The 144,179-nt window shown below is 27.1% G+C and overlaps 1 protein-coding gene across 2 annotated transcripts; it reads left to right on the plus strand.

Annotated features, from left to right (window-relative positions):
• Positions 1 to 10,293: 10,293 nt before the first annotated feature.
• LOC129616646 (V-type proton ATPase subunit B-like) lies at positions 10,294 to 54,733 on the plus strand. Of its 2 annotated transcripts, XM_055532279.1 has the most exons (7): positions 10,294 to 10,421; positions 10,550 to 10,628; positions 31,901 to 32,000; positions 52,691 to 52,932; positions 53,014 to 53,274; positions 53,333 to 54,085; positions 54,163 to 54,733. In XM_055532279.1, the coding sequence occupies exons 4-7, from the start codon at positions 52,780 to 52,782 to the stop codon at positions 54,298 to 54,300; spliced, it is 1,305 nt and encodes a 434-aa protein (XP_055388254.1). In that variant the 5' UTR covers positions 10,294 to 10,421; positions 10,550 to 10,628; positions 31,901 to 32,000; positions 52,691 to 52,779; the 3' UTR covers positions 54,301 to 54,733. The 2 variants fall into 2 exon arrangements, with proteins under 2 accessions (XP_055388254.1, XP_055388261.1); XM_055532286.1 differs by lacking the exons at positions 10,294 to 10,421; positions 10,550 to 10,628 and having other exon boundaries at positions 31,761 to 32,000.
• The last annotated feature ends 89,446 nt before the right edge of the window (positions 54,734 to 144,179 follow it).

Below are 144,179 nucleotides of genomic sequence, written 5' to 3' on the forward strand. Positions count from 1 at the left end.
TATGATACCACGTAATTTTCGAAAATTTAAAAAATTTTGGTATATTTTGTATATTTAAACACAAATATTTTTTGAAAATTTACAATGATTGTGAATGAAGAATGAAATTTCCTACTCTCTTGATTATAGTTCTAATTCTCTTGATAAGTGAATTTAAATTAAAGTAAGCATTAATAATATAGCAATAGAAATGATCTAGAAATAGAACGGCAGCGATAGCTGTAAGCACTTTTAGGAGTCGGGAAGGAACTTTCCATATTATTTCAAAATTTTTCTATAACATATTTGTATTTAGTATTTCTAATATTCTATAAATTTGGTATTTCTGCTCGTAATACTCTGTCTTGTTCAGTTTTACTTTTTTATCTTCTTGATTTCCAATTCTGAACTCTACTGCTTTTAAATTTATAAATAGTGGATGGCGGAAATCATTTGTATAATAACTTGATTTGAAAAACCAAAGGGATGTTTTAATGAACTTCATACTAAAAATATAAATGAAAAATTTAAAATAAATTAATTAAAATATTAAAATTCATAAATTAAACTCAATATTTATTGTACTTATAACCTAGAAGAAATCAAAAATTTCAAAGATTTTTCATTGCATTTGTCGAATCTCGGATTTTTTACTTGTTTTGAATAAAATTAAAACTAATTTTTTTAAAAAAATATCTTATATATTAACTATCCCTAAAAAAGGAACTAATTTTGTTTTATTAGCTAAGTCTTCTTAAGATTTTCCAATAATAAAATTTTTTAACCCCTAAAATTTTTGGAATAAATTTTTTATTGCATCAAAATTAGTTTTTTTTCGCTCTTAAAATTTAATATTCTTCTTGTTTTTCTTCTTTTTTACTAGTTTAATTAAATTTACCAGGTAAAAAAATTGTTTTTTAAAGGCCAACAAAATTTTAAATTGTTCTCATTTATCTTTTCTTATTTTCACCCTTTCATAGGTATGTACATATAAATGAATGACTTTATACCTGAAGGGACAATATGGTATTTAAAAGTGTTGTACAAAGCAAAAATTCTTCATTATTATCAACTATTTTTACTAGTTCTGCTTTCTAACTATAAAGCCATAATATGTATATTAAAATAATAATCAATGGTTGCCCTCTTTTAAGGTGTGAGTACACATACACATGTACATACATATATAGTATAAGTGCGCACATAAGGTACCCATTTATTCACTTTTCTACAATTCGCAATAAAATTTAAAAAGTCAACTTTTAAAATTTAAGAATTAAACAAAAAAAAAAAATTTTGCTTCAAAATAAAAAAGTTTCGTCTTGAATCAACAACTAAAAAAATATTCAAATAATGTGTGTACAAAAAAGGAGTGTTAAGAACTCCTAAGTATGATTGACAGGTACTCAAAATTATTATGTATACACAATTACATATACAAGTTCTTTTTCTTTTTTCATTGTGTATTTTTAAAATTTTCATTCGCATAAAAATATGGTGACAAAAATTGTTATTAAATTATTTCGAATCTTAGCGAAAACGATTTGAATTTCAAGAGACATTGTGAACTTCATCGGTCCGTTTATAATATTTTAAAAGAGAAGATTGTAGATGTGCAAATGAGAAAAAAGTGCAGCGCAACAGCGTATAAGGATATGCTTTTGCGTATGCAGCACCCTCCTGATTAACTCAAGCAATTTGTGAGGTTCGCAAAACTGTATTTCCGTTCGAACATAAAGTCCTCCAGTATTTCCTTCTCTTGCGGTTTTCAAAAAGAAAGGTTAATACAGCAATTCATCTAAAAATAATATGTAAATTTTATTAATTTACTGCAGCGCTTTCTTTATTTTTATTTTGACTGGTTTTACCTAGTTTTTTTTTGACACTGTTCGATTTAGATATTTGTTGTTAATATTCGTGTTGGTTATGCTATGTCTATTAGCTTTATCATTGTGTAGTTCTAAACATACATATATGACCTGAGTTGGTAAAGACTTCAAATATGAACGCAACCTATATTCAGATTTTATAATTCATCAAAAATATACTATAGGTTTCAACGATGAACATCCCAATCCAATGACGCATGAATATCCCACGATTAGCAAAGTCTACAAATATATTGTCCTTAATTTTTTTTTTATATTCTTGTATCAGCTTTGCAGTATTGTTTATTACCTTTAACATTTGAATGAATTTTTTTCTTCTCTAAAATATAAATAGGTATATAATAATGTCTATCAAGATATATGACGAGTTCTAATCATTATTGTCACCTTCTTTTTTTTTTTAAACTCTTTAGTGAGATTTTTTTTTTGTCATTTGTAATTCAATGAATGAACGAATGAATGAATAATTATGGTATGTGAATTGTGAATAAAATATAAAAGGAATAAATGCATTCATACAATACATGTACACATATTCAAACATATGATAATGTTCTTATATATATGAGTGACATCTCTGTTTATGAGAAGACATTAGCACATGTCAAAAGACGACTTGTGACTTTAATTCTTTTAAATTTATTTATTTAAGGTTCTCGCCATTCAATTCATTTTTCTTTTTTTATTAAGTACAAGAATTTTAAATATGTACACATATAAAAAATTCCTTAAGGATCGTATATTATTTAAAACTTATAGAATATTATAAAAATTGAGAGTATTAAAAAAAAAAGGATGTCACAAATTTTAAATGCAATTCAATTTTTTTTTTTTTAAAGACAGGTTTTTTCTTTAAAACTGTTATACTATGTAGCATAATAACGCGCAAAATGAAGATATTAAAAATTAAAAGAAACAAATAAAAGGGTAACGAAGGGTATATATGACAGATCTTTAATTAAAACAGGGTGTGAAGATATTTATATGGGATATTTAGAAATATGAAGGAATACCATAAAGAATACTTGAAATTTTCTTTTAAAATTATGATAGATTTTCTATTTTTATTTTGTGTTTCTTCTTTTTTTTATGAAGAATTAGTTTTTTTAAAAGTGTAATCATAAATTATATTTTTTTTCATCATATTCGTGGTATAATTTAAAGATTGATTAGTGTAATTTGACTGACAGAAGAATAATGTAAATAATTCTTGTGAATTATAGGGTTAAATAGGCAGAAATAGAAAATATTGTAAAAAATTTAAAAGTGATAAATTATTTAGTTTTGTTTGGTATGCAAATTAATATATAAAATTGACAGCTAATGTAATTTTGTCTATCTGGAACCCAAAAGTTGTTGAAGGTACTGTTTACATATACGATAATATCTAAGATTTAATCTTAGATTTTGTGATATATATATAAACAGTGACTAAAAAATAGACATTTCAGTTACGTCTCTCTGGAATGTCAAATACATGAAAAACGGCATAAAATTTTTGACTATCTGAAAAGATAAAAACAATGCCCCAAATTAAATTTTGAATAACCATTCTTATATAAAATATATAACAAATATTTTGGTTCCTAACTCTCTCCACAGCAGTTTTATTAAACTTAAATAGTAAACTAAAATATTTCTTATGTATTTATTAAATGCATATGTAATTGTAATTGTTTTAACAAACCATACTACTCAAATCTAAATATTTAATAATCATACCATTAACACATAACATTTAATTCATCTCTAACCTACACTAAAAAGCTTATTATGTATTGGATTAAAAAAGGGTTTGTTTGAATTAAATTTAGATAGCTTATGCATACTTATTGTATGAACTTGTTAAAATATAAAAAAAATATTTATAAAGAAACTCAAAATTTTTCAATTTTTCACTCGAACCCATATTGACTTTTCCCAATTCTTAATAAAATTGTTTACAAATAAATATAAAATATGTACCTATACTCGTTCTACCTATAACGTGAGATTAACAATGCGAAACCAAGTAAAATTCGATTTTATATAAGTATATAAAACATAATTTATTTTTTAAAAAATTTTATTTGTTTTATTACTGTTTCTTCTACTTGCATAAAGTATATGCTGTACTTGTATAAATTGTGTGTGTACATAGGTATATAGGTACAATATTTGTACTTTTACCACTTATGTGTTCCTTTTTCAAGTACATACATATATATGTATTTACAATTATCAGAATTTAATATGTGCTCCAAATACATAAGAAATCTAAAGAAATTCAAAAAATATATATATACAAATAAACAAATACAAAACAAAAACACAAAAATAAATAATAAATATTAAAAGGATATATGGGAAGAAATCCATATTATAAGATAAAAACAAAATAAAACAAAATGGTAAGTTGGAAGAGAAAAAAAATAATACCAATTTTTTTTTTTTTCTTCAGAATCAGAAATGAAAATGGGTAATAGAAAAACCACAGCAGGATATAATGGAGGACACCCTATAGAGTGAGTGTTTGTTAGGTATACATATACATTTTGTGGTCCCTGTGAATGATATAATAACAAATAATAAACAAGAATATTTTATAAAAATAATATTATACAGAAGAAATGAAAATAAAAAATGTCCTTTACATTTCAAAATTGCAAAAAATGCCATAAAATAAATTCCAGTTTACAAAAAGTAAAAGGGGAGCCAAAGTATTGTACAACGTAATGAAAGTTATTACAAGTTTTTGTTAAAAAGATGATTGGTTACTTGAAAAGTTTCTATTTCTATTTGCTATATTTGCGTTTGTAATCTGTGAATTTCTAAATATATTAAATAATGTTCATGTAATGATCACTATTATCACCCAAATCAATGTAATAATAATTATTATTATAAACAATAATAATAATTATTACAGAAGTAGTATTTCTTTACTACTTTAACACTCTCATAGAGTTTTGCAAATGTATTCGGTATTCTGTACGTACTTATTTACAACAGGAAAAATAATCATTTTAAACAATAATTATTATTATTACTATTTTAATAACAGCAAAACACTATTATAATCATTATTATTTTTTATTGTAATTATTACATATCAATTCAAATACCAATATTAAAATAAAAGAACTAACAGCATTTTCTGTTAAAATGTATTCAATATAAATTACCTACAGTTTTGCTATTTTTCTTTTATTTTTATTTTATTATTTTTACATATTTTGTTATTTTAATGCCAAAAACAGAGTTTACAAATGAATTTTCATTTTATTTTTCAAACACAGATACATAATGTTATATACATCATAAAAGCTTCAGGACAATTCAACTTTAAATAAATTGTCTACATTTTTAATAAACTGTTGTAAAGTTTACAGTTCAGCATATGGCAATATTCATGTAAAAGAATGGATAAGTACAATTAAGGTATTTGTTACCAAACAAAAGAGAGATTCCTTTTAAATGTTATAACATTTAACATCGTGTTGGCCATGCCATTAAACTTTTTATTGTGGTAATCGACAAAATGTTTAACTCAATTGAAAATATTTGGCCAGCAGAGGAGCTCATGTGAATTCAGAACTGTCAAGTAAGTTTGTTTAATAATATAAATAACAAAATCTTGAGTTGACCATTCGATAAAAGAAAGTCAAAACCCTAAAAAGCCTTATGATAGAAGTATTACACCTACGAAAAATTATGGTTCCACTGTCTTTAATATAATAATATAAAAATATAGATTATATAGTTTCACAAAAAATTAAAAGCAAGAAAAAAAACAACATTGAATCGGGTGGTACTTTATTAAATGTGCCACTAGACTTGATATTAGTCAGAATTAGAAATAAAAACTGATTTTATAACGGTATAATAAACAATATAATATATAATGTATACAATAATATACAAAATTGTAGACTTGTACCTGAAAATTCTAGGCAAAAGACGGAATAAAAATGCTATATCTATTATAAGGTCTTTTTATGTTTATGTTACAAGCATTTTGTATGGTTAAATGAAAAAAAAAAATACTTAAGTTGCTGTTTTTTATATTCCTCTTCTTCTCTATTTGGCAAACAGAAGAAAATAACACAAACCTGAACCTCAACTCGGTTATATACTTTGTCTGACATTTAATTTTTGGATTTTAATTGGATACTCAGCGGTTGGCATCAAGAGATTTTCATAATAATTTTTCTTTTACTTTTTTTCTTTTTGCTTTTTACAAATTTTGTTCATTGATTTTTCTTTTTTTTTTTCGTTTATTCCATTCTGTTTTCTTCATACTTTTTTAATAGAACGTGAAAAAACAAAAAAAAATTTAATAGAAAAATCTCATAGCTGTTACACAGTTTCCAAAAAAAAAAGTACCATTATTGTATTTTATACAAGCAAATTACATATACAAACATCTATACTAAAAGAAGAGGGTATTCATTACAAGAGGTCATACTATAAATGGTTAACATTAAAAAAAAAAGGGATAAAAAAAGCTTGTAACCATTAAATTTGTTTTGCAAACAAAATATAAAAAAAATCCAAAAATAATTTGACAATTTTTGAAGTTAACTAAGCTATAATAAATGAAAAGTTTAAAATTTTCTAAAGATTTTTTTTTAAAAAGATATTTTTCTATACATTGAACGTGAAATATTAATTAAGTATCGCCTACACTTTAAATATTGTACAATAAAACTAAACATAAAATTGCCATTTTAAGTTTATTCTGAAATTGTAGGAGTAACACAATTGTATTTTAAAAGTTTAAAACACATTTTAAATTTGAAATAGGTACCTAATTATAAATGGATTTTTTATTTATATCAAAATTGTAGGAATATCATTTTTTGTGAGCTCTTCATTAAAAATTGTAAATGAAATGGTTGAGCAAGCTTACGATATCCCAAACCTGGAATTGGTTTTAAAATATACGGTTAATCTAGTTTGAAATTACTTCCACGAATAATGAGTAATTTTACACTTGTATTTCTAATCAAGTCATTAATTTATTTGAGATTTAACTAAAGTAATTTGCGATAACTCGGTAACGTACACGTACATCTTCACCTCAAAATTGCTGTTATATACTTTATTAAACTACAACTAAGCAAAAACAACTCAAGATTAAGTGTGTTTAAAACTTTTGTAGTTCTTTTAATAATATGCTTCATCAATTGAAATAATTTATATTTAGCCCATTAAACACATTATTAAAGAAACGCGTACCTATACACTAGACCGCTAACTTCAAAATTCCCATAGTACAATTCATTAGTTTAGGAGTTGTAATTGCTAAAATTGTGTAACAATATTATATTATTGCGATATTAAATTAATGGTGTGCAATTTTTAATTACGATATCGAAATGATTTCCAAAAATTTATTCACAAATAAAAGCAAAATAATGAAAAATCTTACTGATTAATAATCTTTATCTTATTATAAATTCATTTGACGTTTTCTATTAGTTCAATTGATTGTTGACTAAACACTGTCATAACTGTTCTAGTTTGTGATGTGTTGAAATTTTCTTACCTTCCCATCTTTTTCATTTCTTTTATTTTAATATTGTATAAAACGCGACTTAATATTGATTGCTTCTGGTCTTTTATAATTACATTTTTCCTTTTATTATTATTATTATTGTTTTCTGTTTATTTATTTATTTTTGTGTGTTTATTTTGTATAATAGTATATATGTAAACAATAAACATAATCATAGCACAGTAGTTAGCATTCAATATACGTAGGAACATTCATCTATACCTCATCTATATTGGTATATCATAATAGTTATGAAGACCTTATGTTGTTATTAGCTCTTTAAATATTCTGGAAAATTATAACAATTTTCTTTAGCAAATATTTACTGTTTTACCATATAATAACTTCGCTTTTTTATTTTCTTTCAATTTTTTTTTTTTGTATGTCAAAGAATTTTTAATGAATCCCTTTTGCAATATTGTACTATGCTGCATTTAAAGCCTTCAAGGATAATAATTTCAATTGAGAAATTCCTTACTTAATAAATTTTTTACTGTGATATTATGTACATATACTTTTTTTTTATTTTTCTGTTTGCATATATTCATGTTTGTACGTAATTGTACATACATACATATGTATATATTTGTGTATACTTAATAATATACGTAGAATGCCGCCTTTTCATTTTCTGATTTTTGAATAATTTAATAATTCTGAGGTTTTTTTTACGACCAATATTTTTTTAAAATGGAAGTATTTCAGTAATTTTTAAAAATATAAATGCTGGTAAAAATCGAATATTTGAAATCCAGAATTGGAAAACTGATTTTGTTTGGTTTTTCGATTAGTTTAAGCACTTTTAAACTTTGGTGATTTAAGATAAATATCTACTAGAATATAGAATTCTTACTTGCAATTCCTCAACAATTTGCTAAAAATCATACTTAAGTACATACTTATATGTATGCAGCAATGTAATCTCTTGTTTCTTAATACACCTTACGGAACAAAACTTTTTCAAACTACAAGTTTTTGCCAGAGTCTGAACCTAAAATATATTACAGAAATTTATCATTACTTATGTACAATTAAAAAAACCCCAAAGTTTGAACATTTTATATTTGTGTTGAAGACTCATAACTTACTTGAGAGCTGTAATTTTTTAAATCGACTGCACCTGATTCACAACTTGTGCCAATAATTTTTTTTTATTTTCATTCATATTTTTTTCAATAAATTCTTTAATCAATTCTTCCTTTAAAATTTCTCTAATTTTTCTCGTCCTCCCATTAAAAAAATAAGAATTATTAGATATTTGCAAATTGCCTGTATGCCACATCGTCATTCCCATTCCCGCCCATTTTACATATGTTAATCGTAACTGACATTTGGCAATGTCAGTAATCAATATGTCATATAGAATTTTTGATATAAAAATTCACAATATTTAAAAAAAAAAAAAACTTACAGCGCTACCTGTGGTTACAATACTTTTCAATAATTCGATTTTATAATTTTTAATTGGATAGCAGTTCACAATTCGTTTTTAATATAAATTTATATTGAAAAATAAAAAAAAATTTAAACAAAAGCGTTCTCGCCGCCATGTTCTACCAAATAAAAATGCATTTAAATTACGAATTTTATGCGGAATAACTGCATGTTAAAAAATTTTTTTTTGTAATAATTTCAATATAAATGCGTTAATTTTTTATTACGTATATTATGTTTACACATATTCACATATTAACCAACAAATTTTATATTAACTTTAATACATATTATACATAATGAAGAGAACCGAACAAGGGGATGAAATCTCATGTGATCGAGATTGAAAAAATTTTTTTTCCTTGTATTTCTAGAGATTGTAATATTTTATTTTGTTTGTATTTACTTAATGAAAATGGAATAAAATATTATTATTTATATACATATGTATGTATATATTTTGTTACATACCGAAAAAAAAAATCAATGAAAAAAGGATTTAATAAATAAATTATTAATAAATTCGTCACATATACACAAATAATGCATGTATGTATGTATATATGTATACTTTTTATTACTAATGTAAGTATAGATGTCTAATAAAAAACCTCAAGAAAATTTTTTATTTACAAAATCTTATACAAAGTGTTATTTGCATAAGAAAAAGTAAAATAAATAAGAAAAAAAAAACGAAATAATAATGAATGAAAGTTAATTGTAAAAAAAAAGCAACTCAAAAAGAATTTCAAATTCTTAATTTTTCGTAAAAAATAAATATTTGTTACCTATACATATACCTATCTTTTTTACCTTTTGAAAACGCAAAATTCTTATAACTATACGTATATTTTAATTTTTAATTTGTAAGAAATTCAAAATTTTGATTAAAAAAATTAAATATTTAAATTATTCGATAACCTTTAAATAATGGTCATTTTTATTTCATTATAAAATCGATTCGGATAATAAAAAAGATTCGGATGTGATAAAACAAAAGAGTATCTAGTATCTATTATATAGTATAGGCTATATTATCTAGTACTAGCCTAGTATCTATTATATACATCAAATGTAATATTTAAATTAGGCCATTTTTTATATAAAATCGAGATCATTTATGAACTGTATGATATCCCACATTTGTTATCTGTCGCAATTTAACTAGAAAATATGCACAAAACTTTATTGCCTGTTTTGAATGGAATATCTTATAACTCCTAATTATACCTTATGCTAAGAAAACAATTTAAATTTGCTATTATTTATTCATTTTAAAGGATAAAGTATATAATTATTGCAATTTTTATATCTTGAAAATAAAATTATATTTATTGCAATTGTAGCTTATACTCGAAATTTTCAAAGTTTGACAAAGCGAACAATAGGGGGCTCAATATTCTGCAGGTTGAACATACCGTGACATAACAAAATCATTTTATTTCTGTCAGCGTCAGCCGTAAGCTAATTTTCTTATAATTTAAATTTTTGTGAATTCAATAATTAATAAAGCCGTTATAATTTTCATACTTTGGAGTCTTTTTGCTGTTCAGTTCACTAATCTTTCCATTGGTTGCATGGTAATTTGATTTTATGAATTTATTTAAAATTTTTACAATACCTCAATAGTTTTCGGATGCATTTAAATTATTATCAAGAAAACTGATGAAATATGCTTTACTAATTCTAATTACAAAATATATTTCAGATATCTATGTATGTACATACATACATACATACATATATTCATCTGTAACGCAATAAGCAAAACAATTAATTATGCATAGGTAAGTGCATTTTTTATGTAAAAAAAATTTCTATTATAATTTACCCTAAAATTTTTCATAAATATTTAATTATATAAAAGTAGGATAAGTACTCAAATTTCTCATAGGCATTCCATTTTAAGTATCTAATTATTTTCACATTTCTAAACCACCTATAGATAAGTTATTTTGTAATATACATATTGATAATTTATATTTCAGCATATGTTTAGAAAAAGTATGAAATAGATTTTTTTCTTTCTTTAAGTTTCGAATATAAATTTTGAAATTATTATTAAAATATTTAACCCCCTTTATGATTTTTCTATAAATAATATTCATTCTCTTATTCAAATTGTCAATTTCCCGCTACTTAAGCACATCATTGCAACAAAAAAACAGAACCCAAAACAAAATGTTATTTCCCATTAGAAATCTTATGAATTATCTAGAATTCATAAAATTTACTGGTAAATAAAATTTGGTTTTTTTTAAAGAAATGCAATAAAATTTACATAAAAAAAAATTAGTTGAGAATATTAATGAACCAAGAAAATTGGCTATGACAATAACAAAAAAATAATTTGTTCCTTAGGGAAAGATAAACCCTTCCTTTACGTTATTTTTACATTGTTTTTTTTTTAGGATCTCAGATTCACAGATGATAGAACATTAATTAGAAGAAGAAAGAGAAGAAGAAATTTTAAAATTATTAAAAAAAATTATAAATCGCAATGAATTACAATATTTTTTTTTTTGCAAAAGTCTTCTTGTGTACTTGTAGATTTACAATAATGATGACAATATATTAAAATATTGGCGAAACATCCATAAAAATAATAATATGAATGTAAATATTGTAGTATACTTGTTCAGCTCGTATATACTGGATTACACATATTTAAAATTTTCAATCCGTATCTAAAAATAAAGAAAAGAATTTTACAAAAACAGTAAAGAATTTTATCGAAATTAAAAAAAAAAGGAAAAGTTACCATACGACATATTTTGTATACCTATATAGCTAAGCCACATAATAAGAATCGTAGAGTACTAGAGTGTAATACAGAATCAATGAATATAATTGTACAAAATGATTCAGGATTTCAAGTGCATATCATATGGGAGTACCAAATTTCAGCCTCTTCATTCTGTCGCATTGAATATTATGAAAAGGGCATTTTCGTAATGCTGTTGTATTAATATCGTACCACTAATGTTCTACAATTAAAATTGCAGATCACAATTGAAAATTACAGTGATCTTATACATACAAATTTTATTCTTCAAATCCATTTCATTATTATTATTATTCCATTTGACGTAATAAAATTTAATAAAAACTATTGATTTTTTAAGTTTGGATCATTGATTGAAAATTTTAATGGAAAACTATTAAAAACAATGCTATAACGTGTTAAAAACAATACGATTATGAAAAAATCAAAGATTTTTAAGCTCATTTCCTTTTAATAGTTGTCAAAACGTAAATTAATAACAGAAAGTTCAGGAAAAGTTTAATTTATATTTACGAAAGTAAATAGCAAATTTTTCAGTAATTATTTATAATTATAAATAAAATGTTAAGGAAACTTTTAGTAGCTAAAAAATTCAAATAGAAAATTCCACTCTCAGAGGTAGCTTTAATGAACTAGGACCATTATTTGGTGGTAGTGATATCGAAACTGCATGATAAAAAAAAATGGAATTTGGTATGCAACATTAATTTTCCAAACTCTCAACAAACAACTACTTTTCCTAACAACATATACTCGTACAACAACTGCAGCAATGCCCTGGCAGGGTTATTTATTTCATACAGCATAGCAATTATACCAACTTTAACTTCATTCCAACCAACGAAATACAGTCAATTGAAACGACAATCTCAAATGCATCTGAGTTTTATCCAATTTTTTTTTTAATATTCATCTTATTTTTTTTTTTGATGAGCATAAAATTAATTGTTTTTTCCTTTTTTTTTATTATGATATTGTTTCTTCAATGTTACATGATGTAGTCATCATCATCATGAACAGAAAATATGCAAAACAAAGATAATGGATGAATTTTTCTGGATTTCTGATTTTCAAAATATTAAAAGTAATAAAAATAAATGGAAAAGTCTCTGCAACAAACACGTTATCATACATTTTCATTATAGCTATATGTTTAAATATCTATATAATATTACATTATACTGGCGCATACCTAGTGTAATTGAAAAGTCTATATATATTATAGATTAAAGAGTCGCTGAAATTTACCTATTCATATTAATTTATAAAAAAAAAACAATATATATACGTCCTTCCACATATATAAGAGTTATGCTTATACCATATAATGTGAGTCTGTCTAGAGTAGCAGCAAGAAAAAAAAAAACGAGATAAATTGGAATATGGATGTGACAATTAAGTAATGGGAAATGTTTAATTTTTTGTAAAATAAAATATCAAATTGTGACTTATAAGTATGAAAATGGTAGCGATTTTTAAATTAAAAAGAAATTGTGAGTGAAATTGTCATATATACAATATGCTATACCGTAGAAGAAGACTTCATGGGTAGGGATCTTGTCACAAAAGTATTAAATTGAAAAGCTTAATGAGCATAATATTTTAAATAAGTATAAGATGATTGAAATTTATACATACGTACATATATAGTGTTCAAACGAGAATTTCAAAGTGCTCATATGGTAACGTTTCAAAAGCGATAAAAATAATTTGAAAAAAAAAATAATATTTTTTTAAATAAAAAAAATTACATTCTAAAAGATAAAATTAATTTTAATTTTAGAGAATTCAAATACGAAAAATTTGCAATTTAGGAAATAATGTCGGTATTCCAAATTTCAACGAGATTCCCGAATGATCTATGCAGGAATTACTATGACCAAGAAGGGAAAGGAATGCCGGCTCATCTCTTGCTTATGTTTGGCCTTGGCAAAGAGTAAGCGGATGTTCCATTTGAAAGCAAATGAAAGGGATTTTAACTGATTTATAAAAAAATTATAAAATGAGTGATTTTGCGGGAAGGTTAGTGGTATTACAACGGTCCTGTCTGGCCTATCAACTCGATCTAATTTATTGATTAAATTGAATTTACTCCATTTTTAATTTAAAAACAAAAACAAATCTTATTAAGAATTAGAAATATTACAAACCATTTATTTTTTGCTCAAATAATCTTCATTGGCGACGACTTTATTTTGATTTTGTTTTTTTTGTTTTCACAAATTGACCGAATAGTTAACCTCAACTAATATAAATCTTTAATTTTTTTAATAAAAATCTGTGATCTGCGAAAAAGTGTAATTAATTGTTAAAATCGGTTACAAATCGAAGGGTCAATATTATTGTTCTATTATACAAAATTATTTTATACAATCGTTATGCGTTTTAACATAATATTTCTGTCAATTTTAATCTGTCATTGAAAATCACTCTTATATAAAATTTGGAGAAGAGAATTTAAGTTTTAGATACTTACATTAAAGTTTACTCATAAAATAGCAAAAATAGCATAAAAATATTACGGAAGGGTGACTAAGAATATTATCAAGGAAAAATCATAACGAAAGGAAATGCATTTGCAGGAAAAGTTTTTTTTTTTCTTATTCTTATTTTTTTTTTGTTGTCTCTTCTATATCTTTCTTTTTTTTGTGTCATTTTATTGTCTTGGACGGAAGTCATTTAGGAAGTTGTCAATAAATTTTTACTCATTTTTTTCTTCTTATAATATAACATTTGACTTTTGTGTTCGTTTCTTATATATAATAAAGTCATAAAATAATAAATGGCTTAATGATAATTTTCCTCATAAATTTTATTGTATATATAATATACAATGCTGTACGAAATAAGAATAAATGAGAGATAGTAAGATGGATATTCAATTTTTTGTATATAAGATTTACAATTCGCATGAGAGCCATTAACTTTACTTTACAAGTACAAATTGTGTACATTTTAAATGTATATCCATGTATGTATATGTACATAGGGTGTCCGAGAGAAGATGACATTCCCAAACCAGGATTGCAGATTGAAATCAAGCTAACAAAAAATAACGGGGAACATTCTATTTTTCTTTCTCTTTTTCGAGTCATTGGGCGTCAAACTTTCACTTTTTACCTTAAAATTCGGGAAATGTAAAAGTTGCAGCTCAATCGGAAAATTTTAATTTATTGAACCTCATTTTCACTGCAACCTCATTGCTCGAAAAGAGTTGTTTAGAGTAAAACTTTTCCTCAACACTCGGGTTATATAATAGTTACAGCTCAACTTTGGCGTTTGCTTTTATTGTGCCTCATTTTCATAATTGACATCATATTGCTGGAAAAGATTGGCTTGAAGAGAAAATATCTTATTATTTTTTGTTCGTTTGTGCGTCTTGACATTCTACGTTTTAGGTGTACCACCGAGTCTCAGACAATCGGTAGATTAGTCAATGCATTTGGATTATAAAAACATAATAGATATATATATATTATATAGCGTAGTTGGGAACTCTTCTTAAATGATTATTTTAAGTAAATCACATTTATAGTAAAACAGAAAACCAAATAAAAAGAAATTAAGGGCAAATAATGGTGTAAGATGAAATTTTTATCTTTAAGGAAAGGCAAAATGTTTCTAATTGTGGTCAAAACGGAAATGTTGTTTCTTTTTTTTTATGTTGTGCTTGTTATATTTGTTTTGTGTTTTTCTTCTGACTAAATAATAATAATGATTTATTAAATTTAAAGATTTCATATAAAAAATAATACAAATTTTCATGAAACTTTAATATTATGAGAAATGTTTAAAATTTAATGTGCTATTTTCATGTAATGGACGTGTGAATCATATATTTTTGGCCTTAAAAGTTATTTTTTAAACTCTGCACCTTGTAATGGAGGGTATACTAACTTTGGAATGGGGTTTGTAGCCGCTTGAAGAACCGTATGAACATGCAGGTGTATGAATGTATTCTTGATCAGCGTAAAATTCTGCGTTGATTTAAACACTTCCGTCCGGTCAACCGCATGATAATTCAAAAGCGAATGAAGCAAACACCATTAAACTTTCACAAATTGTTACTTTTCTGCCAAGGACAGGACGGCTGGTATTGTAATTGAACCAAAATCGGACGAGTTATACTCGTCACTAACGTTAACATACAGCTTAACATAACTTTAATATTAAACTCTTCAAAAAGCTTTACCGTGCACTGTAGAGATTACATGAATTTCGAAGTTACCACACACAAGTCACCTAAAGACTTCACCTATACAGTTTCTCATTGTAAATAGTTGGTTCCAACAATGAACTCTTTTAAAATTACTTCCTTTATCAATTCATATTACTCTTATACCAATTAAATATCAAGAGTTAATTTAAAAAATTTTTTTCTCTATGACATTTCTAAATTTTATTTCAAAAAATCAAATTGATTTTGTGTTTCCAAAAAATAAAAGAAAAGAAAAAATACATACAAATTTATTCCTAACATGAAAATAGAAAATTTTTGATTGCATAATAACTTATCCATTTTGTTAACAAAATAAACACATTTTCTATGATTGCAATCGAAATATAACATTCAAATGACTATGTAACGTGCGTTATATAACTATAGATATAATTTGATTAAAGCTCTAAGTTGTGTATGAGCTACATACATAAATAATGCAGAGCATCTTTATCATTTTCTAATAAAAAGCACTATGCCCTGTAGAAGAACATGAATCTCTGTAAAATATAAAAGAGTATGTATATAGAATTGCATTTGGTATATATGTTATAGAGTTGTTTCGTAAAATTCTTACTTACAATAATATGACGGAAATTCTCTTTCGATATACGTATATGAAATAAATAACTCTATGTACTTTAGAGTTGTATGCATTTTACCAAAATCAATCTCTCGATTAAGAGTTATTCCTTTTTTCTTTTTTTAAATTGGATAGTCGATTAGTACTTAGATTCTCTCTTGCCTTTTTCAATCTATGATGTTTATTTTAATTTTAAATTACAATTCTTTACTACTATGTACATTCTGAAAAAAAAAAATAACTAGTAGAATAATAAAATTGAAACCTGAAAAGCCTATTCTTTCAATAATAAAAAAATAAAAAAAATTCTTATTTTTAGTTATCGGCATGTACACATGCATGGCACAGCACATAATATAGAAGATATGTATAACAATAAAATCAGGAAACTTAAGTAAACAGTACATTATTCAATTGATAAACTTTCCATATATGCAACGTGAAAATATAACAAAAATTTTGTGTTTTTTTCTCTCTCTCTTCCTTTTTCTTTTTGTATACATAAAAGGATAAAGCCTAAGGGTTAACTACCATAACCAGAAGTTACTTATAAGTATGTTTAGTTTTATAGTTATGTATATTTAGTTCGGTAAAATAGAAAGAAATTGTAAACACACTATTCATATTGTATCGTTTTTCAAAAAAAAAAAAAAAAAAAAAAAAAAAAAAAAAAAAAAAAAAAAAATGAAGAAATTATTTTAACCGCTTCAAGTATAAATTGATTTTTGAATTGAAGTTTTTTTTTTTTTTTTTTTTTTGAAAAATTAGTTAAAATGAAAAATTTATGCAACTGCTTTACGTAAAAATCTTGACCTTTTTTCATTTTGGTGTAAGTACTGAAAAATTATTACAGGATTTTGGATTAATTATTGAGGTTTAGTCGTACAAAACGGATTCGATTTGCGTTATGTAAAAATTAAACTGTAGGTTTTAGAATATAAACCGGACACACCTTCACGTAATTCTGAAAGCTTCCAGCTGAAATTTATTTTTTCCTTAAAAAAACTTAACATTGAGCAGAGGACATTGTACACCTGTTCGACCGCGTTTATTTTCTAACCAACACAATTCAAATACGCGATACCTTGCCACACATGCGATATCTTGTCGATTTACCTGCAATACAGTACCGATACAAATGCTAGATCTGTCTTGCTAGCGGAATCGTCCTTATTCTTCATCTCTTGTTGCACATGGTAATGTGCATCCCCAAAAGCATTTCCTCTTATCCCCGTTTTCTTGTCTGCGATGTCACCTCAAATAGTTCAAGTACCGAAAAATTAATTTCTTTCACATCTATTGACACCCTGCACTTCCCCACTTTTCTAATTGGCCCAACAAACCACTCCTCCAATTTTCTAATTACCCTCGGCGTTTTTGTGCCTCGAAATCCAGTAAACCCCGCAAATAATAAAGGACATCTACAGCAAGTCTTTATTTGGCTCAATTGAAATTTCCATAAATGATCGAGAAATCAAAGAAAATATTTGAATCGAAATAAGTCATCAATTTATTGATGAAATTTTTGATTTTTTCTTTTTGTTTTTGTGGCAAACGAAGTGAATTTTAAATTTACTTGTATGATTTTATTGGTTCCATCATCTGAAAGTATGTTAAAATTGTTGAAATTTTTGAATTATTTTCAAGTGCCTTAATATTACATTCTTCCAAAATTCTAAAGCATCACATAAAATTTGCAGGTATTGATATATATACCTTTGTAGGTTTATGCAAATGAATGCTATTATGTAATTTCTTATTAATAGTTAAACATACCACATCGCATGCACTATGTCGACATTCGTTCAATATTTGCAAAGAAATTCAAACCCTTTTAATACAGCAATTCTTTTTTTTTCGTTTTGCTTTTCTTTTCATTTGTAAATATTAAACTATGATCTTCTAACGTATAGGCTTAACTTTAAATGCACTGTGAATATCCAAATGTTTATACATGATGTATATATACAAGAATAACTTCATGTAAAGTGGAAACAATAACAATGATAAAAATTCCCCTATCAATCATTTATTGTTATAGAAAGAGCGCAGTACTTACATTATAAATACAAATAGATTAAATTAAAAATTTTAGGTAGGAACTCACGTATTTAGGCAGTGCTTGTATAGTAGCTGTGAAGTGTAATTAAAGATAAATTTTTGTTTAAATTTAAAAATGTATAATATTTAGTTAAAATTGGGCCGGGCCTTAAATTAATTTTTAAAGTTTTCACTAAAAAGTTAATCACAGTTTTTAGTATTTTACTTCAATATTAATGTATTCGACTGAAAAGTCCGTATCCTTTAACCTGTACAATTTAGTTTCAAGTAAACGGTTTTTAGTAGGGTTTGTGCCTGAATAACTATAACACGATAATCTAAGGCTTAAGAACCTTTCTATATATGTGTCCGAAACAGATCTGCGAATAAACAAGAAGAAAATGAAATATCCCTTCAAGGAAAAACATGGGAACAAATCAAGAACATACCCCAGAAGAGAGAAATATGGAGAGGCTTTGTGGAAGCCGTATGCTCCTAATAAAGGGTAAAAAAAACAAAAAGTGCTCAGGTAACTTATGCACTCCAAGAGATCCTCAAGCTTGAAGGAAGGAGATAATTGAGATGGACCGTCCAGGGATTATTAGTTGGGATGCTCACTGAATATTGTCTCTACATGAAAAATATAAACAAGGTGGAGAGTGGGCTGTATCATCTCTGACTAGAGGAAGGGCGAGACGACAGACCATCTACTGTGGGATCTACATCTGAGGCGGTTCTGAAGTTTTGCATAGTTTACTTAAAAACTCTCTATCTCTTTCAGTTTAGTTTCCAAACAATATTTATTACAAACTACTACTACTTGCAATAAGTAAATACTACTTGCCTTTTGTACTCGTACAAAGCTGGTGCTACTATCAGATATAAGATTCAAAAACGTGATTACCTATTTAAACAAATGAACTAGTATTGTGGTAAAAGCAAACTGACCTATCTCGCTTTATTTTTGTTTATTGCTTTTACCTATATGCATGACGAACTATACCTAATGTTTAAGCTTATTTACTAGGTCGAATTTAGATTTAAGCAAATAATCATAAGTATTTTTAAATATTTTCAATAATTACTTTTTAAATGTTTACAACAATTAAGCAAAACATAAAAATATTATACGTGAAACTTTTTCTTAAAATTATTTTTAATTAAAAGTTGACTAATATTTTACATAAATTTGAGTATTAGATACCATATACATCTTCTACATATATATGCATATGTATATACATAATATAATGTGTGTTTGTTTTCACCTTCCTCGTGTACTCAATAATTATTTTTATATTTGCACAACGATTTATTTTTAATACTAAAAATTCATAAATAATCTACAAATTAAATATTCAAATGTAAAAGAATGATTTAAAAGTATACATGCGGCTGTGTGTAAACAATATACATACAAATATAAAAATCTTATAAAATATACAGTATGTACATATAAATACAAATACAACATATACATATATATACGAGTATTATTTTAATTAATGAATTATCACCTGTCTGACAGGTTCATTGACAGTTAAGTTAAAGATTATGTCATTAATTATGCCAAGAATTCTCATATATACATACCTATTCAAACATACATACATTTACTTGCTCATATATGAAATATACCATCTTTATATGTAATTTATCTAAATGAAAATATTTGATGTTGAATGCGAATGTGATGGCAATGATAAATATTTAAAGTAAAGCTTACAAAATCATCATAAAACAACATTTTCATTAAGAAACACAACATTTCATCATCATCTTCTTTGAAAATGCTGTACATGGATATACTATTCTACATACATACAGTATAAAATGGATGAGAAATGATGAAATGTAACGAGTTCTTCAACAAAACAACAAAAGCAAAAATTTTTATATCAAAGATTCCGATATTGCCGTTTTACCATACTACGTCTGTTATACTACGTTTGTCATTAATTGTAATAGGCAGTCATACACACATTCAACTTTTATTCATACATCAGTATGTAAACCTTAAATATTATTTTAAGACTTTTAAATTAAAATCTATATACACCTTCTTATTTTCCGCTTACTTGCATATTTTTCTATTGACTTACAGTCAGTCAGTCAAACAGAAAATAAAATAATAAAACAAAAAAATAATTTATACTTACGCGGCTAGTACAATAACAAAGTCCTATAAATAATAAAAAATTAAGAATATGATGATTTTTATGTTATTTTTAAAGTTGAGCCAGGATCGAAGAGGAAAACAATAAGAAATATTATGGTATATAGAAATAAAAATTCAGGCGTCACTTTGTCTTCTATAACTTCAATAATTATTACGAATCGTTCATAACAATAGAAATATCATGTAAGTATGTGTGTCTGTATGTATTATTATATGTATATTAAAAATATAACAGATAATAACAATAACAATCTCTAGCACTATTTTTAATATAAAATCATAAAACGATAAATAATCAAAATGAAAATTTTGTATTGATAATAAAATGATAGATGATATTACGAATGTTAAAGTTTTATCTCTGACAATAATAATGATGATTTTAAATGTCGGGCTTAAAAATATTAAATGACGAAAAATCAACACACGTACATAATATATAGTTTAAGTGATTATACATTAATATTATAAATACATTGATATATGTGTTTATATGGAAAGTGAGTGTAGAGAGTCGTTCAGTGAGAAGGAAAAAATTTAAAATAAATTTTATTGAAAATATAAACGATGATAAGTAGTAATTACCTAATAATCTAAAATTATAATCGAATAATTATTACTATACATAATAGTTTATTGATAATCGCACACAACTTGACACATAGAGTGACGAATAATAAAAAAAGCGCCATAAAATATGCAAATTTTGAGAATTTTTATTTAATGTTTAAGAATCGCAGTTAGTTTAAACATTAAATTACAAAATTTTTAAGGTCATGGCTACCGCTTGCCATCCACATAATACATTCTCGCCTGATTTCTTCTCGTCTATATAAGGACTGAGACGGAATTAGCATGAACACCTGATGGACCCAGTATGAACACATTTAATAAGTATGTACCTATTTAAAAAATTTTTTGCTCATTCCCTTAAGAAACATAGAGTTTTCATATCGCGTCTCCATTGTACTCTGTTTTCGTCTTCCCCGATTTGCTCAGTATCCTTGCCACCTCCTACCGGTTTGGGGGCACCAGTTGCAAGAGTATTTTAGGTACGACAAACTCGGAAAGCGAATGTCGACTATACGTTAAGTTTTATTGCAACTTATTAAAATTTCGAATATTTTCACCCGTTGAATTGATAGACCTTCCGAAAAATATGTAGGTATATGTATTGCATGTACTTAAAATCTAAGTAAAAATACAAAAATTTTATCGATGAAAATATTTAAAGGAATATGGATGAAAATGAATAATGAGATGAAAAAAAAAAATTTAAAACGATGATGGTTTAGAATACACCATTACTCATCTTTTAACCGCACTCATTTATTTAAAAAATAACAAAAAAAAAAACAGACAATGAAAAAAAAAATATGAAAAATAAGGAAAATGTGTTCCACAGTACTTTCTTGACTTTTCATTATTATGATTGTTATTATTTGCTGTATAATTTTTACACCTAAAGTATTGCGTTGACGTTGTTGTTGCGACCTCTATAATATGATAGACAATATTTCAAATAAAAAAAGTAATATATTTTCTCTCTTTCTCTCTTTAAAAATATTATTAAAAAAAAATAAAAGAAAAAAAAAATGAAATCTCGCCAGTCCAGATCATTAGAGGCAACCATTAATTTACATTAAAACGCAATTACGAAAGACGTTTGCGATACCGCGGATTGATTGCACGTTTTATTTATTTATTATAATTTTTTTTTTTTATTATTTCAAATTTTATTATTATTCTTATTCTGTTATTTATTTTAGACTTTACAAGATTGTACATAAAGGTCCACATATATGTATATGCAAAGAGACTTACGTATAAGACGATATGCTATATATAATGTACATCTAATCAGTTGGTACTCTGGTATACTTTTTACACGAAAGATATACAATAAAAAGGCGAATATATGCACAAACTTATACATACAAAAAATGGTTTTAAAGTGTATTAAGAAATTTTTGTTATTTTTTTTTTGATGTTATACCGCCGTCATTGCTGCTGCTATCGTCGCCGCCGCCGCCTCTCTGTCTCTCTGGATTTGGTTAAACGCAACGCAAATAATTCGTATAAATATTCATAATATACGTAATAGGTATATAGGAAAACGCTAATAACCAAAAAATAAAAAATCGAAATATAAAACAAACTTAAATCACGAAAATTAAAATGGCTGCTTTTAGTTTTAAGGTCATATAATGTACAAGTATGTAGATAAGCTAGGCATATATGTATGTAGGCATGCCTAACAATCTATAAGCAAATTTACTTATAATTTTTCACTTTAAAATTTAAAATTTGCCATGGTGCCTACATCATGCTCTTATTTATGTATATGGAGGTATGCGTCGTTTGATGTGGGACTTTTTGCATGAAAATTTTCTCTCAAAAACCTCTTTAAAGTCTTTAACGAGTGGTTTTATATAATGATAAGTTGGAAGAGAAAAAAAATATAGTCATAAAAAAATTGTTATAATTTTGTTATATTTTTTCTTATTATTATTTTTTTTCTGATGTGCTTAAATTTTTTATATAATGAGCAAACTTAACTCTTTTTAATTTTTTGAAAGTCATAAATTAGGATTATAAACAAATTTTTGGTTTATTACTGATGCCTAAAGGTAATTTTTATTTATTTGTTTTTTTTGCTGAGTGTAAATGATTGTTATAAAAGGGTATAAGTACGGTATATTTAAGCATATCCACACGGAATATACATATTTGTACAAATATTGTTGTGTAGATTTTTTTTATATTTATTTGAATTTTACCCGAAATTTATGATTAATAAATAATTAATAAAATTTTAGAATATTTGTGCAATGAGTAATAAAAAAATTTTAAAAATTTTTAGTGTAGATAAGAATTTTTTTAAGGAAGCCAATTTTTTGTCTTCCAAGACAAATTAATCATTTTTGTTCTTAGAAATCGAATTTCGGCAATAAAGTGAAATATGTAAAAATAAAATTAATAATAAGATATTATTATAGATTAATTAATTATCAAAATATAAAAATTATTGAATTATAAATTAAAATCTGATTTCATGTTAGTTGACAACGAAATCAACTTAAGGAAGTGAATTTTTAATTAGTTGTGAATATATACTGTAGATGGCATTAATATTTTTAATACTCTCTTAAGCGCAATTATAAAATATGCTCTCAACTAAATTGTTATTTCTCTTTTCTCTGCTATGTATAATAATCGAATATTAAAAAGAGTTGAGCAAATCATTTTTACTGATGGCATAATATATTGTGAAATTTAGTTCTGGAGATAGAATATTCCATGACCCTAAGTTAATAGTTCCGCCTTTTAAACGTGAACAACGTACATACATATATCTCTACTTTATTCACTGAGAAAATTACCTATATTATAATAATATAATTTTTGAGTAAACAGAATTACGGACAAATCACGTATGTTCAAACCCATGAGTGCCTCAGAATATTTTCATTCTTATTCTCATAATTTAATTATTTTACATAAAAATATGTAATCTATACATAAATTTTATATGATTTCGTTTTCAATTTACTTTTAAAACCACTTTCAAATTGGTGATTTTAAATTTATGCATTGAATTGTTATGTTTCCAATGATTTACACGATTTTTTTTTCTATAAAATTGTTATAAGAAATTTTAAAAGAAAAAAAATACTAAATCTAGTTCTACTCAAGTATATAAACTTGATTAAGGAAACAATTTGAATCCCTTTTTTTTATTTAATTTAATATTATACTTTGATGAATTCACATATATTCGATATAAAACATGTTAACAATAATTATTCCAACGATATCGGAATTATTGGCCCCGTATATAAAAACTTGAGATGCTTATTATTCTTGTTTGTCCATAATTTATACAATGTCCTTCTTATAAAATTTTATTTGATGTCCTTTCTTGTTTTATCCAAACAATTGTCTTTCTGCCCTTATTTTAAAAAGTATACTATTTCAAGAATATTTAAATATAAGATTCTCACTATTAATATTAGAACGCGAATATGAGATACGCGAACTAACCGTATGTATTTGAATTCATGAGGATAGTTAAAGGATATCCTTTAGGAACCGCTTATTATAAAAATATATTTATATATTGTTTTTTTATTATTTTTCTTAATTATATATGCATATAAATATAAAATATCACCTCTTACATAAATTGTAAAACATGTTTTAATTTTAAAGTATTCTTAAAAGAGAAAAATTCTTAAAGAATTTTTACATACAGAAACGTCCATATTCACCCAAAATACAATAAAAAGGGTCAAACTTTTGCAAAACAATAAAAGAATTTTTAACAAACAAATATATACCGGCACTTTAAATATAAATCCTTTTTAAGATGATCGGCGTGATTATATAAAAATAAACGCGTATCTTCCAAGATATAGTGAGTGAAATTATTCAAAATCGCTCGCCATTTAAATAAAATACAAAAAAAAAAAAAATTGATACGGTTTTAATTGAAAGGGTTGGACCCCGCGAATTATTTATTTTCTTTTTTTCTTTGGTTTTCTTATAATGTTATTTTTAAAGATTTATATGGACAAGTTTTCTTATGACGAGTAGAAAAACTGGTATTTGTACTTAATGTGTTCAAAATTTTTTTTTGTAAGAGTACAAAATTGTGGTACCTATGCGAATGAAAAAGCGAATTGAAAATTAAAAAAACTTGATTTTATTAAAATTAAGCATAAAAAATAACAAGAAAACTTAATCACATGTGTTTGATCGTTTATATATAAGCATAGTTAAGGATATAAGAGTAGTTACATAATATACAGGGTGCTAGAGACTAGATGGTATTCTCGAATGAGTCCAAATCAGTCAGAATCAGTATCATTCGAAATAGGGTGATAGAATCAGTCCTCATAACTCATTCTCATCTCTTTTTTCTAAAAATTGTACAATCCACATTTTTCTTTAAACCTCAGAAAGCAGGCAGAAAAATTTGATAGACTCACTGAATCACTCTACTTCGGAAATACTATGTAGTCCCGGACATCCTGTACAATTTATAAAACAAAAGTACGAAATTGGACAACTCACTCGAACATAATTTTTTAACAATTTAAAAAAAATAATAATTGTTATGTTTTTCTGAAATTATGAAAATAACCAAAATGAGCAGCTGCTTGTTCGGATAATTTTAAAATTTAATTTATTAGTGCCCATTGTATTGATTTTAAGAAAAAAATTCTTTTTAAAAAAATCATGCAATTAAAAGCAATTTGGCGACAAATTCAAAAACTTACAAAAATTAATAAATCAAAAAGTATATTATTCTTTGTTATATACCTTGTTATCACACTATGGCAGTATTTTAATTGGTTTGTTGATTGACTGGCTTTGATTATCATTTTAATTGCCATATAAATGAAATTGTTGCCATATGTATCCAATTAATTGAGTCATCTGTAATAGGTTATATTACGTCTATTTAAAGAATCATTAATCTATTTGTTCAATAGATGCAGGTTGTCAAGTCCACTTATTCTGTATAACATAAAAAATTTTGCTCTTGAGAGCGCAAATATGATTATCCCCAGGAGTAAAAATTTTCTAATTTTAGTCAACGATTCGATTCGGAGAACAAAATCTTCAATAATAAAAGAAAATTCTGGTAAAAACTCTGAAATTCAAAATATATTTTAAAAAAATTTCAATTTATAATGAAAATTTAATTACAAAATAATTATATAGAAAATTTTCATTAACAGTATAAGGCTAAGAAATTTCTATTATTACGTAATTTACAATAATTTAGCTTTATAATTAACAGTAACTGTAAAACTCAATTTCAGTTTTTGGAACACAATTTGTATGTACGTACATTATTCATTATGCACATAATTACATATTCTATAATATATGTATAGCACCACAAAGCACTCATAAAACCGGGCCCTTTAAAAAAAAAAAAAATTGTCCTTCTCTTAATCCTTTAATTTTATTTTTAATAACTAAGAAGAAATTTTCAGCAAAAGAAAAAAAAATAACAACAAAAACCTTATTAAATTCAAAATAATTTTTTTTTTTAGAAAGAATTTGCAATCAAAGTGAGATTAGTAACACTTCTGTAAATCTCTTTCCCTATGAGACCAAAACAAAAAAATAATAACGAAACTGAAACGAATAAAAAAAGATCGGAACGTTGAATACAATGCCGAAATTACAAAACTACAACAAAAAAAACCAAATAAAAAGGCTAAAGAAAATATCTAATAAAGATTAAAACTATGTGTGTTTCATATTATGAGCTTGACACCCCCATAATTTTTGTATTATTTTTTTTATTTTTTTTTTTTTATTCCAACCCCATCTTCTAATATTGTGTTAGTTCCTTCTTTATTATAACCCTATATATGCAAACATAATATGTGCTTTATTACATAAGAGCTATGTGTATTCTTATATTACAGTAATCTTTACATATGTACATACACACATGTTATATAAATTTCCTCGAAACGAAATAATTACGTTGACCTGATGAAAGTGGTATTATAGGTTTAATGAAAATTATAAAGAAGCCAAGAGAAATAAAAAAAAGAAATAAGAGAAAACACCAATTTCTAGGAGATTGCAAGCAAAAAAAAAAGAAAAAAAAAATGAAATTCATTTTCATGTGGTTACGGACATATCATTGCATCATATGGTGGATATAAAAGAAAGCAAGTACAATTGTTAACGCTTTAAATGTATTAAATATATAAATATATTATACTTAGATATATTCAAACCTACTTGTCCTTAATAAACACCATATAAATTTAATCCTCTCATTTAAGCTTAAAATATATAACGGTACGTCAAAAATATTGTAATAAAAGTATGCGTATATTGTAGATTGAGTGAATGTGGCACTAAGAAAAATCTCATCTATAGGACATTTATTGTAGGAGAACGACCGATACGTCAACTGTATACGAGAGACGTGGTCGTTTTTAAAGTCGTGAACTTAAACTGATTTTATAGTATAATACAGTCTGGCATAGAGGTCGAAAGGTAGAAAAAAACAGAGAGCAGCTTTTTTAAAATCTTTACAAATAGTTAACCGTTCATGTAGTCAGATCATTTTTGTTTAGGAAACAGCTAAAAATTGAATTTGAAAGCAATCCTTCGAAGTGGGTTAGAAAACCTTTAAACTATTAGTTAAATTGTCACATAACATACAATAACAATAAGATTTATCAAGATATATTATTATTAATAACAAGCCGTCATGTTGGTGTAATAACAAAACGGCATTGTGTTGTTTTTCTTCTTCACCCCTGGGTGGAGTTAACGGCTGATGTATGATGTTGTACATAACTATACCTCAGTTTCTTGCGTTATAATATTTTTAACGAGGTAGGCGACTAGCCTTCCATAGTTTTTTCTTTATATTAAATATTTAAAATTATTTATATTTTTTGTTTTATTTGGGTAGTATTGAATATAATTTTTATAGTGACCTGACTAAACTATGAATCTTTTGGTTAAAGAACATGTGCAAAAACCACTCCGCCATGGTTCAGGTCAAAATCTGAATAATCCTTATAATATGTATATAGAGAACAATTGCATATCAGTCAAAAATTTTCACTAAATTTTGCATGCTACCATTTTCTATTATAGAAAAATATAAAATGATTAGAACAACGAATAATCAGAAAAAAAAAAAAACTAAAAACATAGAGAAGAATGTATGTATATAATATTAAATTCTCGGGATGGCTCAGTAAAAGCCTCAGAATATAAAAAAAAAGAAAAAGCAAAGTGATATTCATTAAAAAGAAAAAAAACAACCAAGCAAAAATATAGAAAATACTCTACATATGGCCATGTTACTCCAGGATTAAAAATCCTTTTCATTTCAAAAGTTGAATTATTTTCTCATTTTTCCATTTTCCTCATCTCTATATCACATGTGCTATATTTTCGGTATTTTTTTTTTTTTACACTCTCCTCTACATAACAAGTGTATTCTTCTCCACTTATTTCTATATATGAATTTTTAAGAATAACTTATATAACATTATAGATATAAGCTATACTATATATAATATACTTAATATTTGCAATTTATTCCAACCCAAAAATAGATAATGTGCCATAATAATACAAGTATAGAGGCAACAATATATACAATATGTTAGAATACAATCTAGTATAGTTAATAGAGTAGCATCAGCCTGGTGTATTATAGATTAAAACCTCCTGCGGTGAACTTAATAAAAAGGATTTTGTTATTTTTATATCTAATTTTTTTTTGAGAAGATTGTCCTTATATTAAAGAATCTTATGCATATATGTATAGCTTCTTTTAGAGTATTTTCATATACACATAATATACTCATATGTATATATGCACTAAGTAGTTTTTTGTTTTGTTTGTAACCAAAAAATGGAAAGCAAACGAAAAAAAAAAAAAAACAAATCTACTCTTCATCATTGTCATCATCATGGTCACAATTATTACAATATCATATATCTACACTACATACACTTATCATACACTTATTCAGTGATACCCTTAAAAAATACTCATATTTTAATATGAAAATTACAAAAATGTATGTGCGAATGGCTTAGATTACAGTGCAATTCAAGAAGTACCTAATTAAACTGACGTTGTAGGTATGCGGATGTTTTATTGGGGATAGTTTGGGTCATTTGACATTCGTGATAACTGCTAAAATGTAGTTAGATGTCCTTGAGAACCAGTTAAAACCATTACTTTTAACTCATTTTTCGAGTACAAATGAATTCATCTTCCAGCACGATAATGCAGCCGCCAATACTGCACAAAAGGTATTTGAGATTTCTTGTTAAAGAGAATACCATTGTCATTCGGAAGTATCAGATTAATACGACACCATTTTATTATTTCCAGCAATTCATTTGCGACAAATAATACAAAACAATTCTAGTTCATAATAGCCCTATTATGATAGCTTTAACATGGCACAACCTTTTTATTTTCACGAACATATTTGCAACTAATAATGCAAAACAATTTTAGATCTTATCTTTTTTGTTGACCTTATCCAGACCTTATCTCTTTTGGTTTAACAACAAATAGCCATTATTTGTCAATTTGTCCCCATTTTTATGAATACTACTGTATATATATATGAATTTATAATGGTTTTCTTATGATGTTACCGAGATTATGATGATTATTAGAATGAAAAGAACAACATCAACAGCAACAACAATGTTAAATACTATTAGATGAATTTTAATATAATTTTTATGAAAATCATTTTTATTAAAAATATCTTTGAATGCCAAAATTAATTTTCTTTAACTTAATTATTATCCTGGAAAAATACCTTTTTTTTTTCTTCATAACTAATTCTTTTCTAATTATTATGATTTTTTTCTTTTCTCTTTTATTATTATTATAATAATTTTTATGTAATATTTAAAATTAATTTCTTTAAAGAGTGTTAAGAACATTTTAACAGCTTATATTCGCATTAACATTTAGTATACAATAATTAGAAATGTTGACACTTTTAATAATTTTTATGTATAATTAAGAATCTTGTTAAATCTCTCTTATTTTAGCCCCTTATCTTATTATGGAAGGAATAAATCAAATGAAAGTGACGACGATAATTTCTTATTAAAATGTTGGATATGCTGACTATACGAGTAATATGTATAGGTCTATTAGATTATAAATTAAATAAATATTAAGTAATTCACGTAGACTGTTCCATTACCGCGTAAAGAGTTAGAAAGCGTATTGTTGATCTAGTTAACCGATATAATTGCCGTCGGTTATGATGACATTCGGTCGAATGAAAATTTTGCTCAACTAAAATACCACCTTATCGGCTAAAAGAGTGCCATTTATATGGATTTGGGTGACCTTGAAGTAAGTGATGAAATAAGAGACTGTATGAGATGAAACATAGGGTGCTTTCGGAGCAGCATATAAAAATTGAGGCCTGTTGACTTATAGAGGAGAGGGTTGGGAAAGAACGAACGATTCAGCTTAAAATGCTGAGACGGTGCCTTTTGTGTCTGCCTTCCTGGTTCAAGTTGTGTGTCTTCTTTCACGGAATGTAGACACAAAACCTCGAATAAGCAAAACTAGTGGTTATTCAGTTAAAACAGAATATACACAAAAAATACTTAACACAAATGGATGTGTAAATACCAAAATCAGACGCAATATATAAACGGATTGTTTGAATCAAAACCTTATATTTTTTCCAAAAATTCCATATTAAATTAAAGAATACACATGCATTTTTTACACACTTAATGTCCATTACACTTTTATGTTACAAAATGTTTTCATTAAAAATTTCATTTTATACATTTTATTGATATTATTGTAAATTTAAATCAGATTAACGAAAATAAATTACGATATTCCATAAGAATAAAAAAATTTAAAATTTAATTTAAAATTTCAATACAAAAATTCTCAAAATACAAAATATATCAGCTATAAGTATAACAAGCAGCATGATATTTTAAATCTGATGATATATTGACATATTAATCTAGTTTCTTATTATATTCGTATATGAACATTTTTCTATTTATATACAAGCATATGTCCATATATTATACAGTACCTAAGTGTATATTATGTAGAATTTCTGGATATGAAGTTCAAATAATAGAAATTTTATTAAAACTAATCACATACAAAAAGAGTTATAATTAAATTTTTTCCCCCTCTATATATAAGGACTTTTATTTTAATAATATTTTATTCATATATAAACAATATTATTTAATTATTTATTTTTTTATCAAAAGATTGTATAATAATTATTTTATATAAGATTTTTTATTGATTTAAAGTTACCAATTTTTCATAAAAATACTGATGGGTTAAATGTTTATCCGAAGGGCACGTACCACGACAAATAAAATTTGTAGAAAAAATTCGAACGTAACTGAGGATCACTCGGGTTCTGGAATATTTTTTGGAATTGATAATTATATTGGACGTTATTAAACCAAGCATCATCGCGAACATTTGATCTTCATAAGAATATTGTGCCTGAATTATGACTAAAGAAAATGAGGGCAATTATGAGTCTGAAACAAGACCGAAATATTGCTTGCGAATTTCTTTTAAATTTTCATTATGAAGCTTCAGTTGATTCTAAAACGAGATACGTACAAAATATCTGTGCTCGCTTAACCTTTTTCTTTTAAGTTTAAGTCTCAACTTTACTTTTAATATTACCCTTTTTTTTATCATTTCAGATCGTTTTCATCGGCTGAATGGGAACAAATTTGACAAATGAGAGCCAAAAGCCTAAAACCATTATGAGCCATTTCTTTTATATAAGTTTTTGGTAACACGGTAAGTCTCATGATATTTTCAATAATAATTTATTAAAAATTATTTTTTTACTCCTTTCTCTTTTCTTGTGAGCCTTTATAAAAAGATCCGAGTTAAAAAATAAATATGTAATTAAAAGTTTCAGTTAAAAAAAATAAATAATAGACCTTAAATATTAAGATTTTCTTATACTTTTTCTAATTAATATTTACGTTGATGTCTCTGTCTATTCCAGAATATTGACTATTATTATTAATATATTACATATTACCGAATGTCCTTTATAGTCTTCTCTCATTATGTTTTTTTTTTTTTAAGAAAAGAAAATTATATTAATCTAGAGTTAAGGGAAAATTTTTGTCACAAATAAATTTTATATATAAAATACTTCAATGGTGGAGAGAAATAGTCGCATAATTATAATTTAAATTCTTCAATAAATTTATAGAAAAACAAAATGGCGAAGCTTCTTTTGGATTACGGCAACAATAAGGTATTCAAGTGAGTATCAAGATCGGTATCTTCTATTAGAATTGACGCTGAAGTTGTTGGAATAACTTCGCCACTGTAACTTCTACTAAATATTGGACACTAAATTACTTGTTCCTTGTCCATTTCCATATAGTTTTCTAAAGTAAAGAATATCATTAATTTAGAAATCATAATTTTACACATTTTAAACTAATATTTATTAAATTGGAAGAATTGAAGTCCATAAAACGAGTTTTTTACTCAAAAATATGAGAGAGTGAGAATGAAAATTTATTGAGTAACTTTCTCTTCATGCTCTCTTTCTGAATAGGCAACTGCTCCAGTTAATTGATCGCAAGTATTAAAATTAATATTTTTATTGTTATTCAACTTTGCACCATTGCAAGCTCGTAGATTTTAATATAATAATTATTGAAAATATATTTTTTATCGTATTTTATAATTTATAAATATTTTATTTCTTTTTGTAAATGTATGTGAGTGGATTATGTTGTGGACTTAAATTGACATTTTAAGGAACACAAGCCAATTTTTTTTTTTTTTTGATTTTGTTTGTTTTTTTTTATTATTATTATTAAATGTCAAAAAATATAAAAACGTTTTCTCTTTTAATTTATTGACAGTTGAGTGACATTGAATAGTGTTTTGTATTTTTATGTTTTGTTCTCTTTTTTTTCTCTTGTTATTATCCAGTATTAGAGTAAAATTTTCCTGGAAAATCAAAGAAAATTTTGTTTTTATTAAAAAAAACAAAAAGCTCGTAAATAAATCTTAAAAATTTTATAATTATGTTTTATTAATCCATTTTCATTAGTGAGTTTTAATTTTAATTTTTGTTTTTTAAAAAATAATATGAAAAAGTTTTGGAAGGATGTTCCTAGGTATTCGCGATTATTTTAAATATTTAGAGCATATTAAAGAAAAAAAAAATTTTTTTTTTTATTAATTAACATTATTTTATTGTTTTTAATAAAATTAAAATGGTTTTTATTTAAAAACAATATGGTAGGAGTGGACTTGAAAGAGTGCATGAGACTAAACACGAGCTATTATATAATGTCAACATTATTAATTAAATTTGTTAAAAAAAAAAAAGAAAGTAGAAAATATTCGGTTAATGTTTAAATTATTTCAAGCGTCTCATGTCATGATTTTAAAATTTTTCAAAAAAATTTGAATTTATTTATAATTAATAAATTATAACCTTAACTTTAGCATTTTTGAAATTATTTTTATTTAATAAGTACACACGTATGTACATATGTATAATTGTTCGACATAAAAATCAACAGTTCATGATTTTATAAGCATTCTCAGACAGCAAAGAATTTAGAGTTTGTTTTTTTTTCTTTAATTAAATTATTAAATAAATATTGCATTGATGGAAGATTTCAAGAATCACTTAGATTTTAATAGAAAACATTTTTAGTGAGGGTTAAGCTTGAAACAGTTTTTAAAATTTTTAAAAAATAAATTTAAAATAAAAAACCGTCGGCAAATAAACTCTATTTTTAAAAACTTGCAATTTAATTAATTTTGTTGCATTTACTCATGAAATTCGGACTATATGTACAAACTACCACCACAAATCGAATTAAATTACATAGATCAAATTTTCATTTGCTTTAACACAGGCAATTATGTGTCCCAGTTTCGAACCCAACTAAGACTACTCTTTATTTGATTCGGAAAATTCATTCCGAAAAATTCGGAAATTCATTCCGAAAAATTCGGAAATTTATTCCGAAAAGTCAGTATCAAAATCCTAAGCGACGATTATTCAAAAAGAAGAAAATTTTAAGTATGAAAATACTGAAACCGTTCTGGATTGGTTCACCGAGGATCGAGGGTCGACGGAATGTAATGAGTTAGCTTTCAATGAAATATTAAAAATTTTATGATAACTAACTCATATTAATTCATAAACCCAAAAGTCAAACCATTTTAACGCTTGAAAAATTAAAGTGACTGTATAAATTTTCTTATTGCAAAAACAGTGGTAAGAGTCAATGAGCTCGCATATTATACATAATACTATATTTTCTACATGATATCCAAAATAATATGAAAGCTAATGAAATGTGGTTAGTGGTTAAAAATTTCTTTAAATCTATTTCCTCTGTATTATACACCATTATGATAGTGTGAAATATTAAAAAATTTTTCATTATTTTAATTTTAATGCCAAAAATTTTTATTTGATTTAAAAAAACAAAATTTCTCTAATAAAATACATTAAAAAGGTTGGAATTTTCTTTTGCCATAGAAAATTATTGTGATGACATCTAAAATAAGTTTTGTACAAAAAAAACGAAGTTTCATGACTTCGTTATAAAGGATATTCAGCTGTTTTCTTTTCACGATTATTAAATTCCTAACTATAATATTAAAACTATGTACAAATATATAATTGCATTTAAAATTTTCGCGCTCTTTTGGATAAAATTCAACAATTTACTGTTAGGGGTTCCATAAGTAATCAGAGGAAGACAAAAAATAAAAAATATAAGAAGAAAATATTTCATTGCAATATTCTAAAACAATGAAAAATAAAATTTATTGGTCCGAAAAGGACATCCCTTTCTTTATTTGTTCAATTTTTTCTTTCTTATATTTTTGTTTTTCTTGAATTCTTATTATTCATATAGGGATAATAAATATATTTATGTTATATACGCGGTATACATTTATATTCTTTATGTAGCTATCGAAGTTTATGTTGAATATTACCGCGGAATATTTTTTGCGGATACGGATACGCTATCGTTCATTGATGCATACATACGTAGTTATATAAATACGATTTAAATACGAAGGAAAGAAAACAATAGAGATCAAAAGTGTAGAAAAAAAAGTAATAAAAATAGTTTTAAGGATAAATATATAAGAGCAAATCAAACGGGATAAGATCTAAAAATCAAAATTCTTATTATTTACCCGAAATTAAAGAGTTATTTTTAATTCTGCTCTTTAATAAAATTTATGTTTTTCCATTTCGAACAACCAATTCAGGACTCCTTAGTTTATTCAGAAAATTCAGTTCGATATATTATCAATTATATAAATTTAATATTGCTTTTCAATATTAATTTCAACTCGGTATAACGTGATCAGTATAAAGAAACCAAAAAAAAAATACTACTACCTAAAACTAAATTTAACTCCAGGAAGAAATAAACAGCGCTTAAACGTGGTTTGAATTACCCCTCCAAACATTGTTACGAAGTAATAAGGTAGTGCTCATGTTCGGGCGCCAGTTCTTCCATACCAAAATCAAAAACTAGATCATATCAATTCGGAATTGCACATTTTAACGAATCTTGCATTAAGCGGGGAATAAACAGCTTCTAAAAATACAATTAATTACCCACCAAATCAATTTTTATTATTTTTATTAATTGCTTGTTAAGTACTGAAAATGAGAAGCCCATGTTCGGGCGCCATTCACTTTGTACTAAAATACAATAGAGAAAATTGTTTTAAATTAAAAGATCCTATTATTTTTAGGAGACAATATTTTAATCCACCAATATATTTGAAAAAAAAAACAAACAAAAACAGATTTAATAAAGAATTTCAAAATTAAATCTTAAATTTAATCAAAAAAGAGTAAGAAATTATTTTTATATTATTTTGTATTATTTTTTTCTCTCTTCATTTTTTATCAATTGCCCTTTTATAAACATACACACATATATTATACAAATAAATCTTAAAGTGCCCTGAATTTATCCACACAATGTAATAAAACAAGAGAAAGAAAAACAACAAAAAATCATAAAAAAAATATTATTTTAAAGGTGTTAACAGCTGGTTGTGTGTCACCACGAAAAAATACAATAAATGAAAAGAAAGACAAAAAAAAATTCAATTTTAACAATACGGAAATAAAAGGAAATGGTTTTTTAAGATGTAAATAAACAGTTAAATAAATAATAAAAAGAAAGGATATAAATCTATAATCCATAAGAAAATATATGTGTATATGTATGTATGTTTGTGAGATACAAGTTATCATATATAAGATATAAAGAATACAGCGATGATACTTGAGAAATCATTGTTCATTGCTTTCTAATAATAGGAAGAAGAATGAATAACTATATATAGACTTAAGACCCTCATATCATATATACGTACTCTTCCGGAGAAGAACAAATACACAAAAGAAAAAGGTCCTCACATATTGTACAGGAATGTATATAAATTATCCTTTAACAAGAAATTTATGCATACATATTGGATAATATTAAAATAATTTATAAATTTTTAATGAAAAATAATTTATAGCATATAAGAAAAAGAAGAGCGCAGTCATTATATGTGTATGTAAGAAAATGTTACGCGTATATCAAGAATTTGTTATTAAATTGTAATTTAAATTAAACAATTGTAAATTAAAACATAAAATATTTGCCGCGTATAACTGGTAACCAACAACAAGAAAATCAAGATAACAGTACTCATTTGGAATTTACAATTAACCATAAAAAATGTTCTCATATTTTAAAAGTATGATTTATATATTTAAGAATTTTCTAAAAGAAATTTATAGTTGTTTTGTGCAACAATAGGATAATTGAACATGCGTCAAGAGAATAATGTGGTTGCTTCCAAACGAAAATGCATAGCGATGGTCATAGTGGTGGTAATCGGAGTTTGAAAGCAGACTTTTAAAACAATTCTCTTAAAATTGAAAAATGAGCAGTCTAAAATACGAGAGATTTGTAACGGTGACAGAGACTTGTTTAACGGTAACAACAGACTTGTCTAGCGGTGGCAAGATACTTGTAACATTAAAGCTTTCTTTAAATTAAGCATAAAATTTTGCGTCTACAGGTTAATTACTTGAGATCTTATCTCTCGTTTTTCAATAAGAAGAAAAATCTATTTTAACCTTTAACAGCTCTTGATAATTTTATTCATTTTTTTTTTGCCTTACAAATGGATTAATAAAAAATTTACACCCCGTTCCGTTGATTTAATATGAAAATTGTCTGTAGTAAAGGCATATAGACCGCGTTTTAATTTCAGTATTTTTAGTAATTTATCATTATTTATTTAAAAAATATTCATATTTTATGTAGTTACGAGTATTATGTGTAAAATAATTTATTTGTTTTATTAAAATAATTCTTTTATTAGAACTTTTTTTTTAAAAAAAATTTCTAATGTAAATTTATATAACGTATATCAATTATATTTGCATAAAAATGAATTATGGCTCCGGGAAAAAATTTACTTTATATTTTTTATAATAATTTCCTATCATATTTCAAATTAAATAAAGAATTAAATGTGCAAGAATTTTAAAATTATTTAAAATGAAACACACATTGTGAAAACAAATTTACTTTTTCCCATAATTTAAAATTTTAGTAGAGGAGTCTGCTGATTTTTGTATATGACGCTCCCTGACATAAAAATTGTTTCTCTACTTTCTCTCTCATTCAGTTTTTAGGGAAGAACAGTGTAAAATGAAGGCTTTTCAATACATTGAGTAAAGTACCGCGTTTCTTAACGAAAAATCCCCGTAAATCTTTTTTATTAATTTTTACTTTATTAAATCTTTATCAATAATTAAAGTTCATGGTAAAGTCTTGTTCTTTAAAGAAATCCACTTAAAAAAATTTAATTAAATAATTTTTGACTCCAAAATATTATTGTGTTACAATTTTTAACTTCGATTCATGGTCTCTCATACCCAATTATTCTGATTTATTGAAATTTTCACAATAATTTTTGTATCCGTACAAATAAAAGTTTTGAAATACTCATCGGAATAAGAAAAGGATTTTATTAATCGCATAAGTATTAAAAAAAAAACAGCAAACAATAGTTAACAAAAAAAAAAGTATTGACTCGCGTAGAAAAAGTGGAAAAATGTTGGTAAGGGTTAAGAATACATGGTAGAAAAAAAAGTTTTCCACTTATCGCTTTCGAACAGTCAACCACAATCATAAAACTTTGCAAAAAAAAAAAAATTTTTTTAAATGAAAAAAAAAATGCTAACAAAAAATGAACATGTCTGTTAACTTTAGGATTTATTTAAGCATTTATTTAACCTTACTAAATTTGGGTTCGGTTCACATACAGTTATTCTCGCTTTCGATTTTGCTGTCTAATTTGATTATGCTTTTCACATTACTTAAAGGAGTCTATCATTATGTTAGATCGTCCTATAAATGTTTGCCAGTCGCTTCAAATTTTTTCAAAATTTTGCGATAGTTTAACTAGAATCGTTTGTACAATTTTGAAAAATTAAAATTTAAAATTAGAACATAGTCCAAATTTGAGAAGCCTTCATGTACTCCTTATATGTACCACAAAATTTTATTTAAAAAACTTTATCAAAGAAACTTATTCAAAACACAGTTTATACATTCCTATAATTTTAATATAGGTATTATAAATTTCAGATAGGATAACTGTATATGGTGGCTGCTCTTTTATAATTTTCAAACAGATTTTTTAAAGAAAAAGAATTCAAATTAAAAGAACAAAAGAATCAAAGATTAAAAAGTACAATAACAGTTATAAAAGTAAATACGGATCCTTTTTGTTTTATTTCAAAAAAAAAAAAAAAATAAAATGAAAAGGAAATTCCAAAATTCATTAATAAACCACAGGAAGATAAAGGATAGATGGAAAAAAGGCAACAAAATGTTTACATTACTTACAGTTAAGCAATTGTTTTATTTTTTCTTACTTATCACATATGAGTTAATTATGAATATGTTTTAACCTTTTAAGTGACTTTTATTGTCGCAATTTCTTTACGATATGACTATTGTGATTGTAATTGATTTTCTCTCTAAAAATATATATTTATATGTACTTTTTGTACTTTGAATTATATTTATTTTCGAGAATAATTGTTACTTAAGATTTAAAAATAAAAGTATAAACAATTCTTCTTCCTTTCCTCCTAATGGAAGCGGGGAGATTATTCCGAACGGTGACAAATCTAACAAAAAAGCATAGATACTCGTACCTTAGCTGACCAGAAAAAAGACTACTTGCAAAATAGAAAATTGGCTCGACCTGCTGCTAATAATCTTCTCGATTAGGTAAATAAGAGGATTTTCGTCGATTAAAATTATACTCAAGAATAATCAAACTCTCCTTTCGAAACATGCAATTAATGAGATTTAGCCCATACAACATTAAAAGTCATTTTAAGGGGCAAATCGAAATGCCAATAAAAAGCTTTGTAAGTAACATAATATTCAATTTGCTTCGTGAAGGCAATTCGGCAAATCACTCGTAAAAAGATAGAAAAGAAGTAGATCTTGATTAACACCGGGAAAAAATTTCAACACTTTATTTCAGTAATCAATTGCCCATCTATCACTGTAGAGTTTAGATTGTAGATATCAAGGGAACCGAGTGGGGCAGGAGTAACCCGAAAGAAACACCTTCGCATGATAGCACCCTTTCGTGTCCTGCCAGTGGAGGCTGCACCCCGCCGCGAGCAGGCAGACAAGCCTGGACGCCCACTGGGCCCCGGCACCCAAATGAGCGTGACTCTGTTCTCCGATGCCAATTCCACAAGTGCAGCAAGGCAGCACTAGACCAGCTTGGATGTGACTTAAGCTGAATGAAGCGCCAACAGTGCAGCCCTGCTGTCCGAGAACACATAGATCTTTCGCTGTATTAAAGACTTTTGAGAAATTCAGGAACGTTAATTTCTTTTATATTTCCTGGTCAACTACTGCTAACGATTCGATGCAATTACCTTTGGTAGAGTCCAATCGAAATTTATACAGCACAACATCTACCCTATTCTATAAAGTGCAATTTGTAAAATGATTTGTTTGACGTCTAAATACCCGATAACAGGCACCCCAATTAGCAAAAATAAGTATTAATTCTGCTTAAGAAAAGAAAAACGATATACGATGTTATTGTTTACTAATGACATCTATTGGTGAAAAGTGTTAAATAATATTTTAATATTAATTTCAAGCAAAAAAAAAAAAATATTATAATTATTGTTTATAATTAAAAAATAATTATTCTTTCTAGAAAATTCCAATAGATTTAGCCCGAAAGAAAAATTATAATTTATTTCACTTATCCTTTACTAGATTCAGATATTTAAAAAAAAAATGTTCACACTTTAACTCATTAGTTTTTATTATATAACATAATCACTTTTTTGTAATTTTTATTTTCATATCCTCCCTTGAGTAACTTTTAGCATTTAAAATTTAATAAAAATTGTATAGAAAGAGAAAAAAAACTTATTACAACTTTATAATTAATTCAGTGCAAATATTCTATTCTTTTTCAATACCTTTAAATATAAATGTCCTTTTACGTTATACTTTTTTTTTTATTTTACCCATATTATAGTAATTAATCTTAATATCCTGTATAAATTCAAGAAAAAGAATTAATCAAGCAGACATATTTCTTCGTCTTTTTTTTTTATTTTCAATCTTTTATCCTTTATTTTTACATGTACAAGTACTTCGCATGATGCATTCAATTTTTTTTCTATGTTTGAATCAAATTAAAAATTCATCATTATTTTATAGAATAGGATGAAAAGGAAAAACAAAAATAAATAATTTAAAATTAAAAAAAAAAAGTATTTATTTATACCGCATCACAAGTCCATCACAACTTAAATCTTAATTGAATCCTTCCAAGTAAACATTCCTTAATTAAAAAAAATATTTGATCAAAGTTAACTTTTTTTTTTTATTTATTGCAAGATTAAAAAAAAATAAAATTGAAAAAAAAACCTACCTTTTTTCCTACCTACACGTCCCTGTTATCTCATTTATTACATCATATACCTTTAGTAATTACAAATACTAATGAGATATGAATATATATTTTCTATTTTATGTATAAATTTTGTTGTTGTTTTTGCTTTTTCTTTTAAGAATATTTCGATTAAAATTATTAAAATGCATGCAGGAAAGTGAACTTATAATGTTATGGATATTGTCCATCCAACTGCGGTTGATTAGTTATTAGTAATTATTCTACAATACTTTAGGAGCCATTAATATAACTAGGGCGTATTTTAAACGTGGGAGACCAAGTATTTAAACTGATCAATAATTAAATAGTAATCAAAGAGTAATTGGCGTATATTGTTACAGTGCAGCTAACGAATCATAATCAATTTGCATATTGCATTCTTGCGCTAATGTATTCCCTGTTGTTTAAGTAAGATATTATAAGACAAGATACGAGACAAACGCAGACTTAGATATTATAAATAAAAAATTCCAGAAATTATTATAAAACGCTGAAGCATTTTCTTATGTACTCAAAATTTCAAAAAATAATTCAAAACATTTTATTTCTAAAACTTTAAAAACCAGTCTGATTGTGTTACAAATCAGTTTTATATAATATTTTGTCAGCTGATGACTTGGCGAACATTTAAATTTGATATACATTAACTATCCAATATACTCGTAATAAAAAATAATATTGTCTTTGTCAACAATTTTAAAAGTCTCTGGACGATTTTCAATTAATTTTTAAAGCATGTATAAAATCAGTGAAATAATTGCACCTACCATTTGAAACGGACATGATTAACAGAATTGATCCCCATCTATCCAGTACATCAATAATTATTCCAATATTTTACACCATTCGCATAATATTGCTCCAATTATCATCATGTTCCAAAATGACTCCTAAGACCCGACAAATGACAATCTCTCTGTATAACCCTGAGTATAACACCCATCTAAAATATTTGTACCATCTAAAAGCTACTAAAAATCCATTTAAAAATTCAAAATTTTAATTGTTAAAAGCGACCAATTCTTATTACTACCTTGATTTTTAATTTTTTTTTTTTCAATTTTAACTTAAGATCGTTATATCTTATAATATTTTGAATATCCATCACTGTTTGTACTAGGATAATAGAATCACAATAATAACAAAAACTACAAAAAAAAAAATTATTTATTTTGGTTTTTTTTTTTCAAAATTCCTTCTATGCATTTAAATATCACATTTGCGCTTAAATAATTATTGTGTCCTTGAATGCAATATCATATGTGTACGTATTTAATGTATTATAAAAGAAAAGTACAAAAAAAAAAGAGTAATTTATTATTGCTGTTTTAGTGCCTCTCTTTTTTTTTTTTGCTCCCGCAAGTATACAAGTATATATTAAGATTTAAATCTAAGTATATGCATATTATATAATATTTATATACGTTCCTATATAAGTATATCAGCAATATCATCATTATACCATACTATCAACATTTTATACCATCAATATCATCATTATTATCATCATTATCATCATCAATCATTATATTATCCTTATTATCATCATCAACGTTTTCATTTCATTTCATTTACTTCGTTTTCAAGTCATTAAAAGTAAACACCATTAGGAAGGAACCTGATAATATGAAAAATAAAAAAAAATGAAATATAATAACAAATATTATCATACATGCACATTATACATATTCATACATACCCTTTATATTACACAAACATACACATATTCATATATTCTACTTAAAAATTCACTTTGGTCACATTGAAAATTAAAAAGATTTCCTTCATTGCACTTAATTGAAAGAAAAAAAAAATTTTTTTTTTCTTTCTATAAGGATCTGAATAGGACAAGATAGGGACTGTAAATTTTCATATTTTTTTTTTTTACATTATTAGAAAATTAAAAAAATAATGTTTGCGCTATACTATAGAAAAAATAAAAAAATAAATGTTTACACATATAGATCTATGTATGTACACCTACCATATTACATGTATACATAAGTATGTGTGTTTATTAAGAAAAGGAAAAGAAAACAAAAAAAAAAATCAAAATTTGTTTTAAATTTTTTGTCCTTTTGATAAAAAAGTAAATAGCGCGACATCAATTTAATATTCTGAATAAAAAAAAGGATATTTTTTTTTATAAAAAAAAAAAAAAAAAAAAAACAAAAATTAAAATAATACTTAGATTTGGGAAAAAATTAAAAATTACTTTTGAAAATGAGAAGATTTTTTAATTTAAAGTTGGACCTAATTCTTATAAGATGAGAAAGCTGCCAAAAATTAAAATATACAATACGACTTGGAGCTCTCTTTAACCTATAAACAGATATCACAAAAGTGGTTTAAAATTTGAAAAGTCTATGTTATAAATTCTTCAAACCTTATCATAAAAGTTCAATAATGTGTAAATAAGGTACTAGCTTTATGTCGGGAGAATGTAAAAATACATGGATTCGGCACTTCCAATATCAAAATAATTATTTACTATGATGGCACAATCAATTTAATCTAAAACACTGTACTCACATCCCTTGGACGTGATTGGTTGTTATTCAAATGTTTTGAGTTTTTCAAATTAGAAGCCACTTATTTCGGAATTTTTCTCAATTCTCTAAATAGTTCTAAGTTCGAGACCTATACTTGTCTGTCCCTAATGTTGTTATGAGTATATTTGACGAAAAATCAATTCTGAAATTATTTATTGCAATTTTACCAAAAAAATTAACATTGTATGAATAAATTTTTTTTTTTTTGACTTTCGTTTTTGTCAAACTTAATTTTTATTTTCATATAAACCTGGCAGCTATCTATGAGTCCTCCATGAAAACGCATATTTTTTTCTCTTTTTACTTTTTTTTTTTTGAAATTGCAATAACTTTTTCAGCTCATTTTTTTTTTAGTTTATAGTTTGTTTGTTCTCCCCTTTTGAAATACTTGTAAATATTAAATTTTTTTTTTTTTTAATTTCTATAAAAATGGTATAACTTTGATGTTTTTAAAAAGTAAATGTTAAATAAAATGAAATCTAAATGATCTAAAGGGAAAAAAAATATTAATTTGAAAAGATGAAGAGAAAAACTTAAATGAGTAAATATAATTATTCTTAAAATATCATTAAAATTTTAAATATTATACGATATGAAAAGAATAAATGATAATAAAAATTAAATGAATACTTAAAAAAAAAAATAAATATATAGAGCTCGTACTTATGGAGGAGCTTTTTTTTGGGGATCTATTCATAGAAATTAAAGAAAAAAACATATTTAAATTTACAAAATTTTTAATACGATAGAAATTATCCGTGTTACTTGTTATAGGTAACCAAAATCTACCTATGTTTTGTATAAAATATAGTTTCAAATTATAAATTTAGAATTAATTCGATGGTATTGTATAAAATTTTTGAATGATTTAAAAAAAAATTTAATTATGCATTGCGTATAGTTTTTTAATTAAAATTAATGCTGAAGTCAAGTAGAACAAGGCTACTTAAGTATTCGCGATTATATACACAATTTTCAGAACGAAATTCATTAACTAGATTTAAGGATTTTAATTAAGTATTTTTATATAATAATTAAGAAAGGAATATATTTTATTTTCTATACTTCATTGTTTTTTTATCTTGTTCTACATTATGAGGCGATTTCTTATACTTCATTTCGGTAACTATTTTTTTCGACGATTATGATTTGGATGCCGGAAATCTGCGAACTGATTCATCGGCTCCGGTGATTTCCGACAGTAGCGATTGCTATCCAACAGAAAATTTTCCAGGTGGTGGCAAGCAGTATTGTGACAATCCTGTAATATTGTGGATAGCAAGGTAACGCCGGGTTTTGCACATACTTTAAATTTTAATGTTAACATTTCGGTGGGAATAAATTCAAATCTCGAAGTGTATGTAGCTTATTAAGTATAATTTAACTGCTTTACACAAGATTGTCATGTATATCACTACTTTATAAAACTAAATTCATTACAGATTTAATACTCAATATTCAAAAAGACAATACCTTACCGCACGTGAATATTTTTAAAGTGAGTACACGTTAGTGCACGTGATCTTGTGTTACATTCAATTTAAATGTAATGCTAAATAATTTTGTATCTTGATTTATTTTTTTATCATTTTTTAATAACTAATTGTAACAATAAAATTATTCATATATACAAGACTAAAAGAATGTGACTGAACTTATGTAAGTACACAATTTGCTTTTGTAATTTTGTGTGCGTAATTATATAGAATATTTTCAGAAGACGGGCTTCTTATAAAAGTTAATAATAATATTAACCAACCAAACTGTGTTCTCTTTAATAATTGAATCAAGTATATTTTAAGTACAAAGATAAGCGCTAACCACAAAAATTTATTAAAATTTCAATAGAATATTTTTTTTTTAATAAAAACCGCAATAAAAGAAAATGGCCGGCCGTGTGTTCTTCATATCATTTATAATTTAAATATGTAAGTACACGTATATGTATATAAGTATAAAATGTACAACCTGCGTTTTCAATTTGAATGTTAAAAGAAATTACCGCGTGCATCTTATAAATAAGAAAAAGCAAAAAAAAGATTAGAAATCTAAAAGAAGATAAATAGAAAAAAAAAATCAAGAAATTTCAAATGATTTGCTTTCATTTTTACCGTGTTATTAATTTATTTTATCATTTCATATACACACATAATATATACGTGGTATAAAATTAATATTTCCTTCATCTTATTTTGATTGATGACCTTTCAACTTGGATGAATTCGTCATCATTATCATCGTTTCTATAGTATTCCGAATACAGAATTTTCGTATAAGTATTTTAGTTCTTTAAAAAGAGAAAAAACCCAAAATACTTACCAGACTGCTTGGCGGATAAAATTTATTTTGTTGCTCTTCTTTTATTTTATATTGTACAATTATAAATTGAACTAAGGAATCTTGTGTCTCTTCATTATTGTATTGGGCATCACTAAGAGCTTTCAAGGAAGAAATTGAATAGGAAAAAATGTTGGAAATTAACTACAAAATTTCAATGTATTTTAATATTCACGTGTTCAAAGATAAGGAAATCATAAATTATAATTATAATTTTATCCATTTCTAAAACTATATATGCAATACAAAGAGAATCCATATATGAAAAGAATGGCAATATTACAAATGAAAAAATGGGAATTCATAATTGTAATCAAATATTGTTTGGATGTGGAAAATCAACAGACGACTGACTGACTTTTAGTAGAGTTTCGTCACCTAGTTCGTTAGAGGCAGGAAGCTTTTTTTATTTACACTAATGATTCTAAGACAAAAATATCTAGTAGAATTGTGGAAGAAGTGTTTTATATCGCAAACAAATATGTGGCAGGCATGTCTGAGGGTGCCACTTCAGACAGTTCAGTTTTTCCATTTTTAGCAGATGCAGTTTCATTAGCTTTGGCAAGTAATTGAGATCAGACACAAAACAGGAACCTTAGCTTATCAAAACAAGTCTATGGTTGGTGTTTTGATGTCGTTCGGTGAAATGCCCAAGAAATTGGCAATTGTCTTACCGGATTTTCGATTCGGTTGTTAGCAAGTGGGGCTAGCGGAGGATGCATTGCATTCTCTCTGCAGGATTCCCGTGTTATACAGGGGAGAAAAGCGTTTTTGGTGGGGCACCGATTTAAATTACCTCTCGCAGACGTTATAAACGTACCTCGTGGTACATTTGTTGAGTTCAAACTCGAAAGAAGAAAATTTATATGAAAACCAAGTGTTTTAAATTAAAGCGAGTACGATCTGAGTATTACTAGCAGGTCACCTGCAAAATAGCTCAAAGATAGGACAACGATGATATAATTCTAACAGCCGCGATCCGCAATTTAAATATTAAATACAAAAAGTTCGTTTTTTCGCCACAATCCCTATTTCTCATTGAGAAACGTCAAACTTCTGTAAGATGGGAATTTTTAAGTAATAAGCACAGTGTTTTTGAGATTACAGGAGTGGAAAATATTACTTTATATATAATATATTCAGCATATTTATACAATATTTGTACATACATTCATACATATGTATATACAAATAATATATTTTTTACAAGTCATTCAATATTTAACTGAAATATTATTGTACAGGTGTGAGACGAATAAACGAATTACCAGTTGGAAATATTGTATGTCAAAATTGAACGAAAGGAGTCATCAATCACACATCAAACAAAAAAAAAAAATAAAACTGAAATTCCAATAAAAGAATTAAAAATCCTTCATCATTATTATTGTACAGTTTTCTTACAAAAAATACAATTTACAAAAATAAAAATGTAAGCATAAAAAATAAAAAATACCGGCTATAAGGATAAATGACATTTATGACAATAGTTTCGTCCATTGAAATTCTTTGATGATTAAATAAAAAAAAAAAATTTTTTTTTTTCTGTAATTAGCGAAAATTTAATAAGAAAAAAAATTTTGGTTCTTTCACGAATATTTTTCAAAAAAATAATGCTCTTAAGTTCGCCTACATAAAATAAAAATTTTAACATTTAAATTAACAGTAAGTGAATGAAATTTAAACAATTGATTTGTGATTGATTATTAAAAAATGTCCAACAAAAAAATTTTATATTTTTTATATTGCAACTAATTTATCAAAATTTCGAAAAGTTTTTACTTAATTTTGAATACTTTTCCAACTTTATAGGCACATCAAAATATTTTTGCCAAAAAAATTTTATTTTTATTAAATGTCGTTGTTTTACACTCTGGTGGAGCGTAACCCATCGTTGTTTTTTAGTCCAGGACTTTAAATATTAATAAGTTTGAATAAGCTCAAATTTCAATGTAATAAATTCACCAGTTGAGCACTAAAACAGGAAATAGTAACAGTACAAGAGTACAAGTGGGCAAAACAAAACAAAATTTTAGATTTGATGCCCAAAAATGTGCATAACTTCTCATATGTACCTCAGTAAGTAAATTAAATTTTATTTTGTAATTTTTTTTAAATTTTTTCGTTCTCAACAAATTCTAAAGAAATTTTTTATATGTAAAAAATCTCTAAATATTAAATTTTACAAGGCCAATTGTGTTGATATACCAGACATAATGTAAATGTGTCTGTAATTTTGTAAACATAATAATGTTTACAAAATAATTATCCTAGTCACATAATTTTTTAATTTTTATTCTATTTAAAACTTTAATTATTATTCTATTTTAATTTTTATATACTAAAAACTAAATTTACTTTCAATTCTTTTAACAATAAAATATTGTAAGTCTAATTTTCCATGTAATTATTTCCAATTATTATTCTAATTGCATATGCCTATACGTAAATTGTAAACTTAATTTTAGATAAAAACTAATTTGCGAAAATTCTAAAAATAAGCAATTACATACAATATTATTATTTAATGAAATGTAAATATGGTTGAACCCTTAAAACATTTTTCCCGAAACTATTGTAATTGTACACTTAGTAGTTAACTCGGTAGCGGTGACATTATTTGTTCCGATTTACCCACTGCTTACTATAATTTGTTTTATAAGGCGAAAACTAAAATCCCGTCCTCCTTCTCATCTTGACCCATAGGAGATTTTGTAATTTGCAATCCAGCTACATGAGGACTATTTTCAACATCCTAGCCTTAAGCGTTCCACAGTTTAAAGTCACATATCAGATACTCTGCCGTCTCATCGCCTTCTAAGCAGAGACGATACAGTTTCTCTCCACCTTGCTCATCTATTTTAAATGAACCGTGGAGAGATAATCATAATGTTCAGTGATCACTCCCACCACCAGCCTAAAATCTGAACGACTTAACGAAATGGCCTTTTTCCCCTGCTCTCTGGGAAGCCCGATAAATTTCCTGGAATACGCCATATCTGAACACTGATTACACCATTCATTCTTAGTACCGCTAATCCGGTCACCCCAAAGCAAAACTTAAACTCAATAAATGGAAACACAGTCTCCCTATGAGCCAACTCATCAGCCTTCTCATTTCCTTCAAATCCTCGATGCCCGATCACTCACATTAGCGTTAAACTGTTGTACCTAGCCAGAGCCTCGAGGATATCGACGCACTTCCTTATTATATTTGATGTTATCATATCGGATGAAAGGATCCCCAGAACAGCTTTGTCACTTAACAGAATATAGGCACATAAATCCTACGTCTTCTGAACTTTTTTCCTTAGCCTCCGCCTGGGGTATTGATGCGTCGCGTCCTATAATACTATGCATAGTGTTTAATATATACAAACTCTGGTGTATCCGTATGAATTATTAATTTTGTAAGATTTAAATTATCTGTAGCCACAGTGATTTTAAAATACTCAATATCTGGGGTTACATAATAATTTATTAATAGTAAATATTAATGTATTGCAGGAATTTACATATTGCACAAAATTCCGGGAATAAACCAAACTATCACAAAAAAACAAAAATTTCCTTCTTAAAATTTTAATTTAATAAAAAAATTTCCTTAAAAAATACACATATGTGTACATGATTTGTTTTAACAAATTATTTTTATATAATATTAAATTTTATTATTATACAATTGAGGTATTTTGGTTGGTACCAAACCCTCTTTCAATTAGAATTTAAAAAAATCAACTTGATTTTATTTTCAACTAAAGGTACGATACGTACACCGCTTAATACTCATATACATATACATATAAAATCAAATATTACAAATGAATTATTTTTCGACATTAATAGTTTTTATATGGATGAAATAACAGTTGATGGCAATACAAATATTATTTGTCTTTCTGCTTTTTTTGCTGTTTTTGGTATAGGTTTATAATCACATCATATATAGTAATTATTTTGAAAAGGCTGTTGAAAGTCATATTTTGAGGTCTCTTAAAGAGCTCTACATAATACCACAATTTTATATAGAACATATTAAATTATTCGCATATATACTCGTTCATTGTAGAAAATACATTTCATCTTTGAAAATTTAAAGGATATTTAAGGGAAAAAGGGGGCTTAATATTAATACACACCCTCTCATAATTTTTATCCTTATTTTCTATCTTCTTTTTTCACCACACTTTTAATATACCACTCTTAATCATGTGTACTCATTTTCTTTTTTGCACTTCTCATATTCATTAGTATAAGAAATAATAAAAACAAAAAAAAAACAGAAAAAGAAAATAATAAATTTATAACAACACACAATCAAATTATTAATTTAGTCTCCCTGGAGGCTGATTGAAAGTCTCAAAACATAAAAACATCTGAGAGGGTTGCAAAAAAAAAAAATATGTATAAATATATTGAATTAACAAAAAAAAAAAATCAAAACGTGAAAATAAAATGAAAAAATTTTCTCAAAATTAGAGAAAAAGTACTGATTTTCATTGTCGTAAATTAAGGGCGAAGGTGGAATAACAATAATAATAATAACGCGTTTTGTTAAAAGTAAAAACACATTGCTTGCTATACGGCAAAGAGAAAAAAAAAAGTTGATTTTTCATCTTGCATCAAAAGTTATTGTACAATTACGTCACAATATTAAATCCTTGATTAATGCATATACAATAAAGGATATTTCATAGAAAAAGAGAAGTATGAAAATAACAAAACTCAAATGAAAGTTTCCAAATGTGTATTTGTTTAGTTCTGTTCATTATGGGGTATATAAGGAAATACAGTTGTTATGGGCTGTTGATTATCACCGTATGAAATATATTTTCTTTATGGAGTACAAAGAACTGATTCCTACAAGATACTTGAATTTATTAAGGAGGTAGATCTCTGGAAAGAACACAATATGTGACCTGGATAGGGGGGGTGGGGGACACTTCTCACCATAATACCAAAAGTCTATAGCCTAGGAGGCAATGTGTCTATCAGAATTTAAAATAAAATTCAAATGAACAGTTATATACCTTAACATTTAACAACGTGTCGTTGCAATTTATCCGATATATCATTGGTCTATAACTACAAATAAATTCTTAGTTTGTCTTCCTCTCTTTAGGTATTCAGGTTTGTCTTCAACCATACTTAAAGTATGAACAATCCCTTGATATTTCTCTTTTATTATTGAATGTGAGCAGGTTCAGTACTTGCGAATGACGTTTACTTATCACATTTCGAGTCAATTATGCAAAATTTTTTGATTGACGTTTGAGTGAAGCCGGTTTCAAGTTAAGTGACGTGGACAATAAAGTAGGAACGAAATATTTAACATAACCTAAGAATAAAATTAATATTGACATTAAAATGACTGTTCGAAACGAAACCTTAACGTCACTATCTCTCTTTTGTACCGCATACCATGAAAAAATCCAATATAATATCCAAGAAACGAACTAAGTACAATAAAAATTTTGTTTGATCTACATCAAGGAATAACTCTGATCAGTTTTTGTTCTTTCTGAAGAACAAATGAAAGAAATGAAGTCATATTAAAAAAAAAATAATAATTACAGCAGCAATAAAATAATTTTCAAGACCTTCAGAAAATTCTGATTAACCCCAATCCTTTTAAATGGAAATAACATCATTTTGGGATTTTCTTTCATATTTTCATTTCATTGATAAATCGTGAAATTTTGTTAATCAATTTGTTCTAATTGCGCGTAATGTTTATTAAAATTTTTTTTTATATTTGCCATAGTACATTTAACAATAGAGGGATGAAACTAATTATTTTAATTAGAGAAATGAACGAAAAAAAAACAAATGTGCAATTATAAAATCTGCTCATATGTCAAATATTAAAGTAAAAAATAAAAAAAAAAATCGTGATTTCTTTGTTAAATTCTAAATTTCCAAATGGATTTTATAGTGAAATAAATTTAAATTATTTACTTGATCATATGTTATGATTTTAAAGTTATTTAATTTATGTAAATCCCAATAAAAGGTATGCATACGCAATATGTAATTTGAGTAACAAGGGCTTCCCAAAATCGAAGGTTTCCTTTACGATTGTATTGGTTGATGAGAATCCGATAAAATTATTCAAAAATGGTGACGACCCTTTTCCTATGATTTCAATTAAAAAAGTTGAATTCGCATTTATTGAACATTAATCGCAAGTACGGGGTTTCTTTAATACAAATTTCAAAATCAACTAGTAAAAAAAAAATCCAAATCACATTACCTATTTTTGTATGTGCCAATTGAAATTTATTCAATTGAAATAAATAAAATATTAATTTGAAGATGGCTGAGCCTACAAATTGTTACTGCACAGATTGTTGTCCACATAAAAATATTTGTGCTGCTTCTATTGCAGCCAAGAATCTATCGAAACAAAAGTATTCAAAAAATTTTGCTACAAGAGCAAAATATTCAAAAAAAGTTAATTTAGATCCAAATATTGGTAACGACTTAATTACATCATAATAAATAATGTTGAAGCACTTTAAATTTAATAAAAAAACAAAATTAACTTTTTAGAATTGAAGACTGTTATTGCAGTTAATGGTCCTTTAGTTATCTTGGATGATGTAAAATTTCCGAAATTTTCTGAAATAGTTCGAATACATATGAAAAACGGAGAAACAAGAACAGGACAAATTTTAGAAGTTTCTGGTAAAAAAGCTGTAGTACAAGTATTTGAAGGTACTTCACAAATTGATATTAATACAGTAATCGAATTCACTGGCGATACTTTGCATGCTGGTGTTTCCGAAGATATGGTTAGTTATTTCCTAAAATAATATTATTTTCATAATAATGTGTCGCTTTTAAATTATAAAAATTTTAAATTTCAATTCTAGTTGGGCAGAGTTTTGAATGGTTCTGGAATACCAATTGATCATGGTCCTAAAGTATTACCTGAAGATTTTTTAGATATCCAAGGTCACCCAATAAATCCATGTACAAGAATTTATCCAAGAGAAACAATTCAAACTGGAATTTCTGCAATTGATGTTATGAATACAATAGCACGAGGACAAAAAATTCCAATATTTTCAGCAGCCGGATTACCTCATAATGAAATTGCAGCACAAATATGTCGTCAGGCAGGTTTGGTTAAGGTAAATATGTTTATATATTGCATTCTCTGTTCTAATAAAATCTAAAATTTCATTAAAGTTAAATAAATCTGTTCGTGATGATCATGATGATAATTTTGCTATTGTTTTTGCTGCAATGGGTGTAAATATGGAAACAGCTAGATTTTTCCGAACAGATTTTGAAATTAATGAAACAATGGAAAATGTTTGCTTATTTTTAAATTTAGCAAATGATCCAACAATTGAACGTATTATAACACCAAGAATTGCTTTAACTACTGCAGAATTTTTAGCATATCAATGTGAAAAACATGTTCTTGTAATCTTGACCGATATGACATCTTATTGTGAAGCATTACGTGAAATTTCTTCAGCAAAAGAAGAAGTCCCGGGTAGAAGAGGTTTTCCTGGTTATATGTATACCGATTTAGCAACAATTTATGAACGTGCCGGTAGAATTGAAGGTCGAAATGGTTCAATAACACAAATACCAATTTTAACAATGCCAAATGACGATATATCACATCCAATACCAGATTTAACTGGTTATATAACTGAAGGTCAGATATATATTGATAGAGATTTGCATAATAAACAAATTTATCCACCAATTAATATATTACCATCATTATCAAGATTAATGAAATCAGCAGTTGGTGATGGTATGACAAGAGATGATCATCCAGATGTTTCAAATCAAATATATTCTTTATATGCTATTGGAAAAGATATTAATTCTATGAAATCAATTATTGGAGAAGAGGCTTTAAGTGAAGAGGATAAATTATATTTGGAATTTTTGAAAAAATTTGAAAAGAATTTTTTATCTCAGGTATAGTAGTTACAATTGAGTATTACTAGAACATCTGTGTAGTTTTTAATATATATCTTTCTGCTTTTGGTTTTTAGGATCATAATGAAAATCGAGATGTTTTGAAATCATTAGAAATTGCTTGGCAGGCACTAAGAATTTTTCCCAAAGAAATGCTTAAGAGGATTCCAATTGATATTTTAGAGAAATATTATAAACGAGGATCATTATTATAAGACAATTATGAAAACAATAAGACGAGCAGCTTCCAGTTTCTCTTAATTTGCATATGTTGTCTCTATTTAGAACTGAAATTAAATTTATTTCTGTATAGAGAAATTTTGTATCTGACATTATAGTAACTAAATAACCATTTCCCCGACTAGTAACTATAAACACTACAAATTCTATACAAAATTCACATAACCTTGTGTAACTGACGCTACAGAATAATTAATAAATTTGCACATTTAAGTTAATACGAAAGTGTAATAGTGTAATCACATTGCTTCCATAATATGATATGCGTTACAACGTCAACGTGTATTAAATAATATTATGTATGTATGTATATGTGAAACATCTGGGAGTTCGGAAATTTTAATTTTCATTCCTTTCCTTTTGAAATTAAAGCATACTTTAAAATTGCAAGAACTAGCATATAGCAGAGTTTCTTTATAGAAATTTTAAAAATCATATGATTTTATTAAACATAACCACTACATCCCAGTTCCCTAATATGGAACGTACATAAATATTATTTTAGGACATAAATATGTATATACGAATGTATTTGAAAGAATATCGCAATAAATTTCATTTTGATTAATTTCATCTTTTTATATAAGAATAGAAAAAGAAAACCCGTAACTCAAATATTAAATCATATATATACATAATGCATATTCAACAATTTAATAAAAATTTATGAAACTCCATACACAAACAAATATCACATACATAACTTACATTATATTTATACTTACATACAAAAGTAAATATATTGAAAATAATATAATTTGAAATTCATTGCGTGTATATGGCCGGAAATACATTAAATTCAATTTGGTGGGTTAAACCGAAAACCGCCCCCTTACGCACATCCTTAAAGCCTTTTTATTATTATTATTATTGTTATACTCTGTACAATACGATGTAATAATGAAAGTATACCTTGTATAAGGTTATACAGTACAATAATAATAACGTAAAGTTGATGGCTGTTGACACACATATAATTTTCTTAAAAATGAGAAGAAAAAAAAAATTATTTCCTTGAATTTTAGAGAGAGAGAAAGATCTTCGTACGAGTATTGTGTATTTTAACGTCTTATTGTTGATTTCATTTTGGTTATTTTCTATATCCTTTAAATACAAATAATATGGGCACATATGTATGTCTTCCTATAGGTATATTCGAGTATATTACATTGAATTTAAGAAATTAAAGAGAAAAAATAAATAATGAAGAATTGAATTAAATTTCATTCGAATAAAATTTTTTATAAATTAATATTGAAAATGAAGGTTAAATTTTTTTTTTCAAAATTATTACGATATTTTCAAATTTTTAAATAATATTGTGAGTGAAATCTATAATGTATAAATGAATGTATGTGACTGAAGAATTTAAAATCAATTACATTATTTTGATTTCTTTTCTCATATCAATTTATTAATTTTCATTGTATGTTCAAGTAATTTTTATGATTGATATTTTCTATATGAAGCCCTCGAAAAACGAACAATAGAAAAGGAGCAATTCAACATAAATGTTGCGTTCACTTAAGTAATTAATTTTTTGATCTAGTATATTATTTTTTTGTCTATAAAATTAATTATGGAAATAGTTTATGAAATTAAATTTTAATTATTTAAAATTTATAATTTTAGATAACTTCACATTCAAATTTTGTAGCCATTAAGAATGTATTTCCTTGAGAGAAAACGTATTGAATGCCGAATTAAATTTCTTCTTCAGGACCATTTGGCCCTTAAGCATCACAAAAGTAAATTGATATAATATAAACGTTGAACTCAAGTCACGTTGCAGGTGACAATGACCGGAATTGGTATAGGCAAATAATGAGAATTGGATAAAAACTAAATAAAAATATTCACGGATGAGAGATACTTTCTACTCGCGGGTCTTATGAGCATAAGTTGAACTTGAAAGTTTATTGCATTTGCGAATTTTATGGTGTAAAGTTAGTCCATAAACAACTACGATCTTGCTTCGGAAAATTTTCAAGCAATCGAACATCAAAAGATAATGGCATTAATAAGGCAACTACACATTGGGAGAGTTCTTTAAGTGCGATAATTAACTGGAGCAGGTTCATTTCTAGGATATAGTACGTATTTGGATATAGTAATCATCTTAAATATCACACCTGGAAAGTCAATAGAGCACAGAAGAAGAAACTCTCTTAAAAAAAAGATTTTTCTAAATATGTAATTAAATCCTTATATTGTTTCAATATGTACCAGATGACATCGCGAGTGGATAATAGGAAAACAGCTGCCAAAACATTAATTCAAGTACGGGGTGCTTCAATCACTTGAACTAATTAAGTAAATATTTAACTAGTTGCTTTTATAAATATTTTAATACTCTAATACTTGAAAATTTGTACACCTTATAACGCTTCTTTAGTTATTGCATTTGAATTCTGCAATTTTTTAAATCTTATTCAAATTTAAAAAAATATTTAATATAAAAAAAAATATGATATTTCTTCCCTCGGTTATTTTTTCCTAAATTGAATTATTCTATTTAATTAGATAAAGTAAAACAATATTTTTGCTTCTAGCTGATAATTTGATTATAAGATTTAAAAGCATATTGAAACAATCATATATAAATAATCTAATTTCGTATTGCAAATTTGAAGGCATGTACGGCAGAGTAACGACCTTTAAGTATTACTTGCACATAAAAATTTAATTTTTAATTGTAATCATGAATTTTTTTTGAGAACAGGCATAGACTGTTTTTCAGATTTTTAAAATAAATCAACATAGTTAGTTCTTTAAATAAAATTTAATATAATTCAAAAATATTTTAGCATCGTACATGCTATGCTAAAAATCTCGTAAATAAAATTCTTAGAATGGTTGCCTTATAAGGGTGAAATAATTGAAAATTTCATATATATGAGCTTATGTTCAATCAAAAAAAAAATCATATCTTCTTAAAACTTATGGTAAATTACCGTATTAAAAATAGAGATTGAATTCCTGCTTTTGAACTGATTCGTGCCTTTTTTTTTCATCATATTTTCTCATCTACTTATCGTAATTTATTTTTACTATCAATTTTCTTTTTTTTTTGAATATTGGGAAGGATTAGAATCTCTATAAATCCTTTAAAATTTTTCTTTTTTTTTTTTTGATTATGATAATAAGATATGAAAGAAGAATGAAAAAAAGGAATCTCAAACTTTCATTAAAAAAAAAATTACTTTTTTATATACGCGTCTCTATTATAGGCGTATCGATTCTCTTACATATTTTATGAATTTTCAATTTGATTATTTGAAAAATCACCCTTCTTATATATAAGTTAAAAAAATTTTCATGGGTTATGATGATGCCCAACAACAATGAGGGTGTAAAAATAATATTCTCCTTTATTTTTTTCTGTGTTTTTTTTTTGTTTGTTTCCTTTTTCTTTGTCTACTCTACGTTAGAAAGGTATATTGTATAATTCGAGTTCGTGTTCAATAAAAGAAATTCAAAATAAATCAACAGGCATAAGATTTTCTGTACAATAATATATTATTGAAATTTTTTGTATAATATACGTATATATATATATGCAATTTATATATAGGTAAGATGTAAAGATATACTTATATATAGAGAGCATTTTAATTATTGTAATTCGAATAGAAGAAGCCATATTTTATTTAAATAATCATCAATAAGAGAAATTAGAAAATAAGTCTATAATTAATTAGGCGTTTTATATCTAAGAATAAAATTTATTTATAATTATATTTGTATTAAAATATGATTTTGTAAATTATGGCCAGAAAATCAGGAAGTTTAAAATTGGATGGGGAGGAAAATTGTTTTGAGGCATCATTATAAATAAATTTTAAGAATTTGCAAACACAGAATTGCGTGGTCTAAATTAGAAAAATGATAATTGAAACTTTGAATTCTTTAAGTCAATTGTTTTTCTCGAAATATTAACAAATTTTTTAGTATGTTGCTACTTTCCAATAAAATTCAGAATATTGTATGATTTAGATTTTAGAATGATTGCACTATGGTATGACTTTTAATGACCATTGTAATAAAATCGAGTTTTCGTTGAAATCATTGCTGTTATTATTTTAATTAAAATAAATTGCATTACTATATATAGGAGTTTTCGCAATAGTTTCCAAAAATTTATTAATCCACAGTCATGCCGATATTTAGAACTGCAAACATATTTTCAGCTAAATCGAAAACATTAATAAAAATTTCTCTTCTCGATGCTGCACAATAGAAATTTCCAATTTAAAATGCAAGATTAATTTCAATTTAATACCATCATACTTAAATCCATTAAAAAAATTGATGTAACAAAATTATATACAAACAAAATTTATTCGTATACATCCGAAATTTTATCCTTCAAAAAAAATGAAGCAAAAATTATGTTTTTTTATTTGCTATTATTAAAAATTTATATTAATCTACAAACATACATTCTATGCGATTAAAATGTACACTTTCATATTGTAAATTTTCTATTTACTTAACTATTATAAGAAAAATTAAAAAAGAAAAAAAAATTTAAAAGAAAAATCATTTTTTTTGGAGGAAAAACGCTGAAAAGCTTTTTATTCCACTTTATCTCTTCCAATTCTCATCAGAAAATCTAAGAATAAAACAACATACAAAACAAAAAAATATAAAAAAAACGTAGTATGTATAAGAAAAAAGAAAAGGATGTTCTTATTTCAGACATTTTCTTCTACTTTAAAATTATTCATTATAAATTTTTTTGATTAATTTCCGATGATTCCTACTTCATCATGTTCCTAATTTGCCCGGAAATTTCCAAAATCTGAAAATTTGAAAAAATTACTCCAAAAGTACTCTAATTTTATCCCACTTGGCCAGAAACAGCGTCAAAGGATTATAGGATATTTTGATATACTGTAATACTTTTTCGAATTCAGAGTTTGGTAAAATTTCCTCGGCTTCTTAGAGATTAGCCAGCAAATGCGTTTACAATTTTTTTTTTTTAATTTTTGTCAGATTAATGGCTTAGCTTCATTAAGAGATGGACAGTCACACTACATTGTTTTTATAAAGCAATTTTCTAAGACATTCTTGAAATTCTTAATACATTTAATCCGGAATCTGTTTGATGGATTTCTTCGTATTTTTTTGCATTTTAGTTTCCCTCTTCTTATATACAAAAAGGAAAAAAATTGTACATTTTCATGTTTTTTTGCTTTTTTACTAATGGTGCAATGCTGTTAGCAACATCAACTTAAAAATTTTTGTTTTTTCAATTTTTTTTTATTTTCGTTATATTATTCGCTAAAAAAATTATGATATTGGCTAGCTAGTTCTCGTTCACTTACAATAAGATTTCTATTTAGCTTTTTCCTATATTAACTACTTATATATAGAAAAAAAACTAGAAAATAAAAAAAAAAAGAACTACGATCCATTTACGTCTTCAGTAAGGAATTAAATGTAGGAACATGTACAATATAATTTATATATACACACACATACATAAATACGTAAAACTTGAATACAAAATGAAGGGAAAAATAATAAAAGAATTTCTGAAGAAAAAAAAGCAAACCAAAAGCATCCATTAGTTGAATGTGCAATATATATATATATATATATATATATATATATATATATATATATACATATATATATATTCATAGACTACATTTATATGTTTGTATTAAAATAATGTTATAATCGTACGCGCAAAATATGAAGTATACATCCAATTACATAATATTATATATAGGTATACATACAAGTTAATATTACAGAACGTATTTATGTATGAAAAGTATAAAATTTTTACGAAAATACAGAATATTTAACAAAAAAAAAAGAAAAATAAAACGAACCATTTTCAGGTAGGATGATAAGCAATTATAATCAGAAATGTTAAAAAAAAAGCAAAAAAAAAAAAAAGAATTAAAACGAAAAAAGTTAAATGATAACTGAGTCAAATTTTCATTTTCAAGTCATTTAATTGGACCTATATGCCTTTTCTATACCTATACTACTGATATATGTATATCTAATATGGCTCAGTTCATTTGACTTCTGTTATATTACGATATCATTATTATTATTATGCAAAGTAATCAGATAATTCTATACAAATACAAAGCAATATACATACCTACTTGCATAATTACTTTTACAATACGAGGGACGAATCTATATAAAATATTATAATCCTCATATAGAGAATCCAAAGATAGATCCCACTGTAACATAAATACCGGATATTTTTAACAATGCATCCAAGTAGTGCTTCTTTGTGTTAAACCAAATACTATATCAAATAAAGTTGAAAATTGTAGAAATTACATTGCAATAAAAATTTATTGACGAGAGAAATTTAACGAAATTTTTTATATTTCAGGTTATGTGAAGCTGTAAGTCTTTGTCTCGATGAAATTCCACCTTCTCATAGTTAGGCAGCTTATATATATAGCAAACGGACTTCTGAACTTCTATTTATACAAGGCAAAGAGGTCGAGAAGGAGTCAAACAACTAAGAGAATCTCAATCTATATGAAGCAATAGTATCAATTTATCTTCAATAAGACATACCTCATAATTTACCAATGTTATACGAACTTAGTTGACTACTTTGTAGTCGGTAGGAATACTCGCTACTACGAACGGAACCTCTCTGATACCAGGTCACCTCAGACTTTGAGCATAAACTTTACTATACATCATGCGGGATTTGAATATAGTCGACTATCTTTTCCTTTAAGTTTACTTGTGCGATTATACATGGAGGAAGCGTAAACAAATGCTTAATTTAACAGTAACTAATATTGATTTTCAGGTAAATTAATTTTTTGATAAAATCTACTATTGGTTCTATCTTTGTCATTAATCCTTTAATTCTTCATTGCATGTACAATAAATACTGACTGCCTAACTCAGCGTAATTTTATTAAATAACTCCCGTACATTGGCTTCACCTATCATTTCAATATTTATGCAAGTACACTCATACCTCTATTTATGTATACGTAACAATCTATTCTGTATATTAAAACAAGTATGTGTGCAATAAGAATCTTATACACTGTATTGGAAACTAATAAAAAAAAACAGATACGTTGAAAAATGAAAAAAAAAAATGAAAAGAAAATAAACGAAAAATGCACTTATTTTTAATTCGTTAATTTTTGTCTGCAGACAAACAAGCTCTTTATTTAATTAAATTATAAAATGAAAAATGAAATACACATGTACCTACATACATATATGCACACACAGATTCATATAACGTTATAAAATTCTTAAAATATTATTTTTTATGCAGTAAATTCACTAGTATCCTGTACATCCTAGCGTCCTCTTAAATACAAAAGAGAACAAGAATTAACAAAAAAAAAAGGAAATTCTATGAACTTTTCTTTCTATTATCTTGGAAAAAATTACATGTCCAATCAAATTTGATCCTTATAAAAAGTTGAACAAATTCAACAGTTTAATTTGTAAAAAAAAAAACAACAAAAAGAACAGAAAAACTTTTTTAAAATTAAATAATTTTTCTTCTTAAGATTCACAATGTTTTTTTATATCCTACTCGATGTCCTTGTCGCTTTTTTTAAAATTCGAATATTTCATTTCAACTTTTCTTTTTTATCTTTTAATTTACTTCAGGCCCACTTAAAATTTTGTCGTAATTTGTATAGTTGCTTTCTTACAAACAACGTAGTGAAGGAGGACATAAGTGAAAATAAAACAAAAAAAAAAGTTTATTTCCTTGAAATTTCAAATAGCGAATGTGTGCAATGATACGAAGAATAATAATTGTTATCATGTCCAAAATAATGTTTTTCAACGTCCTTTAATGGTTTGAGCAACTTTCTGATAAAATTACAAAAATATATTAAAAATTCTAGGAAAAATAGATGTAAATTTGATAATTAATATAAAATTCATGTTTTTTTTTAGGAAAATTACCGCCTGTTGTTTGAATGAACAAAGAACTAATCTTATCTATCGTGAGGATTATGAGCTTTTCTATGGTGAGGATTGTCACAATCCAATTGAAAATGCATGCCTGCCATTAACATTGTTAGCAACACAAGTAATTTCAATTCACAAACTTACTTAGGCAGAGGGTAGTAGAAACTACAGTGTTCACACTATTCTTTTGAAGTTTGTTCTTAAATATCTTTTAATACAATTACATAACAAATTCAGCGCATAAAATTATATTTGTGCAGCTGAAAATTCTAAAACCACTGACTATAATTTAAATTTTCTTTAATACAAACTAAATATTTTTATAAAATAAACTGAAAACTTTTCTCAGTGTATATCTAAAAAAAAAATCTTACATATTTATACCAAAAACAAAAAGAAATAGCAGGAAAAAAATTTTAAAACTTTGTAATTATTATCCTTGGGCCCACATTATAAAAATATACACACTGATTAAATAGGGTAGATAACTTAGGTAATTTCTTCCTGACGCTATTCTCATTTAATTTGTGAACATAACAACAGCAACAAACGCAAAAACGTAAGAATTATAGTACTGATGGAATATCAAATCAAAATTTGCATAATATACAAAATGTGTGTGTGTGTGTGTACGTAAATGAAAATTCATTTAGTTGTTTGTTTGCATATAGGTCCAATAGTACATTAATTTTCGTATGTTTCTTTAAAAACTCATATTTTGTTGATGCTGCTGTAGTTGTTGTTATATTGTTGTTGTAATATTCCATCGTTGTCAGCAACATAATTTTCAACATTAACATTCATCTTGTTTTGATGATCCCCTTGCATGATACCATTATATGTATGTGTATATCAGCTCCTTTTCGTTTTTCCATTTTATGTTTCATTTTCCTTTTTCATTCTTTTTCCAACTTTTACATTACTTTTAATTGCTACAGAAATAATCATTCAGAAACAAGAAATTTATTTTTTTTTTTCGTAAATTTCCGTTTAGCTCTCTCTCCCTTTCTTCTCCTGTTTGGTCAACTTATATTTTCTTCGGCACGGTACTCTACTTTCCTAATCAAGTCAAAATTTATTAAAATATAAAATTGAAGTATGTTGTGAGTAGAAGAGAAATATTTGAATAATGTATACGGGACTAATGGAGAAGGAAATATGGGGGGTTTCATAGAATATGGAGAAAAAAAGACGGTTTCTTATACGGCGACCAGGATAAAAAAATAAGATAACAAAAAAACAATAAAAAACCAAAATAGACATGAGAGTAATTTGCGTTTTGTTGTTGTTTTTTTTTTTACTCAAATTATTTTCAAAACTCTCGATTAGATAATTTTTTTTTTATGTTTTTAAATGTCCTTTTTTTTAAATATTTTAGTAGTATACGAGTATTTGTTTTGATTTTTTGGAAATGATAAAAAAAAATTTTTAACTGAATAAATTAAAAGTTTTTTTTTTCTTAAATAGTACACTTGTTCTTATGGTCCAAAATTATTATTTACTTTTAATGGCCTAAGTTTGCGCAATGTTTAAGTAAGTACTGTAAAAATAAAAAATTTGTTATCAGAAAACATTATCAGATAAAAAATATTAAGGACCATTGAGTATAGTACTTCAACATATGTCGAAAATTTTTCAAACAACACACATTTTCCACAAAAACAAATTTAAAGAAATAATGTATTAATTTATTAGTTTAAAAAAATGAGAACCCTTTTCATCAAAAATACCGACATATACAAATGTACTTGCATTTTTCTACAATAAAATTTTTCCAATATTTCTCTAAACTATAGTTTTTTAACTGAAAAAAAGAAAAGAATCAGAAATCTTTCGAGAAATTACCGTTAAGTTGCGTTGCAACAATAGAGGATTTCAAACAAATTGGGCAATTGTAGTTTAGAGAAATTGAAAGTTCTCGAGAATTGAAAACTCTCAGTTGTAAATAGAGAAATTGAAAATTCTTGAGAAAGTGTCGAAAATAATAACAATAAACAACTTTGTTTAATTATACCACAGTGGTCTTAAAACACGTTTTTTAAAAAACTTAGCCCCCAAAAACATGCAATTTTTTTTTTAAATTTTCCTCCGAATTAAAATAAATTATAGAATGAATAAAACAACCCCCGACCATTTCATTAATTAAATTTCTATCGAGTTGTTTTAAACATCTTGAATTGTTTTTGAATTCAATTATGCTTAGTTCATTTACCTGTGAAATTAATTATAAATAATTTGGTTTTGTAATTATTCTGCAGTGTTATTTTTTTATTTAAAAATATACTAGCAGTAAATTATTAATCGTCACATCATAAGACGGACATCTTGGTTTCACTAGTTAATATTAAAAATTCCTTGCAGAAAAACTCCTTAATTTAAGGTTATAATAAATTATTATTTCATATTTTCGAACCTGTGTATTATAATTTAATTATTACCCCTAATTAATAGATAATAACTTGCTTTATTATTATTTTATATATGCTATATAAGATGTTTTAAATACAAAATCAAATGAATTTTCAAAATTAATTGTAGATATTATAAAAGTATACAAAAAAATTGCAAATTAAATTAAAATTCTTAAGTAATAATTTTTTAATTTAAAAACAAAAAAAAAATCAAATAAAACGATTTTTATTCATTTTTCAATGAATTTTCATTTTTAAAACAACGTACAAAATAACATTTATAAAAATATATAATTAAAATTAATCAAAATTTTTAATAAACAGAAAATAAAATAAAATATAAAACAAGTATTAAAATAATCAAAGCAGACTAAAAACTCATTAATTTAATTCAAAAACATAATATTATTTTTCATCTTTTATATTATATAGTATGTATATGAATATATACTTTTCATGTATACCATCAAAATAACCCTCTTTGCAGTGCGTCTCCTTCATCTTTTATCATTAATATCTTTTTTTACATGTACAGATAATTAAAAAATTTCCAAAATATTGCTATTTAACTAATCCCAAAAAAAAAATTTTTTTTATCTTTTTATTTTTTTTTTTTTTTTTTTTTTTTTTGTGTTTTGTTAATTTTTCGAAGCCAACCCTCGTAATTATAAGTTCATATTCTGAAATAATTGCAAAATGATTAAAATCTCTGAAACTTTATTAAATTGCATAAATCACATTTTATTTTATTTCAATCTGTATATACAACTAATACGTACATGCGTATGGGTATGTATACTTATATAAATGTATATAATATACCGTTATGTATATTATGTCAGAAATTTATAATTATTTTAATTATATTGTCCTTTTTTAACTACTCTTCCTCTTTAATGTTTCTGACGGTTCATTCTTACATATTATATATTATATTTTGTATTTGCATGTACATATATATATATATATATATATATATATATACTAGTTAAATTTATTTTAAATAAAATGAATACAATTTTTAGGGTATTCCATATAAATTGTGGATTTATTTGATAATTTTAAAGTAATATGAGTGTATTATTACCTAAATATTAATTTGAAATAGTCGAAACATTCATAAATATATTCTAATAAATTTAATCTTATTTTCTTAATTTCTTAGTCTTAATCTTATTTTTCTTTAATTTTATTGTAAAATTTAAGATCTTTGATTCCTAACACAGCTGAATTGTGCTAGATTTTTTTTCTATTTGTAGAATGTAAAATTTAAACTAGAATGTAATCTTTATGTTGTAACTCTTAGTAATGCATTATTTTTTTTAGGACAATATCAATGATATGGATACATCACTCTGGCTTAATCTTGCTGACATATATATACAATATTGTTAATAAGAAGTTGCAATAAAATAATCAAATTAACTGGAGTTCCTATTGTACTAATGTTGAAGTTTATTGCCAATGTTGAAGTTTTCATATTGGTGGTAATTATTATTTAAAATTAAATTAGAAAATGAAAGAATACTTTTTGAATTTTAGAAACTAGCCACGTTTCTCATGTAGTCCAACAGCAATTTCAGAGGAAAATTGTTTAGAATACACCCTGGCTTATGCGAAATTGGTTTGCGACATCTTGAAATTGTAATGTTTGATTAACAAATTTAAAAATATTTTAATCTGCATACTAATCTTGTGCTTATATATTCCAACATTAGGATTGAATATTAATAGGCTTCCATTTAATCAATCTTGAGCACTATTTTATTATAGATTTACTATACATTTATCAAATTATAAACAATAATGAACACAATACTTTTAACACAGAATCACCCACAACATTTTAATATCAAAATTATAAAACAGTTTTATAATTGCACAATTTATATTACAATGTATATATATATGTATATTCATACATTAATATTTCAATATTATAATTTGAATATCCTCGAATATAAATTTTTTTTTTTTTTTTATAATAAATTAAAGGTTAGTGTATAAAGGGTGAAAAGCTCAAAGGGTGTTGACGGTTTTTATTTTTTTTTTTTGTACTTTGCTTATTTTGTTTATACATACTTTATAATTTAAAATATATTGTATATATATATATATAATTTTTTTGGGTCTTTCACATTATTTACAGCACTGCAGTAGCAGCGGTAAAAATCGACCGATTGTATAAATCATACTATATAGAAACAAACATGCGATACACATAATTTTTTTTTTTTTAATATTATTTTGTACTTATAAAAATTATATGAAATGATTATGATTATTCTGATGTTTTATTATTGATAATGATTGATTATTTGATTATTAAGTTGATTATTCATTATGATTGGTTTATATGCTACATTGCTACCTATGCACGTATACATTTTTATGCTACTATACTTAATAATTTAAAATACACAGTGTGTGTTGTGGTTAAAAAGGCGGCGGTGATTTTGAAGGTTTTTGCGTTATTTTTTTTCATATAGGTATGGATATTGTGTACGTGTATGAATATATGAATTAAAATATAGATAATTCTTTTGTAGAATTATTATAACATGAATTAAATAATTTATAATTTTAGATTATGATCGCATAATAATATATAAAATGAAAATTTCTACTCAATATATTGGTTTTTTTTTTTCAACTCTTTTAATATGTACACGAATTATATTAAAAAAATGATAGTAGTATAAAAGAATATAAAGAAAAAATAATATTAAAGAGCACCCCCATGAGGTTGCCTTTTTTATTTTTTTCTCTTAATTTTATTCTGATCCTTTTTGATAGGTAGTATGTTTGTCCAATATACAAGTAATATTTTGTACATATAAAATATTAAATAAAAATTATATGTATATAAAAATATTAGATACCGCAAAAATTAATCATTTATTTTTTCCAAATAATATAATTGTTAAATAAAATAATTTCCTATGTCCTTTTTATTTTTTTTATATTTAGAAAAAAGACCTTATAAATTTAAGGTATTTCAGGTGAAATAGAAAATATTTTCCAATTAGTTGATTTAAATTAAAGAAATCCGTTTTTTTTTTAATACCTTAATAAAAATTCTATTATATTATCCGAATTTTAAGCTTGCGTTCCTTATTTAAATTTTAATAAAATGAGGCAACGGTTATGACTTCGGTCATTCAATCGAATGGTCTCGGGGTCAAATCCTAATAAGGAATTATATATAATATTATATAGTTTAATTTCCAATAGGAAATGAAAAACCGAATAATACAGATATATACACAAAAAATTCTGCAAGAAAGGGTCTTCATGTAAACGTGTTCGACTGTATAATATTAAAACAATTATAGAGAAGAAATTAAGGCAGAATAGTCACTTGCTTAGTTACCTCGAGTTATAAATGAGTCTATTTATAAAGACAGTCGTTTGGCTTTATTTTGATCGTATTTGAATAATTAATGCACTATCTTTGCTTTCTCTCTTTATCCTCTCTCAATTTATAATGGCTCACTATAATATAATAAATATTTTTTCTTAATTCCGTATCATCTTGTAGCGTCTGGATGTTGTTCAAAAATATTAAATATATTTAATAAGAGAAATTTGAATTTATCATATTCTTATACCGTAATATCTAACTCATTTTTTCAACATTTACTTGTCAACAATTCTCTTTAATCATTAATCTTCTGTCACAAAATCAGAATGCATCACTTCTGGATAAATGTCTTGTGTAAATTAAAGTGATAAATTAAATTCTTAAAATTTAAAATTTATTTTACTAATTATATAAATTTTTTTCTTTTTTTTTTTGAAAAATTTAATTTCCCTATAAAATATTCTTTAAATATAAAAATTTCACATATCTTATAAAATAAAAAAAAAAGTTTTAAATTTCAACGTAAGTACAAAATTTAAACAATAAATTTAAACTTTCTTATAACTTCACTTTACTTTTGTTATTTATTTTAATAAATTATTTGAGAAAACTGTAGAAAACAAGAAAAATAAAAAAAAAAAAATAAAGAAAAAAAATTTCTTCTAAAATTTTTTTCCTTTTCTTTTTAAGATTTTCCATTTCCTGTAAAGTTTAAAGTTTATCCTTGGAGTATAAACTAAAAGTTTTCCTCTTTTTCTTTTTCTATTGTTCTCTCTATACATATCTATAAAATGGAAGTTTGTAGAAAAAGAATAACAAGAAAAAAAAATAGAAATAGAAAAAACTGAAAAAAACTTTAAAAACCGTAAAACTTTTTTTTTTATATTTTTCCCTATACTCTGTAGTTTTTGTTTGCCTAATAGGAAATTTAAAAAAAAAATATTATTAGTTTGTAGAAAATCGGTGTTCAGTTTGTCATCTCTTGTTGTTGAAGCTAAAACACTGCAAATCATAGCCTGCTTTAATTGTCGATCCTTTTCTAACATTTTGCCGAAATAAATAAGGAATTTTAAAGTCATTCCCAATTTGTAAATGGAATTTGGTGTTCAGTTCGCTATCTCAATAGTCTTTTGTCTTTAAATAGCTCCAACAACTTTTCTCTTTAGGTTATTACCAATTTTCTTTGAGTACGACACAAGTCTTCCATTCCAATTCTTACATATTCTCAACTACACCGATGCCTAAAAAGAAATGTACTGCATTAAAGATTTTATTTTGTATACTAACTTATGTTTTTTTTCTTTTTTTTTTTTCTCTATACTTTATCCAAGCTTATCTTTATTTGATTTCTGGTTTTTTTTTTTCGACTTTTTATCTTAACAAGGTGAATTTTTTTTTTCGTTCTTTTAATTATTCAATACCAACTAAATTTTACTCGCGAAATTTTGTTCATTCCGAAAAGCAGACCAATAAGAACGTTAAAAAAATATAAGAATGCAAAATAAAAAAAAAAATAATTTTGCTTTTTTCCTTGAAATATGGAAAATAGTTGACCATCATCTCTTCAAATAATCTAAAAATTGAAAAGAAAACCTTAATAAAATACAAAATAAAAAAAAAAAATGAAAACGGAAAATTCTTATTTTTCCTCTTTGTATTCTGCAATAGATAAATTATGTACCTACATTAAAAATTAAAAAAAAAAAAATTATTTTTTTTTTTATGCGGTCAAGAAAACTCAATTCATTTTTCCGCAATTTAAACTCTTAATTGGAAAATCTTCAATTGCTTCCATATAAAAAAAGAAAAAATATTCGCGTATAAAGAGAAAAGTAAATTCGTTGCTTTCAAAATTTTTTTTGAGTTTAACTCAGCTATTTTTTTTTTTTCAGATTTAAAAATTTTCAAAAAAAAAAATAGATGCTTTGCTTCATCGCGTTTTTAGAGCACACTTAAATTTTTTCATCTTTTTTTTTTATCTTTGCTTGGTTTAGTGGTTGGAATATTCATAAAAATTCTTTATGATAATTTGAAAAAATATTAATTTGCTTAAATTTAACAATAGGGGGAACATTTTTTTCTTATTTAATTAATATATTTTTTAAATTATTAAGGAAATTTTATGAAAATCATGTAAATAAATTGTATTTTACATATTATCACTGGATAATTGAATTAAATGCTAACAATTTTTACATATTTCGTCAGAAATCCAATTGAGTCATTTTTCTTCCTTTTAGACGCCTTAAGGCTGGATAGACCACCATTTGAAAGAATGTAGGCTGTATAAAAGTCGTCCAGATCGAGCAGAAAAATTATGTTCCTAAGGCTGTACGTTATCATAAGAGTAATCTGTAAGAGTATACGTATCATCTGGAAGATAAGTTAAGACGAAACGTTCGGAATGACACAGAAAAGAAGAAGAGAATGCCGGTGACTGGGTCATATGCAAAACTACAGGATAACCAAAGCTGCAATATCACGTCAGGCATTAGAGTGGAGACCACAAGCAAAACGTAAAGTTGAGAGGCCGAAAAAGACTTGGCGAAGAATATTTGAGTGTAAACTCTCCAGAAAATTACTATTCAGTGGCAAGTATACCTTTACTTATTTGAATCATAATTTTTTTTAAGAAAACTATTTTATAATTTTTGTTATTATCAATTTTGCATTGTTCTTTATTTCCTAATTATTTTTAATATTTATTTATTGCCATAATTTCCAAAATCAAAAATACTTTCCTTACCTAATTTAAGAAAACCTTTTCCTTGGGCAAACTTATTTAAGAAAACCCGGACAAACAAAACACAAGAAAAAAAAATCACACTTTAAGTATAAAAGCAAAATCATAGACACACGCAAAACCAAGACGAAAAAAACGCTATAGAATGAAAAACTCGTAAAAGATCAAAGGAAAAACAAAAAAAAAAAAAATAAAGCAAATGCGAAAATTTTCACTTACCTTTTGAAAACGATATATTAGCATACCCGTAATCTACCATTATAAATGAACAACAGCTTAATTTTTGTGCGCGTTAAATTAAAAACGAATGCAAAAAAAATAACAAAAAAAAATCGCTTTTATTTTTCACTTTAAAAAAATTGATGACAATTTTCGCTCATTTTTTCTCTTTTTCTTTCTCTGAATTTAAGAAATTTTAAACTCTTTCTTTTATATTATTATTTTTCATTACTTTTTCTTTTCTCCTTTCTCTCTTTCTCTTTTGTAATAATTTCAACTTTTAGTTTTTTTTTTTTTTGTTTTTCTATTTTCATTTTTATCTTTTATTTTAATATGTTCTCATTCATTTCTATCGAGTTGAAAAACTTTTCGTTTCTTTCTTGTTGAAAGAATAACTGAATAAGATACAAAGTTTTCCGTTAAACTTTTTCTACTTCAGTCACTTTTGTTGTTGAATTCAACAACTATATGTATAATAAAATAGAAAACTGACACATTCATACAAACTAGATTTCCAATATAGTACACTAAATGGCTACAAGTATATGTACGAGTATATATTGTCGGATGCATATATGTCTGCATTTTAAAAATATAATAAGTTTAATAATTTACATAGCATAATTATAGGCGAATATACAATGAATAATATTAAATATTACCGTTATACGTTGTGTATGGATATGTTTTTGTTTGTTATGGAAATAATGGTAGAAAAATTAAAATAAAATTTAAAAAGTAAAAAATTAAAGAAAACTTTGTCCTTCCAAATAAAACGACTGTGTTCCGAAAGCTGGCGAAATTTTTTTATTCTTAACTTTTTTTTTTTGTTCTTAACTTGGAATTTCTATTACTATGATATAATCCTATTTAACGGAATTATTGCACTATAGCCTAAATGTTCTCAAACTAGTTAAGAACATTTAACTAATTAGCAAATAATTATAGGGAATCCGATATTTTCCCATAGTAATGGTGCACTGTCAAACTAACGAACAGTATACAGAAAGATAGATAGATAGTATATAGGAACTGATTTAACGAAGCCTCAGGGTGGTTTATATGAATGACATAAACGTTTACTTTACTTTAGTGGAGTCAACCTAACTTTTCCAATCCAATTCATAAAAACTCAGCAATGAGAATATCAGCGATTTGATTTCTGTTGACTATTCTACTTGATTAAGAACTCAACTAGCACTAATTAAATAAAATAGTTAGATTAATAGAATGTTTTGCTTCGGCAAACTCTCGTTTCTCAATGGAATTACTACAAATGAGTTAAATTAAAAAAAAATTTAAGGAAGGAGTTGCCTTAAAATCGCCTAAAATTACAATTTCACTTACCATATAAATTATCTTAAAGTATATAAATAACGTGCAAAGAGTCCCAATAACAGCTTCACGCTCAACTTTAAACTCTTTTAGTTTTCTTTTTTTTTTATATACTTTATCCTTAAAAAATAAATAAATTCATAATTAGATGACACCATTCGTGCGTTAATAACTTTTAAGTTTCTCTCATGCAGAGCAAAAACTTTTCTCGTTATAAGTTTTTCTCATATTATATAAAAAGAGAGAGGAAGAGAGAGAAAGAGAATAAACTTAAAGAGGAAATTTTATGTCTAAGATGACATAAAAGTAAATTATTTTAGAGAGAAAAAATATATTTTTTTTAAGACACAAACACAATTTATGCACATATAGACTTTTTTTTTGTTTTTTTTTTATATAAAAAGTTAGCCGTAGTTTTTATTTATTTCTTTAAATTTTTTTAGTTTTAATTATTTTCTCTCTTAAAAAATTATTAAAAAATAAAATTTTATAGCGAGATTTTATTTAAGAATTTTATTTTTTAACTGTAATCTATAATTTTATATTAAAGAAAGAACTACTTTAAATTGTGTTAAATGAAGTGGTATATTTGACACTTAGACAAAAAAAATCAGACTGGAAAAATTCTAAATGCAAAATATCCATAATAGCTTCAAAACGGTTAAAGCGAGAGCAATATATTGTTCGCAGATCCTTTTCAGAGCTAGGAGATCTACGTAATGGTTATATGAATGATTAATATCAGATTTGCGGTTTTCTAGAAATAAGTTGATAAAGCATGAAGACCTTATCTTCTTCATTATCTTTTCAGTCAGATAAAGCGGAATTGATTCAGTTATCAGTTTAGATGATTAACATTCCTAAAAAAATTTATTCTTTTCATTTTCTCCCTAAATTAAGATGAGAAATTCGAAATGGAAAAATTTCAAATAATTCAAACCTTGTAAACTTTTTAATTTTTTATTTGGACATAAATTTCATTAATCAAATAAAAATTACTAATTTATTAATTTATTAACAACATCCGAAAATCAATAACAATTTTCTTATTAATTAGCAATTTTTAGTTTTTTACACAATATAATGTTTTCTAACAAAACAAACAACATAAAATCAAAAACATTTCCTCAATATTTTACCAGAAATTATTCAAAGAATAAAACAACCCAACTTTAAAATAACATGAAAATTAAGAAAGAAAATAATATTTTTTTTAAACCAATTTTTTCCTTCCTTATCCACAAATTACATTAACAACAAGTTCTTTAAAAAAACAAGAGCAAATACAAATCAGCCGACCGACCATTCTTGCTGATATCACCTAGAGATTAAACAAAATGTATATATAGGATTAAAAGAAACAAATAATAGCAACAACAATGTAACATCTATACACACAAAACCATTATAAATATCAGGACCTTCATTCCGGCCATATTATTATTCTGTTTTTTAGCAACCATTATCTTTTACTACTTATAGGTATACACTCTAATACTCGTATAGATATAATACAAATGTATGTATGTATATATACAAATTTATTTATAAAACGAGCATTCGTTGGCCATAAATCAAAACTTTTGGCTAATTACTTCTAATTTTTGCAATATTCAGGATATATTTATGGCCATAGGAAACATTTCAAAAACAAAAGTCTCACTAGGTAACCCTCATTTTGTAAACAAAAGCAAAAGCAAAAAAAAGAATAGAAACACAGTTTTTTTATTCTTTGTTTTCTTTTTTTTTAGTTAAGGAACGTATCTTTACCCCAAATATAACAAAAATAGTATATAGAATCCAATAGAATCTCAATGTAGAGAATTCTCCAATATCTAATATTATTTTCCTTATACTTTTTCCAACACACCCCCATCTTATTTTTTTTTTAGAAAAGAAAATATAAAATAACTAAGAAGTACAAAATATATAAGAGGAAGAAGAAGAAGAAGAAGCAGAAGCACAGAACCCACCACCCGTCAAGATGGTAAACGATAAAAATCTTTTCTTAACATACAAAGTAATTATATAAGAAGGTATTCATATAAAAACATAAATCCAAATCAGTTAGTATCAGACCAAGGCAGGATTTTTAGTACTCGGTATATATTAGATACACAAAAACAAAAACGAAAAAGTCAACAAAAACAAAGTCGATTTATTATTTTGTTTTAAGAAGTTTTCCAGTTCTGTGTTACTCCTACTCCTTACATACAATTCTTCAACAATTTTTATACAATTGATAGCAGTAGACTTTGTTCATCTGAATTATTCTGTTTTGAATTGGTTTGCAAGAAATAAGAAAGTATATAGAAAAAAAGCTTTAAATTATAATAAGTACGAGTAGAGCAGCTGGAGTAATAATAATAATGTGACAAGTTAGCGTTACTTTCTCGATTATCTAGTAATAAGGTTTCTCCTCTGAAGTTCAAAACTGACAACAACAAATACAGTAATGAGGTCTTTAATGTAATTCATTCCCATATTGTGGTCAATATGTTGGAAACTATGTTTGAATCTACCACATCATAGCCTACCAGACATCCATGAAAAATTGTTATTGAAATAATCTGATAAGTTTTAAAAATATTTCCAGCAATTTAAAAAAAAAGGGTTCCTACAAGGGCCCAAAATAGGGGAATTTACACCCAGATCTGGAAACTGATAGCGAAAGAGCGGACAGCTGAGATCATCATGAAAAACGGTCACATTCTGCGATATTGGTTTGGGAAAATCCTCGTTCATGGTCCCAGACTCAGGAACAAGCAAACGGTAAAAAATTGTTTGCCTGCAGCTGCTGATTTAGAGAAATCCTCGGACAACGTCCCAAAACTCAGGAACAAGCAAACGGTAAAAAATTGTTTTCGTGCAGCTGCTGGTCTCGAGAAATCCTCGGACAACGTCCCAAAACCAGGAAGAATAATGGACGATAAGGAAGAGCTCTCCGAAGGGCAACAAAAACAGATGAGATGGTTGGGGATTTGAAGCTCAGCCGCCTTAGTCTGAAGTAATCATCTTAAGAAAAGGGTGTTCCGATAGTAGGAGAAGATCTCCCATCCGTCACCCAGAAGTAATGAGGAACAAAGACATCAGCATTCGCTGTCCTTGTAAGGATGTTTACAAAACAAAATCTGGATATAGGTGTGGTACAGGCAACCGTGAGCTTATAGAAGACAAATCAAGAGGTGAACAATTAGAGATGTTGAGGTAGCATGGGATTATGGGCAGCACCTTCCCGGTGCCTTCATTCGAATAAGAAAAAATATTAATTATATTTTACTTGCAGAGTGGATGACAAGGGACCTACACCAGTCACGGCCTGCATTGACATTGGGCAAGGAAAGGCACTGAGGTGTTGTTAGCATCGGCATACTTTCCAGGAGAAGGGTCATTTGCCCGCCATTGGGGTTACAAAGACTGGTAGAGCACTGAAGCTTGAAGCCACCACATCATTGTCTACCTTTTTATTAGTTTATTAGTCTTTAAAAAGTGAATTTAGCTGATTAGTCTTTAAAAATATTTCCAGCAAAGGTAATGAATTTCAAAAAAAAAAATGATAAATGACAATAAAGTCGATATAAGGTTCCTACAGGCGCCCAAAACGGCAGAATATACACCAAGGTCTGGAGACTGACAGCGAAAGAACGGACAAGTAAGACCCTCAGGAAAACCGGTCACAACTGGTTTGGGAAAATACTTGTTTACGGTCTTAGAATAAGGAACAAGCAAACGGGAACAATTTGTTACCTGCGACTGTTGGTCTGGAAAAACCTTTGAACAACGTCCCAAAAGTACTGAGAATAATGGTCAATGAGAAAGGACTCTCCGAAGGGCAACAAAGGCAACTGATGTGGTTGAGGATTTGGAGCTCGCCCTTTTTAATCTGAAGGAACCATCTTAAGAAAATGGTGTTCCGATAGTAGAAGATCTCCCTTCCTTCAACCAGTAGGAATTAGGAACAAAATCAGCATTCGCTGTCGTGGCAAGGATGTTCACAAAACAAAATCTGGACATAGTTGTGGTACCAGAAACCCTGGGCATATAGAAGACAAATCAAAGGATTATCAATTGAAGATGTTCAAGTAGTACAGGATTATGGGCAGGACCTTCAAGCTGCCTGCATTCCAATATAAAAAAATATTAATTATGCTTTACTTGAGAGTGCTTGACAAGGGACCTATACCAGTCACTGTTTGCAGTGACACCGTCGGCAAGGCAAGGACCTGAGGTGTTGTTAGCATGGGTCATTCGGAGTTACAAAAGCTGGTGGAGCACTGAAACAGAAGGAAGTGGCCGCTCATCATCGGATATGATGCAAATGCATATAACAAGCATTGTGCAGCAGCTATACTAATTTCTTGCACACGATTGGTGGGTGTCGGAGGAGGTTTCTATGTCGAACTGTAGGATAATCCGATTTAGTTAAGGGGCATTGATGAAGTACGAACCTTCCTTCAGAAACCCTAGGAAAACTAACTGAGAGAAATACAGGAACTTCAAATTCTTCTGCGGGGGCATATCAAAGACGCCGACTGCTGCAGGCAGTTAGGCAGAGGTTGTAGAGGCTAAGGACAAGACTGTAACCCTTGCGTCTCTGAGGAGATCTTTTAAAGCTCCGGGAGTAGATGGGATTTCGCCGGCATTTCTGCAGCGAGGTCTGGTAGAGTTCTTGCCCTTCTTAATAAAAAATTCAGAAGCAGCTTACATTCCTGAGTCCTGGCGGGCGACTATGGTGGTCTTTATCCACAAGATGAGGAGAAGAGCGATGACCCCCATGTTACTCAGGCCAACCACGGTGTTAGTGGGGAGACCACTAAGTGGCAGTCAGAATTCAGTAAAACTGCATATGCCTGCTATACATACTATTTCACAGGTACTTATTTCGATAAAGAGAGTATATGCTTAAATAACTTCAAATCCGAAGTTTATGATGTAAAATATCAAGTATACCAATTTAAAAAAATTTCAAAATTTAATTTTCAATTTCGAATTTCTTTTTTATCCTCCAATGTGATTTTCTCAATGTAATTGGCTCGGGAAATTTTAAGAAATAAGAATTGTGTATATATGTATGTACTTAGGTATATATAATATTATAAGTGTCTATGGAGATATTAAAAAGATCCCCATCATTATCTTTTGTCGTACTTATTTCAACCATATACACATTATATAGAGATGGAAGCATAATAATATCTTTATACTATTTGTGTATAATAATCCTTAATAATATTTTTGTTAATTTATGTTATATACGTATTATATACCTATATACAAATATATTATAAGGAAGGTATCAAGAAAATTTGGTTTTTGGCTTTATTTTTCCTCATATATATTTTTGTATAAGTATACTGTTATACGTGCATATTAAAATTATATAAGAAAAATTATAAAATTTCTTTCATTGTACCGGAAGACATTTGTAAAATTTCGCCCTTGTAATGGCGGCGGAACTTAATAATATATGTATATTAATATCTAGTTGCGAGTGTATACCATCAATATACTGTTTATATACATATGTATAAAAAAATATGGAAGATTTGTATAAGCAAATAAATTAATAAGCATATAAAAGCAATTCATTTTTAATGCGAATAGCTATATATATTTTTGAATTTATAGTAGCCATTCTATATCTAGATAAACAAGTACTATTATTTGTTATATACACAATACATATCTACATAATGACCAAATTATATATACAAGAAAATAAAATCTAAGGCGCATATTATTATGTATTAATAAAAGTATGTAAAAATTAATATTTTGTATATGCATATTGAGATTAATTGCTGTACTTAAGGATAAAATTTTCCTTTAAGATTCTATTTATTATTCTTCTTTTTGTTTTTGTTATTTTAAATAATGGAAGTAATTCTTTAATAATCTCTTAAGGGTAAAGAAATAAAAAAGGATACATAAAATATTATTATCCAATTATGTGTTTGTATGAAAGTGCTTGGTTTTGAGAAAAGGATTTAGATTTTTACATATTATTATTAATGTATATACATGTACATACGTGTACATGTATATACATTAATAATTATATATTAATGTATATATTATTAATGTACATACGTGTATACATAAGATATTTTCAGTAATTTCAATGAAATTGTATTTATTTCGATTTATCGTATATTTTCAAGGGCAAAACGAATGCTTTTTGTAAAGAATTTTGAATTTTAGTTTATTGATATTTTTTCAAAAATTTAAAACGGCAAGAATTGTACTTTGTTAAAATAAATTGAATTAAATTTGAAAATTTTACAAATAATACAAATAAAATTTAATGGAAATTTCATGTTTTTTTCAATAAATTAAAATATTAAAATTTTAAATTATGAAAAATACCAAGAAACAGAAATAATATATTAAAAAATGTTTAATAAAGATACTTCTCCCTCTTTTTTCTTTCTACAGCTATGGTCAAAATAATAGAAACACTTAATATACGTTTTTAATTTCTTTTATATCTTTTGTAAATTATATTCGAATTAAATGCCATCTTTTGCAAAATTATTTTGCTATATTATGTTCTATTGTGAATATATTTATTGTCACTAAAAAACTGTAATCTGCGGGAATTCAGCATTTGAAAGTAAAAATACCGTATTTCATCTGGTCTTATTATTGATGAATGATTATTTTATTGATGAATAAAACTAATTTTTTTAAAATTATTTAAGCAAATATTGAACAATATTTAAATTTTAATAATCAAATAATTTAATTTTTTGAAAAATTGGAAAAATATTGCAGAATTATGGGTCGATCGAATCATTCTAGTGTTAAGGAAAAATAAATAATTAAAAACTTAAGAAACCAAGGAAAAAGTGTAAAAGAAATTGCCACAATTATTGAACGTTGAGTACATTTAGTTTTTAACGCTTTAAAAAGTAATAACAGTCCTGAAACACGAGGAAGAAAGCAATAAAGAAGTGAAAAACTGAACAGAAAAATTGTAATGATATGTATAAAAGACCCATTCAAATCTTCAAAAGCAATTTTAAAAGAATGTCAGGCTAATGTGAGTAGTAGAACATACGCAAAATATTGAACAAAAATAATTTATTTGGTCGCGAAGCACGAAAAGTTCCATATGTCAGTAAAAACAATATTAAACATAGAAAAACTTTTGCTAAAACTCATTCGGAGTGCAGTAGGCCAGAGGGTGTAAAGAAGTGGCGCAATATCCTCTGTTCGGACGAAACAAAAATTAATTTATTTGGGCCAGATGTTCCTACATTCGTTAGACGTCCACCAAATACTGAATTAAACCCCAGATTCACGCTCAAAACCGTAAAACATGGTGGCGGCAATATAATGATTTGGGATTGTTATTAACAAAAATATTAGGTGTTTCTATTATTTTGACCATAACTGTATTTCAAAATATCTTTCTCCTAACTATGACAATAAAAATATTAGGCAGTGATAATTTATCGTTCATGCGCTATCACAAAGGTCAAATTTAACACATATAAAATACTATTTTTCTGATATATAGTTATAATAATATTTGATATACTAGAAAATTAGCAATATTTTTCGAAATTACTAGTTTTAATTCGTTAAATAACGAATTTTTAAGAAAAATACTGTTATTTAGGTATTAATTTTCTTAACTCTCGAATAAAATTTCTATGGATTTTTTATAGCGACACTGTATAGATACTACAATATGGTAAAAAATTTAAGAGATTAGATATTTAAAAAAAAACAACTATAATATTGCTCTTTACAATCAAAAATCTTTATATTTTGTTTAAAATTCGAAATGCTGATATTTTTAGACAAAAACGGTACAAAAGAATTAAAATTGTTCCCAAAAGTACACAATTTTTTTGAATCCTAAAAATATGCAACATATAATATTTTACGCCATAAAATATGCAAATTGTTTTTAAAAATGGCCTTATTTGTAAAATAAATAATAAATTACTGGAATAAATGTAGGAATTCTCCCATCTTTTCTACTCCAATGAATCCTAGTAGAAACTTAAAGATGAAAACAAAAAATACATTAACCAACAACTACTGCAATCTATAAATTTTTATCTTTAAATCTTTAATTATAATATTTACACGTCTTACTCTAAAAACAAAGTTTCAATTTTTTAAAAGCAAACGGAAAATCTAAAATAAAAAAATTTCTTTTAAAAATTTCAATTTTTTTTTTATAATTTTGTATTTTTAATTATAACTTTCATTTTTATAATAATTAATTTTTCTTTTAGTAAAGTTTTTTTGGAAACAGGAAATGAAAAACATCAAATTTTACTTAGATTTATACCTCAGATTTTATATTTGATGAAAATGTGTAAAGCAAAGGAAGAGTTACAAACACATATTATGTAAGACTTGAAATAAACCTTTCCAAAGTTTATCGGTAACAAATGTAGAGAGAATGAGTAGAGTTATAACGTATTTTGTTTAATAAAATCATTTCTTTAGCTCGTTTTTTAATATTTATACATAATGTGGAGCGGATATTACATTTATTTTACAGAGTGTAACATTAACTTTTGCAAAATTCTTAAAAGATCTTAGTTAAGTAGAGGAGGAATAATTATCCAGTGTCTTGCCTACAGGATTCCTATGAGACCCACATTTTTAATGAATCAGAGCAATTGTTCTGGGGAAATATCTCAAAAGGACATGCCCACCAACGAGTGTCTACTCAAACTGTCCCTTCTCCTATAAAATCAACTATCAATTGAGAAGGTACATATTGCGGATGGTCTCCTCTCCTTCCCCGCAGTACCTGCAAGACCCGACTGTCTTTATACAATGTATAGTATAGTAAATGAAAATTTCTATTTATCCATTTCTATTAATTAAAAAGATTACCGAGCTATGATTACAGCCTTTCTGTAAACGTATGGCATATACACTCAATTGAATAATTTTTAATATTTAAACTTTAAAATAATTTCCAATGAGTAACCTTAAACTAACTTTAACTATAATTAAATGAGCCGTATATCATTAACATACAAACTCATATACAAAAATTTTATTTTTATTTAAATAATTAAACCTATAAATTTTTAAATTATTAGCTATGTATTGCTTTTACTATACGCTGTCTCTTTTATGCACCTTTAAATTCATAGATCACAAAGTAGATTTACAAAAACACAACATCCATACACACGCTTACGTTCATAACGTACACATACGTTCAAACATAATAATTTATTCATGTAAAATGCAAAGATTTTTGCACAAAGTTTTTAAAATGACACAATCCCATAAAAATTTTCAATTTATTTCAAAACAAAAAGCGAAACAAGAAAAATAATTATTTAATTTTCTTTCCAAGTCTACTGCTGACATTTTACATTACTTTCTTTAGCATTGTTATCAAGGAAAACTTATTTCACTTTCCAAAAACAGAAAAACAAACGCAACAAAACACAAGCACAAAAAACTAAAAAGGAACACAACTAAAAAGTACATAAAATAAATATTTGCCAATTCGCTGAAATTCCACTGAAAATAAAAATAAAAACAACATAGAAAAATAAACAGTAAAATTAGCAAAAACAAAGAAATAAAAATAAATCCTATGAGCACACATACAAACACACTCGTATAGGGGGAAACAACGGTATTCATTTATATGGAAAATTCTATGAAAAATTTTCATTTTCTTTAATATTTTCAAAATAACTTTTACTTAAGGAAGAATTCTTCTTCTGGGAGTAAAAAATTAACGAAACAAAATGAAAGAAAATATTCGTTTGCTACAAATGCAAAAACAAAAATACAAATTATAAGAAAAACATAAGCTAAAATTATTTCTTTTTCTTTTCATCTACTTTAATTCGAATCCTTTTTCCAAATGATTTGTAAAATGTTGCCTTTAAAATTATGGCGTGCGGGTTTTCTTTAAAGAAAAATTTTAAATTTTCTTTAATCAAAAATTTTAGAAGAAAATTTTCTTAAATTTATTTCTTATATAAGTAGATTTCATGTATTTATGTATGTATGTTTGTTGATATTTTGTACATACGTACGTTGTTGGTGAAACTTTTAATACATAACCCTCTCTCACCCTCTCTCTTTCACTCTTTAATGTATTTCATTAGGATGTATACGCGTATATAAAATACTCATATAGGTACATTAACTTTCTATTTATTGTGTATATTGCGAAAGAATATAGAATTTAACTAAAAAAAAAACAAAAAGGATAATAAACAAAAAACAAAAACAAAAGCACAAATGAAATCTATTAATGTCACAACAGGTTTTTGATCGTTAATCATTTTCTCTTGAATCTTTTTTGTTTTCTTTTTTGAATATAAATTGTAATAATTATTTTAATATATAGGTACTCGTACATACACACATATATAATATATAGTTTGTATCCAAGTTAAAAATTTATAGGGTGATATACTCCGATGCTATCGAATTAATATTTTGAATTTTGCAATTTTTAAAAATTATTAACCAGGTTGGATCTGGTAACACAACTGCAGTTAAATAATTTCGTCATGAAACTCAAAAATCTATTGCTATATTTTAGATAGACCGATAATCGTTGAGAAAAATTTTGTTAATTCATATTTGAATTCTTGTAGATTGCTGCCAAAAAAAAATACCGCCCCCTACGACCACCGCGGCCAGTCATTGAGTTTCTGAAAAGAAAATTGCCTTGAGCACGATGGAAGGAACTTCACTTCATATTATGATAACCTTCAATAGCAAATCACTGCCCCCGGCTCCCCTGCTCCATTCTTACATGGTCTGTAAAATTACAAAAAAAAATATTCCACAGAAGTATTTTAGAAATCATTGAAGACCCTGTCAATTATATTAGTTTTCTTATATTATACGTGTGTAATAATTCTGTTAATCTTGCATTTGTATGTAACTACATAAATTTTCAAAGGATTCGTGTATATAACACCATTCATTTAAATTTAATACTATTAAGAGTGTGTATGTATATAGGTTTATATATAAAATATTCAATTTTTTAATAAGTCCGTTGCTAAGGACATTCTAAAAGAAAAACGAAGAAGAACAAAAATGATTTTAATGAAGAAAAAACAAAAAAAAAAACAATTGATAAGCAAGAAAAAAATTTTTTTCAATGAAAAATTCAATTTTAATTTTTCTCATCTCCTAGCAGTTGATTCAATATTATTAAAAGTAAATTAAGAAATGAGAAAAAAATTTTTTTTTTCCTAGAAAAAAAAATTTATTTAGTCACTCTAATTAAACAGATTATTTAATTAAATTTTGCACCATTGAGTCATTAAGGACGAGTTTTGTTTGTTCTTGTTGTTATTTTTCCTTTTTTTTTCTTTAATATTAATGAATTAAATTCTTTGTTTTAATAATGGATTAAAAATAATTATAATGGCGCCGGTATAGACTATTTTACTCGTACTTGTACACAAAATGTGATTAATTTCAATTGTATTTAGATTAAATTTAAAATATATGAGTAACAAGATGCTTTAAAAAATTTTTTTAACTACAAAGTATAGAAATTTCAAAGAAATTAAGCCTTAATACAACGTTAACAATTATTATTACTTCAGAAACTGGTTAACTGGTTAAGTGCAATATGCAATAAAATTCCATGCCAAGCTCCATACCAAGAACAGCAGAATATTGCTTCCAAATATTCGTGTCCGGCAATGTTATAGAAGTAATTCATGTCCCTTAAATATTAGAATTTCTGCTATCAAGATTATTTGATCTTAAAATAAATTTAATTTTATATTGGAATTAATTTTTATTCACATAATTTTTTTTGGAATTCCTCTAAATTGGCGTTCAAATTAAGTAAATCTTTACATATTCTTACCATTTAAGATGTACATTCATTAACTTTGTAATAAAATCTAAAATTTCAGTACACAATTTAAAAAATTTCCAAGTTTTCATATCACAATTTCCATTAGGTCAGCATTAATTGTATACCTTGTATGCAGAGAATATGGAATTCTACTTATAGAATGACATTCAATACAAACATTAACCATTAAATATCTAGCTTAGAGTATAAAGAAAATATTTTTACAAATATCATCTATTAAAACTAATATTAAAAGCATTTTCAAAAAGTATAGTTTTTTTTTTCTTTTGGACAAAGCTATGCCAAGGTATATAGAGGACAGCAAATGAAAAATTACTTAAATTATCAAATAAATAAGGATCATAAACATCCTGATTAATAAAATGATAATAAATTTTATTTTGTTTTTTATGCAATTCAAACATTTTTTTTTTTGTTATCGTTTACCTTTTTTTTATCCTATATGTATGACGATAAAGTCAAAATCAATTACCCTTTGAAATGCCCAAAAAAGTATTATTATTTGTTACGTTTGTAAAAAGGAATAGGCTACAGTAAATAGGATACATTAGAAAAGTCCAAAATTATACATGGGCATTTTAGATTTTATGCAGGAAAGAAAATCATGCTTTAAAATTTTTGTTATATGAACTACGGCTGTAATTAAATCTCAGGCAAAAAAATTTTTCAAAGTTGTCAAATTCCGATTCCGACCCCGATTTTTTGTGTATAATAAATTAAAATTTTGTCAAAAAAACCTTGCGGAAACTTAGATTTTTCGATGCAGAGTATTTCTTTCTTACTCTGTATGCTGCTGTGCTTTCTACGTACTGTGGCAGAATAATTGATTTGTAATTGATTTAAGCCTTTTTTCTCATTAATTTTGCATTTCCTTTACTTTCTAAAAAACTAGAATTACGAATCTGTTAGTACATTTTTGCCGAATTCGAAATTTATAATATTAGGCACCTTAAAAATGTGATTCAAAAACTTGATTCAATATTACATTTAAAATTCAAGAAACAAATATTAATATCGGTGTTATTTACTGGTCATAATCATTATTTTACATACCTCCTGTACCATAAACCAACAAACATACACTTGCATCTTCATACGTTTATACAAGAATCCAAGAAACGTGTAATCATGGTCATTTCCAAAAATAAAAAAAAAATGAAGATTGGGAATTTTTGTTTCGGTTTTCTTCTATTTTTTCCTCTAATAAATTCAAATAAAGCAAAAGAAAAAAAAAAAGAAACAGAAAAATTATAATAAAAATGGTAGAAAATGGTAGCAAATTTTTTATATTTTTATTTTTCTTCTCTTGTTTTTCTTGTTCTCTTTTTGTTTCTGTTTTATTGCGAAAAAATACATTTTATTGGTTTCCATAAATTTTCCAGTCCACTTTTGGTGAATTTTTTTTGTCTCATTTTTTTTTTTTTTTTGGGTGACTTATGCTTTTCCGATATAAAGAAAAATTACTTAATTTTTAACAATAAAAAAAAAATTTTTTTTTTTTTGGAATGGTCAAAAAAAAAGAGAAACTCATTGTACTTAAAAGAGTAAGAAAAAAAAAGGGGTAGAAAGCAAAAAAATTACTAGCTTCGAAAAGCAATTCGAGTGCAATTTACGAAAAAAAAAAGAAATTTTTTTAATTCATTTTTTTCTACTTATTTTCTTTTAATTTTTGATACATACGTACATGTGGCTGTATATAAGATATCACTATCATAACTGTGTGTGCATCTATACAAAGATAATGTTATATAGATGGCAAAGAGTTAAGAAGGATACTTTATAAGCTAAATATAAAATATGAGGTAGATGGGTAAATACTTTAAACAAGCACGTGAGGAAACAAGGTATAAGTGTAGATTTCCATATACTAAATTCAAATATACGCAGTGCCGGATCTCATGTGTATTAAGTATACATTTGCAATGGGCGTTGAAGAACAGGGGCGAGATTTAAAATTTAAAAAAAGAAAAACTTAATTTTAAAAATTAAATTTTTTTTTTGGAATTTTTTCTATTACGTGTTCCTAAAAATTTTTTCTTTCTATTTGTAGGGAAATTAACTATTACCATGTACCTATTAACAAAACAAACAATGTAAAAAGGAAAGGGTCAAATAAGTCAGAGCCGGTCCTGTATATATAGACACAATAAATATGTATGTTACACGGACTCCATATGTAAAATGTGAGTATGCATCAGAATACAATGAAATTTCTCTTCCCCTTCTTCTTCACAATGTTTTTGCCTTATAATTTAAAAAATGGTTCTTCTTACAGTTTCAACAAAAACATTATTCCAGAAAGAGGCAAAAAAAAAAATAACAGAAAAACAGAGAAAAATTGGTCCACTTCAAAAACAAAAAAAAAAGCAGCAAAAAAAAATTACCACAGTATCCTTTTATAGCAAAGATATTAATAAGTACTTCCGTTTGATAAGAATTATTTTTTTTACAATGATGAAAAGAGAAAATTCTTGTAATGGTCCTTTAGTATACATGCATATATCAAAAAAAGTACCATACCAACTAAGTGTACAAGCAGCACATATATGAATTCGATATTTTCTTTAACAACAAATTTTTTTTTTTGCCATTTAGTCACTTTTTTCCTCATTTAAGTCACATTTGGTATCGTATATATAGAACTCACATTTATTATTTAAAAAAAATTAATAATATTAAATGTATATATCTGCATCTTTATAGTATATTTATAGAAAACAATAGAAATGATACTCAAAAATAATATAGAATACTATGACACCATTTAAACAAAAGAAAAACAATAAAAAGTGATCCGAAAATAATACAAGAAGCAAGTGCCGATAAAAGACAATTTTATAAAATATAATATATCCTTTTTTATTTCCAAAACGGATATACTTGCATTAAATGCTTGTAAAACTAAATCTTTCTATTAGAATTCCTTATCAATGTTGTAAAGGATTAAAGTTTCAAGACATTAAATTTTATTTTTGAATATTTGCACAGATTCGATTTGCAACCATACATTTAAAACTAGTACAGGTGTACAATAAAAATATTTTGAATTACTGCATTCATTACTGCAGTGTTATTATACGAAGATCCATAAATTTATTTCATACACGCATATAAAACAATGCAGAAACAAACATTTAATAGAAAACCACATTTTCAGAAAATGATTAACAAATACTATGAGGAGGTGGATGTTGCCGATTTAAATTTTTTGTATTACGTTCGGGAGACACCACAAAATCGTCTCCAACAGGTATCCAATATAATCGCTGTAACTCTCCTATACATATTTCGATATATCAAGTATCAATGCAATCCTCACCATTCTGATTTGTTCAAAAATAATTTTAAGGCCAAGCACAGCATCCATACCTTCAGGATTCAAAATAATAAAATAAATTATTCAATATTTTTCAATCTTATGTAAATTTGAAAATAAACAAATCATACTATGGTAATTATTGTGTCTCAGTTGCCGCCAGTTCTCTCCAAACAATATGAATTCCTCAATTGAATAGTAAAGAATACCTTATTTCTAAGTGTAGATTGTAGTAAAATTCATTCCTTCTGTACTGATTCCAATAACATTAAAAATCTGGTAAATTTTTCAGTACTTTATTAAAAAAAAAAAAGAACTTCACATTTAAATTATCATCTTTAATAATTTTTGTATCGTACTGAACTCAAAGTATAATTAAAACTGCTACCTACCCAACGTACCACTTGGAAAGTAAAATTATATAAGACTGCTATATATAAGAAATACAATGATAATTATTATGCATTCCTACTTATAAATTCAAGATATTAAAAATAATTTTTTTTTTTTTAGACTGCTCTTATAATGGAAATCTAAAATGAAAATCTATGAAGGCAGAGAAAATTTGTTTTGGGCTGGAATGCTACAACTACAAACCATTGCTGCTGGTCGAAAAACTTTTATGGCTTTTTTTTTTGTTTTTATTATTTTGATTATTTTGAGTGATTTTAATTTTGCAACCATAAAAATTTCAAAAAATCTTCATCAGAAAAAAAAATATTGAAACTGACAGAAAGGAGACATTATGAGATTTTTTATTATTTTTTCTTTTTTTTTTACTAATTCTATTCGGCACGTGTTTCTAATTCATTGTTGATGAAAATATTCTCATCCCCTGTAAGCAAAAGAAGCAAAACAGGCATAAAAAAATGCAAAAAAAAACAAAAGAAAAAAAAAAAGGAAACCACCAAAAAAAAAGAGGACAAAAATGTCCTTGTCATCACACTTTTCTTTAACTGACATCATCAACATCATTATTAAAGCCATCATCATTCTAATTTTTTTCTTTCTATACATTTCTTCTTGCTTCTTCTTCTTCTTCAACATCATCTTCTTCTCCTTCTTCTTTCTGTAGTAATTGGTATCCTGATGAACAACTCTCTTCTAAACCTGAATTATAGTTTGGTATGTAGAAAAATGAGAAAGAAAAAAAAAGTAGAAAAAATTGTAGGAATTTTCAATTTTTATTTTGTTTTTTTTAATAATTTTTCAATTTTATTTTCTCCTCGAAAAACAACGTCACCCACCCATCAACTTTTTATCATCAAAATTCAACCACCCGTTATGATGGGATAAAAAATCGACACTACCTTCTCTCTCTCTCTATTTTACCCTCAACATTTATATTTTAATTTTAAATATAAAAATTTTTGATAAGTGCAGAATTTTTTGAGTAATTTAAAATGAGAAAAAAAGAACGAAAAAACACGAATAACACAATCCGGTTACGTAACTCTCTCGATTAATTGAAATATTAAAAATTCGAGTAATTTTAATAAGTAACCGTAAGCAAACTTACCTAATTTATAACTGATAATGGGTAGTAAGTTTAAACTGGCTAAATAAGTAAAGGTTACCGTTTTTTCATTAAAATCATTCAAAGAATGTAGCAAAAATATCGCAGGGCTACGCTTAATGTTTGAGTTTTTTGTTAAAATTAAAACGATAATAAGATGTGATCGACTTCATTTTGAGAACTCTTGTTATCTCTTTTGGTTCGCCCCATTCAACCGACTTAATAATCAATCCGATTCTCTATATCAAACGGGAAAATAAAATAAAAAATATTTGTTTTCCCTTTTTATTTTTTAATATTTTCTCTTCGCAATTTTCCTTATCATAATTTTTACAAAATTATGTATAATTAAAAATATTTGTAGTACGCATTTTTGTCGCCATTGTTAAAAATTTTCGATCGTTCAAAATATGTACTTGTACAATGCTTAAGAGATTGCTAACTTTAACTGAGAATTTATTTTATTTGAAAAAAATGTGCGGCAACAATACGTATAAGGAATGTAGATTGAATTAAAAATAATTAAGTGACCTCAAGCATTTTTAACTGTTATATTTATTATAGTGTTCTATAATTGATAATTTAATAAAAAAAAAAAGGGAGAGTGAGAAATATGTCAGAAGACACGGGAATTAATATTGATATTATAACACTTCATTTTTAGAATATGAAAGTATTTTGGAATTTGTGGTTTTACTGACTACTTTAATAATTATTTTTAGGTTATCTTGTTGCTGAAGATTGAGGGTAAATTAAGAGAATTAAAATATTGTACTCATTTTGTTATATCGCGTAATATATCACAACAATTGTATTTGCAATTTTATTTAACGAGGTATTCCATTTTGCGTCTTGGTGATTTCACAATATCATCATCAGCTTGTGAACATATTCTCTTTAAATTACGCTAAAATAGCTCTTATAAGAGCGTTAACTAGCTAATTTGCTTTCACAAACTCCTAGACAATTTTTTTTTTCTTGCATTTCTGGCTCATAAAAATACTCCATGGACTATATATTCAATTTATTTAAATCACACAATATTCTCTTGCACTAAATGTGAAATATCTTTTAAAAAAATATTCAAATTTTTATTTTCTTTGCTCTCGAAAATTTAATTTTAATTTTGAAACCTAGACCAGTTAATTATTTTTTTTTGCAATTTTTTTTTTTTGTACCGCGTATATGCTTTTTTGGCATAATTAAATTTACTGCAAAAATTTCATTAAGGATTTTCATACAGTGCACCCGGCCATTTCTTTGATTAATTTTTTATAAAATTTTTTATTTATTTGAATTTTTTTTTAGCGCAATATATAGAAATAAATTTAAAAAAAAGAAAACAAATAAATTGGAAACACAATCTACCATCAGTCAAGGATTCTATAATTTATTTTAATTTTTATTAAAAAAAAAAATATGCTGACCGCAGACACCGCAATATTAAAAACCATAAAATGATGGCGAATAGTTTGGATGGATGGATGAATGGATAAATGAATAAATCTTTGAATCAATGTGCATATACATAGAATTTTTTGTGTGTATATAGATATATATATATATATAGAGATATGAAATTATAATAAAAATAATAAGTAGAATACAAGTATAACATATAAAAGGCTGACCTGCTGAACACATATATGGGCGCATTATTCAATAATAAAACGAAATATATTATGTAGGTATATATTAAAAAAGAAAAAAATGATGAGCCTGATTATAATGATGTGGAAACCATTGCTTCCAAAGTATAGTGGCGCGGCTGATATGTAAAAAAAAAAAAATATAAAATATCCGCAAAATGAATTTTTATCCATTGTCGGGACTAAATTTTCTCGTTACTTTTTTTTCGCCGGATTATTTATAAAATAATTTGTTTTTTATTTTTCTTATTTGCCCCTGCACACTGTTTTGTGTATATGTTATATTTTTTTTATTGAATTTGCGCAGATATTTTGTGCCATAATGCCTAATGAATTTTATACTATATGTGAGCATTTTGTGTAATAACCGTGTAGATTTGTTTATAATATTTTAATATATATAATTTGAAATAAATAATACAAAATATTTTTGAAAAACAGTACACCACGTAAAAAATAAAGCATAAACGAAATTTAGTTGTGTCATATTTCAACTCAAGTAAATTACAGCAAGAGCACATTAGTTACCTTCACAAAACGAAGTAGCAGAGTCGTCGTTCAATATGTGGCGTATATCCTGCATGATCGCCTTCCCTGGAGTACTCATATAGATAGGCTCATCGAAAGAGCAACGACGGCCTTGTGTATTTGTAGGTGTTTTGTTGGCAAAATTTGGATCATTAATCCTAAGGTAGCACTCATGCCGTTCCTTCCATTTTATTCAAAGAAGTTCTCCTCAGAGCTATGGAAGATAGATCAAAATTAAGTTCGTGCTATTACCGGCTTCATCACTGGGCATTGTCCGATGAAGTATCACTTGCATACAGTGGGAAAATATGATTCCTTTTTGGATGGATTCTGCCGAGACCATGAGGGAACGGTCATACATATTCTGTGTGACTGTTGTGCTCTGGTCGTGAGGAAACGCAGATAGTTTGGGGCGACCTTAGTCAATGTTGGGGAACTCACTTCGAACTGCCTGAGGAACATCTCCTTTGTCGTTATCTCCTTCAAGTAATCTCCAATCCACAAAAACGTAAGAATTTCATTCATTTTATTGAGATTCTACTGAAATTTTGTAATAAAAAACAAAAATTTTTCATGGTCCCGTATGTCTACAATCTGATTTGATTACTATGATTTTTTTCTTCTTATTTTGCTTTATTTTTTTCTTTCCCCGAATAATTTTATTTTGTTTGTCCTATACCAATAAAATTAAGTGACATATTATTAATTTACGGCTATATATGACAAAAAAAAAAACCACTGCCCTACAAGTCTACTTATAAAATATAAAGTTAAACGCTAATTTTATCAATTTATGATTAATTGTCAACCTCTCAGCAGTATGTCCAAATATATAGATGATTTTTTTTTTATATTTTGATTTCATTTAAGTGGTCGCATATTACAACTTCTATATATGTACACATAATATTTATTTATGAATGGGATAATAAGTACCCTGTTCAAAAATAAGAGTTCTTTAAAAAAAAGTTAATTGTTACAGAAATTTATACAAATTATAAATATTTTTTTTTTATTTAATAAATTAAATCCCCCTGTTCCTCACTTTTCATAACTGTTATATTGTTACGTTATACGTTAAACCGCATGTACAATTATATTTTAGAATGAGAAACCTATAAGTGCGTGCGGTATATTTCAATTTAAAGTGTACCCGTTTTTTAAAGGAAATTATGAGAAAATTTCTATGCGCTTTTTTGTTTTTTTTTTTAATTTTTAAATTCATTTCTAAATTGTCCCCTATAGTAATATAATTGTAATAGTCCATTTATTAATATCCTTTATTAAATTAGAAACGTAATGATTACGCACTGTATTCATTAAATGAAGAGTACATTTATTAAAGGACCTTAAGAGTAAATTAATTTTAATTTTCATGTGAAAATCTGGGGTATGTTTAAAATTTTTTTGAAAACGAAATATTTAGAAAAAATCTTGTAGTTCTCATATATTTTTTGTCAAATTGTAATATTTTTGGCTAAGTTCATTAATTAAATTTTAATAATTACAAATTTGATCCAAAAAACATTTAACACATTTTAAACAAAGAAAATATTTGCTATTATTACCTAATTTTTTCATAGAACCATTTAACACTCTGTAAATCGTAGAACTAATGTCTTCATAATTGCAGCACCAATATAGTATTTAAACATAATTTAATTTATGAGTTAATATTACTAAATTGTGTTGTTTCGCAGCATTAGAGCAGTTTTGAAGTCAGGAAATATTGTGACCCAATCGAATCATTATTCTGATGCGGTACCATTACAGGGAGATGAAAAATTTATTAAATTAATTTAATCTATGTTAATAACATCCACAACATTTATTATTAATTATTAAATTAATTTAGGAAATCAATTTTTTAATAAAAATGCTCGTAATTTGATTAGAAAACTCTTATAAGATTTATTGATGAAAATTATTCTTTAGGAGTGCTTTTACAAGTTGGTGGTGCTACTTTGTAAAATCTAAAAAACTAAATTATTTATTTTTACTAACTTTGGACAAACATGACATGACACTACTAAAATATTCAACCTATTCACGTTAAATTTTCACTTTTTGTATTTTAATTTCTTATTCTTTTAATTTTTTTTATCCTTAATTCAAAATTTGCAATTTCAGACCTTTTTTTTTTACAAGAAAATATATTCGGATACCGAAAACTCATTTCAAAAACAAAAACAACATAAAAAATATAACAGAAAAAGAGGATATAAAATAAAATGTCGGAATAACTGGAATCCAAAAAACAAAAAAAATTAGAAAAAGCAAGAAATCAAAAAATGCCAGTCATGCAATTGCTATCCCTTGTCATATAATTTGCGCCTGAATTTTTAATATTATATGAAAAATATTTCTAATATACATAACAGTATAGTGGGTTGTTGGAATGTATTCGTATACCTATATCCATGTGTTATGGCAGAGCTTACATAAATAAAAAACTTCGCCCCATTTCTTCAATTTCAACTGGGATAATTTTCATATCCATAATCTAAGAAAATTCGCTTCTGACATTTATGAATTTTTTAAATTTTTTTTTATATTTAATTACATGTTCGTACATATACATGTACATATATATCTGAATTATAAATGTATAAGCACATCTTACATACATATAATTTGTATAAACATTTTGATTACAGTGAAGTCATTTTCAGCTTAAAAAAATAAATGTTTAAATCTCAAGAAGAATAAAACTTGTAAGGGCACGCAGCACTGTGCAAGAGACTTTGAGCCATCTGTCAAACGAACGATGGTGTGTGACGCAATTCAATAACTTAGGAGTTCTTTTCCCTAGTTGCGTCTGTTAATAATAAGCAAAGCTATTGTCGAAGCTATACTTTAGCTTCGAGAAAAGATATTCTTTTTCTTACTTCTTGAAGTAATAATTAAGACAATGCAAGGAAGGAAAATTCTCGGAATAGATAATGACAATTTTTCCTCCTACTGTTAATTCCTTCGTTAACAAAATAGTCTAAAAATCACCTCTATTTCCATAGTTGAACGCGAACCAAAACCGCCATAATGCAGATGTATGCAAGTCTTTGCAACTGCTCTAGGCATTTGCTTGTTGTTCCAAATGCTTCCCCTCTCTCCCTTGTCAACACCCTATATATCAGTATTGGAATAAGTATTATGGTATACATTTACTTCTTAACAGACGGGAAACAACTTCAAAACCGGCGGGAAATGACGATGCATAACACGAGTACCCGAGCTCTAACGGTTTCTTAGTGTTTCGACTAAAGAAACTTGCTGTCAAATACTCACCTTGGTTATTTATGAGTTTTAATTTATCGTGTGTGCTATTCGTGAATGCCTTTGAATTTTTTAACAAAAAGTTTTTTTTTTCATGACCTGAATATTAGCGAAAAAAGGTTGTCAGTTCTGTGGAAAACCCCTATATGTGTTTATCGGGCTCCGCACTACTATAATTTCCGCCGTTCCATTTATTAAAGAACTTTGACATCCACAGTCCACAGCGATGTCCTCTTTGATCCTTCTCTCAAACCCTATATGTGTTAGGGAAAAATTCTTTTATAAAAACCTTTTTGAAAAATAAAATATTTCTTCTAGATAACTTGATTATACTGTAAAGTTTCCTTTAAAAAGACTTGTGGAAAAGTACAAAACTTGGACCATGTACACATGGATCATTTAAATATCAACTTCTCAAACATATAACAGATATGTAAATAAAAAAAAGGAGAAGGAAAATATAAAGTATCCCATTAGGACAAGGATCAGATTCAGGATAGATTCAGTATCATATAGGTATACATACACAAATATTCTAAGTATTTTTTTTTTGCAAATAACCCACAAATAAAGAAAAAAACAACATTACCTTGAAAGGCAATTTAAATAAAACAAAAATAAGAAAAAAAACAAAAAGGAAAGAAAACAAATGCAAAAAAAAGGATAATTTTAAGTTTTTCACCACACACTCTTATACAAATACATACTCTATATATTACGGTATTATATACGATATGGTAATAATAATCGTTGTGCGGTTCTTATATTTTATCCTTATAAAACTATCAATCATTTTGAGGTTATATAATTCTTTTTTTTTTTTTTTTTTTTTTCTCATAATCATCATTATAATCACCATCTTGTGTAATAATATTAACCATTAAATATTTTATATTATACAATATTTTAAGAAATTTATAAATTTTATTTATATTTTTTTATGTATATTAGCATATTTAATGAAAGGATAACACTATATACACGAGTATACATAGGGCTAGAAACATAAACGATAGAAAAATAATCATCTTCGTCAAAATGTTGTGATGATAAAGTTCGCCTCTTTATTTTTTATAATTTTTTACAAAAAAAAAAATATTTATTCATAAAATTCTTCATCATAATATCGTTATCCCTTTTTGTTTTGTTTGTGTTTTTGTTTTCTTTTTTTAATAGTTAACATTTTATTATTATAATATAGTTGTATACCTACATACATAATAACTAATATAGTGTGTACTGTGAGAGTTGAAAGTAATTGTACTCTTATAGGTTTTAATACAATTTTTAAGCTAAATTACTATTAAAGTAATGGTTTCTTACAAAACCTTATATTTATGGGGCCCAAAACCGCACTGTCACCTCCTAGTGGTGGGTCCCGGTAACGGCGGAGGATAAAGGGGTGATTGAAACGATCAAAGTTACGTTCGTGTCGTGGTCATGTCTCGCGACGAGCCTCTTACTTTGTGAGTTTCAGCCCTATATCTATACATCAGCTGACGACAGGCGTCCCAAGTCAAGGTGAAACAGCATATGCCGATGACTGCGTAGCTAAGGGGGAGCTTAGTCGTTAGTATGCGGACTCTGGATACCAGGCGCCCTCCAGTTTAAACGAGCCTTCCCTTGTATACCGGGCCCTGCCATGGGTGACTTTACTTTCCCGCGCTATTCGTGGGACCAAAAAATGGAGAACATAAACAATAACAACAAAAACAGCAAAAACAAGAACAACAACTGTGACAAACACAACAACTGCAACAACAACAACAACGATAACAACAACAATAACAACAGTGACAATTACAACAACAACAACAATACTAAAGACAACATTAATACAAACCCAGTTAGTGCAGAAGGGTTTTCGGAACCAGAGCTTCTCTCGACTGACGCAGAGGAGAAACTCCTTCTCACGCCAGTAGAGGAAAAGGCGGCGTCTCCGATGGAGACGGATAATCAGGATCCTCTTGGACCTATTATCCAACAAACTGAGGAGAACCTGAAAAGGTTGGACATCAGGGCTTATATCAGGGATGGTATGTACCCAGAGGAAGCTCGCAGATATGAGAAGCAAAGGCTAGAAAAGCTGAGGGGCTGCGGATCGGGTGTTGTGGCCGACTATCCCCAGAAGAGGGAAAGGTCGGAAAGCAACACCCCTGATGCAGGGCCCTCAAAAAAGAGGTCGATGAAGAGCAATGTTGAGGGAAAGGTCCCTGGGAACATTCCTCAACAAAACCCGAAAATGACTTCTTATCGGGATGCAGTAGCGCAGGTCAAGGTGGCCATCACTCATAGACTGCATCTAGAGGAAAGGCTACCCGAAGTTCAGATAGGGAAAATCAAAGTAGCCATCATGGATGAAATGGATAAAGTTGTGGACTCTCATCCACAATTGACTGCAGCGTTGCAAAGGGACGGATGGATATCCGTAACATGCAACAATCAAAACACCAGGGAGTGGATAACCAGTGTCTGCAGGAAGATAAAGCGTTGGGACGGTTGCAACGTCGTGGTACTGGATGGTGACGATATGCCCAAACAGCATGTCTGCGTCACCTACGTGCCAAAGGACGAGACAACCGTCAGTCTCTCCAGGGACAAATTTCTAAGTAGGATAGGGAAGCAAAATCCCAGCCTTAGGATAAGTTCCTGGAGGGTGCTGAGGATGGATAAGGAAAAGGACGGGGGCTGCTCCATCACCTTTTCCGTGGATGATTCCGGATTGGAAGATCTACGGAAAGCGGAGTTCCGACTTTTCCTGAATTTCTTCCGTGTTACCGTTCGGGTTAAAGGAAGAAAATCCTCTCAAGGTCTGGCGGCAGGGCAGGACAAAATAAAAAACCAGTGCCCACCGCATCAACGACAAGCACTTCAGGCCAACCAAAAGAGTCAAAACTCATTGGAAAGTCTGAAGTCACTCCGAAAACGGCGGAAATGGAAGAACCATCGACCAGCGCGCCGGATATAAGCGTTCCAGGTGAACCAAAAGGGCCCAAGCCAATAGAAAGCCCGGTACTGCTTCGGTATTTGCTGTTGGAGGGGCTAGCGTGGCACCTGGGACGGCAAAAGAGGCTGTGGCAGGGCAGGCGCCCCCCAAGATGCGTAAAAAGGCGGCAATGGGAAGCAAGGCTCATGTAAAGCCTTTGTCTAAAGGACCAAAGCCCATAGACAAGAACCGGAGGAAATGATATGGCTGTGAGGTGCATCCAAATACATCTACAGCATACTAGGGCAACTACTGATGTTCTAGCTCATAGATTTATGAAGGATCACCTCGATATTGCCCTTATCCAAGAGCCTTACATAGTGAAGGATCAGGTTAAGGGCCTAAGAGTTGAGCTATTGTATGATAATACAATTGGAGGCAGACCTAGGGCTTGCATTTTGTTTAGTAAAACGCTAACGTATTTTCCTATTCCAGATTACTGTTCTAAGGATCAGGTAGCTGCGTTGGTGAAGGTGAAGTCCTCCGGGGGCTGGACAGAGTTCATTGTGTGCTCATCCTACCTCCCGGAAGACTGTGCCCACCTGGACGAGCAACTGAGGGATCTAGTGGACTTTTGTGGAAGGAGGAACTTCCAACTTATAATAGGAAGTGATGCCAATGCCCACCACACCGTCTGGGGAAGCAGTAATATAAACAAAAGAGGTGAATGCCTACTTGAATTTATATATAGCAATAAATTAATGGTTATGAATGAGGGCAATAGGCCGACATTCATAAATGCAATTAGAGAAGAGGTCCTTGTCATCACCCGTTGCACTGAATTTATCGGCAGTAGGATTGGGGGATGGCATTCTCAAATGGGACATCCATGTCCGATCATAGGCAGATTAAGTTTGATATCATGGTCTCCGGGGGCCTGGCAGAAGAAATGTATCGGGTACCCCAGTCCACAGATTGGAGTCAATTCGAAACGCTGCTCATGGATGGGATTGGATCCGTTCCTGCTTCTGTTAGTTCTTACTAATGCCTACCATGGGAGCTGCCGCGCTAAGCCGAGGCGAAGCAATAGAAGTGCCCGTGGTGGAATGAAGAGCTTTCAAAGCTTAGACTAAAGACCAGGAAGCTATTGAATAAGGCCAAGGCGTCGGGTTCGTGGGAAGAGTATAAAGACTCACTCACAAAATACAATAAAGAAATTAGGAAAGCAAAGAGAATCTCGTGGAGGGCGTTCTGCAAGCGCATTGGTCAACTCTCCAGCAGTGCGCGTCTTCACAGAGTGCTTTCCAAAAAGTCTGCTTTCCGGAAAGCAGACGTTGGAGCTTATGGCGTCAACGCACTTTCCTGACTCGGAGATTCTTCGGAATCACTCAAATGCGTTCATTGAACCGACGGCATCCTGGCCCAATAGGGATGACTGGCAACGATCCCGTCTAGTCTTCACGATGGGCAGGATTAGATTGGCTGTTTTCTCTTTCAGGCCCTTGGATCTCCAGGTGATGATGGGATATATCCTGCATTTTTGCAGAGGGGTTTCCAACATATCGCCAGAGCACTGTTGGAAATTTTTCGTGCCAGCTATCCGGGGGTTACATCCCTCAGGCATGGAGGGTGGCTCAAGTGACGTATATTCCGAAGGTGGGTAAGCGACCAAGCAACCACCCAAGGTCTTTCCGTCAAATTAGCCTTACTTCTTTTCTATTGAAAGCAATGGAAAAAGTGATTGATAGATTTATACGGGACGATGCACTGGGAAGCAATCCTTGCATGAATTTCAGTACGCCTATCAGTCTGGAAGGTCTACTGTACTCGCTCTGCAGAGTCTGGTGGGGGTCCTCGAAAACTCACTGGAGGTGCGGGAGGTGGCAGTTGGCTGCTTCCTTGATATAGAGGGAGCTTTTGACAACACCCCATATCATGTCATCTGTGAGTCGTTGCACAAACGAGGGATTGATGCGACGACTAGCAGATGGGTTAATCGGATGCTACAGGATAGGATTATTAAGTCCACCATAGCTGACGATATACTCTTCATCTCTGCTGCAAAAGGATGTCCGCAGGGCAGGATTCTTTCGCCCCTCCTAGGGTCCATTGTAGTTGATGATCTAATCGCTGCTCTCAGGGGCTCCGGGGCGCGTGTCTGGGGATAGGCCGACGATGTGGCCTTCGTCGTGCGGGGAAAATTTGAGAGCACTATTTCTGATCTTCTACAGCAAAATTTACGTGTTGTGGAAAGGTGGTGTAGAGGCGTTGGTTAAATATAAATCCAAGCAAGAGCACTTTGGTCGCCTTCACCAGACGCGAAGCCGGGATAGATTAACGAGCCCAATTCTGTTTGGCGAGCGTATTTTTTACTCTAGGGAGGTAAAGTATCTGGGGGTAACCCTGGATGATCGTCTCTCTTGGAATACCCATATAGATAGAGTTATCGGGAGAGCTACGGCGGCCTTGTGGACGTTTAGGAGCTTCATCGGGGGGACCTGGGGAATAGGTCCCAGGATAGCACTGTGGCTATATACGGCCCTTGCTAGGCCCATCGTCACCTATTCGTCGATTGTATGGTACCGTAAGGCTCAGCAGGCGATAGTGACAGAGGCAATGCGGACGGCTCCCACCGCTGCATTGGAGGTGATGATCGGATTGCCGCCACTGCACCTCCATATATTGAAGGAAGCTCGGCTAGTGACTTACCGACTTCTCTCTGGCGAGGACGGAGCAGGGCTAAAGTTGGTCCACAGGACTCACAGAAACTTCATTGAGAGCGATCCGATTCTAAGAATAACCATGTCAGATACCTGTCTGCCGCTGTACAACTTCGACCACAGGTACAGGGTTCTGTTTCACGATCGATGGACGTGGGATCGGGGTGGCCCGGTACTTAGGTCGAGTTCGAGCGTGTGGTATGCGGACGGGTCCAAGACGGAGTCGGGTGTGGGTTCGGGCGTATACGGTGTCCGCCCGGACACGCGTGTATATGCAACCTTTGACCCGTATTGCACAGTGTTCCAGGCCGAAATATATGCAGTAGAGATTTGTCTGAGAATCAATTTAGAAAGGGGGTATAGAAACCGCACCATCTATGTGTTCTCGGACAGCAGGGCTGCACTGCTGGCGCTTCGTTCAGCTCAAGTTACATCCAAGCTGGTCTGGGGCTGCCTTGCTGCACTTATGGAATTGGCATCGGAGAACAAAGTGACGCTCATTTGGGTGCCGGGCCATAGTGGCCATGCGGGCAATGAAGATGCCGATGGGCTTTTGGCTGACTTTGTTCAGCCGCTGCCTTTCTGCGGTCTGCCTTCTTCCGCCGTGGGGGCCAGGCTTACCAGCTTGCTCGCGGCGGAATGCGGCCGTCACTGGCGGGACACGAAAGGGTGCCGTCATGCGAAAGTGTTTCTTTCGGCGTGTTCCAGCGGATTCCCCACAGAGTTGCTGGGGATGAGCAGGAGCTGGGTTCGCACTATTGCGAATTTCTTCACGGGGCACTGCCCAGTGAAGTACCACCTGCATAGGCTGGGGAAGTCGGGCTCCCCTGTGCAGATTTTGTGGGGGTGGCGATGAGACCGCCCTGCACATTCTCTGCGACTGTCCGGCACTGGCTGTTCGGCGCCGCAATTGTCTTGGACATGGGTCCCTAAGTGGTCATAGGCGGGACCGTGGGGGGGCTGGGCTGCAATAAGTCAAAAAATGGCTGCTGTGGCTTGGGGGGCTACTCCAGTCCCAGTAGGTTCCCTTAGAATCTACAGAATCTCTATCTATATTTATATCACAAATTCTATTTAATTTTGTCTAGCCGGCTTACTATTTTCGTCTACATTCACGTAGTGCTCGTTCTACAGTAGTAATACCTGTAAGTTTTTGTTCTTCCAATAATATTTTTTTGATATTTTAACCGTATTCGTATTTCAATCGCTGCCAATTTCTTATACCATTTGCCTTATTTTTCTGTCAAAAAAGCGTTTTGGTTTTCGTGTGGCAATCTCATATACGAAGCTGATGAATTTTATTGATCGTACGCGCTATATTTCGTAAAGTGTTGCCGTTTTTGTGCAGATTTAATTTAACTTTGTATTACGATTTCTGTATTATGATTTCTCAAGAACATTGTTTTATTGATAAAAATTGAAAATTATATAAGAAATCGGTTCCTATTTCTCTCAAAAAAATCGATGTAAAGTAACGCAAAAATGCAAGGAACGTTCTAGTACAAATATGATGATTTGTTTAAATACATACTATTTATGTCCACACATCCATCAATATAATTATTTCGTCTTTCCGTCTAACTCTCACTTATTTCTCACCGTCTAACTCTCAGTTTCGATCTAGCGACTTCCGTCTAAGTTTCACTTATTTTTCAACGTCTAATTGTCACTTTCGGTCTAGCTATTTTCTTCTAACTTTCACTTATTTGTCACCGTCTAACTCTCACTTTCCATATAACTGTTTCCGCCCAACTCTCACTTAGTATATTTCAAACAATATAATTGAAAACTCTGCATTTTCGGCCATCCTCGTCTCGCAGTGCAGAATTACTGTAGCACCCACTGTATATATTATGTTTATATGCAATTATATGTACGGTATTCTTAAATGGGAAGTCATTTCAATGACATGAGAAGAAAATTTCTTAATTTTATTTTTTTTTCTTCGTTTTTACATTAAAATAATGTTTATTTAACGATAAAGGCAAAAAAAAATTTTTTTGTGGAACACAATAACAAGAAAAAAAGGGTAAGATGTCAAATGGATAAACAGTAAAATTTTATACAATCAAAAATTCTAATAACTGCGTACATAACATTTTAAAAAAGCAAAAAAAAAATAATGAGAAACCAACAAAACATTAAAAATTCTCTCTTTAAATGTAAATTTCATGTTGATTTATTTTTGAGTAGTGCGTGTGTGTGTGTGTGTAATACGGAATGTTGTACTGTAGTTGTAAGTAAAGGATAGAAGAAAATATTAATGGAAAATTTACATACTATAATAATCATATGATGACTAAAAAGGAAAAAATAGTCAATCATATTTATATTTTATAGGCTCAACACTTTTTTTTTTGCTTCTAAGATATTAAAACTATTGAAAATGATTTTAGGTCTATTATATTGTATATACTAGGGTTATTGGATTCAGTCAGATGTTTGCAAACTTTTAATTGATATGGACCACAATTTCACCCATTATATGCTTTAAACTACAGCATATATTCTTACATATGCGATAAATATAGATTTTAGTTTTAAATTTTTGGATTTTAATACAAAGATATGGAAAATTATACTATTTGCCTATTAGCCATCGGCACCGATCAATTTGTATATTGTAACAGCTCATATCTACTCATATATTACAAGCAGTTCCGGGTATATAAAAAAACGAATACATGGAATACAATGAAAACGTATAGGCAGTACCAATGAATCAACTCAACTCAACTCAACGGGAGTCTGTATTTAGTGACTATTTATACGGTTAACTAAAATGAGCTACAATATCAAAATTACATTATTAACTAGCTGTACTATATCTGGAACCGATCAGAACCCTTACATTAATTTCTCTCATATAATTATTGATCTTTTTTTTTTACTATATAAAAATTTTGACCTTCATACATTACGAGTACAATAAAAAAGTAGATAATCATTATTAAAATTATATGGGATAATATTTTAGAAAATGAAAAAATATTAAAAATTTTTTAACAATAAAAATATAATTTTGAAATATAGATAAAATGAAAGGGTTAAAATTATATTTTTTTTTTTAAATGACTGTGTTCTTTTTATGTTTCATTATTAGTTTATAATTAAACTTTTGATATTTATTTTAGTATTACTCTTAAAATTTAATGGGTTAAAATTGGCGAATGTTGTATAGTCGTGCAACTTTTGTCGTGCACAACTAATAAAAATGATGAGCCTGTAGTTTGGATGTAGCTAAGTAGCTAGTAATTAAAGTCTGTTTCAGGCTACTTTAAATATATGAAACTCTATATAGAACCTTTTTCAACATAGAAGCCTATATGCTCTTAAATCTGCAAGTAATTACCCTAAATTCTACAACATCCCGAATAAAATCAATAATTTTGCTCCAATAATCTGAAAATTCAGCTGTATTAAGAAAATTTGATTCATTACTCTTTAACGACATAATATTTAAATTATTACCCCAAAAAATGTTAAATCTATAAATAAATTTAATTAAAATCTTAAATTTTCAGAATTTGTTCCAAATCACATAATTATTGCATATTATTCTAATCATTATTAAAACACGGTAATTTTCATATAATAATCATCTGTAACTATATATCATATATGTATTTATGTATATATGTTTATTAAATTTATATATATTAAAAAGTTTATTCGGAAAACTTTTAAATTAACATAAATCGTGGCATTTCCGTATCCTGTTTACACATAAAACTTTTTATATCTAATCGGCTATTCATTTAATTATTTTATAGAATTAAAAAGGAAATGAAAATTTTCATTTAAACATTTTATGTAATAAATTTATAACTTCTATTTCTAATATTATTATGTAATAATAATAATAATAAATATTGTATAACTATATACGTATAATTGTTTTAATATAATACAATTAGATGCACACTATAAGTGTCGCATTAATAGAAAATCATAAAATTTTATTTATAAAATATGCAAAGTGTCAATGATATTTTTGCTCAAATAATGTACTATAATAATTAATTATTATTAAAAAATATGGTCTAAAATAAATAATTATTTTGTTAATTTGTTATTATTTTTGTATTTTCATCAGTTGTTAAAGGTTGAAAGAAATTTATTTTTGGGCATTTGAATTATTAAAAACTTTAAATTTTTAATAAATTCACCATGCATAGCACGGCCATCAAATTTTCATGTTTCTCTTATGCAGATGAAAATAATTTTCAAAAAATAAGGCACCTTCTTATTCACATTGTTTGGAGCTTTTTATTGTGCTGCATACTCGTAATTCATATGTCGAATACCATAAAAATTGCATATTTTTAGGAGAATTTTGAAAATTCAAATAATCATTAGCATTATAAGGGAATTTCGTATGAGAGAGTCTTGAATCAAAACATACACATTGTGCTGCATAATTCATGTGCCGAACACCCTAAAATTACATATTTTTAGGAGAATACTGAAAACTCAAATAATCATTAGCATTATAAGGGAATTTCGTATGAGAGAGAATTTTGTATCAAAATAATGTGGCAGTTATTATTTCTAAAGAGAATGAATTTCCTGTTCTTTTCAGCTTATTACAAAATTTGACAGGCAGCGTACAGTTTTGAGAGAAATAAAGAATAAGAATAAAATAATAACAACAGAAACAATTTCTGTTAGGTTTTATGGCTGATAACATGACATTTTGTACCATAACTGAGGAGAGGGGGTAGAACAGGACAGTTTAGAGAGTAGACTTACTATATTTTTAATTAAATTATTGATTTATCAACATTGTTTTAAACTATAATACGATAACAATTTTTCAGAACACCATGTAAATAATGAAAATCTCTACACAATGTAAATTATTACGCAAGTATCATTAAAATTAAATTTAATACTCGTACCAGCTACAATTATTCATATATATACACATACGTGAATGGATTGATAATATATCATAATAGTATATAATAAATGTGTGTAATAATATATATGCAATTCCTTATAATTTTTGAATAGCCATACGCAACTAATAATATTATGATTAAATTGTTAATAATATTTTATGCCAATGGTCTGTACAAATAAATACACATATAAATAATAATAATATGTATATAATATACATATGTATATTTAATAATTCAAATTCACATTATTATTTTGTAATTATGAATATTAAATGTAAGTATATATGTTTGAAAGTGTATATATATGTTTCCTGTATTACGGGCATAGTGATAAGTTTTATAAAGCAATTTCAATATTAATCATTAAATTAAATTATCGTATATGTAATTTATATAAACACATGTATATTGTGTAGTGCGTGTATATGTTGTAACAAATCGTTATAACAGTAATAAAAGGCGTTATACATACAAACTTATACATAACGTGTATAGTTATTTTTAATATATTTATCGACCGGAAATTATTTTGTTGATATTCTGTCGCAATTTTCAATTTAATCTTATCCTTTTCCGCAATTATATACATAAATATTAATTCTATACGATAGTATATACATAATATACGGTACATTTTTGCTTTGTTATAATTTTTGAATTTCTTGTGGTTTTTTCTGTTTTTTCTCTTTTAAAAGAGAAAAAACTCTTTTTGATAAATGAAATTTTCTTCGCGAATTAAATAGATTTATAATGATGTATTATATCGTATATGCATTTAAATGTGTATACCATGTCATACACATGCAAGCATTACAAACGTATATACATTTTATATATATAGAAAAAAAAAAAACAAAATTTATCTTAATTATCTTAAACTGTCTTAGAAATTTATAATTGATAACTTACCGTATTACTGTTATATAATTAATTTATGGATTATTATACGCTATTTGGGTTATTAAAAAAGAATTAATCTATATACATACATACAAAGGCACAAAATTTAAGAAGTTTAAAAACACAATCAGTCATACGAGTACGTATATGATTCATTCAAGCATGCATATATAACAAGAGCGTATCAAGTATATGGGAAATTTTAGCATATTATGCAATTACACAAATTTAAAGTAATAAAATGCATTTGAATTAAAAAATTTATTAATTTTTTGGGAATTTAAACATGTGCCATTGCATATTACAATGCCTCCATATTGTGATCGAACATACTGCAACAAGCCTTGGTAGCGATTTTTAGATTAAAGGAGAAAGAAGTTATGGAACAAATTACTCTGATTCAGATATGAGCAGAAGGTATGAGCAGCTATTTTACCGGGCAGCTAGGCCACTATTGGATTGGGGCTTTGACTAAGTCTCTACTCTTATAATGTTCAAATATCAAAACAGGCTCAATCAGTTGGATCATGTCAACTACTTTATCTTTAAATTACCCAGGTTCCCAGGTTAACTAAGAATTCGAAGTATTGAAAATAGGCTTACTGAAAAAAATTTGATTTTATGTGCGCTCTAAACACACATAGTATCAAAAAAACTGTTTATTAGGAATGAGTAGTGTCGTAAAGAACAGTAACTAGCACAGAAAAGCGCGGCGTATACTAAAACTAAAAATTTATCAAAATCTACGTTCAACTACCTATCAAGTCACAAAATTAAAAAAAAAAATAATTAAATTTTATTGATTTTCTAAATATTTTTGAAATTTTTCCATATTTTTCATGTTGCATTTTTAACCCTTAATTTAAATGAATAGTATTCGGAAATTTTAGTATTTATTTTCAAAAACCTATAAAATTCCAATAGATCCAACACTTTTTAAGCTAATATAATTGAATTCACTTCAAATTTATATTCACTAGAAAAAAATGAGTGCTTTGTTTCTTTATTCATTGTCATTTTTTAACAAATTCTCGCTAAAATACATAAAATGACGTATAAATTTAATAGCCATACACACATCTATTTTCCATATATCTATAGATATATAATACGTTTATGTGTATATGTGCATTTACACTAATTTAAACAGCAAAATGCTTCAACACGTTTAACAAACAGCTACAAAATAATAAAAAACGTATTAAAATTATGAATTTTTTTTTTCAATAATAAATAAATAAAAAATTAAAATATTTTTTTTTAGAAAAAAAGTAAATAAACATAACCCCAAAAAAAAAAAAAAAGTATGAAAATAAACGTGGTTGTTTCTAACTTGTAGTGACGATTTTTAGGGCTCTTCCATCCATCAACATGAAATATAATTGTCGGTTGTTGTCGTCGTCGTCGTCGCTCTATACAATTTTCCTATACCCAATGTATGTCTATGAGTATATTTTTTTCCTGATTTTCAATTTTGTATAACAAAATCGAAGGAAGACGAATTGATTTTTGCACGCCGGCATTTTTATGAGCTGTAAATAATTTTTCCCAAAAAAAAAAAATTATGAAATAAAAAATATTTTTTTTTTATTTTTATGAAGCATGCAGTGATTTTTATTTATTTTTTAACTTTCCTCTTCTTTTTTTTCTTAATGGTAATGATATGTTATGTTTGGACAATAGAATGGACAAGCACGTGTCGTATATAGTTGTCGATTCCGATTTCATCCCAACAGATTTCTATTATATCTTTGCTTTTTTTTTGCAGGTTTGAAAAATAACATTCATTTATTTCAATATACTTTTGGTTTGTCTGTCCGAGCTTTTACCAAAATCCTGTTCTTAAATTGAATCTTGAAAATTCTGCATAATTCACTTACCTTATAATAAGGTATACAGAAACAAGTTTATCATAGTTGTTCATCAGTTGAAGCTTACACGATATTCGCTCACTTTGCTAGAACTCACTTACTTTGTTCATATTACATCAAACTTTCGTACCACACAGATGGGTATTTATGGCAATTATTGTCCTCAAATCACTGTTCTGATGTTAAAAGTAAACAAATTAATTCACCTTATTGTAGTCACAATGGATATGAATGTATGTGTATGCGTATAATATACAATGCAGCGACATTACTTCCCCGAAAAGATACAAGGATGTGATTTTCAATAATTTAAAAACTATATAACAAATAATATGAGCAAATAAAAAAATTCCTAACACAAGAATTACGTAAGAAAAAAATACATATACGATTACCCACTTTTCTCTCTATATATAATATTGAGAGGGGTTAGGTAAAATCGATTGGCCATGATGAAAAAATTATGTACAAATTTATGAAAATTAATAAAAAAAAATTACTATTGTAATTTTTATTTTTATGTTATTAAAATATTTTATGGAATAATAAAAAACTAGAATTGTAATTTTTTATATTTGTTTATCAGATCTACATATACATACATATAGATATTTATACTGGTCCAAGAACAATGTTTTACAAATATTTTTAATATTTCAAATTAAATAAAAAAATATGTGTGATTTTTTTTTTCATTATTATTAGAATTTGTATGATTACCATCAGCAATTAGGCGAAATTAAATAATGTGCCATGATCAAATTGATTTCTAATTAATTTTATTTTAATTCAATTAAATTTTATTAATCTTCATTAAGTGTTCTTTGTAAAATTAATGTAGAAATTTTAAAAATTATTACTATATTATTTATTATGGAATAAAAGCAATAAACTCTTTGGAAAATTAAATAATAAATGTAAATAATTGCAGGGTTAAAGAAAAAAGAGTAAAGATTGCTTTAAGCCTTTGTCCTAAAGGAAAAATCAAGAGGAGCTGGTCTCCGAATAAACACGCAGATAACTAACTCCCTAAGATTAAATAGCCAAGGCATGAACCAATTCAGAATAAACAACGCGTCAATAGAAAATGTAACAAAATTCAATTACTTTGGTAGTATAACCACTACAGAAGGAGGAACAGATAATGACATTGTTGACAGAATTAGGCTAGCTAGGGCAGCATTTGGAAGAATGTGGGCTGTGTGGAACAAAGCTGAAACTGTTCGAGACTTGTGTAAAGCCAATACTCCTATATGAAAGTGAAACCTTGCACGCAAATCAGGTCAGCCCACGCCAGGTCTTAACAGTGTCCAGGTGTTCGTAAATAAATGCCTAAGAGAAATATGCAGGATCTTCTGGCCAAGAAGAATTTCTAATGTGGAGCTGTGGGGGCTTGCGGATGATAAACCCATAGCAGTACAGATAAGGAAAAGAAAGTGGCGGTGGTTGGGACACACGCTAAGGAGGCCACAAAGTATAGTTGCGCGTCAAGCATTAGAATGGAATCCCCAAGGAAAACGTAAAGTAGGAAGGCCAAAAATGGCAAAACATGGGCACAAATAAAGCAATTGGCAAGCAAAAGAATGCGGTTGGGAGGCTATGTGACAGCTCTATGCTCTCCAAAGGAGTAAACAAAATACGAAAAAAAAGTCTCGTGTGGTACTTTAACTCCATCTAAAACGCAGCTGATCGGTCATAACTTCCTAAAACTAGTGAAATTGATTATAAACAATAGTTTTATACTACCTTGTCTACATTCCCTTAATAAAGGTACGGAAAAATCTCTCACACTTTAGGACAAATCGAGAACTTTGCATTCGAATTAAAAAATACAAATGAGTTTATTTTAGTTTTTCTGACCTATACTCTATAAGTCGAAAGGTTTCTATATCTTCACATTACACAAAACGTGCTCTAAGTTAATGTGGCTTAGTTCCCCATTTCACCACTGTAATCAAAATCTGATAAATAGCTAAATGCCATATATCCATATGGACTTTAGTTATTGAGTTACCTACGACATAGTAGTCAAAAGTTTTCTCTATTTTTTTTTTCTCCTTTGTTCAATCTCGGTGGAAACATATTATGGCTTCAACGAATCCTCTTAATAGCACCCTGTTTTGAGTAGTTTGTCGCCATGTTTCGGTGTGTTACGGGTTCTACCCACCTTCTTCTTCCCCAGGGGTTCCATTCTAACACCTGCCTGGCTATAAGTTTTCTCTATATTTGTTTATTGTTCCTAATTAAAGGACCTACTTTTATGTAATATCTTCAATATTTTCCATTAATCGTACATTAGTATCCTGATTTTTTTTAATTTATCTTCAATTGTTCCAATTATTTTAAATATATTTATTGTATTTTTTAATAATAATTTGCAATTTTAAATGTAAATTGAATAAAATTTCAATATTATTTTTTTTTTTTTTTGAAAAATTGCAATACTCATAATTTATAGGTTATTAAACTACTCTTACATAATAATATGTAGGTATTTTTCTTCCCCATTTACAATTTATTAATGGCCGTAATATAATTTTAATATAAAATATTTTTTTTTAATATTAATTCTTATTATATTTATTATTTTTAATTTTTTTCTTGTAATATTTTCTTTAATTAATATTTATTCAATAAATATTCATGCATACCTCACATACTTTTCAAAAAAAATACAACACCCCTAATAAAATCGTAATAAAATAAAAAAAAAAATAAGAATTTAAAGAGGGAAAGAAAAAATTAAAAAACTATAAAATAATGAAAACCTTCAATTACAACAACAAAATGCCACTTGAACACCTGGTTTTTTTTTCCTGTACTTGCTTGCTTACTTTCTTGCCTTCTCAGTTCGTTTTCTCTTTCTCTCTCTATATCTCTCAATATTTTATTAATAATTTTAAAATTTACAAGAAAAATACAAAAGAGAAAAAAAAATAACAGTGAACGACTCCTATTGAGAAAACTAAACAATTATTTTTATTCCAACATTTTTTTATTATTATTTTTCAAATTATTTCATTTCCAATCTGTCCCAGTTTTGAATATTACAAGAAAAAAAATAAAAAACTTTAAATTATTTTAAAAATATATATATATATATAGCTACTTTTTTTATATACATACATATTTACATTATATCGTAGATATACTTAGGTATATATCTACTTGTACACAATATAATTTGTTACTTACGTGTGTTTTAATGTTTGTATGTTTGTTATTCTACATTATATTTACGATATTATTGACTAGGTATACACAAAATCATTTGCATATTTGTACAAAAAATTAAAAAATTGAGAAAAAAAAATAAACAAATTCAGGACATTTTCATTAAAAATCGTCCATCTGTGTTACATAAATTTTTACATAAATATGCATAGAAAAAAATTTGTGTACATACTGTACACATGCTATAAATATTTAGTATAGAAAAATGTGTTTGTGTGTATTTACGATTGTATAAATTCGACATGAACAAAATTTACTTCGATTTTTTGTAGTTTTTCGTTTTTCTTCTTGTATTTTTTTATACTCTTCTCATTTTTTTTTATTTAAAGAGCATATACATATACATTTGGAGTACACTGGCGTGCAAAAGTGGTCCTTGAAATTCTTTACGAGAAATTTTATAATATACGATGCAAAAAAAAAAAACCAATACGTATATTAGTTATATACACAGTATTTGTATACATACATATAAGAGTATATAAATTTTTTACATGGAATTAATATGTGTATGTAAATAATATATATATACGCTTATATAAGTGTATATATTTCCACGTACGTGCATAAAGATAGTTTTATAAATTTGTATACAAAAGTTAATACGATTTTTTTCCATAATTTTAATATTATATATAGCTTCTTCAATATATATATAATACATATACTTTAAGTATATGAACGCATGTAATACACACATTTACGTGATATAACACATAAGTTTACATATATATATTTATATATATATATATATATATGTATAACACATAATATATGAATATTAAATATAAGTATGCTTATAGATTTAACATTAAAATGTAATATTATATTTTGACATGCCATATATGTATGTATATAATAAAAAGCCCTTGTCTTATTAAGGAGTATAATAATAATAAAAGAACACAGAGAAAAAAAATAATTTCTTATTTAATTATAAAAGTTAAAAATTTTATCGTTATATTAATTACCCTGTATATATACATATATATATATATATATATATATATATATATATATGTATATATACATATATATATATATGTACATATACATATATGTATATATATATATATACATATATAGATATATATATATATATATATATGTATATATATATATATATATATATATATATATATATATATATATATATATATATATATTGAATAACATAATTTTTATATATTTTATACTCAGTATATTAGTTTGTCTCTAATAACTTTGTATATGGGTTTGAAGTATAGTAATTTTAAATTATTTAATTATAATTAATTATTATTTCTAGGCATTGTTAAGTGGCCTAACCCTACAACTTCTATTAAATGAATGTTTGAAACAAAGCCTTATATATTATCGCATTAAATATGTTTAACAATAATTTATCTTAATATTCCACTTATATTCCATATTCCAAAATTTTAACAAATCTCATAAAAATTCTCCCGACAAATAGTCAAATTGATAACTCTTTGAAAGAGACTTGACTGTTGCAGAAATTGAGCTCAAATAAAAGAACACATATCGCTCACCTCTTCGACTAACCCAACATACTGACAACAACAGTAAGCTTCTAAAGAGATAATATTTCGTCAATCATTTTTTTGAACCGACAATGCCCTGTCAATAAATCAATTGCAGTACTGAGGTCCTTTTAACTTCCATGTATCGTACATCTTGGTTCACAAAATTTTAGCTGTTATACCAGTTTACATGTCACTCTATTTGATAGAATAAAATTAAAATTTCCCCTAAAGTTGTCCCTACAAGCTTCAACAATAGCAAAAACATTCATTTTTGTAATATTGAGTAATAATAATCCTCTTGAAGTTAAACTATTAAAATGTATGTACTACCACAGTACTCTGAAGTTGTATTTGTATTCATATTACCCTCAAAAGTTAAGATAACATGTTAGTAGTACCTATTTTTTTGGCCCATACTATGACAACATCTTACAAATTCAATTCTAATCGATTTCATTTTATACTCTAAATTAAAAGTGATAAAAAAAAAGGAAAAAAAATAATAAAGGGCGAATCATTTAGTCACTAGCGCCTATATTTATGCTTTTCTTTTCTTTCTCATTATTTATTCTTGTTTTTTGTTATTTTTCTGTAAATGAAAACTTTACATTATTTAAAAACTTTTAATTTATAAATTAAAATAATGACAACAAAAACAACAAAGTAAAATTTAAGTTTTTTAGTGAAAAAACTTGTAAAACAAAAAAAGAAAAAGAGAGAAAAAAATTTGTTTAAAAATTTTCTTCATATTTTTACTGTTATTATTTTTTTTTCTACTTTCCTCTTGCTTGATATTTCAAAAAATTAAAAAAGAAAAACAGCAAAAAAAAAAACAAAAATGGAAATGTCGAAAAACTTTTTTATAATGGAAAAAAAAAATATTACAATTTTTTTCTGACAAAACGAATTTATAATATTAAATTAAAAAAAAAATAATAACAACAATAATAATAAAAAATTAGAAGAGAACAAAAAAAAAAAGTTTTTTAAAAGGACCTGCGTATTAATCGTAGCACAAAAGCAAAAAGAAACACCAACAACAACACAAACAACAATATTAAGAACAAAAAAACATAAAACAGAAGAGGCAATAAAAAAGTTTGTTACAATTTTCTTTTGTTGTTTTTGTATTCCTTATACAAAATATTATACACAAATATACACATAATAACAACAAAAAAAAATATCGCTGAAAATCTATAGCTACAGGTTATACTGAAAAAAAAATTACAAGAAAAACTATACGCACGCATACACGCAAAACCTTATCATATACGTGTGAAAGCCAAAGTTTTCCCAATAATCTGCACATTCGCTATAAAATGTATAAGTGTTTTCTTGTTGGTCTCTTACTTTTATCAGGAGAAGGTAAATATAATATTATTATTGGTATACAGAATGGCACAACCATATGTTTAAGTTACTCGTATAAAAAAAATGTGTATATGTATTGGTGCTGTTCAACTATATACGACCTCGTAGCTAAAAAGTAACAATTTATTAAAATAATTGTATATATAGAGTATAACAAATGTATATCTATATATTATTGGTATATATACAAAAATCTATATACCTAAACAGAAATATTCAATCAAATCTGAATTTTTGAAATAAACTTGCGCATTTTCACTTTCGAAATATTGTGGAGAGTGTGTTTTTTTTTGTGTTATACATGTAGATAGATATATACATAATTTTATATTCTTATACAAGCGTATATTACGTGGCTATTCGAATATATTTACTCCTACAATTTAATAGTAAATTTTTTTTCAACTTGTCTACTTTTGCATATGTATAAATTTTTGTATGGTAGCATGTTACAGATCATATTGCATGCAATAAGCGAAGTCATAAGATGACATCAAATTTTGCATATCGAGATTTCGGTGGGAACGCACTTCTTTATGATATTAAATACAGTTTTAAACTAAATTAAGCGATTGTCATAATATTCGGTATTAACAACAAATGTTTCTATTTTAAGTGCCTTAACAGTAAATGTCTCGAAAGTAATTGTCGTGACAGTAAATGTTGTGACAGTAAATGCCTCGACAGTAAATATCGTGATAATAAATGTCGTAACAGTAAATGGCTTGACAGTAAATGTTTTAACAGCAAATCAATTATATAGATTAAATTATATAAATTAAATGTGTCGACAGTAAATTAGATAATATATAATCTAACCATATTTTCTGCTAACGTACACATTTAATGTCATAGTTCAAATTCTAATAATATGTAAAACCTAAACGCTCACAAATGGCACTTTCGCTAAATTAGACTATACACATGCTATGATTTGCAAACTGTTATAAAAACTGTTAATATATACAGTTATACCCGAAGAATATAACAGAAATTATATTGAAATATCACTTTGAAGAATATGTATAAAAAATTCAATTTAAATTTTAAATAATAAAATATCTTTTATATTGGAGAAATAATTTAATAATAACGGTATAACAATATTGTTATACGTATCAAAATTATTTATAAGCATGTAAATTTATTGTAAAGTTTGTATACGGACTATAATTTATACCACATGCCAATAAAAAAAAAACATTATTTTTTTTTTCTGTTTTGTTTTGTTTCAAAAAATTTGTTCGAATTAATAACAGTAAAAATACATTTTAACAAAATGGAGAAAATTATTCTTACTATACATATTATATAAATTGTTATACATTATAATATGTACAAGTATATCAGTTTTTTTTATCCCCTACATACACACGTATATTTTATGTATAATAAAAATAATACAACATATAAAATAACTTATACTCATAAAAATAATGTAGAGTATAACAGTTTTCGAACAAAAATATGGGGAGTTTATAAACAAAAAAAAAAAAGGAGTAAAAATAATGTTAAGCAATCATAAAATACCGACGGACTATATGTATGGTTGGATGGAAATGACGACGCTTGACAGAATTTTCATCAATTTTTGTATTTTGATAAATTTTTTTCTTTTTCACACTGTTATAATAAGTTAACGGTTGGTAGTAAAATAGGATTTTGTTACAAAAAAAGGAAAAAAAAATTGGTTTTTTGTTTTCGTTTCGTTTTTTTTTATTGCGCGCGCGACGCGATAATATGTAAAATGGTTGAGAAATTTTCAGAAAGTACATATCAGGTATATACTTATTATATTTAATGTTATACATAGTGTTATACATTATGAGTATTTTAGCCACATAAGGTATATGCCTGTAACGTATATAAAATTGTTGTCCTTCTGATTATCTTGATTTTTTGTTATTTTTATGGGACAAACATTTCACTTGATTTAATTCATATAATGGTATAAAAATAATAACAAATATAAGAAAATTCAAATAAATAACTTTGCTTATTTACGAGTGTGTGTGCGTGTGTGTGTAGGTGGAATGGCCATTTTATGAGTTTTATATTTTTCGTTTTTTTGATTCTTTTTTTCTACATAGGTATTTTATATTGATGTGGAGATTTTTTGTTTTTCAGAGCTCTTTTTTCACTATACTGTTACTGTTATACAAGTATAAATAGTGGATTTACATATGTATATGTATGTATAAAATACTATGTAGTATGAACTCGTGAATACTTTTGATATACTCAGGATATTTTTTGAAGTTTACTTTCAAAACACCAAAAAAAAAAAGGAGGATTTTTTTTTATTTTTAGTACACTTCGTTTTTTATGCCATGATTTTGTTGTTGTTTTTTTACAAAATATCGATTAGCTACTATTTTTTCTCAATTTTTTTTTTTTTTTTTCATTTTTACTTTGATTATTTTCTTCTTCTATTTTCAGCACACTTTTTCTATTCGTAAATTTTTAAAGATTATTAAGAAATATTTTCATATTTTTTTAAATTGATTTATTCGAAATGTTAGAATTTTTTTACAAGAACATATAGATCTATAGCAATATGTATAACAGTATTAGAGAAAAATTTTCGAAAATATTCAAAAAAAGAGAAAGTAAAATTGAAATAGCAAAAGAATATTGAATTTTTCACGTTTTTTTTTCAAATAACTTTAAAAAGTTTTTCATGAAAATTTATTTTTTTAGTAATTGACAAAATCTCAGAACCTTAAATGTGTATGCATGTATGTAGAATGTAAACATTTTCTTTTATTATTGTAAATTGATTTGGAATGTAAAAAAAAAAACATAGAAAATTTCGTACATAATATGATGACCTTCTTTTTCAACACAAAATTAAAGAACCACAAGAAATTTAAGAGAAATTGAAAAGAAATAAAAGTTTCTTTTTTTTAAATTCTGAAGGAGGAAAAAAAAATTTGGAATTTATTTTAAACTCTTTTTGGGTATTTTGTACTCAAATTTCAAAAAAAAAATGTTGCGATTATTTAAATGAGAAATTATTAAAATTTGTCGGGAATATTTGTTTTTAATTCGGGATTTTTTTTCAAGATACAAGAAAAATTACTTGAAAAAAAATGTAGTCCTTTAAAATGGAACTTGTATGTAGTAAATCGTTTTTGTACCATCACTATAATGGCTGTCAGAATTTAGGGAAAAAATATTTGTTACTGTCATTGTATTAAAATTAAATTAGAGATTTTATTTAAAATATTAGGTATGTTGCTTGTTCCACACCTAGTCGGGGGGCACAATAGCTGGTTATATGCTAGTCGCAGTATTCTGTTACAATCTCTGTATGCAATTTAATTTCATTATGCAGTATATTGTTGGAGGGGTGGCCTTCTCTTAAAAATTATTGTTGAATTATATCTAAGGCTTAAAAAATCCTATCAAATAGTTTCCAACATGAACCTCTTATTTAACATTAGAGAAACTTACTTAAATAGAAAATTATCTTATAAATTGTCTTATAATCGTAAAAATAATACATGTATTGCAGTTCCCCTGTAATAATTTGGGATTTTTCATATTATACCATAATTAATATTACAGAATGGTCTACTATAATGTTGAAAATATTTTCAACTCTGTTATAATATATATGGACGGAAATTATAGGTATTGTATTCTCTCAGAATATTAGCGAATTTTAATAAAGATTTTAGAATTTAAATGTTTGTAATTGCTAAACATGTTACTCAACTACAATGATCCGTAGCGGTCATTATTATAACTAAAATAATATAATGACGAAATAATATAGTAAAATCACAATCTCGTAGCATCCCTATGAATACCGCTATACTTATATGTCAAATTCTAGTTATAATAGCAATATGCTTCTTTTTCCTCACTCTTATAATTATAGTGCAATAGTTAATTAGTCTAGTGTGAATTGCTACTTTTAATATTTAATATAAATTTTTAGTACCAAATATAATTGGATTTTAATCAAATAATTTACCATTATAAAATGTTTTCTTATTAAACAATCAATTATATTATGGTGGTATAACAATCAACCTATATAACAACCAGAGAACAACATTATATATGTAAATATGTAACTACAATAATTGTATATAATTTTCACCTATAAAATCATTTAAATTTTAAACATTTAATATAATAGATTTTAAGTGAACATTTCAAGATTAAAGTATAAATCTTTTAAATCAAACCAATGTGTTATACATACATATAAAACATATTGACAAAATTATTTCCGATATCTTAAGAAATAAATCTGAATACAAAACGAAAAAAAGTGCAAAATTTTTTTTATTTTTCTTCTTTTAATTTTAATAAATTCACAAATATAATCAAGCAACATGTCATCTATACTCTTATTTACATATACATATTTATGTATAAATAAATATATATGTATATATGTATACTTATATCCTTTATTATAAATTATTTTCCGATATTATATAAAACTGCAATGCATATGCAATATAATATACATTTTGTATAACATTATAATCGTAAACTTTCAAATTTGAGAAAAAACTAAAAAAATCAATCAACCTTAACCTCAAAAAACTATTATTTCTATACAAAAATTTAATTTCATTTATGTAGGTACATATGTATGTATTTATTTATTTATTTGTGCATATATACATAACTATTATACATCTTGTTTTTTAATAAGAAATGCGCCGGATATTATTTTACATACTCGTATTGTGTTATTATAGAAAATATTATGCATATAAGAATATTGAGCATAATAACATATTATAAGATGTTTTTTTGTGTATATAGATATATTGTGATTGCCATGTTGTATATATGTATAACTGTTATATTGAAAGAGTACTCGTATATAGGTACTTCATTTTAAATAATAATATAAAATTATATTATAAAAACAGGGTGTACATACTGTCATAATTTAATGAATTAAAATTTTGTCTGCATTGGAACTCAATGGTACTTCTATCAAAATAAAAATTCTAATATTATTAAATGAAAATAATTTTAAAAATTTTTAATAAATAGGCATTATTGCCTTCTCATTTTTCATAAATTTTTTTTTTTTTTGTAATTTCTCTTAATTTTTAAATTAAAAATTTAAATTCAAAATATTTTCTCAAAAAAAAAAATTATTATTATTTTTCGAATAATTTAATTTTAATAATAAATTTTTTAATATTATCGCCATATTTTGATTTTATAGTTCGTGTAAATTTTGTAAAACTCGCTTTTGTCACAATCTCTCAATATTTTTTCGCCTCTCTCACACTGTATCTCCAAATTTATTGCAATATCATGTCTCAATTTATTGCAAAAAATTTTTTCTCTTGAAAAAAAGTATAGAGAATTTTTATCAAAAGAATTTATAATTTTTATACCATTTGAGATTGACTTGAATAACATTTACCGTTATAGCAATAAAATATTTCTGATATTTTTCTCCTGTTATAAAAGCTACTATCTCCATATTTATGCTAATATTTCCAATTGAACGTATACTCTTAAATATTTTATAGATATGCTCATGAGCTTCCGAATTTTATCTTGACCACATTTTTGCATTTTTTCTTACATACTTTTAAGATCATTAGGGTCTTCTATTTGATTTTAGGAGCCAAGCATTGAGATGACCAGTCTACTGTAGTTAATCTTGTCCACTAAATAATGGTAATTGCTCTTGATCTGTACGCCATTTTATTATTGCATTTAATATTTTGTTCTGCTCATTAGTGATGCAAATCACCCTGTATTCCATTTCATTTTACGCATATAATTATGTGTGTGGGTAAAATATACATATTTTCTTGTTAAATTCAATTTTCAAATAAAAAAGGAAGGTAACATTAAACAAAATAAAAAGAGAAAATTTTTTAAAAAGTTAAAAAATATTCGACAAATCACAAAAAAAAAAAAACAAACAGTGAAGTGATCTAAAAAACAAATTTCAAGAAAAAAAAAACAAAATGTAAGGTTACTTTTTTTTTTCTAAACAGATAAAAAGCCAGAAATTTGTTGACAAATTCACCCAATATCCTTAATAGAATGAAACATTTTCATCCTCACAACAACAAAAACAACAACAACAAGAGCAAAAAGAGAAAAAACTTAAATCTCTTTATTCTTTGTTACGATTATCATTTTCTTCTATTATTTTTGTTGCTCTTCTTATTCTTCTTCTGATTGTTGTTCTTATTATCGTATTTGTTTTTGTTTTCTCTCCAAACAAGTGAACTTCTGTTGAAAAATGTAAGTTAAAAAAAAAATCTTTTTTTTCTTTAAATTCTTATTTAAATAAATTTTTTCTCTTTTTTTTAATTTTCTTCCTCTGTTGTTGTATCCTTTTACAAATAATATAAAAAAAATAAAATATAAAGGATATAACAAACAAACAAAATAAAAAATTTCAAAAAAAAAAAAAAAATAATCAACAACAAAATCAAATCAGCATAGGAAGAAAAATTCAAAATCAACGAAAGAAAGAAGACAACATCCCAGACATCATCATCCATCCAGGTTAACCGCAATATAATACTTACCTATACCTATTAAAAAAAAAATCTATGCAAAAAAAAAAATATAAGAAAAAATGAATTTAAGAATAAAATTTAGTGTGCAAACACAAAAAATTTTACAGATTGCCAACTACATGTGAATTTGAGGGAGCCATCTCTGATTTACCTAATAAATAATTAAAATTCAATCGACTATATCATATCATTTTGTGTGCACTCGCAAAAAAAACCTATACTTGTTCAAGTTCCACTTTGAATGTACATACAGAAATCCTAATATAGGAAACTCATATGAATGATTGGGCTTCTGTACGAATGATATTAAAAATACGATAAAAGAAATAAGATAAAAGAGAGCTCATACATAATTTCCAATCTCCATAAAACTCGATGAACCCTGCAAGTCAACGGAAGCCGATGAATAAGAAGTGTAAGGAGCCGCGTCATAAACTGTCAGATCCCAAAACCCCAAAAGGGAACATATAGTTTCAAGAAAAAATACCATAGCCCAGCCAAAGCTCCGACGATCTCAAAACTATCAAATAACCCGAATCCGCAACAGCAACTGGAAGAGGGAACAACAAACATACCTGTGTGACGAGAATCTTCAGCATTAGTCGCCATGTGAAAGAACACACCCGACAAAAGGGCAGAAATAGCTCGATCAAAGCTCGATCAACTGATAAGATCAACAACCGTATTAACCGACAAATTAGAAGGACCTATGAAAACCATCTCCCTAAGCTTGGAGAAAGTAACCGAAAGCAATGGAAAAGGATAACGAAGTATGTCAAATTTCATTGGTATCCTACCAAAACCGGACCCCAACTGAACAAGTGAGAGCGAACGTGAATACAAAGAAACCTTCCTACAATCAGCACAAATCATTTTTTTTTTGTACATTCAGAGCTTTTAATAGTCGAAAATCAAAAATTCAACGATCATTTAATCGCCATTATAAAGACTTTTTACAATACACAAATGTCAACTTTATAAAAAACATTTAATCAATAAGGGGAAGCTATCAATGTCAAATTTACTAGGTCTATTAGAAATATGAATATTTTCGAATTTCGTACCGCATCCAATACTAGAAGAGTAAACCGGTAAATAGAAAGATATCATACCACATTCAATTACAAACAACTTTACAAACATTTTAATAACAAACTTTTCTTCTATAGTACAGATGGCAATCCTAAAAGCAACCACAAATTAAAAAAAAAAAAAAAGTTAGAGAGATAGAAAGAATTCAGAATTCACTTAAATGAAAAGTGTATACATACCCTATTTTTTTTTTTTATTTCACTTTTTGTTGTATTTTGTCTTGAACTTTTCAAGTAGTTTTCTTAAAAGAGGATGTAAAGTATCTTCAACTAGATTTTAAAGTCTTCCATTTAGAATTCATATTATTTCTATATTTTTTGTAGTTGTTGTTATCATGGCTGCTGCTGTTATTATTATTTTACTTCTTTCTTACTAAAGAAGATTTCAAAAACATAAATTCAACCCACATACCAAATAAATTTTTGTATAATGCACAGTATAACATACCTCTATATATTATAATATGAGCATAAATAACCGCAGCAAAAAATACATATACATTTACCTATAATACTTAAAAAAAAAAAAAAAAAAGAAAAAAAATATCGCTGTTGATCCTTTTCCGGTTGATACACCCGGAACGGAAATTTTCTTTTCTTAACAGTGTTAGGCAGCGCAGTGATATTGATGTTGAATTTATGAAAAAAAAAAAATAAATACCTACATTATATACACACATACATACAGGAATATAAGGATAAATGTGTACATGCATATTGAAAAAAAATAATAATAATTTTGTGGTTAAATATTGCATGCAATCTGAGTGGAATGGAAAAAAATCGAGAATACTGAAAATATTTTTTTTTAAATAAAAATATTAAATAAGAAGAACTGAGAATACCTTTAATATGTTCAAAGGTTTTAAATTCCATTTCAACTTTAATAAAACTGAAATATTGCTCTTAAGCAACAACAATTCAGCCAGCTCCTCAAGTATAATATTAATTGGAATATTTTGTCCAAAAAATATCGGGCGGAGACTGATTTTAAAAAAATTTGTACGCTATCAAACCTTCTCAAAAATAACAATGTTAGGATAATGAAATATTACCCTCTAATTATCCTGTAAAGCCAGGGCAATTGAAATGAAACAAAATAGCCGGTCAGATTGTTTCAGAATAAAATTAACATTCGGATTTAATAAGTAATTTAAATTCGGATTTAATAATCGGAGTTAATAAGTAAAATTATCTCCCTGCCCCCGACTCTCCGTATATTGGGCAAAAACAAACGAGTCTTAATGTGGAAATATTAAAGAATTCTTCTTCACAAATTGAACCGGTCACTTTCTGGACGGACATTTCATCAACTATTCTCCACTGTTCAATAATTAAGAACTACACGTACTGGTTTTTTCAAATCGGTATCTAAGTAGGCCACACACTATACTGATTTTTTTATTTCCTGATTCAAACCTGGAACTATTAGTTTAAAAATACAACCACCAATAGAGCTCTAGGGATTTGCATAAATCCGACAACTTTGTCTTTTTTCACTCCTTTAGAATCCACATTTGAGCAATTTCTATTTTATAACAATATTTTGACCTTATAGTGAACTTCAACAACGGTTCTTTACTCTATATCATTATTATATTGTTGCAGTTACGATTAAAATGAAAATGCATGCCTCAAATCACCAACTTCAATATTATATCACAATTTTTAGATGAACTTCTTTATAATATTTTCCAAGTATTTTATATTAAAAAAAAATTTCACACTTTTAATTTTTATATTTTCAAAATAGAAACTCAAAAAAATAAAGAATTTAAGGACTTCAATGTACTTTAATATTTATTCTCAGAAAAAAAAACATTCTCAACTTTTGAGTTTAAGAAAGCGAAAGCATTTTAAAATATAAAAACTAAGAAAAATTGTCCTTAAAGTACACTGTTATTTTATGATTACTTCTCATGTTATGATGCTGGTGGTACTTGTAATGCACGTATAACGCTTAAACCAAACAGAGGGTTTTCCACTTCTTATTTTTTTTTCATTCTTTTGAAATTTCATTAAAGTCAGGTTGCAAAATACTTGCAAGAAATGATTTCTATGTGTTTGTTTGTTTGTATGAATTTTTATTATAAAATAATGATGAGATGAAGATGAGAACTTCTTCTCTCTACATACTTGAGTTAGGATTTCAAATATAAATTTATTTGATAAAAATGTAACAAGGTATAAGGTATGTTTTCTAAATAAGGATTAGATTTACTCATAAAAATAATAGAATAGGAGATCACAAAATGTAAGTGGAACAATCAAAATTTGAAAAATATAAAAAACCAAAACTCGATTTGCATCACTAAATTTTCTCCATAATAAAAATTTTAAACAGAATTTAAGGGAAAATTGGAAAAAAAAATTGAATAGGTTTCCTTTTTGGTAAATTTCTTGGAATAATTTCAATGCAACAGAAAAAAAATTTCAAGGTTTAACTAAAAATAAAAATTTGTATGTCAATTTTAAGAAAAATTATACTAGGCCTATTTCTTACGAATACAAAAGCGGCCCTGAATTGAACTTCATAGGATAATCGGTCCTTGACCTAAGTAAGATTTCCTTTTTTTTACAAAACAATGTAAACGATCTCGTACATATACTTTTAACACAATTACATACGGTCAAAATAATTTTAAACATTTAAATCAAGCATACAGGAATGCTATCAGTCTAAGCACTGTATAATGCTCAAATAATTCCCAGGTCCAAATTAATAATAATAATAATATTGTAATCGACAGTTGACTCACCGTTCAGTTCAGATCTGTTGGCTCTCCCTTGTCATGACATTGGCCCTTTGATAGTATTTATAATTGGGCACTGTCTAATTGCCGAACACGAATAGGGAGAATGGGACGCCTCAGTAATGATCTCTGCAGGAGCTGCTGTGACGAAGAGTGGGAGGAGACGGTGTCTCATTTTTTGCACTCATGCTCAGCTTTGGCACGAAGAAGGGGAAGGTTCTTTGGATCGCATTTCTTTTTGCGAAATACGGACCTGGTGAATGTAAATGCCAGAGACTTAACCGGTTTTTAAAGGATTCGGGCTGGTTCACATGAGAACGGAGACATGGAGATTCAGGGGCAGCACAACGTTGATTCAATATTAATGAACTGTTTAAGTGTACTTATTGTTGTGAGTGAAGAAAAGTTCATAATAGAACCACAATAATTTTGAGCCGGTTGCGCTTCCTTAACAATTTTTTCCTCAAATTAAAGGATCTTTAATTCAAAAATCGAATTAATTTGTTTTTTTTTTTTTTACATAAGTTTCCGTCCTCCAATTGTGTTATCAAACCTTAAATATTAAATTTCATATGGAAATAATTTTGGGTAAGATAAAAATTTTCCAAAAATCTTCAAATTTTTTTTTTCTCTTAACAATATTCATAATTATTCTAAAATAGAATGTTCTTCATTCTTGCTTTTTTATCATTTAATAAGTTCACTCAAATCTATTCAATCGGAAGTCATCAAAAATAATTTGCAATATAAAAATTATAACACAAAATAAAATGAAAAAATTCCTCAATACAATAAAATTGAAAAAGAAAAATAATCACGATTTACAGGAAGGAAAATAAAAATAAAGGATAATAACCGAAATAATAAGAGAGAAGTTCGCGAATAAAAATATATCGCGCGCGAATCATAAAAAAAAAAACAATCTTTAAAATTATTATCGGAAAAACAAAATAGATAAAAAGCAAAAAATTAGACAAAATAGGTAAGAAGAAGGAAAATGAAATTTTCTTTTATTAGAAAAATTTTTTACGGAAAAAAATTATTTTGTTTCCCTACTCATATTCAATTGCCAAGAAAACGCTACCCTATACGTTATGAAGCAGAAGTTGAGGAAAATTTTTTTTAATAAAAAATTTATGAGAAAACAGTTTTATTTTATTAATCGAGCTCAATTAATCACTGAAATAAAATAAATATTTAAAATGTATGCCATCAAATTAAATAATTAAGCAACAAGTTCTAAATGTGTAGGTTATTGGTTACATGAGGAATATTTTGCATTTCTCTCTTTTACATAAACGAAAAGAGAATGAGGCTATAAGAATTAATAGAGTATGAAATTAAGAGTGCAGTTTTCCTTATAAGAAATAGCCTAACTATTCAGCATAATATACCTACTACGTTAGTCTAGTGACCGACCATGTATTGGTTCAAGAAAATGAATAAACTCAACAAAATACGAAATCTTTTAGTGTAACGAGAGCTATTAGGATGACACCAACAAGAGCTATGAAAATTTGGCTTCGCTTAGACACGGTATGGGAATTATTGAAAAATGTGGCGATTACATTTATCGGAAAATATTGTAGGAATACAGTTTGAATGTTGAAAATTTGTGGAAACACTACTAGGTTCAGACGACTGATTTTCATGTAAGTTACGCCATCTTAATTCCAAAAATGTTAGAATGATGAATGGCTCTTGATAGGCCAGAAGTTTTTTTCCAATTGCATTGATGGTTCCAAAACATTTGATGGAACTGTTACGAGAATATTCTGAGTGGAATAAGATTTAGAAATATATCAGGCTGCCGGAATAAAGTAGTGTATTCCGGGCTGTAGCATTTGCAGTAAGAACATCACAAAATAAGATGAGTCCAATAGCAACTACAAAATAACTTTGGTAACATCTTCATTAAAAATTAATTGTAGCATCACACAAGTTGAATTATTCATGCATTCTAATCCCATATCAATGTATAAAGGTAATACAAACGATCTACTTTCAAAAACATTAATTGAATATCTAATCACACAAATTATGCATATACCGATTCTATTAAATGACATAACAACTTCGTTATTTCTATACCATAATCTTCAAAGACATTTAATGAATCCCACAAAATACAGAATAATAGGAAAATATCGTACTAATGAATCCCTTTTTACACAAAACCACGTGTGTACGTAATTGCAATTCCTACTAATAAAGTCTTCTTTAAATTAATTGAAAAAAAAAAATTAATTTTCTTATCATTAAATTGTAAATCTATCATTCCTATCTGATAAAATCTATAAAATTATTCTTTTTTTTTATTCTAATTCTCTCTATACTCAAGTATTCAAGTCGGAATTAACTTGTCCAAAAATAAATCCTTTCGGTAAGTCCTTTTTAGTTTAAAAAGACAAAAAAAAAAAAATTCGTGCATTAAATCTAAAAAACTGTTTCCAATGTTTAGCCGTATTTTAGTTTTTTTTTTAGTTTCTTTTTTTGCGTTGTCTGCGGTGCACAATACAATAGGCCTATTTACAATAACATAATCAGGAGTAAAAACATTAAAAAAGCGTAAATTTCTCGACGGTAAGTAAAATTGTAAATTGTTATTCAAAATTTACTACTTCAGCTGAATTTTATTTCAGATCAACCGTTGAATATGCTTCATTTGTGCAAATAATCAAAACCGATCCCACCAATATCGAAAAGAAATTCAAAACAATTGCCCTCAAATTTCGAAAACTTGGAGTGATTTTGTAAAATTTTGTAATTTTCTGTGGAAATCGAATTAAATGCCAATTTCATTCAAGAAAAATTAATTCAAATTCTAAGCTCTTTTTTAGGCTTTACGTACCGATATGGGCAGGACAATGAAATTTCCGCTTATAATTTGGTTAAAATAGAGAAAACGAAGTTAAAATCTTACAGAAACTATAATCAAACTCCAAAACATTCAACATAGCTTCCAAGTGAATCCACCTTCTCTTTTCAATACTGTCAGGAAATTGCATTATTTTAACAAGAGCATTTGGTATCTTATAGTTGAATAACGTAATAATCATGGATTTTCTAACTGCAAAAAAAAAAGAATTCTACAAAAAACCACTCTAAATTACTTTAAAACTTACCGTCTACAAAATTTTGGTAAATTGGAGTCCATATATTTTTGAATATTCAATAACACTCCGTCTTTTTTTTTTGTTGTTGTTTTTTTCGTAAAAGATCAAGGGGGCTTAACATTAAATAAGTAGAGTATTGTACAATATAATAATTCAACTACACATTTTGATATACGAAAATTAATAAAACAGCAACACCCTCCAAAATAAATGAATTTACTGTTATATATGCGGCAAAAAAAATATGAACGTACGTATGTAGAAATATAGAAAATTTCATACCCACATTCCGCCTAGTTAGTAACCAGAGAAGTTTTTTTAAGCGTTTTCTATAAAAAAACAAAAAATGAATTCCTAAAAAAAACTGCACAGATGTTATATGAGGGCTGTAATATTATAAAATAAAGAGGCGAATAATAAATATACAAAAATTTATATATACATACATAGACTCTTATGTGTTGTGACGGCAATCAAAGGAGCTTAAATTCTAATCCTGTGGTTTATTTCGTTAAAGTATTCCACTTTTATTGCGGTTTATTTATTTGTTTTTTTTTTTGTTTTTAATTTTAAATATACACACAAAGATACTAGTGTACATATGTGTATATGATACCAATGTGTTTCAAATAAAATTTCAGAAAATCCTTGATTATTACTCAAAAAAAAAAAAAATACAAAAATAAAATGTGTACTTATTAAATTTTTTTTTTGCCATTATATTGAGTAATGATACTTTGTGTAATAAATTTGAAATGTATAGTATAACGAGCCTAAACTAAATGCAATTCGCGAGTAACACGTTTGTGACAATTTATGAAAAGAGTTTTTTAATTTGCATCTTGCCATTTGGTCGCTATGTCCATACTTAATCGGGGTACAGAATAGATTATACTTACAGTGAATTGAGATGGAGTAATCGTCTTGTAGAGCTTGGATCCCGTCGCGTACGTAGATGATGGGGCTTTTCGTTTATTAAGTTCTAGAATAGTTCTAGCTTGTAGTACGTTCGAAAATTCACGCCACATACACTGAAAATAGTTAACCCGTTCAGAAATTACTAGCTACAATAAAGTGTGTTCGGAAATTCATTTTGCAATAAAGAAATATTGGAAATTTAGCCCAGACTTATTTATACAAGAGTATAAATTTTGTCGCTGCCTTATGAATTTTTTTTTTTAAATTTCAAAATGGCAGATTCGGATATTGAAGGGTTATTAAGTAAGTTTTCTTTAAGTCTTTAAATTTTTTTTAAATTTTCTTATTTTGCAATAAATTGGAAGGCGAAAAGTATTGGGATACAATTTCATAAACAATGTCATTTCTATTGTTTTCGAACGACTGATTATTTAGAAGTTTCAGAATTTGTAGACTGTGTAAACCAAAAAAGCTAGTTCTAGTGTAGAACTTTCAGCGCAGCTTGCATTACTACTCCTCTACTCCGATATGCATTACTACTCCTTCTACTATTGAAGCTGCAAAATATTATAGTTGAATTTTTAAGTCTTAGACTCTCAGTTCTTAATAAAATATTTTTTCTCTATATTAAGAACCAATTTTTCCTCAATTTGATTATACGAATAACACAAGATAACTAATTTTTAAATTTTATTCTGGAGACGTTTCCTATGCATGTTCAATTTTAACTGAGACTCGTACATAAATCGAATTCTTTAACAAATTTATAATACTTTTAATATATTAAAATTTTATTTTATTAATTAGTAAGATTTTATTCTCACTTAACAATCACCATACTCACTACTCAGTTTCCAGTACAGTTGATTTCCCGTACATTTAAATCAATTCAATTTCAATATATTAGTGGTCTATATACAAAAATGTATGTAATGTAAGTAAGTATTCGTACACACGTAAACGTATATAAAAATATAAGTAAGTATCTTATATTTTAAAATGTTTTAAAATCATTGAAAGGATTAAAATTAAAATTTTCTATTTTTAGAAAAAAAAAGAAACAGGATCTTAATAATTGACCTTACGGTGAATATTACAACTTTAATACTTGTACTCTTCTAAGTTTTTATTACATAATACAATTACGGTAACATTTCTATATTTAAATTTAAATGTAAAATATAAGAGGGTGAAATTTATATTCAATTATATAAAGAAACAGTGGAATTGATTTTTAAATCTACCATAACATCTAAATAACAATAACTTTTTAATATAATAATGTAGAATCAGAGAGCAATTATGGAGGATTTTAAGAAAATGTGTACAGAGGCCCATGTTTTTATTGAATAAATTAATCAGAGTTTAATGAGACACACATTCCACTACATACCTATTCAATAAAAAGTATATTTTTTAGTAATATAACCATAACAGATCCATTTGCTTGTAGATCGTAGATTTCAAAAGAAACGAGTGGTGACAAGAGGACATTCTCTTCCCCCGGATCACTGTAGCCATTCGTAATTTATTGTGGCAACCCCAGAATCCCACCTATAGTATGCCTGTTCCAAGTATGAAACTGGAGATATTTCCAAAGAGATTGAACAACAATTCTTAAATGCTTACGTTCAAAATAATTGCGGCACTTGATAGTCAACTGAGCAGTCATATTGCGAAGAATGTGTGCGGTGGTTTCATCACTGTTTCTACAAAATCTATACAAGGCGAAATACGTTTTTTCCACCATATACAGATAATATTTTATAATGGCACGAACTCAGTTTTTATCCACCCCCAACAACACCGCCGGTAATATTCCTGAGCGTATGATCGAAAAAACATCTTCGCATACCTGATTTACACTCACTTCTCTTTGGCATTTCAAATCTTTTAGGGTTCTGAGTTCTTCTTTACTTCTTCTCATTTTTTTTTTTATACTTTTTCTTTCTAAGTTCGTCTATACTCCATATTATTTTCATTGAGGTTTTTTATTCAATCCCCGTGCATAAACGCGTGTTTTACAAAAATTTATAAAAATTTTCATAAACATTAAAATTATTTAAGATCAATTTTACAGACCATATTAAAATTACGTGTGTAAATGACTAGTTAAGCCTAGTAACGCGAAAAATCCCGATATTGAAATAAAAATTTATATAAATATTACTTTGATTTAAGCTACTTGCAATTGAATAGGTTTTACCGATTTCCAACATTTATTTAATATAATAGAAGCCTATTCAAGCAAGCAAATTATATTTGAAAAACCAACCATAATTTTTAAAAATAATGTAGATCACAAAAAAAAATCAGGATATTAAATACAGACTCAGTCGCCTTACATTTACATATCCAGCTACATATTATGGGAATCCCATTTATTCTAAATATTTGTTTTATAAATTAATAAAAAAATTGTATGCATACCGCGTTCTATAAAAAATCCAAGAAGCGAATAGAAAATTTTAAAAAAATAATCAACCATAAATTATCTATGTATGTATGTATGTATTAAAAAAAATTTTTATATTTTTAAATCCTTTCAAATTTTTTTAGATTTTAGACACACAAAAAAAAAAAAAACAAAAATTTGAAAAAGACTTCAAATTTTTCATAATTTTTAACACAAACCCTAACCTATAAAATTTTTATTCTTTTTTAAAGGATGTGCTATTTTCGCTTTTATTAAAATCTATTCAACTGCAAATAAAATAAATAAATATTTTCATATTATATATAAAAATATTCGAGAACACAAAAAAATATAACAGTTAGTATATATGTATGTATGTTTACAAGAAATCAAAAACATTCACTTTTTAGAAACACCACCAGACGAAAACCATTACTAACTATTAAAAATGGCAAAAAAACAAAACAAATTGGAATAATAAAAATAAACTTGATAAATTTTTTCATCAAAATTCATTCATTTATAAACATTATCAGTAAACATATTATGTAAGTATATATGTATGTAAGTACATACACATATCAACAAATATTTAGTATAACACTTTTTATGCAAGTATTAATTGGGCTGTTCAAAAAATAATAAATTTGCAAAAATAACATAGAAATTTTAACATTTTTTCACAAATTTTTAATAAAATTTCACTCGTTTTAGATTAAGAACACAAAACCTAAATGTAGGGGGTATTTATTAACTTTTATAACATAATAATAGCCTAATAGCTTTAATAGTTCCAACGATAATGAAACAACTTCAACGGTAACAGCTAAAGTAATGCAAGTATTGTAGCAAATTTTCATCAATTGGGAAAGAAAAAGTATATAATAGCTAATTGAAACCATTTAATATTGACCTTAGAAAGAACCTAAAAATTTTGTATATGAAAGCAAACCAGATAATTAAAAATCTCATCTGTAATTAAGGAAGACAATTTTTATTAAAATTAGTATTTGAAAAAAGAATGTTACGCACGTATTGTCGTTATATACCGGGACCATAGTTAATTTTAGTACACTTGCTGTACTGCAAAAATAAGGAGAGGTGTGTTAATATTCCTCTTTTAAAAAACGACAGCTGGATCATTTCCTTCTACACCCACATAGTTTGGCAGTTAGCGTTGAGTAATCCGCACCTACCTTATTCATTGAGTTTCTCAAGACAACTTCATATTACCGTGGAGGATATTGAAAATTAATTTACCGTTTCGATGACAGCCCGAAAGCAAGTGTCAAGAACTTACTATATAGAAGTAAATTTTCTCAAAATAGCTCTTGAACTTCACCTTGACAATGCCGTTTAAATTTTTGAAAAATTTATTGAAAAATTTTTTGACCTACCCATTGTTGACCGATGATGATCTACATGTCATCGCATGTATGTATATATGTATAGGTAAATGAACTTAAAAAGATGACAAAACCATATTTGTATATTAAAATATAAAAACAAAAATTTTTGCAGATTTTTATTATAATTTTATATTTTTAGCTGTTGCTATTATTGCTGTCATCATTAAATTGTTGATATGCGTTATGACTTATAACTATATCGTATATAGATTTACATATACGGTATTGGTATTATATGCCTTGTACATTTAACCATTTTGAAAAAAATTTTTTTATTAAAATGAGAGGGAAATCTTTTCAATTTCTTATTTCTTCTTTTTTTTTATTTATTTATTTATTCATTTGTTATTTTCATAAATAATATTTAGAACGTAAAAACATTAGTAACGCATGTTAAACATAAAATACGAAAATATGTGTATGTAAATATATGCACATGTACATTTGTACATTTGTATGAAAGTAAGAATGATGGACAGCATAACTAAAGGAAAAGGACGATGAACGAATTTAATATCAAATATAACAACGTAAGCGGAGACGTATACAACTACATTAAATAAAAGCCATAATATGTCTAGTATGTCCGTGAATCACATACATGCATACACAAACACATTAATATTAAAATAATCAGAATTTTGATATGAATTCATCTTTAATGTCATCATCATCCTGATTTTTTTTTGTATTTTGCCAAAAAAAAAAAAAATAGAAAATAAACCGAATATAAGGAAAATAATAATATCGCAGTTAAATCGTGAATGACGTTATCTTACTTGTGACTTACGTACGTTTATAAATATTAATTGCGTTCCTTTTGAAGAAATTTAATACTCCAAACTATTCCAGAGCTGTTTTTCAGATAATAATTGTTTCGTAAATGAAGATTCTGTTAAATTGGAGTAAAACCTAACCTGTTTTCCAACGGAACCAAAGAATTTAAATGTATAACAGTTTACGTGTATAACTCTCCCAACTTCACTAATCCGATATACAATAGGAGAAGTTGAATTGGGTTGTAACACATATTAATTCCCGTGGATGGCTTTGCATTTTTATATAAAAAAATCAATACGAAAACTTCGAAACTAAGTTCCATTCACAAACTTCCCTCAAATTCCTACTCCGGTGCAGGTCAAACTGTTATATTTTTATAAGAAGGCTTTTTACAAAAATTGTCGTCTTGACGTTTATTTGCAATATAAAAATTTCAAGCAGGCTACCAGACAAATATGTGTAACTTCTTGTGTCAATCATTTCTTTGTAGAGGTTATCGTAATTGAAAGTGTTATACAAATATAGTTCTATTCAAATAAAGTGTTATATTACCTTAAATAGAACGCAAAAAGAAGGTTTCTGGTTTGAGAACTTTTTTTGTAACATGAATACTCATACTTGTAGCATTTATGTATTATCTACAAACTCTTACAGTTCTATTTATATTGTTATATATACTTTATCTGTATATAAGCGAGGGATGTTCATTTCACTATCAAACTTATTTGAATTAACTATCGGTACAATTTACACTTGATTAACTTTTTGTCCATCATTATATCAAATATATTATATGATGATACCCCCCCGTACTTATAGTCAGTCATTGTCGTTATTACTATATATATGAGATAGTATAATATTGAAAATCATGAATTTCTCATTAAAAATTCAAATCATATATATATAAGGCTATTTTAAATGCATGCATACATATAGGAGCATGTAGATGTGTTTAAAGACTTAGAATATTATTTAGTAAACTAGTTAAGTGAAAATTTTTCAAAAGAAAATCAATTTTTTTCTAGATCAATTATCAATATTTCATATGTGATTTTATATGTACATTTGTATGTACATATGTACTTCGATTGGAACATGATTGTATTCATCCGTTTCCTTTAGTCTTGTACATTAATAAAATTTTGGGTTCAAACAAGCTTATTTAATAAAATAAGGGAAATTTAAGATTTCAAAACTTTAAACTTCTGAATAATTCTGAGGTTTAAATAAGCAAAATTAATATGGCCGATTGAAATTTTATTTTCCACATGAGTTGCCGTTGCTTATAAAGCACTAAAATAAAATAAGCTTTGACCGCTTGTGAGAGCAAATTTTCATTCCGATGAATTCTAATGAATTAATTCATTGGTATTTTTTTTTTAAATTTTTGAATAACATTAAAAACTATTAAAATTTAAAATTTGAAAATGTGTTGCTATTCAAAGTAAACAAATTTGAAAGAAAAAATTTAAGACGCATAGGTGACATAAATTTATTTCTTGCTGTAAAAGCAAATATAGAAATTTCCTGGATTGGAAATATTTATTGGAAAGAATATTCATAACTTATACTACATGACATTTCGAAAATAATTTGTATTATAAAATTGTTTTTTCACTTCTTATACTTCAAAGAGTATGACATTGAAAGCATGAAATCGATTGTTTGAATTTGAGGAAATATTTTGAATTAATTTATATGCGATACATAAACAATGACCATGGTTATGATTATTTTTGAATTGGAGAATAGTATACGGGATCAACAAGGCGTTGTGGTTTAATTATGTGTTACCTTCGAACTATGTGTCTAGCCATCTGCAAAAGCGGCCCTTCGAATGAATTCAATGATTTTGTAATGAACGATGCCCACAATGGTAATTTTTGAAATTCAGAGCAAGACAAATTGAGTGGAATGTTGGTTGTGTAGTAGATAAGGGGATCCAATATATGAAAATTTTGTTCCTTAAAGTACAATTTATACGTTCTATATGAAAGGGTTAGACTTCGAACTGACAACGTCACCTCAGTTGTGACTTACACTCTGTAAAGAAAATTTCTACATTTAACATCGAAATTTTTGGAAAAAGGAATTGTAAAACTGCATTTTAAAAAAATTATGGTGTTACCTCCAAAACAGACCGGATCAACTATAAATTTTATCTTACTTATACTTGTTCCACAATTTTTTTTGTTTAGATTTTCTTCTGCTACCACATGCAAACGATTATGATTTATGAACTTGTAGCCTGTTTCGTACAGATTTTCTTTTTATTTCCTTCCTTTTTCGAAAGTATATATTATGTACGTGTTTGTATATACGAATAGTTTTGCATTTTTTTTTTTCTTGACTGTCTTTTACTATGATTGTGTTCTTTACAATTTGTTTTTGACATTTCGACAGTATTAAGAAAAACAAAACTGTTTTTTTTTTTTTTTGTTTTTGAAAAACAACAAAAAAACAAGTTTTTATGTTTAATTCACAGCAAGAGATCTGTGTTAGTGCTTCTCTAAGAACATCATGACATACACTTATCTCATTCTTGCAACTAAAATGTACATTTATATATTCTTGTGATGGCGTTTTTGATATTATAATGTCATAATTTTTCTACTGTTTACTTAAGAAAACAAAAATCAACAAGGAAAAATTTTGATCTGTAAATAATGTGAAAATTTGTTGCTTTTCAATTCTTTTTACCACAATTTCATTTTTGTATGGTTTTACGCAAATTTAGTGAAGTGCTACAAATATTTTAAAGTTATAATATTTAAACAAGTTGACAAGGATGTATTTTTCAGGGATTATAGAATATTTTTAATCACAATGTTCGAATAAATTTAATCAAGGCAAACGGATTTCCATATTTAATAATTTTCTGAGGAAATTGCGTTCCAGACAGACGAATTCCTTTATTTTAATCATTTTTTGAATAAATTTCGTTCCTGACAGACGAATTTCCATATTTTAGTGATTCTTCGAATAAATTGCGTTCCAGACAGACAGAATTTTTACATTTCAACGATTTTTTGAATAAATTGCGTTCCAGACAGACGAATTTCCACGTTTCAACGATTTTTTGAATAAATTGCGTTCCAGACAGATGAATTTCCATATTTTAATGATTCTTCGAATAAATTGCCTTCCAGACAGACGAATTCCTTTATTTTATTGATTTTTTTAAATAAATTGCGTTCCAGACAGACGAATTTCCACATTTTAATGATTCTTCGAATACATTGCCTTCCAGACAGACGAATTCCTTTATTTTATTGATTTTTTTAAATAAATTGCGTTCCAGACAGATAAATTTCCATATCTTAATGATTTTTAAAATAAATTGCGTTCCAGACAGACGAATTTCTTTATTTTATTGATTTTCCAACGTAATTGTGCTCCAAATTGCGTGCCATTTTCATATTGTACAATAAGTACCTACACGTATAAATGTTTCTGATCAACTTCAACTATATTAAATTAAAACTTTCACCACATTTTAAACAAAAATTTAATCTTTTACTCTCTATTCCCTTGACTTTTTCCAAAATAATACAAAATTAACAAATCTTCGAAAGAAAAACGAACAATCAACTAGAAAATAATCTATAAAAAAAAAAACAAAAAAAAAACTAAAATAAAATAAAAATTATTCCTTGTTATCACAACGGGCCACTGATTGGTTTCTCATCAAATAATTAGATATGAAAATTTGGCACGTGTTTTCAATAGATAAAAATCTTTTTATTTAAATCTAAAATAAGAAAAAATAATAACAACAAGAAACTCACTAGAGATAATTAAAAGCGAACGTAAGCAAAATAGTTTTTATACATACACACTTACTTAATATACTTACATAGCTATTGTGCTGCCACATGTAACATATGGAAGAGTTCAGAAAATTTATTATTTTAATTTTTTCTCTAATATTTAATTGGAAATTGGTTTTGAATTTGCGATGAGAATAAATAATTACAACAATAATAGAAAAAAACAAAAAAGAAAAAGAATTTCTTTAATTTAACAAATTTATTATTTTTTTTTTGTTTTTCTGTTTAATACCGCACACCGCACCACGGCAACACCATATCCCATATGGTTTTCTCAATATTACGCAGTAATTATTTTACTCCTGCTGTTCAAAATCTGATACAAAAAATTGATGAAAAAATATTGATAACAATTTACCACCCACCGAATAAATTAGGAGTCTTATATAAAGTTTTTTTTGGACTATTAATTTTTTTTTGCTTTTTCTTATTTTTTATTTCTCTTAATTTTCCCTTATTTATTTAAAAAGATTTTTATTATTAAATTTGCTATTGTTATTGGCTAGCAGCTCTTTTGCGTAGGTTAAACAAAAATTATTAGAAATTCCTTATATTAGAAGAATATGGGGAAAAAATTGTTTTCATTAACGTGTAGATGAAAACAATTCTAAAGCACTCACGAAATAAAATTAAATACGTAATTTTTTTCATTAATTAGCTAAATTTCTCTATAATATTAAATGAATTAGTTTTACTTGTACATATTAATTTATTGAAAAATGCTTTTCAAATTTCTTCAACTCCAATTAAATGAGGTTCCAAAAGAGGTGCACAAAATTTTATTCGCAAAACTTAATTTGAAACAATAAATAATTGGTAACTTTAAAAATATGCTAACTGAAAACTGATGCAGCCTCTCATCATCCAACATTTATAAATTCACATCAACATCTGATTAAAAAAATGACATTTATTTAATTATTTAAATACCATCAAAAGGCAATTTAATCACCCGCCTAATCAACAAAAGTCACAACAAAAATACTTTAGAGAAGCTTTTTAACAGCATTATTAGTTAGACAGCGATTAGAACCAAATCCGTTCTTAATTAAATTAAGAATTAACTAAATTAACTCAAATTTGGTTCGGGAGTTTCTAAGGAAGTTAACAGTACTATGTAGAAAGAAAAAAATCGTCCTATCGTCGGTCGTAAGAAGTATATGATTAAAAGACCATCGACACACGACAATCCTTGACAACGCATTACGAAACCACCCGAGATCCTTTCCAACAGCTCTTCCCAATTCTCAAAACAACCCCAGATTTTGTTTCCTCTTCTTCCGCAACAGGCGGGGGCGCTCGCAAAATACATGATGTACGTCCTCCATCGCCTTAACACCTTGAAAACCCCGACAAACATTCGGTGATACAATAGCCAGTTTCTTATGCATCGTACTTTACCACCCGCAAAGCTAATATCTTTCTGCCCAAAGCCAGTAGAGCTACCATTTTCGTCCTCTTCGACCATGGTGTATTGTTCGTTCTGCACACTTTGACTTCAAAACACCTACATTTTTCTTTGTTTTTTTGTCTATAAAACTTCTAAGCTTCTCCAAAGGCATAAGAGCCGAACAATCGGTTTTCTTCTATCTACGGTCGACGTAGGCCTAACTAGTTTATCAAGCTTCTCATTGTTTAACACACCCGTCACAGTCGACTTATTCATCATATTTACAAACTATCGCAAACCACTTGTGCAGATTCAATCTTGGCGGGAAAGAAACGACGTTTCAGAATTTATTGCGATGTTAAAGAAGCGGCTGTGAGATTTTCGGGGTTCTAAATTTGGCTTTGCGGAGTTTTATAGCTTTATAATCGCCGGATAGTTCTCATACAAATCAAAAACTTCCTAATTAATTGTACATTTAATTTTGCTTGATTCTCATGATTTTTGATTTAATTCTTTGTGCGCATCTAACGCGTGTAAATTCCGGGATGACAAAAGCTAATCAACTTTTACTAAAAATCTATACAAATTTCCTGATTACAAAAAAATTTCTGCTAATATCAAAATTACAAAATTTAACAACTTCCAGGAAAGGATTAAAAAACAAAAAATAATAAATTAAATGAACCAATTTTGACATACGTAAATTATCACATGTTATCTATACCAAAGCATTCCAAAAAGAAAAAGGACATACGGTACACATGACGAATTAAATGACATCCTTTTACTTAAAAATAATCTTTGTGTACACTTTTCAATTTTTTCAATTTAAATATGTCCATTTCAATTTAAAGATAATATTGCAATCTAACAATTTAAATCTTGATCTATGATTTTTAAACACATTTTATTCGATTAATTCAATTGAATCTCCGTACATGTACGAATTAAGATGGTCCATATAATCATAGAATTACAACATCGTCGTCAACCGTCACCGACGCCGTCGTCATCAACATTATCCATTCGTCTTATTTCTGTAATTTCATTAACAAAATGCATACATACACACGTAGTATATACAAACATATATTGCTTTCGTATGTTATGCTATGATGTGGTGTAAATATTCGATTAACAATTTCAATAATTCAACATAAGAAAAACAAAACAAACAAAAATCCAACTTACATGAGTGGCCTATGATGAATGACACGTGACCAACACGTGATTTAACTGCTCTTAGCAGAAATCTCTTATTAAATTCTAACTTCATTAACTAGAAAATATTCATGTTAATTTATTTTTTTTTTTTTACAGTTAGTCTTGTATGATATTTTGGAATTCATTGCAACCCACCAAAAATTTTAAAGAGGTGAGCACAATTTTTTTTTTTATTTTTTAAATTTTCATTTTTTATCGACACTTTTTTTTTCTGCTTTGACTTGTTTTTAAGCCGTATAAAAATGAATTTTTGAAATGGGATCTTAAAACTCCTCCCTCACACTTATAATGAAATTATTTAAATATTTTTCAAATTGTTGCCATTTTTTATCCATTATTTTCTTCTTATATTGTTCCCCCTCTCGTTTTTTGTTTTTCTTTTTTTTTGTTTGACATATGTTGTGACAGTTTCAATCTCCATAAGAAAGATTGTGTTTATGCGTATGTATTTAAGGGTTACCGTTATTTTAATAAGTCAACATGAAATTGAAAATTTTTTTCATTTGATTCATAAAATCAATCAATACATCGGTTGTTCTAGCTTATGATAAGCATTTACGTTGACATATACTTAAACAAGAAAATTATAGTTAACGGAAATGTTCTTCATTTTCTAGAAAGCACATGCTGGTTTTATGCGGAAGAAACTTTTATACACCTTTCACTTAAGTATAGCGCGTTAATCCACAGCAGAAGGGAGTCACTAGATGGTTATAGCAAGAGAGCTGTGAGAAGTAAATTCCCACAAGATACTCGGATTTGTCAGAACGATAAGTTTCGAGGGAACGATATAGGCATTATACATAGGACAAGTTGTTATGCTTACTACCAGATTCGCTTTGATAAAAAATATGAAGAAATGTGTTTTTTTTACGGTATACCGGTTGGGCAGAAAGCAGCTCTCATGTAGAAAGTTTAACAATTCGACTAATTTGTGCATATGAGCTTTAATATTTTTTCACCTGTGAATTCGAGATTTCAAATAATTTGCAAAGTATAGTGCCACATTTTTATATTAGTTGGATTTAGTATGACAACCGCCCCTCGCCCCTTAAAATCGATATTTAATAACAAAACCATATACAAATCATATACGGACTTAAAGAATTTTATCAGTAGTATAACAGTTCTTAATTCGAAAACATCCTCTTCTTGTACGTCATACGTCATTTGTGAAACCGTCTCTATTGTCCTGCTTGATATTTAAACATTAATGGAAAATATTTCGGGTAGGACCAAGTTACTTTTCTGCAATTATTTTTTTAATAATTTGGTAACCTTTGCTTTCTTAAATATCATGTTTACATCTCATTCCATGACAACCAAAAAAAAAAAAAAAAAAAAAAAAGATAACAACAAAAAAACCAAATGAAAACTTTAAAAGTAAAAGAAATTAAAATGACAAAAAAACAACAACAACAAAAGGGAGAGAGAAAACATATAAGTAAATTACATTAAAGATTGATTGATTTACATTAGACTAAAAGGATTTAAATAAGGATATATGCGTATAACATTAAAATTAAACAAGAAAATAAAAATAAAATAAAATGAATAACAGTAACATAAACAACACAAAAAAAAAAATAAGAGAATCGTAAAGAGAAAAAATGAAAAGGAAAATACGAAAATTTTTTCTGGTTATGATGAAAAACTTCTCTTGTTCTTTGAAATTTAATTTGCATTATTTTTTTTTCTCTTTTCTTTCTGTACCCCATTCTTTTCTCTCTTTTCAATTTTTCTGCCCAAATTTTCCATATATTAAGATTATCCTTTAATACCTTTTTCTTATACCGTTTTTTTTTGTATACGTGATGTAATTTAATCACATAAACTTAAATAGAAGAAGAAAATCAGAAATAATTTTTGAGAAAAGAAGAAAACAATTTCTCTTTTTTTTTTCTTCAAAAAATTTTTCCTCTTACATTGAGTATTCATTGGAACCGAAATAAATGAGGAACTATGGTAACACGTTCTTAAAATTTTTAATGGATTTTTATTAACTTAAAACATTAAAAGAAAATCAAAACAAAATAAAAATTTTATTTATACAAAAAATCAATTTCACCTTCATTATCCTTTTATATCCTTTTCATTTTATTTTCTCTTATTTTTTAATTCATATATTAAATGTATTTAAAAAAAAAAAGAGAAAAATTTAATTTTATAAGAACATTTTTTTTATTTACGAAAAAAATACTTAAAAACTTTTCATTATTTTATTTTAGAATTTATTTGCTACAATTTCAATATGTAAGGATATGAGCTGGAACAATTTAATTTAGTGCTTTTCTTATAGCATAAAAATTGATAAGAATTTTAGAATAACGTAGTAAAAGCCTTAAAAGCTAGAGTATAGCTAATATAAGAAAACTAGCAAAAATAAACTAATGTGGGACGTGTAGAGTAAAAAGAGAGTAAAAGGATGTGAAATACATTACTGGTCCTACATTCAAAAATGTTATATGAAGGATAAAGCATTATATGAAAGAGATTAAAAAAAAATTAATACAGAATAAGGAATACAAAATATGCTTTTCCCATAAAATGAAAAAAAAAATGTGGTTGTAGATCTTCATCAAAATTATATGGCATAATAAAATCAAAAAAGAAAATAAAAAAGGATTCATTGAAAGAAATTTTTTCCTAGTCCATCATTTACGATAAAATGTTAGTATATATAGACCTATACTATCTTAAAAGAACTATGAATTTCAAAGAATTTTGTATATTAGGCATGCAGTAGAATTACTAACTACATTATAAACAAAAAAATAATAAATAACTGCATTTTTCTGGCTAAACTAGCAGAGATAGTTTTTGAGCGAATTTCCAAAATTCTCAATCAAATAAATGTAGTGTTACAAACATGAAAAAACACTACACTATAGCAAAAATTTGGAAAATCTTCAATTGCGATTTCTGACCAAACTAGATGAGATAGAGCATTTTTGAGCGAATTTCTGAAATCTTCAACCAAATAAACGTAGTGTGGCAAACATGATAGAGCATCACGTAATTTCAAAACTTTCGAAACTCTGGTATTGCGATTTTTGGCTAAACTAGATGAAATAGAGCATTTTTGACCAAATTTCTGAAATCTTCAATGAAATAAATGTAGTCTTGCAAACATGAAAAAACATTACACTATAGCAAAAATTTTGAAAATCTTCAATTGCGATTTTTGGCTAAACTAGATGAGATAGAGCATTTTTGAGCGAATTTCTGAAATCTTCAATCTAATAAACGTAGTGTGGCAAACATGATAGAGCATCACGTAATAAACTAGATGAGATAGAGCATTTTTGAGCGAATTTTCGAAATTTTCAATCAAACAAATGTAGTGTGGCAAACATGATAGAGCATCACGTAATATCAAAATTTTCGAAACTCTGCTACTCGTATTGCGAATTTCTGAAATCTTCAATCAAATAAATGTAGTCTTGCAAACATGAAAAAACATTACACTATAGCAAAAATTTTGAAAATCTTCAATTGCGATTTTTGGCTAAACTAGATGAGATAGAGCATTTTTGAGCGAATTTCTGAAATCTTCAACCAAATAAACGTAGTGTGGCAAACATGATAGAGCATCACGTATTATCAAAATTTTCGAAACTCTCATATTGCGATTTTTGGCTAAACTAGATGAGATAGAGCATTTTTGAGCGAATTTCCGAAATTTTCAATCAAATAAACGTAGTGTGACAAACATGATAGAGCATCACGTAATATCAAAATTTTCGAAACTCTGCTATTGCGATTTTTGACTAAACTGGATGAGATAGAGCATTTTTGAGCGAATTTTTGAAATCTTCAATGAAATAAATGTATTGTGGCAAACATGATAGAGCATCACGTAATATCAAAACTTTCGAAACTCTCATATTGCGATTTTTGGCTAAACTAGATGAGATAGAGCATTTTTGAGCGAATTTCCGAAATTTTCAATCAAATAAACGTAGTTTGACAAACATGATAGAGCATCACGTAATGTCAAAATTTTCGAAACTCTGCTATTTTGAGCGAATTTTTGAAATCTTCAATGAAATAAATGTAGTGTGGCAAACATGATAGAGCATCACGTAATATCAAAACTTTCGAAACTCTCATATTGCGATTTTTGGCTAAACTAGATCAGATAGAGCATTTTTGAGCGAATTTCCGAAATTTTCAATCAAATAAATGTAGTGTGGCAAACATGATAGAGCATCACGTAATATCAAAATTTTCGAAACTCTGCTATTGCGATTTTGGGCTAAACTAGATGAGATAGAGCATTTTTGAGCGAATTTGCGAAATTTTCAATGAAATAAATGTATTGTGGCAAACATGATAGAGCATCACGTAATATCAAAATTTTTGAAACTCTGATATTGCGATTTTTGGCTAAACTAGATGAGATAGAGCATTTTTGAGCGAATTTGCGAAATTTGCCATCAAATAAATGTAGTGTGGCAAACATGATAAAGCATTACGTAATATGAAAATTTGGGAAACTCTGCTATTGCGATTTTTGGCTAAACTAGATGAGATAGAGCATTTTTGAGCGAATTTTTGAAATTTTCAATCAAGTAAACGTAGTGTGGTAAACATGAAGAAACATAAAATTGGAAAACTTCCGAAAATCTTCGGTTCTGATTTTTGATCAAATTACATGAGATATAGTATTTTTGAGCGAGTTTTTAAAATATTCAACCAAATAAATCTGGTGTGGCAAACATACGAGAGCATCACACAATTCGAAAATTTTTGTAAATGTTGAATTGCAATTTTTA

This window comes from Condylostylus longicornis, unplaced genomic scaffold (assembly GCF_029603195.1).
Source record: "Condylostylus longicornis isolate FDR11 unplaced genomic scaffold, ASM2960319v2 ptg000005l, whole genome shotgun sequence".
Lineage (NCBI taxonomy): Eukaryota > Metazoa > Arthropoda > Insecta > Diptera > Dolichopodidae > Condylostylus > Condylostylus longicornis.

Excerpts from the sequence above, each read along its gene's own strand:
- LOC129616646 (XM_055532279.1), top strand. The coding sequence starts at position 52,780 with ATGAAAAACGGAGAAACAAGAACAGGACAAATTTTAGAAGTTTCTGGT. Across the intron at positions 53,275-53,332 it reads GTCAGGCAGGTTTGGTTAAG|TTAAATAAATCTGTTCGTGA; the intron begins GTAAATATGTTT and ends ATTTCATTAAAG. Across the intron at positions 54,086-54,162 it reads AAAAGAATTTTTTATCTCAG|GATCATAATGAAAATCGAGA; the intron begins GTATAGTAGTTA and ends TTTGGTTTTTAG.